General features: G+C 36.5%; 3 protein-coding genes across 3 annotated transcripts; all 3 read right to left on the bottom strand.

The window, feature by feature from the left end:
• Nucleotides 1–3,892: 3,892 nt before the first annotated feature.
• Nucleotides 3,893–22,804, bottom strand: LOC121431954 (cytochrome P450 1A1-like). Its single transcript, XM_041629748.1, is given in 11 exon segments — nt 3,893–4,218; nt 5,490–5,588; nt 6,767–6,860; nt 6,862–7,007; nt 7,539–7,661; nt 8,350–8,558; nt 9,295–9,453; nt 14,713–14,806; nt 15,790–15,963; nt 18,157–18,340; nt 22,707–22,804. Coding segments are annotated over 10 exon segments (1,524 nt in total). The 5' UTR covers nt 18,326–18,340; nt 22,707–22,804; the 3' UTR covers nt 3,893–3,961.
• Nucleotides 22,805–27,660: 4,856 nt separating this feature from the next.
• LOC121431953 (cytochrome P450 1A1-like) lies at nt 27,661–47,090 on the bottom strand. Its single transcript, XM_041629747.1, has 9 exons — nt 46,891–47,090; nt 43,169–43,342; nt 40,439–40,532; nt 37,690–37,848; nt 36,433–36,641; nt 36,138–36,260; nt 33,745–33,984; nt 31,542–31,640; nt 27,661–30,958 (listed from the first exon to the last, which is right to left on the bottom strand). Exons 1-9 carry the CDS (start codon nt 47,057–47,059, stop codon nt 30,702–30,704), a joined length of 1,524 nt encoding a protein of 507 aa, XP_041485681.1. The 5' UTR covers nt 47,060–47,090; the 3' UTR covers nt 27,661–30,701.
• Nucleotides 47,091–51,432: 4,342 nt separating this feature from the next.
• Nucleotides 51,433–95,080, bottom strand: LOC121431952 (bone morphogenetic protein receptor type-1B-like). Its single transcript, XM_041629746.1, has 10 exons — nt 95,023–95,080; nt 93,645–93,792; nt 71,405–71,571; nt 70,872–70,986; nt 68,605–68,746; nt 62,661–62,853; nt 59,936–60,233; nt 59,156–59,331; nt 57,729–57,859; nt 51,433–57,302 (listed from the first exon to the last, which is right to left on the bottom strand). The coding sequence occupies exons 1-10, from the start codon at nt 95,063–95,065 to the stop codon at nt 57,180–57,182; spliced, it is 1,536 nt and encodes a 511-aa protein (XP_041485680.1). The 5' UTR covers nt 95,066–95,080; the 3' UTR covers nt 51,433–57,179.
• Nucleotides 95,081–124,184: the final 29,104 nt, after the last annotated feature.

The raw sequence follows: 124,184 nt of genomic DNA, 5'->3' as shown, positions 1-124,184 counted from the left end.
ACAAGATAAAATTAATTGATTTTAAGCAGTGAAAGGAAAAATAATAATACATTTATGAATTTTGGCTAAAAACGTTATTTGCATTGGATTTGTACACAAATTCACGTTTTTTAGTAATTTTGGGTCTGCATGCACTTACGAAATGTAACGTAATTTCGGAACCGCGTACCCGGGGGTCACAATTTTGGTCTCAAAAGTTGCGCGAGACTTGAAAGTAAAAAGTCAGCGAGCGACGTTCTCAAAGAATTTCGAGCTGCGGATTTATCGCGAAATATGTCGAGGGGGGGGCTGAATTGATTGATATGTATATAGTAATGGATTTGTTGTGATATCAAGTAATGAATTACAGTTAATTCAATATGCAAGCGAGTGAGCAAAGTTTCGGTAGTTGGAAGACAGAATGGTGTCCGAATGTGGTGTGTAATTATCATATCATATCACTGGTAATGTATACGTATGTATATACTTTAAATGTGTACATAATAGCGGTTTTTCGATGGCTATATTGTAATGGATTTGTTGGGATATGAAGTAATGAATTTCAGTAAATAATAATTGGATGACAGAATGATGACCAAATCGTCTTTCAAGGAATTTGAAAAGAAAAAAAAATGAAGGCCAATTTGTGATACATATTTCTCATTCCCCCACACCTTCCAGAATTCCTGGGGTGCTGCTTATGGAGAATAATACACGCTGTACCCCCAGCAAACCCGCTTCTTTGGCCATGTTTTAATTTATTTGAGAAATGCGGCAAGTGAGCGTTAGTGAGCGATCGTGGAAAAAAAAGTTGCTTTGCTACAGTCGTTTAAAATTACATGCATATATTACAGAGGATGATCAGGGTAAATTATCAATAACGAAAACTTTAGAAAAGAATATAATTTTACAAGTTATCTCACACTTCAACAAAGATGCTATTACCCCCCCCCCCTTCCCCCACATTCACGGCAGTGTACATGGTAAAGTTTAAATTGTTTTATGTTCAAAGTTAAAACCATATTTAGTCCTTTGGTATCATACAATTCATAAATGGGTGTACTATAACTATTTTCTCATCATGCAACGGATTGCAATGAGCTGAAGGTCGGGTTTGGCATGGCCTAGATCTTGTAAGATTAGATTGAGCACGGGACCGGAGCGAAAATTGGGCCAATTTAAGCACTTCGACTGTATTTAATGATGAATCTCCGCATTAACAGTATTATTAATAACTTGATATCGTTTCTGTCGTGAAAAGTGGGTGGGGGATGATTATACATGCCACCCCCCTATCCGAAAAGTATGGGGGTATATCCCCATTCCCCTCGTTATTTACACCGTGACCGTAAATAAACAACGTCAAACAAAAACCAAACAGACTCAAAAGAATAAATCTATACAGCAAAGTCATATTTCTCCTTCTTTTATTAAATGATACAAATTCACATAAATTCATTGTTCAACACAGACATGAAAGTTCAACATATATTTAAAAGCATTTAATGATGATCCATCATATTTGCAATTGCTGGAAATATGTATATGGTATAAAATCCAATCCATTTAAATAGTCATTTGATATAGAGCAGAGGTGTAATCATCCAAACATTTCGAGGGGGTCAGATATGGCGTCTAGGGCAACATTAAAATGCTGCAAGCGAGCGAATATGTCGACATTCTTATTACTACAAAAATCAAATTTCTGATTGATTTTGACATAAAAAAAATTCAGAAAATAATTTCATATTTCACCATTCTCTTTTTCCTTTTTTTTCTCGTTCGTAAAAAAATTGGGAGGGGGGGGGGGCAAGCACGCCCTTCCCTCATCTTTGCATCACTATATAGCCTTTTCCTTTCAGTTACAAAGCGGTGCACACGCATACTACTCCATGTTTGGGCTACGAAAACAATAAGGAAATAATGAAATTAAATTTCCACAAAATCCTTGTTTTATTACAGTAACTTTATCTTCTCAAATAAGTGTTATACATGCACAAAAAACATCAGGTAACTGAGTAATCCCCAAATGTTGTACGATTTCCTCAGATTCATTACATCATGTGCATTAATAGGACGTGGAAAATGATCATATTTCAAATGTTTTTGCACACCAGGTATCCGGTGAATTTCGTTGAATTAAAAACAATATACATGTTGATAAACAAGAATTGATGTAAAAATAGATTTAGGCCCAATCTACCTTTGGAGCATTTATTTGAGTATTCCATTTATTTTTCAATTTCAATTAAATTGATTGACCATTAAAACATCAAACTATCATAGAGAAAAGACATAATACAAGATTACAAAAGATAACATAAGAGTCTTAAATCAAATACAAGGTACATAATGGTCAGGACTATACTGAGAAGCAAAACTGTATTAGTCGGAACCCTAAAAATATACAATTTGTATAAATTTTAACAATTTTGGGAAAACCATTTATTTACTTAATCTATGAATATACCGACAGATCTTAGCAGTTTCATTGTCTGTAATCAATGTCTCTTAAGGAGTAAGAATTACGTCTGTACATTAAGGGATATCTCTCTTCCGGTTATGAGGGATAGCTGTTTTCGAACAGTAAATTCTAGAAAATTGCAATCAAACTTATTTCTTAACCAAAAGAAGTGATGCCAATTTTGAAATAGGGATTTTTATAATTATTATTGTCGTTTTAGTTTGTCTGTTTAAACTTAATTCAGTATATGTCGATTGAGTCGTGTCAAATTTTCTTATATTTTTGGCATATTTACTAATGCGTGTGAAAGTTTTGTGAGAACCGTTAGTTATGTTTGAAAAAAAAGTATGTGAACCTCTCAATGCCAAGGATTTTTCTTAAAGATAAATGTAAGTAGTTCCATTTACCCATTGTTACCCACTTCCATTTCTCCTTATACTCTGAATACGACACTAATTCAAAATCTCGATATCCTCAAGTCAAATTTATCCAATCCAATTCACTTACATCATAAATCCTTCCAATCTGCTTTCTCGTATACATGTACTATATCTTAAGCAAATTTTGAAACCTCTGCAATTACTTATATTTGAAAATATTATGTTGATTCATATTAAACACCAAAGTATTAATGATAGTACATTTTTTTGCTTTGTGTATTTTTATAATTCTATTTTGATACGGTTATGTTTTATATTGTTTTTTAATGTAAAAGTTCTGTACAATTTAGCTCTTGCTGCGAACAGTCTTTGAATAAAATACCATTATTATTATTATTCCAGTAAACACTGATTCCATGGGAAAGTCTATAATCTCAAGGTTACTTGTAAATATATCACAGTAGATCAAGATCCGGTACAGTTGGGGCTTATCGATATTCATTTAGTATTATATTTCCTTCAAAAATGTTTAACTAAACTTCATGACTAAGAAACACACTGCTATTCAGGCAAAAACTTAATCTGATGGTAAAAATATCCGTTTGCATCCAAATGCCCATTTGGTTATATTCAAAAGTGCCCCCTTTTTCCTTTAACGAAAATACGCGCCGCCCTTGCTTTAGTCTGGCAACCTTTACTAAGCACTAAGCATTTCAAGGAATTAATTCCTGCCAGGTACCCATTCACCTCACCTGGGCTGAGCGCAGCACAATGTGGATTAATTTCTTACTGAAGTAAATTATGCCATCACTGGGATTCGAACCACAACCCTCTGTTTCAAAGTCTGGAGTGTAATCCACTGGGCCACAACGATCCATAAATCATACATTTCTGTAAATACCCTTGAGTCGAAGCTACATGGTTAAGTGGCTGAAAAGGCTATATATATATTATATATATAAACATCAAAAGCTGAATTTTAAATACAGATTAATTTTGATAATAACATAGTATACAGTATTCAGACAAACTACTGGTAGGACTGAGAACTACCATAATATTCAGGTACCCAAGTATTCATCTACAATAAAATATTGATTGTTCTCTATTAGACTTAGAGCAAGTTAAAGAACTTATATTAGTCACGCTTGTTGATCATGATCTCATAAGGCCTCAGAAGTCTTCCAGAAGCTGTCTGAGGAATCATCTGTAAGATGTCTTCAGACTCCTTTCCAGGAACCCTGCTAAAGGTATAGTTCTGCATGAACCATGTGAAGATCAGAAAGAGATCAGCCTTGGCTACGGCTTCACCGAGACAACCACGACGTCCTGCTCCAAATGGTAGAAAGCTTGAAGGGTGATCACGAACTGTGCCACTTGTATCCAAGAAGTGCTCTACATCAAAAGATAAGCGATTCATTGGCCATGCAACATCAGCCTGCATCTCACATAGGTATAAATCATATAATATTTCAAAGGGGGTTCAAAAAGTTTAATGACATTTTTTTTTCTAAACATGACTTTCGCTTCCAAGGGATGCAACTTTCGGTTTAGGCTAGGACCAAAAAATTGTTGAATATTAACTGTGAACAGAAAATTCATTGGCCAGTTGTCTTTTGTTCTTAGGCAGATTGTATCAATGTTTCATATACAATTAACATGCATCATTACAAGATTTGTAGAAATGTCATTGGCTTTTTTATCTTTCAACTAGACTAGGCGCTATTCATCACTGAACTACACACGAATATTATGTCAAGTAATTTGGATATGGTATATCAAATCTAAAATGGATAAAGTACTAAAATCTTGGGAAAGATGCTCAATACATTCTCAATTTCTAAGAAAACTAAAAGCCTCCACCTTCAGCCGTACTGCTGCATAAAAAAGGGATACTTTTCAAAAGAGATAAATTGACTGGCCATTTTGTTTAAATGGGAGAAACTTGTAGGTATCTTTCTCGTAGGACAGTGCATGGGGCGGGAATTCATAAAAGATACTTACCCTTTGGGATACCAATTTAACTAATTTCTAATCAAATCCAATCTAAGACAATTCATATAGCCTCGTTTCTTATCGGTTACAAAACACCGAGCACACGTCCCATCGACATCGCATTTATTAGCTTCTTAATAACCTCAAATAGGATGAGATGTTATGTACCCCTATAGATTTCATTTCTAGACTGATTTATTACTTAGTAAAACTCATCATAGTGGATCCATTCTTAAGGAAGGACTAAAATGCATGTAATTAGTACTGAGCACATTCCCTCTATTTTGTGACATAACTCTACTTATATCTAAAACATTCAAAGTCGAATATAGGCTAAAATGCACACCTAGGAGTTGTTCCGTGACATCATTTTCTTTACCTGAGAAAAACCTGTCGGCATGAACTCATTCTTGAGAGTCATATTTGCAAAGAGTATAGCCATCTATCATACTTGCTCCTTGGAATGGTGGCAGCAGCGGGAAACACGATTTGACTCATTAATTCAGAGGATGAAATACTCCTCTAAAATTGTTTTCTTAAAAGAAATTTCTTGAAAGTGCATAGAGTAACTAGTTGATCTTTTGGTGGCAGCAGTGGGATAGTATTGTTGTTGTTGATTTGATATTAATTCAATCAAGATGAAGTACACTCCTGCAAGTTATCGTCTTTACCTGGAAGGAACTTGTCCGGTTGGTCCCATTCTTGAGGATCATAGTGCATGGAGTAGGTATTCATCATCACCACCGCACCCTTGGGGATGTAATAGCCTCCTGCAAAGTCATCAGAGATAGAACAGTACATCAACAAGATAGGAATTTATTATAAAAGATTCCTTCATTTTCCTTATATTAATGCAAATATAGACCTGCAGTATCTGGGGAACGTTTTATGAAAGGATTTATCCGACAAACTGATGTATGTTTTGATTCATCCAGGAAAGTCAAATATCGATGGAAAAAATAAATCTATTCATCTGGACTTGTTGACAGAAGCAGAGGACAGTTTCACGTCCGATCCGGGACGCTTCTTCAGCTCTTCTGAATTGGCGGGAAATCGTCGTTGCCGATTGGTGCCGTCAATGTTATTGTCTTGAAGACGTCGAGGAATTTTTCGGATTACAGGATTGTAAATACGAGAGAGGTTATGTCGAAATCCTCCTCCTTTCTTTAGAGATGGGTTCTCTGCGTTGACGTAGACCGCCTCACGGACCCCCCCTCTCAAACCACCTAGGTTCCCTGTATGGGATGAGCACGTCTTTATCTTTGAAGTTGCGTTTAGACGTGTTCAGGTGGGAGTACACGGCAGAATCGTATCACGATGTGCCTGGTCTGCGATGTTGATACAAACGCTAGGAGAGAGGTAGTTTGGTTTCACCAATATAATTAGCGCTGCAACCTGTCTCTTGGCACTGGATAGCATGGACAATTCCTCGACGTCTTCAAGACAATAACATCGACGTTGCTTCGGCACCAATCGGCAACGACGGTTTCCCGCCAATTCAGAAGAGTTGAAGAAGCGTCCCGGATCGGACGTGAAACTGTCCTCTGCTTCGACAAGTAAGTCCAGATGAATAGATTTATTTTTTCCATCGATTTATCCGACAGTTCCCCCGCAGTTCCCATCATTGCTTGTTAACCTATCAAAATCAAGGAAAAATGTCAAATCTGACAAGTGATTATAAAACGCTTCCCCGGAGACCCTTTCGTCAACATTTTGTGGTCCGACAAATTGTCAGATCTGACAACTTTTCTTGATTTTGATTGGCTGAGAAGCAAAGGTGTGTGACTATGGGGAGTTTAAAGACTTCTTTTCTCGAAAAAAATCATTCCCCCGGTTTCCTGTTTATTTGGCCAGGCCTACGTATAGGCCCTAGTAGACTGCGACATAAAGAAAAGAATGGTTCGGACTCATCAGAAGTTACTTTTTCTCACGATTACCAGATAATTACCCAATTTTGTATCTCGAGTAGTAGCGTGAGGCAGTGCAACAGGGGTGATACTGCTGTACCGCATTACTTCGTAGAGGGTTGCCTCCGTGTAGGGAAAGTTTACCGCGGTCGTTGATGGTAGGGAGACGATTACGGCCGATGACGTCATCGATCTCGGTCTGAACCTTTGCCTGGATTTCCTGGTAGGTCGTAACCAAAGCCAGGGCCCAGTACAGAGTCTCAATAGTGGTCTGAGTTCCAGCTGGTTATAAACGAAAAATACAGATATACTCTATAACCTATATGATGAAATAATGCGTATCATCAAACCAAGGCTAAACTTTCTTTATGCATGTACTTCATTATGAGCCGAAGCGATTTTGAAGGTTGGGTTGAGTGTCATGCATAATTCCACAATTTGAGGGCCCTTTTCGTGTTTTAAATGGTTCCTGATAAAAGGTACGAGAGGTGTCAGGGGAGGCTGAAGCTATACCCCCAGCATTCCATTACATGGACACCATGGATGGACCAGATTTTGTCAATGTCCTATCGAATGCATGCATAATTTTGTGAGAGTTTGCTAAGACCATGTTGAGGTTTGAGAAAATGCTTAAAGAAAGAATAAGCCAACAATTTAATTAATTTATATAAGCCATCAAAATTCATCACAACCATATTTAGGTATCCCTGGAGGATGCAGGTATCGGTCAGTTGATCTACAAATATTTTGGTATTTTGGATATTCCAGAGGCTCAAGGCGCCCACGTGTAATTAAAAAAGTGTATACATATACCTCCAAAGATATCTGAAATTGTCTGGAAGATATGGACATCTGTCATTTTATCTACATTCTCTCCTTCTTTCCTTGCATCTTCCTGGGCCTTGAGAAGCAGACTGTAGAAATCATTGATGTTCTCTATTGAAAAACGACAACAGCAAAATAATGAGTCATTTATATAAGGGTTGAGTGTTGAAAAACTTTAACAATTCCATGTTAAGAAAGGCAAGGAGAATTATTGCATATGATTTTTCTATTACTCTGTTCCTCTTTTCTCCTCTGTTACAGAAGCCGCGGAACAGTTTTGAAAGTGAGGGGGGGGGGGGAGTGGGGGCGGGGGCGGGGGCTGGACATGCACAAAATCATAATCAGATGGTCACTTTTACGTTTTTGTACATGGTTTTGGAACCGGCCCCTCCCCCGTTTCCGCTGCCCATGTGTTTGGTGTCTTTAAACAACGACAAGACGTGTTCCTGACTACATCACATAATTGTAAGCCAATGAAAATGATCATTTTGAAACTCTTAGATAACTCAGAAGATCGCGACGATTCTTTCGAGAATTCAACAATCGCCTTAATAATGCGCCATACATGACCGAGGAGGTCGATTAAGATATCCTTTACGATCTGGAGACAAAATGAAAGGGGGCATTATGACGGTCATAACCGGAGTCTTCCAAAGAAGAATAAAGAACTTTCAATGAGTTATGCATTAATCCAGGTGTGTTGCTATGATATAACTTATATCTTGTAAGGCATATATCAAGCGCACACCCCAGTTTGAAATTCCATAACGACTGACATCCAAACCAAATAGATATATACCTGGATCATATTGTTCCCTTGATTCAGCAATCTGTGAACGAGTGTAGGAGAAGGACCTTTCGGTGAGATCCTTCATGAGCCGAGGCCCACTCGTAGGAACATATTTGGCCCAAGTAAAGAAATCCGCTGCCAGACCCAGTCCAAATTTCTCGTTAAACTCATCATTCAATTCCATCCAACCAGCGATGCTAGGATCATCCAAATCATAGCTAAAATCAAATTGAATTATATCATATCATATCATATTATATTCACTGGTGTACAAATAAGGGAGGGTGGAATTGAGGGTCATGGCCCCCATCAATTTCACGACCACGGACAAAATGAGAAAAAGTAAAATATTATAATATTTTCACTAATACAAATTAAAAAGTCTATCCCAAAATAACATAATAACATCAGAGCTCAAAATTTGTGCTCGCTCGCTTCGTTATCTTGCATCTGTTAAGACTTTGACTCCATCCGCCAAGCCCCTTCAAATTTCGGGCTTATTAAGCAACTGATTACATTATAATAGAAATTGCATAAATATAGATATAAAAAATCTGAAGCATGGGCGGTGCTAGAATCTTTGGATGTGGGAAACATTTCACAATAATGGTCAAACGTTGTGCCAACACCCTGTTAAGGAAGGGAAGTGGCATTAAACTGCGAAATGAAATAAAGTTGTTTTTTGTTTTTAATAATAAAAGTAATTATAATAAAACATTGCTTCTATAGTACATATAACAATGATAAAATCATGTCTCTATGCGAAAGAAGAAGAAAGAAACACCTGTTCACAGAGAAGCAAATATATGTTTTTGTTAATGGTGTTGGTCGATCAAAAAAAGTAATTTAAATAGCATTCCACACAGGTTGTTTTCAAATGCTCAACTTATAATTCGTATATAGTAAAATGTCACGACCCCCCCCCCCCTTAATTCCCCATTTAGTATTACCGACCTCTTTCCAAAACACATCTGTGCAAGTACATTGAACATGAGAAGAGTCAGGCGGACTTTTGGATCCACTGGCTTTCCTTCAGTCCTGGCAAGACTCATCTCAACCTTTGGATAGACGCTGGAGATCAGATTCTGTAGAGGTTTGCCGGTTGCAAAGTGCCTAAGAATGGGAGATATGTTAATATTCTGGAAGGCTACACAACATCATTCATTAATCGCCAGACATGTGTGTACGGTTTAATAACCGAGCTTATTTTGGGACATACGTGAGCATAGATTGCTAACTGGGGCCTCGATCATACTATCGCTCTACAAACACAATTTTAGTTTAATCGGCCTCAAATCATGAGTAATGATGAGTTTACTACAAATAAGATGAAGAATTGATTGGCATGGTTATCTGGACCGGTGACGCCCCCGATTGACGGGTAAAATGCAAGAAAGTTTTCCCAGTATTATAAACTCACACACACCACTCAGACTCTCACATACACCCACACTCTCACAAACACTTTCTACACACGCGCACACAGACACCCGTACACAATCATTGGAAAACGGTGCATTTGGGTCATCCACTGATGGAAAGAAGATAATGTTACATACATGTCTGTATGTAAAAATCTGCTTCACACTTTTGAAATCTTGAAATTTAACATTGTGAACATATTCCACACTGTGGAAACCTCTACAGTACAGTGTGATTGTTCACAGTGTGTTCATAAAATAAATTATGTGAAAATCTGATAATAATGTATCTTGTATTCCCTGTTTGTCTTCTTTTTATCCTTTGTATATGTAAATTTATTTGTTACCATTTGATATGATTATCTTGTTAATTGTTTTATGTTTTTTATGGAAATGTTGAAAATAATCTTTGACATTCGAATCACACAGTTGAGTACTCAAATTTAACAGTGTAAAGATAATGCACACTGTGGACATCTACACAGTGTGTTCACAAAGTGAACTATGTGAACATCTGATTACCATTGTTAAAATGCATAAGTTTGGCAGTATAAAGATATTGTGTCCCACATGGTGAACACACCCACATTGTGATCACACTGTTAGACACCGAGTCACCAACCATGGGGGTGACACGACATTTTCTCCGACGACATTTACGAAATATCTCACAGTTCAGGGTTAGAGTTAGGATTGTAATCGCGTTTTTGATTAGGAATAATATAGGGATTAAGGATTATTTAGTTCGGGAATTAAAGGGGAATGAAACCTTTGGAACAAATAGGCTTGTGTAGAAACAGAAAAATCAAAGAATAAGAATAAATAAAATTTAAAAAAATAGGACAACTAATGAGAAAGTTATGAGCATTTGAATATTGCAATCACTAATGCTATGGAGATCCTCCAATTGGCAGTGCGACAAGGATTGTGATGTCACTGATGAACAACTTTCCTTTGGTGGACTATAAAATCGCATACATTCGTAATTCCGAAGCTTCGTAATTCCGAAGGTTCGGTTATTCCGAAGGTTCGTATTTCCGAAGGTTCGTAATTCCGAAGGTTCGTCAATCCGAAAACGAAATAAGGTTCGTAATTCCGAAGGTTCGTTAATCCGAAAAAGAAATAAGGTTCGTAATTCCGAAGGTTCGTTAATCCGAAAACGAAATAAGGTTCGTTAATCCGAAAACGAAATAAGGTTCGTTAATCCGAAAACGAAATAAGGTTCGTTAATCCGAAAACGAAATAAGGTTCGTTAATCCGAAAATTAAATAAGGTTCGTATTTCCGAAAATGAAAATAATTCATTTTGGTAACAAAAACGATGTTGTCATTACAAGATTACACGATATTATGCAATGATAGTAATAACGATCGATGATGTGTGTTGGGGCCAAAGCATGTATTTCATTAAGAATAGCGCCCTGATCAAGCATAGGCTAATTTCGATTTTATCTGAGCAATTGCTGCCTATAAGCAAATGGTTTAATTAAAGATGCAGGGGATCAAGTGTGTTGGAAGCGTGCGAGCAACCTCTAGATAATAGGATTTGTATAAGAGGGGATGTCATTTTTAATAACAGCTTCTGCTGGTAATAAAAATAAAATAATACTAATAATGATCCTTGTGAGATGTTGAAAGCGCGAATCGCAAGCTGAAACTAGTAGACATTTCATGTAACAAGACGTGAAGTGAGCATTCGGAGCATTTTTTGTAATCGTGAGAAAGATGTGTATCTTTCTAAAGAATTAATGCGAGGGCGAGTTGTAATTTGTTTATATACTGACCTGGGGCCCGTTGCATGAAACTTTTTACCTGAGAAAACTCAGGTTGTTTTTACAGGAGTTTTTGCCCTGTGCTAAAGTAATTGGCGGAAATCAGACTAACCTTAGATTTCAGTTTTTACCAGAGTTTTCTCAGGTAAAAAGTTTTATGCAACAGGCTTCAGAAAGTAATCTTTTAAGGACTGCATTTAGTGACTCATGAATAGAATATATATCTCACGAACTATATAATGAGAGCGCGAACCGCAAGCTTAAAAATTTGTGATATTCCAACCTGAAAACTGGACATTTCATACTTCTTTTTTGTGGCCAGGAATAGAATGAGTTCCTCAATAAACAATACTTGATGCGAGCGAGAAACGTGAGCCAAATTTTTCCGATTTTCCAACCTGAAAACTGGACATTCTATAGCATTCTTGTAAAAAAAAATAATAATAGCTGGGAGAATAGTTTTCAGAACTGAAGTGGCTTCCCTGGGTAAATGATATCTATATCAATATCATCATTCTAGGCCCACATGAAATTTCCAAAAGTTTGAGCACGTGATTCGCTCGCAACATCTCACAAGGATGCCCTTTTCACAGTATTGACCAAAAAGGTGAATTTTACATCTTCAGATTTGACTTTTCCCCCCAAACCGCTTGCTCTCTACGCTCGCAGAAATGAAACGTAAATATATAACTCTAGCATGTTTAGTGATCACTTAAAAAATTGTGCTCAATTTAGTTACTACAAAAACACACAACCTCTTTACACAGATGATAATCTAATAATGAAAATATCCGTTTGCACCAAATTGCCCCTATTGGCCCCTTTTTTTTACTTTGCCCCCCCCCCAAAAAAAAAACGTTCCGCCGCCATTGGCTAAAACACGCATCGTCTTCATGGCTAACTGCAAAAAGTTCTTAAAATGTCCCCTTTAGATCAGATCAGAGCTTATATATTTAAAAATTCTGTTCGCGCTTCTTGCTAGCAGTTATTATCTAAATTTAGTTACATAGGCATCTCGCTTTGAAGATCACAAACATATTGCCCATCATATTAACAAAAATATAGCTCGCGCTCGCATTATTTAAAAAGGGTTTATCATGTTATTACATATTTACTTTATTTTATAAGGATAAAGCTAATTATTGACTGTTAGGAACCCTTTCAAAGAAACAAACAAAAATCAACTTTAAACTGCCGATCAAGGAAAATATGGCTAACCCCCCCCCCCCTCTATTTGACGAAAGTTGGATCCGCCGGGAGGGAGGCAGGGGGCATCAAAAATGGAATAAAAAACAGGGGAATTAATATTTTCAAAATGGGAAAGTTCCTTTTTCAAAAATAAATATGCCGTTTTTCATGTTTTTTCGAAATAAAATACTCTTTTTAAAGTATACAAGTTAAGTTAAGTTTTCAGGCTGGAATATTGAAAAAATTCAGCTTGCGCTTCGCACTCTCATTCGATTGGTGAAATATGCATCCTAAAGAGGTCACTAAATGCTTTCTTTAACAGGTTCCTTTTCTGGTCAGTATGTTTAAGCTCGCGTTTTGCGCTCGTGTTAATTCTTTAGTTAGATGCACATCTTTTTAATGACAGCAGAAATCTGCTCGGATTTTTAAAAACTAATTTTCATTTTTTATTGAAATAACCTAAAGTTTAGCTTGTGATTCACGCTCGCAACACCTCGCAATAATGCCATTTTAAGAATAACTGACCACAAAAAACGTTATACAACTTTACCTTTGAATTTGTTTTACCAAGCCGCTCGCTCATTATACTCTCTCCCGAAAAATAAAGCCTAAATATACATTTTGCCATAATGAGAAGTCACTTCAAAAAGTTATTCTCTACTTAATCACTATCAAACAGACAATGACTTCAAGCAGATGATAATCTTAAGGTGACTCTCACCACAGTCCCAATTTTGACGTATGAGTTTCATTTTTTGGCTTTACCCCCAACGAAAATTCGTTCGGCCGCCCTTGCCTTCCCATCCTCATATGATAATTGAACGGCAACAGTGTCCCGCCCCCTCCTCCCTTGCCTCTGCCTCTGCTTTCCCGGTTTTCATTTTTCGGATTAACGAACCTTATTTTGTTTTCGGATTAACGAACCTTATTTTGTTTTCGGATTAACGAACCTTATTTCGTTTTCGGATTAACGAACCTTCGGAAAAATGAACCTTATTTTGTTTTCGGATTAACGAACCTTATTTCGTTTTCGGATTAACGAACCTTCGGAAAAACGAACCTTATTTTGTTTTCGGATTAACGAACCTTATTTCGTTTTCGGATTAACGAACCTTCGGAAAAACGAACCTTATTTCGTTTTCGGATCAACGAACCTTCGGAATAACGAACCTTTTTTCGTTTTCGGATTAACGAACCTTCGGAACAACGAACCTTATTTCGTTTTCGGATTAACGAACCTTCGGAACAACGAACCTTATTTCGTTTTCGGATTATCGAACCTTCGGAATAACGAATCGTCGGAATTACGCCACAAATGTTCGGATTAACGAACCCTTTTTCGTTTTCGGATTAACGAACATCGAGGTATAGGCAATTTACGTGTTTCGGAATTACGAACCTTCGGAATAAAGAACCTTCGGAATTACGAAGCTTCGGAAATACGAAGTGTAACCCTATAAAAAACCCTCAAAATGTGTCTTTTTGCTTTTTCTTATGATGATACAGACTCTTTATCCATGATGTATTCTTAAAAAATATGTATTACATGCCCTCATGTAGAAAGAACACATGATCTATGGATAGATGTGATAAAAGAAGCAATCCAAGTGAAATATATACTTAAGTAATGGGGAGAGTTGTTTACAAGTGACATCACACATCTTTGTCGCATTGCCAATTTGCTATCTCCATAGCAATAGTGATCGCAATATTCAAATGCTCAAAACTTTCTCATTATTTGTCCGATTTTTCTCAAACTTTTGTTGATCTGTTTCTTTGATTTTTCTGTTTTCACACAAGCTATCTTGTTCCAATGGTTTCATTCTCCTTAAGTTTTATGTTTGTCTCAACATTTCAGTTTTCCATCGGAGCAATTGTCGCCAGAGCAAATGCCATGGAGCCCCAGTAGGAATGAATGCATCGTTTTAAGGTGCACAAGAAGACAATAACCCGATCATACATATTATGTGAAGTATATAAACAAAACGTTACCTGAGAGCAGTATGAGCCAACTTGCGATGAAGTTTCCAAGTCTCACTGTATGGACTGAATGCGATGTCTTTATAACCATCCGTTAAAATGTGAACTGAAAAATGAAATCAAAATAAATTAAATTCGCATAAAATCCTTTAATGATTCACAGTAATGAAATGCCAAGCATTGCAATAATGCTTGAGCTGTCATTATTCCTTATTTGCAGTCATCGGAGGGACCTTAATGCTTTCTTAGTAATCAGGAAAAAAATCATCACCATCACTATTATACCCACAAATAATGTTCACAAAATGAGTACATTGTATGTTCACATTATATTCACAGTATGTTCACAAAGAGTTTCCATCAATCGCAACCAATTATTTAATGTATGTATTAGGGACTTCGTGAGGGACTTTCGCTTGCGACTTTTTAGTTGCGTTCAACCCCCCGCCCCCCCCCCCCCCCCCGAGGGCACTTCTATTGATGAGTGGACATCATGCGTGAACATGGGGTTTCGAGAGCACCCTAACAGGTATTTTCCACGTTCCATGGCGTGTGAAACCTACATTAACAAGTAGGCCTATTGGAAACATAAAAGTGTAGAGGTGTTGTGGCTCAGTGGATAAGTCTTTGGACTTTAAACCACAAGGTCCGGGTTCAAATCCCACCACAGCACTAACGTCCTTTGGCAAGGCGTTTAACTACATTTGCCAATCTCAACCCAGGTGTAGTAAATGGGTACCCGGTAGGAAGGAATTCCTTGAATGCTCGTGCGCCCAATCTGGGTAGCCGTGCTAAAGCCGGGGTAATAGTATGCAGCGCTTAGAAACATTTGGAGGTGCCCCCCTCGATCCCCGCATAAACGAATCTCTTTCTGCAAAGGGCCTGGTAGTGGATTACATATTGTTAAAAGACAGGCGATTCTTCTAAAAATAAAGAATTTGAATTCTTGATATTTTGTGTCGTTGAAAATCAATTTTTATTGGCAACTAAGATAAAAACAGAAAACGTCTGGCCACTCATATTACGTCAGCATAACCCAGCTGGCTAAAACTGCCAGGTTTGAGACTGCATATTCCATAAACTGCTTACACGTATAGAAATCAGGACGATCTGCAAAGTCTACTCCCTGTTTGAGTACGGCTTCTTTGATCAAAGCTTGTCGGTTAAGAACGACCATCCATCTTTCCCCGACCTTAAAACCGAAGATATCACCATACTGCTTAGACCATTTCTTAAAGACCACCTCGGGAGAATCGGTCATACCTGAAAGTGGATAAAATGCATGAAGTAATAAATACTTACCAGGGACCGCGGAACGGTTTTGAATGTAGGGGGGGGGGGCTGACCATGCAAAAACATAATCAGATGGTAATTTTTACGTTTTGTACATGGTTTCAGCGGCCACTAATTACAGTATCGATGTCAAGCCTACTTTCAGTGATAGATGTGTGTATATGAAGGCCTGGTCCCCGGGGGGGGGGGGGGCCACTTACATTGACGAGTGGATACCATGCGCGACCAAAAAAAAAAACACGTAAAAAGGATGTCCTTTTCACGATAGGGCACGTTACGTATGTAACGTGAAAAGGGTGTCAAAAACACAAAAATAATGAAAAAAGGGTATCTATTTCGCTAGGAAAATTACGTGTTTAGGGTCGAATTTGCAGGGATGATAAAACAAAATTAAAATGTTTTATAAAGGATGTCCTTTTGCCCCAACACTACGTGTTTAGAGTCCTATTTGCGCTAGGTGTAGAAGGTGGGGTCGTACTAAACCAAATAAGGTAAAGCCGACAACCAAAGGACCCGTAACAATAAAACATTCCTGTACTTGTTTAGGGGTTCATTTCAGGGAATATTTGCCAAGAGTATCGATTTGTTTCCAATACTTGTTAAGGGTAGGGTTTGACACGCCAATACTTGTTAAGGGGTGCATTTTCAGAATATGGAAATTACGTGTTTAGGGTGCTTTTCGAGACCCCATGGTCGCGCATGGTATCCACTCGTGAATGGAAGTGCCCCCCCCCCCCGGGGCCTGGTCACACCGCCCGAGCGTTGCTGGAGCGGTCGTGGAGCGGTAGGGAGAAAAGGTCGAATTTCGCTCACAAAATTGGGGGAAATTCGAAAAAAACAATCGAAATCGAAAATGGTAAACGGTAGCGAGCGGTGATGATTTTTTTTCTCTTCGCTCCACGACCGCTCCAACAACACTCGGGCGGTGTGACCAGGCCTTCATATATTACCATTCAATTTCCTTGGAAATGACAAACTAGCACCTTGATTGAACAAATTGGCGGGGCAAAAAGAAAAAGAAAACAGGGAATAACAGCATCCTAAAACTAGATTATATTGATTATATTTGATCAGGAAGTATTGATCCACTACTTCAAACAATCGCACAATGCAAATACACACTTAAATCTGTTCTTGAAAAGAGAAATTTTGAAGTTTAACATACGGCAGGAGCTGATCTGGAATTGTGACTTTTACGGAGTGTGAATTTGTCTGAATTATTTTGATAAGAAGAAAGGGGGGGAATTCGCTCATAATTGGGTGAGTGAAGGCATTCTACAAAGTTCATTGCAATTAGTCTACTGCCAACTAGTCCACTCCCACTTCGTCTAATTTCATTTAGCCTTATACCATTCCGTCCATCAATGAACACTTCGTCTAACAACCATTTGGTCCAATCATCACCTCTTCTATGAACATTTTTTTCTCATATCCAGTTGGTATAATATCTATTTTATTTTCACTCATTTTGCCCAATTAACACTTCGTCCAATTAAGCCGAACGGTATATGAACTAAATAGCTATTGGACCAACTGGTCATTAGACGAAAATGGTGAGTGGACGAAATGGCATAGACCATTTAATAATGGCTAACCTGATGGTAGACCAATTGATAGTAGACGAGTTGTCAAATGGACAAATTGGCAGTAGACCAACTGAAAAAAAAACGTTCTAAAAGATGCACCATTACATTTTAACATTTTACGGGGTGGCACCAGACCTTTCCCCACCCCCTGGATCCGCGCCTCTAAGGAATTACAGATTTTGAGTGGATTCCATAGACAGGCACAATAATTGTGGTGGAAGAGAGACCTGGGGCCCGGTACATAAAACTTTTAACTTGAGAAAACTCAGGTTGTTTTTACCGGAGGTTTTGCCCTGTGTTAAAGTCAATGGCAGAAATCAGACTTACCTTATTATTTTTTTCAGTTTTTACCAGAGTTTTCTCAGGTAAAAAAAAATTATGCAACGGGTCCCTGGTAGACATTTTTGCTAAAAGAAAGGAACCCAAATGGCATTAGAATTACGAGTTAGTACACATCAAGGGGAGAGTGCTTTTTCTTTATTTTGTTTCAACCAGTCAGAATAAGACTTATTACAGTTGCCAATGAACAAAATACTGAATATTTGATTTGTGTAATGCTCCCCAGTGTTTCACTCACTGTAGATGCTACCGATGAAAGGTAGACCCCTGGGACCAGGTGGGAACCCCTTTGGCCTCATCATGGTCCACATGGCCAGAGTAGCAGTGACCACTCCAAGAGTTGCTGTGATGGTCAAGGCATTCAGCTGACCAAAGCTGGACTCTCCACCTCCAAGCAAGTCAATCATGGTGAACTGTTTAATCTGAACAGTAGAAAACAAAAATCAATTGAAGTACATAATACAATGATGGTTCAAGACTACATACAGCTGGGGGCGTCACCATGATATTTTCATGTTGTGAACGTGTGAGTGGGAGGGGGAGGCAAGACGACCCACAATTCAGTCACATCATATTTTGTTTCATTTTAATCAATTATATAGAGCATGGTACAGAGGAGCGTTTCATGAAAAGGACCTGTCAGACGTTATATCCGACAAGTCCCGTTTTATCTGACAGTTACCATAGTGACGATGCTCCTCAGCCGATCAAAATCATGGAAAGTTGTCAGATCTGTCAACCTTGTCAGACAAAAATGTTGATGAAATTACGCTCCCCTGACCTCTTTTCTCCCCCTTATGCCCCGCCCCCCCCCCTCTCTCTATCTACGCCCCCCCCCTTCTAGTGCCTTCTTCAACTCTTTACCCCTAATTTTTCATTTCTTAAAAAATAGGGGCGGACGTCGTCCCCCCTCTTTGATGCCCCCTGGCATGTGGACCTGACATTGGATAGCAATGCTTGATTAAAAGTCATTTTAAACCACTTTTTTGTACATGATTTAATGTACAGAGGAATTCTGTCCGGATAGGCCTAGTTCATGCAAAGTAATACAATGTAAGAAATAAAGCCCATCTCCAATTTAAAAAAAAAATAATTAAGATTGATTTGATAATTTAGCGTCTTAACTACAATCTAATTTCCTTTATTTGCTGGCTGATATTATCGATCTTCTTCTACGCCAAACAAAGATGTTGAATCCCCCCCCCCCCTCTTCCCCTCCCTGGTGAGTTGTGGATCAACCGATGGCTTCCTCATCTATAGCTCCGCCATGGCATAAACAGTATTTTTTTTAACATGCACGGGAGGGAGGGGTGCATAATTTGGGGCCAGAGGCGCATTTACTATTCATTTATTTCTTCAGTTTTCTTTTTTTTAATGGGGGGGGGGGCAAATGTAGCTCCGATAAACCCACTCAATGACTCTCCTTACTAGTCTTCCGGCACAGACTCACATTTGACACTTTAAAGGGGTGGTCCAGGCTGAAAATATTTATAGCTTAATACACAGAGTAGAACTCACTGAGCAAAACGCTGAAAATTTCATCAAAATCGGATAACAAATGATAAAGTTATTGAAGTTTAAAGTTTAGCAATATTTTGTGAAAACAGTCGTCATGAATATTCATTAGGCGAGCTGATGATGTCACATCTCCACTTTCCGTTATGTTATTACATAAAATCGTATTTTTTTTTCATTATTTCATACTTGTGTGAATAAAATGTCTCCCTTATAATGAAATAAGTTGCAGCAATAAATATCTAATGCACTAAATCAGTTGTCAATCCATTTTTTCTAGTTCTTGGAGGAAAAAAATTGAATAAACCTAATTTCATATAATAAAATACAAAAGAAAAAGTGGAGACGTGACATCATCAGCCCACCTAATGAATATTCATGACGACTGTTTTTACAAAATATTACTAAACTTTAAAATTCAATAACTTTGCTATTTGTTGTCCGATTTTGACGAAATTTTCGGCATTTTGCTCAGTGAATTCTACTCTATTTATTAAGCTATAAATACTTTCAGCCTGGACCACCCCTTGAACCGATTATGCAATGTCTACAGAGAAGACTAGACGCAAACACTATCGGTCTTTTTTCTTGGTAGAGTCAGCCAGAGTACATAGTCTCACTTCTTCAGACTCTGCATTATGCATCGTGCGAAATGATAAAACCAAAGTGATAATTTTGCATTTTTGGGAAATGTTTGTGATCCTTAACAAGATGAGTATAATATGTAACTATATAATTACTGCGAGCAAAAAGCGCGAGCAGAAACTTTTAACAAACGTTCTGGCCTGATCGAAAGGGACCTGTTAAGGATCGTTTGCAGTTGATCATGATACTATACATATTTCAACAATAAAAAAATGCGAGCCCGAAGCGCAAGCTGAAAAATTGTGATATTCCGACCTAAATATAGACATTCTAAGCACGTTTTGTAATCATGAACAGGATAGGCATATAACTAAACAATGTAAGCGCGAGCGGAAAAAGATTTAGACCTAAAAATGGGACACTCTATTCATGTTTTGTAAATCACGAATAGGATGGGTAATTGGGTATGTTCCTACATAGATATTGCGAGCGCGAAGCGCGGTCATAAAATACGTTTTAAATAAAGAAAAAGCTGCGTATCTCAATAAACATGCGTGCGCGTGTTTTAGATGTATACCTAGAATCCTGGAATTATAAACACATTTTTTATCTTGAAAATCAATAATGCGAGCGCATAGCGCGAGGTGAAAATATTTTGATATATCTGAAAAAGCCTCAATTTACGCACTAATTCAAGCTCTGTGTAAAAAATAAATTCGAGCGCAAATCGCGAGCCGACATTTTTTGATAAGCTGTCATGAAAAGGGGATTTTAAGTAGTATATCATAGAATTCCTCAAAAATCAAAATGCGAGCGCGCTAGCTGATAGGTTTTGACAATCAAACCTGAAAAAGGATATTTTGGGAACTTTATGGAATACACCGAGAGAAAAGGTACTTGACAAATCAAATAATGTTGATACTCAGACCCCCCCCCCCCAAAAAAAAAGGACATTTTGGAGAGCACTTTTTGAAAATCAGAAAATAAACAAAATAAATATGATTTGTATATTTGCTTCAAAACTTTTTTTTTCTTTCAAACTTTATTGATTATTAAATTCAAAACTTTATATTTAAAGCTCCATATCAGCCTAATCAGCCTATTGAGTAAGGAATGTATGTCACCGAACAGGCAATACGAGCGCGTCGCGCGAGCGAAAATTTCACATGTATATAGTGACATTAAAGATTTTTATTTTATTTTCCAAGTCTTCCCCTTATCTTATTTTATTCATTCGTTTTCTTCCTCTTCTATTCCCCTCTCTTTCCCTTTCTTTTCCCTTTTTTCTTTCCTTTTTTCAGCTAAAGGGGGAGGGGTAGGGCCCCTCACCCCTGGATACATTTAAGGTAACATCACATAATATGGGATGAAATCCTTTTTCATATCAATCACTGATGATTTTTTATAAATACTTTCTTTTCGGGGGGGGAGGGTAGAATTAAATCAAACAATATTGAACAAAAGTCATGTCAAATGAACAGTTAATGGTTATAATATAACAATATAACATAAAATGTTACATAAAGATTGAGGCAAATAAGAAATAAATCTTAGCAATAGATTGATTACACATGGTATAGAAAACATGAGAAATGAGGCCCTAAAAGTAGAGGCTGCACGGGCCTATTAACATTGGGAAAAGAAGAGATATTCATTCGAGCCAACCGATTGTTATTTTTTTTTATTTTGATATGGCTGATTGACAAAGTGTATGCATATGATTGTCCATCTAACACTGATTCTATTTTTGGTAATTACTGAACTTCCTTTTCCAAAATTGGGAAGATATATCACCAATTTTGGACTATATTTTGACTGGCGGAAGGATTATAGGGCTATTTTCCTGTTTGAGGTGATGAATCTGCCCCCCCCCCCGACGATGTCTTCAAACACGCCATTTTTTTTTAATGAGCCGGTCGAGGGCCCCTTTTCTGGTCAGATATGGATTGCCAGATATAAATCCTATCCACTGGTAGGATTTGACCCCCGAATTTCATCCTTATTTTTATGAATTTTTTAAAGTGCCAAATTAATACACGAGTCTATGGGGAATGAATTAGGCCTGTGATACCTATAGTGGCGTAGCTTGCAGGTGGTACACGGGGCACACACTCCCTGGTCAACACTTTCAGTAGGTATCAAATGAATTATAAATTTTATAATTTATTTTGATACCTACTTTAGGTGTTTCTTCTTTTTTACGCCATTTTTAAAATGGCGTAAAAAGGGAAGAAACACCTAAAAAATAATTAATAATCGGACGAACGACAAAGATACAGTGCGAGTAAATATGAAACAATTGTCGCAATATCTTAATGTATAAGTATAAAATAAAGCGCGTATAGAAAACTAGAAATACAAAACGAGTGGAGTGTAGGAGTTGTATAAAAGAGAGTATTTAAAAAATAAAAAGGAAGGGGGAAACTAAAAGAAGGAAAGAAGAAAGCAGTAAAGACGGAAAAAAGAAAAGAGGGACACTAAAAGTTGGTGAAGGAGAGGGGAACGTGATATAGGGGGTGGTCAGAAAGAAGCACAACGACAGACCACAAAATACAAGTAAGAAACAAAAAAAAGAAGAAAAGAGTAAGAAAAATCAGATCAACATCACCTATAATTAAGTTGACTTCTAAATTCTACATTCCACTGTCCAATCTAAGGAAAGAATAAAGTAGTGCAGGCAGTTATTACCTTTGATTTCCTCTGAAAGTAATTGCAGAATGTCCTTAACCTTCCCTAGATCGGCAGATCACATCCAAGGGTTAGATCAGGCTTGACTCAAGTGAAACGTTGAACATACAGCAGCACACAGCCGAAAACTCAGAACCGCGTTTTGTTTACTTATTCCAAGGAGCTTGCTTATTCCTACTTATAAATGTAAATCGTAAGAATATGAGAACTGCCAAAGTCCATGACAGTTTATATTGGGTATTTCAAGAAAAGGAAAATTTGTTTTCTATTCACGTTCAGCCACAAACGTAAATCAGCAAAGATTTTCTTTTCTTCATGACTTGAAGATGACCTAATCATTCATCTGATGAAATTATTGCATACATAACAAACAATACAGAGATGCATTTGTTAAAACAGGGGTTCTGACCAGTGTAGGTTATCATCTTCACCCAGGACACATCTCATAACATACCAATACTTTGACTGCATCTTGGTTCAAAAGAAAAAAACTGTAATTCTCAATGATAATCAATTATGGTATAGGGCGGCGGTTCACCCCCGTGAAGAGGTTTTTCGTGGATCTAAGATATGCTCAAACAAATAGAATTGTACACTAAAATTTCATCCCTACAAACTAAAGATTAGGCATGGAAAGAAAAATAAAGAACTTTTCAAAATGATATCATGGATTTAAAAATAAAACGTTTTAATTCATTTATGAAGTTAATTTCTAAAATAATTATTTTTTTTATTTTTAGTAAAACTGAAATCTTAAATTTTCTTTTAGATTTAAGAACAGACCCGCAAATTACGGGTCCAAAGTCTAATAAACAAAATAAAAAGAGTGGATGAAGACATAATTGGATTACGCACTAATAACGAAATTTGGATGGAGAGGTTTTAGTGGCGAGTGCTGAAAGAAGGCTCATATCTTTGTGTTCAAGAGACCATATCGCATAAAATTTATGCCAGTTCTATAAAACAAATGCCAGTTTAGGATGGTAAAATAATATACAATATGATTTAGTATTTTTCACTTTACAACTCATTGAAAGTGCCATTGACATTTTTGTGGTACACGCTGTATATCATATACTCAAGTATTTCTATTTTTATCTCTTGCCTAATGATATAATTTCCTATGGCGGAATATGAGCGCCATGCATCTGGGCAACAATAAGGTATTTGTGAGCAATATCTGACTAGATAACCTTTTTTTCTCTAGTAATAGTGACAAAACATCTTATGGTTTTAAGTTTCCTTTTATGTTACTATGGATTCATTTTATTTGCTATTACGTTTTTATTTTAATCATGACTGTGAATAATTGGAATGTTAAGTCGAATATTTCCTTCTTTCTGATCATTGTAGTTTCTTTTTTTTTATTATGGTGGGCAACATTAATGTACAGTATACAGCATATTTCAACCGTATACACTGGTATATATCCGATCCGAGCATTGGAGGGGATGATAACAATATATTGACCTGAAAATTCAAAACATACGGGACACCCCTAAACCAAGGGCTCCGTGTACGGTGGTAAATAACAGTGTACATCATACTAATATCTTTCAGTTTAACCCTAAATAGACTGGGCTATTTCGACGCCTAAGAAGACGGGGGGGGGGGGGGGAGGGGGCTGATTCAGCCTCCCCTTTATGATCTCGGCTGTCGATCGCGCGATCGCGACGAAAATTGGCATGTGCGTTACCCATGGCATTATCTACAAAACTAGGATATCATATTCTGCGAAAAATCTCATTGCTCATTAATTATGCTAATTTATGCGTAAAATCATAAGTTTGCTCTAATTAATAAAATAATGCCCCTAAAATGCTAATTTTTGTTTCACATACTCTAGATAGGCATCTGATCAAATTTATTTTTCAAAAATTACGAAAAAAAAACATTTATTTTGTTATGTATTCTATTGTTTTCTAAATTTCTTAAGTATTTCCTTGTTTTTCGACTTTTTGTTTTTATTGTTTTTTCAATGGAAATTGTCTGGGACTTTATTTTGACCATAAACAAGATAAAAACTAATTGATTTTAAGTAGTGAAATGAAAAATAATGATACATTTATGAATTTTGGCTAAAAACATTGTTTGCATTGGATTTGTACACAAATTCACGTTTTTGAGTAATTTTGGGTCTGCATGCACTTACGAAATGTTGCGTAATTTCGGACCCGCGTACCCAGTGGTCACAATTTTGGTCTCAAAAGTTGCGCGAGACTTGAAAGTAAAAAGTCAGCGATCGACGTGTTCAAAAAATTCCAGACTGCGAAAAATGTTGAGGGGGGGGGGGCTGAGAAAAAATCAGCCCCCAGTCTTTTAAGGGTTAAGGCCTATATTGACTTTTTTTCGATTGATATGTATATAGTAATGGATTTGTTTTGATATCAAGTAATGAATTACAGTTAATTCAATATGCAAGCGAGTGAGCAAAATTTCGGTAGTTGGAAGACAGAATGGTGTCCGAATGTGGTGTGTAATTATCATATCACTGGTAATGTATACGTAGGTATATACTTTAAATGTGTACATAATAGCGGTTTTCGATGGCTATATTGTAATGGATTTGTTGGGATATGAAGTAATGAACTACAGTCAGTGGCGTAACTACGGGGGGGCATGGGGGGGCACGTGCCCCCCCAATCGGCTGGCAAAAAAAAAAAAAAAAAAAAAAAAAGGGGAAAAGAGAGAAAAAAGAGGAAAAGGAAGAAATACGTAGGGGGGGGGAGAAATTGTTGTTTATCATATTGTAATATTATGTTATATAACATAAGAAGCATTTTTCACAACTTTATGAAACATTATTTGCTTAATTGTGTCTTCATTGTTCCTGGTGCTCGCATAGACTTTTTAACGAGATATATAAACCTGCTGTACTAAAGCCTCCCGTTTTCAAATCAATATACAACAAAATAATATATTTCCTCGCAATTAGAGTTATTATTGTTTTAAGTAGTGATATATTCTTCTTTTTCATGACTACTGAAAGTTATTGCCCTATTTTAAGGTCTTAATATAAAACATTTCCTGTCCGTGCTAACGTTCGCATTAGTGGATTGGTGAGATTTCTGCTCTTCATGAAATCCTAAAATCAGTCCTTAAAATGTCAATTTTTCTGATCTGAATATAAAAAAAATTTAACTCGCGCTTCGCGCTCGCTTCATTTGGTTAGTGAAATACGTTGGGTCTTAGTGAATTCCTACAAACAAGCCTTGGAATGCCCCTCTTCATGTCTGAATTTCCTAGATTTTCAGCTCGCGCTTCGCGCTCGCAGTATTTCATTAGTGAGATGCGTATAATAATCATGATTACAATGACTTCAAAAAGTGCTCTATGTGTTTAGATGTAATTCTAACAAAATCAGCAAGCGCTTGGCACTCGCATTAGATGACTATGGTGAGATATGTATACTCTGACTTAATGGATTCGTAACTATAGTCCTTAAAATATCCATGTTTGTGGTCAATATATACAAAAATTTCAGCTCGCGCTTCGCGCTCGCATCATTTGGTTAGTCAAATACGTAGGGTCTTAGAGAATTCCTACAAACAACCCTTAGAATGCCCCTCTTCTATATTTCCTAAATTTTCAGCTCGCGCTTTTGCGCTTGCAGTATTTGATTAGTAAGATGCCTATGATAATCATGATTACATGACTACAAAAGGTGCTTCATGACTGTGCTTAGATGTAATTCTAACAAAATCAGCAAAGGATGGCAATAGCATTAGATGACTATGGTGAGACATTTATACTCTTAATGGATTCTAAAATATAATCCTTAAAATCTCCTTGTTTAGGGTCAGGTACAAAAAAATTTTGCTCGCGCTTCGCGCTCGCATTGTTTGTTTAGCGAGACAGTGTTAAGTATCATGATTACAAAACAATTTGCTTATAATGTCAATTTTTAGCCCTCAATATCAAAAATTTTCAGCTCGCGCTTCGCGCTCGCATTATTTAATCAGTGAGATACATATCCGTTTGATGGCACTGCATGTCCTTAAAATATCTCTATTAGGTCAGTTTACCTGACAACTGAGCGCGCTTCGCGCGCTCCCTAAGTGACCCGAATTTTTTGCTCGGGTGCCCCCCCCCAATGCCATGACCCACGGTACGCCACTGACTACAGTAAATAATGACTGGATGACAGAATGATGACCAAATCGAATTTCAAGGAATTTTGAAAAGAAAAAAAGAAGGCCAATTTGGGTTACATATTTCTCATTCCCCCACACCTTCCAGAATTCCTGGGGTGCTTATGAAGAATAATACACGCTGTACCCCAGGAAACCCGCTGCTCAGGACCATGTTTTAAGGGGTGTGTATTTATTTGAGAAATGCGGCAAGTGAGCGTAGTGAGCGATCGTTGAAAAAAAAAGTTGCTTTGCTACAGTCGTTTAAAATTACATGCATGTATTACAGAGGATGATAAGGATGAATTATCAATAACGAAAACTTTAGAAGAAATATTATTTTACAAGTTATCTCACACTTCAACAAAGATGCTATTATCCCCCCCCCCTTCCCCACATTCACGGCAGTGTACATGATATAGTTTAAATTGTTTTATGTTCAAAGTTAAAACCACATTTAGTCCTTTGGTATCATACAATTCATAAATGGGTGTGCTATAACTATTTTCTCATCATGCAACGGATTGCAATGAGCTTAAGGTCGGGTTTGGCATGGCGGACCAGAGCGAAAATTGGGCCAATTTAAGCACTTCGAATGTATTTAATGATGAATTCCCGCATTAACTGTAGTATGAATAACTTGATGATTAAAGAATATCGTTTCTGTCGTGAAAAGTGGGTGGGGGAAATTAATTATAGATGCCACCCCCCTCTCCGAAAAGTATGGGGGTATATCCCCACTCCCCTCGTTATTTACACCGTGACCGTAAATAAACAACGTCAAATAAAGACCAGACTCAAAAGAATAAATCTAAACAGCAAAGTCATGTTTCTCCTTATTTTATTAAATGATACAAATTCACATAAATTCATTGTTCAACACAGACATGAAAGTTCAACATATATTTAAAAGCATTTAATGATGATCCATCATATTTGAAATAGCTGGAAATATGTATATGGTATAAAATCCAATTCATTTAAATAGTCATTTTATATAGAGCAGAGGTGTAATCATCCAAACATTTTGAGGGGGTCAGATATGGCGTATAGGGCAACATCTATAAAAAGCTGCAAGCGATCGAATATGTCGACATTCTTATTACTACAATAATCAAATTTCTGATTGATTTTGACATCAAAAGATTCAGAAAATAATTTCATATTTCACCATTCTCTTTTTCCTTTTTTTTTCTCGTTCGTAAAAAAATTGGGAGGGGGGGGAAGCGCGCCCTTCCCTCATCTTTGCATCACTATATAGCCTTTTCCTTTCAGTTACAAAGCGGTGCACACGCATACTACTCCATGTTTGGGCTACGAAAACAATAAGGAAATAATGAAATTAAATTTCCACAAAATCCTTGTTTTATTACAGTAACTTTATCTTCTCAAATAAGTGTTATACATGCACAAAAAAAACATCAGGTAACTGAGTAATCCCAAAATGTTGTACGATTTCCTCAGATTCATTACATCATGTGCATTAATAGGACGTGGAAAATGATCATATTTCAAATGTTTTTGCACACCAGGTATCCGGTGAATTTCGTTGAATTAAACACAATATACATGTTGATAAACAAGAATTGATGTAAAAATATATTTAGGCCCAATCTACCTTTGGAGCATTTATTTGAGTATTCCATTTATTTTTCAATTTCAATTAAATTGATTGACCATTAAAACATCAAACTATCATAGAGAAAAGACATAATACAAGATTACAAAAGATAACATAAGAGTCTTAAATCAAATACAAGGTACATATTATGGTCAGGACTACTGTGAAGCAAAACTGTATTAGTCGGAACCCTAAAGATATGCAATTTGTATAAATTTTAACAATTTCGGGAAAACCATTTGTTTACTTAATCTATGAATATACCGACAGATCTTCGTCAGTTTCATTGTCTGTAATCAATGTCTCTTAAGGAGTAAGAATTACGTCTGTACATTTAGGGATATCTCTCTTCCGGTTATGAAGGATAATTGTTTTCGCAGAGTAAATTCTAGAAAATTGCAATCAAACTTATTTCTTAACCAAAAGAAGTGATGCCAATTTTGAAATAGGGATTTTTACAATTGTATTGTCGTTTTAGTTTGTCTCTTTAAACTTAATTCAGTATATGTCGATTGAGTCGTGTCAAATTTTCTTATATTTTTGGCATATTTACTAATGCGTGTGAAAGTTTTGTGAGAACCGTTAGTTATGTTTGAAAAAAAAGTCTGTGAAGCTTTTTTTGGTGTGTCATCTGTGAGAGCATGCACGCTTATCTAAAGCGGCCCTCATTAGTGGTATTTGTGTGGGGGTCATCTATTCGAAAAGAGGATTTGTTGTGTTCGATAAGACGGTCAAACGGGGCAGGAGGGCAGAATCTCCTTTGTCGTATTCATAAAACGAGCTCAGAACACCTCTCATATGCCCAAGGATTTCTTAAAGATAAATGTAAGTAGTTCCATTTACCCATTGTTACCCACTTTCATTTCTCCTTATACTCTGAATACGTCACTAATTCAAAATCTCGTTATCCTCAAGTCAAATTTATCCAATCCAATTCACTTGCATCATAAATCCTTCCAATCAGCTTTCTCGTATACTATATCTTAAGCAAATTTTGAAACCTCTGCAATTACTTATATTTAAAAATATTCTGTTGATTCATAAACCCCAAAGTATTAATGATAGTACATTTTTCTTTTGCTTTGTGTATTTTTATAATTCTATTTTGATACTGTTATGTTTTATGTTTTTTAATGTAAAAGTTCTGTACAATTCAGCTCTTGCTGCGAACAGTCTTTGAATAAAATACCATTATTATTATTATTATTATTCCAGTAAACACTGATTTCATGGGAAAGTCTATAATCCCAAGGTTACTTGTAAATATTATATCACAGTAGATCAAGATCTGGTACAGTTGGGGCTTATCGATATTCATTTTGTAATATATTTCCTTCAAAAATGTTTAACTCAACTTCATGACTAAGAAACACACTGCTATTCAGGCAAAAACTTAATCTGATGGTAAAAATATCCGTTTGCATCCAAATGCCCATTTGGTTATATTCAAAAGTGTTCCCATTTTTCCTTTAACGAAAATACGCGCCGCCCTTGCTTTAGTCTGGCAACCTTTACTAAGCACTTAGCATTTCAAGGAATTAATTCCTGCCAGGACTGGTACCCATTCACCTCACCTGGGCTGAGCGCAGCACAATGTTGATAAATTTCTTATTGAAGCAAATGCCATCACTGGGATTCGAACCCACAACCCTCTGTTTCAAAGTCTGGAGAGTAATCCACTGGGCCACAACGATCCATAAATCATACATTTCTGTAAATACCCTTGAGACGATGCTACATGGTTAAGTGGCTGAAAAAGGCTTTACATATACATACATATATACATATATAACCAAGGCAGAACTTTATTTTTTCTTCATACTATGTTACAATTTGTGTCTTTTTGAGGGAATACTGCACCGTATACCATGTTAGATTCGTAGATTAATCTTAACCATGTCAGTATACATACATAAGAAAGCACATTAAAAACAGAGCAATGACCCGATGGAAAGGACAAAAAAAAAGAACAAAGGATCACGCCAAAATCGTTCTAAACTAAAAATATGATATCAAATAAACATCAAAAGCTAAATTTTAAATACAGATGAATTTTGATAATAACATAGTATACAGTATTCAGACAAACTACCAATAGGACTGAGAACTACCATAATATTCAGGTACCCAAGTATATTTACCCAGGGTAGCCACTTCAGTTCCGAAAACTGTTCTCCCAGTATTCATCTACAATAAAATATTGATTGTTCTCTATTAGACTTAGAGCAAGTTAAAGAACTTATATTAGTCACGCTTGTTGATCATGATCTCATAAGGCCGCAAAAGTCTTCCAGAAGCTGTCTGAGGAATCATCTTTAAGATGTCTTCAGACTCCTTTCCAGGAACCCTGCTGAAGGTATAGTTCTGCATGAACCATGTGAAGATCAGAAAGAGATCAGCCTTGGCCACGGCTTCACCGAGACAACCACGACGTCCTGCTCCAAAGGGTAGAAAGCTTGAAGGGTGATCACGGACAGTACCACTGCTACTGAGGAAGTGATCTGCAAGAAGAAAATTCCCAAGAACACATCAAAAACACACCACGGGCAAAACGTCACGTAACATATAACCCACATACTGCACAATTACATTAAACATGGTAGTGTGTGCTGTTCTGCCAAATACAACCAAACTGGCTGGATTTGAAACTTATCCAACTAGTTCTGTGTTATCATCAGGTCAGTGCTAATCATACAGCTTAATGTCATATTTAATAATGGCATTTTTTTAGTTAGAACTCGTCAAGTTGGTCCTAACCCCCAAGGCTCACAGAGCAGAGTAGTTATTCATCACAGCTATCGCATCTTTATGGTGGGCGTGGGATGATTTGAATTGATTCACTAGACCGGACGAGGTTATGCTAAGGGAATTGATTAAATCGATTTTATACCTGACATAAACTTGTCTAGTTGGTATTATTCTTATGGGCCTTATATATAGGAGTTCATCACAAGTATTACCCCTTTATGGTGGCAGAGCCGGTGGCAACGGTGGGATAACAATTGTACTTCTTTTTATAATAAAATCTAAGACGATGGGAGATAGTACCTGATGGGCTTTTATTCGTGTAATGAATTTCCTTACCTGGAAGAAACTTGTCCGGTTGGTCCCATTCTTGAGGATCATAGTGCATGGAGTAGGTATTGATCATCACCACCGCACCCTTGGGGATGGAATAGCCTCCTAGAAGATGATCAGATAACAGAAACCATTGCAGTAAACAAATAAGAACTTATGTACATCAGACAATACGATATTTTAAAGATAAAACGAGCGATATTCACTGTAATTTATGAACAAGATTGGGCCTTTTTTATACACTGTTTTAACACACGAGGGTAAGAACCACTCGGAACACAGACTGATTTTAGCACCATTTTTCTTATGTGTAGAGAGTTTCCGAAAATATGACTGAATTAACATAGGACGGTACTGAAATGAGCAGGCTTTTTTCCTGTCACAATGCGGTTCGGGCTTGACTACCTATAAGATCGTGTTTCTGAATGCTTCCTAATGAAAAAGGCACATGACCTGGGCTCCGTAACACAAAGGTTTGCGATTAATCGCAAATATGCAAGAACCGCACTGATTGGTCCCTGGTCAGTATTTCAAAACTAATGCGCGCGTAACATTGATATTGATTGGTCAGTTCATTTAACGATTGATCGCTAATCTTTGTGTTATACCCCCATCTCACTAGATGGAGATTCCGCTGCGATCGTCAAAAATCGACAAAGCGTGGTATATCGTAGCTTGAACGTGGCTTGATCTTTTCAATCTTCTCCGTCGTACCTTGATCTTTTCAGAAGCGGCAAGGATCGCCACCATCTTCCTGGTCGCCACAAAATTTTGAACATGTTCAAAACTTACGTAGCGAGATCGCGGAGGTGCTAAAGCGCATCATAATCGAGTCAAGAGCGTATTACAAACGACATATTCGTAGCTGTAACGGAGCTCCAACGCATAAAGCGTAGTAGAAGCGCATTAAAAGCGGCACCGATCGCCCGTGTTTTTCAGGCCCGTTCCCAAGACAATTCTGCTACGCTGCTTCCGTTTACAAGGCGACTGCCTTGCGCTCGACACGCTTCACACCGTTTCCACCGCGACGCTTTCCCTTTGGGTGGCATGTGGCACACGTTCTCAGCCCGCTGCAGGCATTCGCGTTGCGCTTTTGCTGCGCCGCTGATAACTGGGCAGCGATTGAGCAGCGACCGTCCGCGCTGCTACAAAACACTGTCCCGATTATCACATTTTCAACAGATTACGAGGCGACACCACGACGTTTTCAAATATACTTCCCAGAAAAAGGACCAAAAAGGGCTGCCGGCGCGGCGGTCCAAGAGGAAGAAGAGGTTATGGTGGTGGTCATGGTGGTAGAGGAGGAGGAAGAGGGAGTATACAGGAGGAGGATGAAAAGCTGAGCCAGCTTGAAAGAGAGAGAAAAAAGACGCTCACATTTCTTGATGACGAAATGGGTTACCTCCGCAAAAATATATAAATTGACTGTTTTAAAAATAGAATGAATTCTAACTACAGTGACAGTAGACAATATTAGAATTTTTTCACTGATGTATTGATTGGGAAAGCACATTTTATGGGGATTCTGGCATTGTGCCCCCCCCCCCTTATGAGTGCTCTCACATCAGTAGACTACTTCTTATAAGCAAATTTGAAAGGAATTTACCTAACAATTTTGAGTTACAAAATTTTGTGAAAAAAAATAAACAGAATATCAAAGATTTTTATGCTCTTTTTGGCCTCCTCCTTCTCCTGTCCTCGTATCAGGTCCTCGTATTCAACTTCTAACTGATGTTGTTGTATAATGCTAAGATGTATAAGTCCAACCAAATTCTGGACATCCAGCTTGGTCGGAGGTTGGCAATCGACTGAAAAATGTCTCATGTGCCGCGATTAATATGCCGATTGCTTGAAATCGTTTCAAGAGCCCATCATGAACGTAACACAATCGCTTCATTCGTAGCACCACCGTACCGAGGTCCTAATTAGCGTATGAGCCTCGTTGTAAGGTCGCTTTGATCGCAGAAGCAGCGCATCACATCTGCCTCAAATCGTGGCAAGAGAGTGGCAGCGTCGTACTATCAGCGTATTACCATCACCTTCAGCGCAGGTCCGTCGCAGTGAAGTTGCAGTGCAATCGCCTCTCAGGCTAAAAATAGAATTCGAGGACGATTCTGCTACGCTTTGCGGGATTTAGACAGATCGCCATGGTCGCCATGATCGCCATCCTAGTGAGATGGGGGCCTTACGGAGCCCTGGATATAATTACCAAGTGTTGTATCTCTTGTAGTAGCGCGAGGCACTGAAGTGGGCAAAATACTACTGTACCGCATCACTTCGTAGAGAGTGGCCTCCGTGTAGGGAAGTTTTCCGCGGTCACTGATGGTAGGTAGATGATCACGGCCAATGACATCATCGATCTCGGTCTGGACCTTTGCCTGGAATTCTGGGTAGGTCACAAGCAGCGCCATGGCCCAATACAGAGTCTCAATAGTGGTCTGGGTGCCAGCTAGAAATAAAACGAGCAAGAAATATGCATTACCAAGAAAAAAAATCCAAGAGCAACATTCTAAATTGCATTTACTTAACGATAAAGACGAGATATAACTTTTTCGCCAAGTTGTAGATCGACATGACGGGACTAGGCCTACATTAGCTCGCAAAGTCTTAAAACAAATTGTTTCTCGACATGGCGAGATACCCTATCCGTTAATTTGACTTACGAATAGTTGTCGAATTCGTGTGGTACATTTTCTTATAGTAAGTCGCCTCACAGATATGGCGAAGTACCTAATCTTTCCAAATCAACTTGTGTCTTCATAGCGTAATACAATACCTAGCCAAGTCGACATAATTATAAACATGATACCCAGAGCAAGGGTGGATCCAGCCTCCGCCAAGGGGGGGGGGGGCGACATTGTTGTCACCTCTATCCCCCCCCTGAGATCTCGGCCGCCGATCGCGCGAGCACCGCGAAATAAATTGCACGCTGGTAGTGTGCGATGTAATCTACAAGGCTGTATGGTAAAATTTTCCAAAATAATGAGATTTTATTTTATATGAATTAATTATGCTAATTAATGCATAAATCATACTCTTTGCTGTAATTCAATAAATAAAGCTCCTAGAATGCTAATTTAGGTAAAAATATTCTTTGTAGCATTCTTAACAGTCGCAATTGTAAAAAAAAACTTTGGTTTGGAAACAAATTTCATGTATTTTTTTGGTTTTTCAACCCTTTTTTTTCATCAGATTTATTGCACAACCTTTTTGAAGCATAATTATGCTTAAATCAATTGATTTCAGCTGTTAAAAGTAGAAATAATCATATCTTTATGAATAAGATGAGAAAATTCAATTTGCATTGACTTTGTACATAAAATCACGTTTTGGAACAATTTTGGTCTGACATGCACTTACAAAATATTGCCAGCCCCCCCCCCCCCCTTAGGAGCTCGGCCGTTGACCGCGCGATCGCGCCGAAAATTGGCACGCGGGTTGCCTGGGACATAATCTACAAGATTGTATATTGATTTATTTCATGCGAATTGCTATTAAATGATTATGCTAATTTATGCATAATTAGTATGCGAAATCATTCTTTTTCCTCTAACTCCCTAAATAAAGCTCCAAATGTACTAATTTTTGGTATCGAAACTCTTTGTGGTGTTCTTAGCAAGTGTACATAAAAAATGCGATATCAAATCATTTTCTTATGTATTATATTGTTTTTTGCAATTTCTTATGTATTACTTTGTTTTTTTACCTTTCGTTTTTCATTGGTTTTTCAATGAAATTCGTAGGGAACTCTTCTGTGATCATAAAAAGCATAAAATAAATACATTTAGACTAGCAAAACTAAAACATAATCATGCATTTATGAATTTTGGTTGAAAACACAATTTGCATTGACTTTGTACACGAAATCACGCTTTTGAGCAATTTTTGGTCTGACATGCAGTGCACTTACATAGTGTTGCGTAATTTTGGAACCACGTACCAACGCGTGACGCAAAATTGGTCTCAAAAGTTGCGCAAGACTTGAAAGTAGAAAGTCAGCGAGCGGCGCGGTCAAAAAAATTTGAGCGGCGAAAATATCGCGCGATTTGTTGAGGGGGGGGGGGGGGCTCCGAGGCCCCCCCGGCCTAGATAGGGTTAAAGTGAGTGCTGTGTACATTATTTCATTGGCATAAATATTATTATAGTGCTGCCTGTAGCCTGTAGGTTTCCCACAGGCAGGATTGTTACATCCCGGGGTTACAGTGTGCAAGTGGCGCGTATTATCACCCCGGCTTTAATTAGCTTGGCGGCCGTAATTATATACTTACAGCGCACACGCATTTCAAGGAATTATTCCTACCGGGTACCCATTTTCATCACCTGGGTCGAGTGCAGAACAACATAGATACATTTCTTGCTGAAGGAATCTACGCCATGGCTGAGATTTGAACCCATGACGTTTCAAACTCCGGAGACTAAATCCACTGGGTCACGTACGTTCCATTATTTTATTGGGATCATGGGATTGGGAAAATGACGCGAAACAGGGGACATAATGGCCCATCAGGTGATTCAATCTTGATATAATCTGACCCCATCTGACAAACAATATCCACCATTCTCCCGAGTCAATAACCCCCCGTAAATAATCAGAAAGTATACCCGAAAAGATGTCTAGAATCGTCTGCAAAATGTGTGTATCTGTCAGTTTATCTACATTCTCCCCTTCTTTCCTTGCATCTTCCTGGGCTTTGAGGAGCAGACTATAGAAATCATTGATGTTCTCTGTGAAACAAACAAACAAAAACAGACAAATTGTTCACGCTGGAAAGATCATATTTCTAGCATGCGAAATCATGTACCGTCGTGACACGTTTTGTGCTTATTATATTCGCTATTATGACATCGAACATAAGAAAGTGATTCCACAACATTATAGTAGAAAACATAATCTCACCTGAATCGTATCTTTTTCTAGACTCGTCAACCAGTGCACGCATCATAGTGAAGAACCTTTCTGAGCTATTCTTGATAAATCGTGGCCCACTTGTGGGAACGTATTTGGCCCAAGGGAAGAAATCCGCGGCTAGACCTAGTCCAAATTGTTCATTGAATTCGTCAGCCATTTCCACCCATTTCACAACAACGGGAGATTCCAACTCGTAACTGAAATGAAAATAATTTTACAAAGAGAAGACAATGATTGTAAAGCTTTGATTTTTAAAACACAGATGAGTGATTAAAGAATGATAATAATAGGAAGCCTATACTACTACTTCTTCTACTACTACTACTACTATACTACTACTACTACTATTACTACTACTACTACTACTACTACTACTACTACTACTACTACTACTACTACTACTACTACTACTACTACTACTACTACTACTACTACTACTACTACTACTACTACTACTACTACTACTACTACTACTACTACTATACTACAACAACAACAACAACTACTACTACTACTACTACTACAACAACTACTACTATACTACACTACTACTACTACTACTACTACTACTATACTACTACTACTACTTCTACTACAACTTCTACTACAACTTCTACTACTACTACTACTATTATACTTCTTCATCTACTACTACTACTACTACTACTACTACTACTACTACTACTACTACTACTACTACTACTACTACTACTACTATACTACTACTACTTTACTACTACTACTACTACTACTACTACTACTACAACTACTACTACTCCAATGACCGGGGTAATAATATGCTGTAACGCGCTTTGAGCCATTCTAGGAAAAGCGCTTTAGAAAATAATTGGCTATTATTACTACTACTACTACTACTAATAATAATGATAATAATACTTATCATTATTATCATAATCATGACGATACTAACAATAAAAATAATGATTATGACGGTGATTATCATGATGATGACGATAATAATAATAATGATCATAATCATAACAACAACAACAATAATAATACTAATAATAACGATAACAGTGATAACAATAACGATGAAACAAAACAATAAATAAAACCTGTTTAAGCAAACGTGCTTTGTGAAAATAAGCGACATTTTAAAATCTCATAAATTTCTTATTTCTACATTCGATGAACTTTTGATTTTTCTCTTGATCCTCCAAATCAACTTTACGTTGGGGTGGACTCAATTGCCCTAGTCTTTGTTTCTGTAATGCAACCTACCTTGTCCCAAAACACATCTGTGTAAGGACATTGTACATGAGAAGAGTGAGGAGAAGCTTAGGGTCGACCGGTTTGCCTTCCTTCTCGGCAAGATACTTTTCAATCTTTGGATAGACACTCGAGATCAAATCCTGGAGTGGTTTGCCGGTTGCAAAGTGCCTGTATTGTTCGTAAAACACGAGATAAGATTTTATTATTTCTATCGACCCCCAGACTGAATAGACAGTTTTACAAAAAGTCAAATTTATGGATATTTCTTCTCTCGGGCCTAGTAACGAGTTATTCAATTAACCTGTACCTAACAATGTTATTTCAATACTTGGAATCCACATTGCATACATTAGTTTTTGCTATGTCGGGCAAACATCGGGCAAGCTTTCCGGTTGTTAGGGGCAACCTTTGTTAAACTGGTATGCATAAAATTTTAATATGTTAGTAAACCGGTCTATTCATTTTTACGTCATGTAAGAGTGAAAAAAAAGGTAGAGGTAAAAATATCATTAATAAATTGACAGGTTAATAGCGGCATGGGCCGAATGAATATATAACATGCCATGATTGTAATCCTGGCTTGTCAGACTTTCTAGTCGGCAATATGGGCTGTAATCTGGTTACAAATAAGATGTATCATTATTTTCTTTTAATTATAGGCCTTGATCATACCTTTGCTTCCATAGAAAGTACGTGGTTCAGGATATTTTTTGTTCCGGGTGTGGTGGGGTGGGGGGGGGGGGGGGGGGGGGTGGGGGAGGAGACAATTTCTCTCCCAAAGGGTCGATTCTGTACATAAATCGAAAATCAAGAAGGATACTCGCCCCTCCCCCGCCACCGCCCCTTCCCAGGATCACCACCACTGTCAATTTTGATTGCTCAAAAAACGTGATTCCGTGTACAAATCAAAGCAATTTGGGGTTTTCAACCAAAAATCATGATAATATGATTTTTTTTTATACTTTTGTTGATTTTATGGATTTATTTTATGTTATTTATGATTGCAAAAGGGTCACCAACAAACTTCATCGAAAAAAGACAAAGATTCGAAAAAACAGAGAAATACATAAGAATATAAAAAAAAATGCATAAGAAATTCATCATATTTTGTCAATTATTTGAAGATATTGTTAGAAATGTAAACATTCATATACTCTCACAAAATATAGCATTCTAATAGCTATATAAAGTGAGTTAAAGGCAAAAATATTATAAATACAATTTTAGGGCAAATTTCAGTCGCTAATTTGCATAATTATTTGATTTGAATAATATATAAATACCCTGGTCTGAAATAGCCCAGTTGAAATATGTTTAAGCTGACTTCGATCAAAGTCCATTAAGCCGAGTTCGTGGGTACAAAGCTCTCTGTATGCATACGCAACGATTTGCGTCAGTAAGTGTGTTATCAGTACCTCCATTAATAACATGCACCAAAATCACATTAAACCATCGAAGAAAACATTGAAATGACGGTTGCTTTTGTACCTGCTTGTATTCATGACACCTCTGCCTCAACAAGTTACACGCCATTTTGAAAAATGCCCATTTTTAAAAGGTGTGCATGATCGTCGAAAACAGAGACAGAGATTTATTTTTTATGAAAGTAGTTCTTTTTCTATGTTCACATCATGAAGGATCAAATCACCAAATGGATTATAAAACATACAGTTTAAGTCAATGATGTAAATATCACATTATTGTTAACAATAACTGAACCCCCAAGGTTTCCCCAACTCATTCCCTCGACTTACTCGTTCCCACGATACTTAAATCAGGGATATGGAACCTGCTTAAATCTATAAGTCGAAGGCACCGGCGTAAATCTGGTCCGAGTGAGGGAGGGGGGGGGGTGATAGCAATATACTGAGCTGAACATTCAAAACTTTTGGGGGCACTCCATAACAAGGGATGTGTATATATCGCATACAACCGCAATTCCGTAGCTTCGTTATTCCGAAGGTTTGTTAGTCCGAAAACGAAGTGAGGTTCGTAATTCCGAAGGTTTGTTAATCCGAAAACGAAATGAGGTTCGAAATTCCGAAGGTTCGTTAGTCCGAAAACGAAATGATTAACGAACCTTATTTCGTTTTCGGATTAACGAACCTTCGGAACAACGAACCTTATTTTGTTTTCGGATTAACTAACCTTCGGAACATCGAATCTTATTTCGTTTTCGGATTATCGAACCGTCGGAATAACGAACCTTCGGAATAACGCCACAAATGTTCGGATCAACGAACCCTTTTACGTTTTCGGATTAACGAACATCGAGGTATAGGCAATTTACGTGTTTCGGAATTACGAACCTCCGGAATAAAGATCCTTCGGAATTACGAAGTGTAACCGTATATACCCTGGTATATACAATGTGTGCATAATACACTACCACTTTCGGTGGTTAGTATACAGTTAGGCCTATTACAATTTTTTTAAACTATACATTGTTTTGATTGGGATTTGTCATCGGTCTGTTTAAAGTCGGTTGTTGGTGTCTCTTCCACGACACAAAAATAATTCAAGAACACAGAATGACAATGAACAGCTGTGAAGTCTTTGTCAAAAATTGCTGAATTAAGAATACAGTTTCGGAGCTGACGAATAATTGTAAATAATGTCAAGAGTCCAGGACGAAACTGCTGTTTTGATTTACCAATTTTCGACAAAGACTTAAGTAGCTCATTGTCATGATGGGCATATGACAATACATTTTCTATGTTCATGAAAATGTTCCATGTCGCTGTGCTGAAAAACTCACCTGAGAGCAGTATGAGCCAACTTGCGATGAAGTTTCCAAGTCTCACTGTATGGACTAAATGCGATGTCCTTGAATCCTTCCGTGAAAATATCCACTGTGATTAAGTATTGCGTCAACAAAGGTTAATCTCTTTCAGTTCCTACTGAATTGCTCAATTGTAAGACGAAAATATGTTCATGAGCAACCCTCAGGCATCACTGATTATTATATGAAAATATTTGTTAAACTTCAAAATACCTGTATATAGAAATACAAACTGAAGTTGGAAATTGATTCCAGAAACGAGCACAAACATTGTTAGAGTTTGGCCTATGTAAGTCACCTCCGATCAAAGATCCTTAACACCAAAACAAAAGGATTGATTATGTTTGAAACGTTAAGGTTTCCCTTAGTGTATGGTGCATTTTTTGTATACGCTGTAAATGTGATAGGCCTACTACTTAAAGGTCCACTCCGCCCCAGAAAAAATGTTGATTCGAATAGATATATAAAATCAAACTAGCATAACGCTGAAAATTTCATCAAAATCCGATGTAAAATAAGAGTTATGACATTTTGAATTTTTGCGTATTTTTCACAAAACAGTGATATGCATAATTCAGTGGCACAGATGAGACAGTCGATGATACCCCTCACTCACTATTTCTTTTGTTTTTATTATACAATATTTCATTATTACAGATTTGATAAGGACCAACTTGACTGAACCATATTTAACAATGCGTATTCCACATGTTCAGGGAGAAATTAATCGCTGTTTCACTTAACAATGAGGAGAAAATTAGAATATTTCATGCAAGAAAAATACAAAAGAAATAGTGAGTGGATGACATCATCAATCTCTTCAATTGCATACCGATCAGGATGTACTGTTTTGTGAAATTAAGCGAAACTTTAAAACGACATGACTTATTTTACATCCAATTTTGATGAAATTTTCTGTGTTGCGCTAGTTGGATTGTTCTCTTTTTGTTCAAATCAACTTTTTGTTGGGATGGACTTGTCCTTTAATTTGTAGGCATATCGTCTGTAAATTACTACGATCAATCAACTTAATTGAGGACGTCGATAATTCGAGTATTTTTCTTTAATACTTTATTGGCAAACGCTTTAATTTTCAGTACTATTTGCCAATTTGCGTAAAACTGTAAGCTAAATAAATATTGTAATAGTTTTGTCCAGTGGCGGCGGCGTACCGTGGGTCACGGCTTGGGGGGGGGGCACCAGCAAAAATTTCGAGTCACTTATAGTGAGCGCGCTCAGTTGCCAGGTAAAATGACCTACACTCTAAAAAATGAAGTGCTAATTCAGCTCTTAAAGAGCGTGTATAGTGACTGCACTTCGGAGTGCTGATTTGTTTAGTTCAAATTTTAACGAGAAAAATCATCACTCCGAAGTGCAGTCACTATACACGCTCTTTAAGAGCTGAATTAGCACTTCATTTTTTTTAGAGTGTAATAGAGACATTTTACGGACAGGCAGTGCCATTAAACGGATATGTATCTCATTGGTTAAATAATGCGAGCGCAAAGCGCGAGCTGAAAATTTTTGATATTCAGACCAAAAAAGGGACATTATAAGCAAATTTTTTGTAGTCATGATCCGTACCTGTCTCGCTTAACAAAATTGCGAGCGCGAAGCGCGAGCTGAAAATTTTGTATATATTGACCCAAAACAGGGACATTTTAAGGACTATATTTTAGGAATCCATTAAGAGTATACATATCTCACCATAGTCATCTAATGCGAGTGCCAAGCGCTTCCTAATTTTGTTAGAATTACATCTAAACAAATGAAGCACTTTTGAAGTCATTTTAATCAGCTTAACATTTAGGAAAACCAGACCTGAAGAGAGGCATTCTAAGGCTTGTTTGTAAGAATTCACTAAGACCGCATGCATTCCACTAACCAAAATGATGCGAGCGAGCTAGAAAATTTCGTTCAAATCAGAAAAAATACACATTCGGACTGATTTTAGGAATTCATGAAGAGCAGACATCTCACTAATCCGCTAATGCGAACGTAAGCACGGACAGGAAATGTTTTATACTAAGACCTTAAAAGTGGACAATCGCATTAAGTAGTTATGAAGAAGAAGCATACAGCTGTATGTCATTACAAAAACAAAAAATCGAATTGCGAGGAAATATATTTGGTGTATATTGACTTGAAAACGGGAGGTTTTAGTACAACAGAATTAAATATCTCGTTAAACAGTCTATGCGAGCACCAGAAAAAATGAAGACGTAGGACCTGAGCAAAATAATGTTTCATATAGTTATGAAAAAAATGTTTCTTGTGTAATGGACCCCTCAGAAGAACAGCCGTTAGGCTGAAGAGGGCTATCCAGTCCATGTGTTGGAAAATGAATAAATAGAAATGAATAAAAATAAAATAATATAACATAGCATTACGTAATATTACATAAAATAATACAATGTAGCATTATAATGGACAATAAATTCGTCTTTCCCACTACGTTTCTCTTCCTTTTTCCCTCCTCTTCTCCTTTTCCCCGTTTTTTTTTGCCAGCCGATGGGGGGGGGGGCACGTGCCCCCATGCCCCCCTCCCCCGTAGTTACGCCACTGGTTTTGTCAATCAAGTTTTGATCGTAAAATACTCAAATTGTCGACGTCCTACGTCTTCGTATGAAAGAATTATAAAGAAATATATATATAAACGGAATGTTATTATCATTGTCATTATCATAATAAATTATGAGCACTTACTAGAATAGAAATCAGGACGATCTGCAAAGTCTACACCCTGTTTGAGTACGGCTTCTTTGATCAAAGCTTGTCGGTTAAGAACGACCATCCATCTTTCCCCGACCTTAAACCCGAAGATATCACCGTACTGCTTAGACCATTTACCAAAAACCACTTCGGGAGAATCGTTCATACCTGGATAAACGGGAGAGGTAGAGTATATTAATATTGATTACACGAAGTTCGACTTTCCGAGACGTCACAGCGACTACTTGGAGAACAATCTTGGGCATCTTAAGACCGAATAAACGTTTATGCGGGGGACATATCGATCCGCCACTGAAGTCTCCAAAACGTCGTATAGACGTCTCGTTTGTACCTTAAGACAGAAGGAAATTCTATGTTGGAGAGTCTCTGCGAATGCAATCCCTGAGATGTCGTACACTGTTGAAAAAAAATCCTTAAAATAAAAGAAGTTCCTGCAGCATATAGTCTGGAGAACTCTTGCATGTAATCTAAACAGGGAATTGGTTTTTGGTGTATGGAACCTTTAATTTCCTTAAATAAAACACCCTTTCCCCCTTTTAAACAGACCTGTTAAATTACAGAAAATTTTTGTTTTAATGAAGTTACAGAATTATTCTGTAAATGCTTTTTACAAAATCTTCTCTTTTTCTGTAAAATCAGGGTTTTTTAACAGTGTGGATACGTCTCCTGTGTACCGTAAGTCCGAATTAATTTTTATGTGGAAGACTGGCGTACGTCTCCGCAACTTTAGTAGAAAAATGGCCTATCATTGAAAAACTTAGTCTCCTCTTTCATCTGGTGTAACTTTTGACTGTTACTTTTTCATACACGAGTACATGAAAATAATCTGATTTTTTTAATTTAGATACCACTGCCAATTAAGTATTATCAAATTAACGTAAAGACTCTTAGCGTTCTTACTCTAAGTTATGATAAATCTTCGATAATGAATGTTATTTTCTTTTACTGGAATAGACTGTACATGAATTACACGTCACTCACACATTGCCTCTCGGAAAATATATAAAACAAAGCCGATAATCAGCGATGTTTTATCATAACTTATTGTAAGAATCTTCCTATCAGATACAACTCATTTTTTTAAATTCATGCATAAAGGAAAAAAATGTATATGAATAAAGGATGCCAAAAGGATACCCGAAATTAATTTAGCGGACAGTATCTTCATTTAGAATAGAAAATACAAAGAGTCGAATGTTCCATATCTGCTCTTTAGCCCAAATGACCCAAAGTGACCCAGAAGTAACTTCTTACGTTTCTTAAAAGGGCAAGTGAATGTTTTGGTAGTAGATAGATCATATCTGTCTGGAATGGATTTTTTATCCACCTTTTACAATAGAAATAGTTATCCAATGGATTATACGAATGAAATGAATGCAGAACAAAAACAATAAATCAAATCAAGCCCTTCCAAGTAAAAGTTGACTTGAACACGGTCCCTATTTAAGAATGTACGGAGTACGAAAAGTTCCCTTCCTTGACTTGAATTAAAAGAGAAAAGTGATGTTTACTGTTAAATCTGCACAGAATTGGAATATCATATATTTCATAAAAAGAAATACAAAATAAATATAGTCAGTGACATCATCAGCTATCTTATTTGCAGTTCACCGGGGGGGGGGGGCACTTATATTGACGAGTGGATACCATGCGCGACCCCCCCAAAAAACACGTAAAAAGGGTGTCTTTTTCAAGACAGGGCATGTTACGTACGAAACGTGATAAGGGTGTCAAAAACACTAAAATAATGAAAAAAGCGTATCTATTTCGCTAGGAAATTTACGTGTTTAGGGTCAAATTTGCGAGGGTATAAACAATCAAGACTAAAATGTTTTATAAAGGATGTACTTTTGCCCCAGGACTCAACACTCCGTGTTTAGAGTACGATTTGCGCCAGTTGGGCTGTACTAAACTCAATGATGTAGGTAAAGATAAAACCGACGACCGACGTCCGTGTTTGAAATATCGCTGTACTTGTTTAGGGGTACAATTCAGGGAATACTTGCCAATAGTATCGTTTTGTTTCCAATACTTGTTAAGGGATGCATTTTCAGAATATGGAAAATATGTGTTTGGGGTGCTTTTTGAGATCACATGGTGGCGCATGGTATCCACGGGGGGGGGGGGGGGCAGAACACTGTGATGTATATATAACATGCAAAATCAAGTCTGAAAATGTCATAACTTTCTTATATTATATCCGCTTTCAATATTTTTTTTGCATAATGCTCGTCTCACTTTTCTCTTTTTGTTTATTCGAATCCACTCTTATTCGGGTGGACTTAACCTTTTTAAAAAGACTCTTGCATTTCCACAATTGCATTTTCATTGAATTATTTCATAACATACCAGTTCGGTTTTAGTGCTTTTTTTTGGGGGGGGGGTTAATTTTTACCTTGGGGCTTCAACCTGTCTAACCATGGTACAGAGTCACAAAGAAAACATAATGCACTGATCTAGCCAATCACCAGGCTCAATACGTAAACCTTTGAAAATGATTTTGCGCCCCGCCAACCAAAGCCCGATAGTTCTTCGCCCAGTTTAGTAAAGTGCAATGACGTAGGATCACCAGTGGCAAGGACGATTAACAAAAGACTTCGTGCATGGATAATAGCTTTTCCCTGAGCTTTTCAATCCACATTCATTATATTCATTAATGGCGCAGTTTCATTTCGTGAAAAAGTCATGTTAATGAATGCAATGATATTGACCTATATTGGGCAGATGGATACTGTGGGCATGTTCCAAGTCTCAAGAAAGATAAGATCAAATAACGGACGACCTATATCTCTACCAGCACCTTGATTTATATCACTGATAGAAGGTGCGGGTAGAATCTAATGTTTACCTGGATGCGCAGTGGTCGATATACCACCACAGTAGATTAAGAATAAGATTCTACCACAATTAAGTGCATTTTCATATTTTTGTATTTTCCTTCTTTATATCACCACTGTCTCTTCTTTTCTTGATCTCATCCATCCTCTGTCTATAATCTTAACAGGTTTCTTCTCATCATCTATCAAAAATATCCCCTTTATTCAGTTGGTATTTATTCACTAAATCTCATCTATTTCGACCCAGGAGGGGGTGGGGGGCGCTGTCATACAAGTTATATAGACACCCTGCTCGTACAATGACTTCCACAAAATAGAAACAACAAGTATCTCAGAGTCCGAACTCTCAGGGGCGGCGGAACCAGGAGGGCACGTATTTGCCCTTTAAAAAAATCCCGTAAGAAAAGAGAGCCCTTTTTCAAAATGGAAAGTTTTTTTTTTTAATAAAATACCCATTTTGAAGTAAAACATAATATATTTTAGGTTAGAATATCACAATTTTTGGGGCTCTTATTAGTAAGGTACTAATGCTAAAAATTTCCAGTTTTCAAGTTGGAATATCAACAATTTTTGGCTTCATGTTTTGCGCTCGCATCAATTATTGTTTAAAGAGGTAGGCCTACTCATTCCGTTCCTGGCTACAAACTATGGAAATCGTCCTTTTTTTCTTAATTAACTATTCTTTTTGAAGTAAAGCATAATACATTTTATGCTTGAATATCAAAGATTTTGGCTCGCGCTCATAATAAGAATAATGATCATTATTATTACCATTATCATCTTCATCGTCATTGATGATGACGGTGGCGGTGATGATGATGGTGATACAATAATAATAATTATGAACATTCTACTCACTGAATATGCTTCCAACAATAGGTAGACCCCTGGGACCAGGTGGGAACCCCTTTGGCCTCATCATGGTCCACAGGGCCAGAGTAGCAGTGACCACTCCAAGTGTTGCTGTGATGGTCAAGGCATTCAGCTGACCAAAGCTGGACTCTCCACCTCCAAGTAGATCAATCATGATGAGTGTTTGTTTTCACTAAGCTATAAAAATGTTTTAGAAATATGAAAAAAGGGAAATAAGAATTATTACAATGCAATGGTATGTTTGCCCCTGTGACAAAGATAATGACATGCAAGAGAAATACTTGGTATTAAAGGACAAATCCACCGGATGTAAAATTAGAAAGTTATGACATTTCGAAATTTTGATTTATTTCATTAAACATTTGTATTCATATCATGATTGGTATGCAAATTAGGGGACTGTTGGTCATCCACTATTTCTTTGGTATTTCATTGTTTGAAACATTCAGATTTTCTCATTGTCGTATGAAACACAGTTTTAATGTTCCCCCTAAATATGTGGAATTACCTTTACTGTTCGCTCAAGTTGGTCATTATTTTCAAATCTGTAAAAATTGTGTGATGAAATAAATAAAAAAACAACAACCAAACAATAGAAAAGGGAGTGGAGGAGATCATTGACTATCGCATTTGCATGTCACCTAGTTGAGCATAAAACTATGTTGTGAAAATCCGATTTTGGTGAAATTTTCAGGGTTTCGTGAAGCATACCCCCGACCAAAATACATTTTGAGTGCCCCCCCCCCCCGGGATCTTGTGTTTGTTTTTGAGGCACTCTCATTCAATGAACATTATCATTACGCGACACTCGGAGTAAATCATATAATCATCTCACGTTATTGTGTTACTCAGTAGACTTTACATTATGACTAAATATATCTATATATGCGATGAAATTTGATGAAATTTTCACAACTGTGCGTTGTGACGTGCACCTGTAATCGAAGCTACGTTGTGAAATTACAAATTGATGCAGAGGTTCGAATGTTACGTCTTTCGGATGGTGACGTTAAAGGTCCCAGAACTAGATAATCATATCTGATTGATACACGTCTGACAAAACTCAAATACACACACACATATCTATACGAGGGGAAAAGTTCATGCAAGCGCCTGATTTTGATGCAATACACCTGGCCCTGATATATACCTACTATGAAAACGCTTTTTACTGTAAAATATAATGATGCCATCGTATAAGTATACTCATCTTTGACCAAAGAGATATCAGATCTCTCTCCTTGGTAAATGGTGATCCACCTCCTTGATCATACGCAGGATTATATTGAGATTATAATAGCAGATCTGCAATAGACATTATACAAATTAATATCAAAATCAAATTTTACCTTTTATTTCACCGAGATCGAGAATGGCAGAGATTATTGTACCATTCAAGCGGTGTTGATGATGCACTGACAGCTTGTCCGTGTATGCGTACTTGAAATGGGTCAATCGACAATAACAATCATGAATGATCAGTTAGCTCTGTAAACAAGAAGCATTCAAAGAGGCTGGCTGTGCCGCTGACGTGACAGGGAAGCTGGTTCAGTATTACATAATTGAATTGAATGCTCTCCTGTCTGAGTATATGCAGGGGTGCGCGGATCGGGGATGGGTAGGTGGTCTTTCACGTTTTCAGGTCATACAGAATTATATATATATAGCTCGTGCTTTGATCACACTTGCATTATAATATCTGTAGTGATATGCTAATCTGATCATGAATTCAATGGTGCTAAATTAATGTGTCTCTTTTGTGTATATACAGAAAATTGCTCAAGCGCTTTGTGCTTGCACTTTTTCTATGTAATTTTTTTCCTCGCTCATAAAATCAGTAAGGTGTGGGGTTCTGGGTAAGTGAGTGAGCTAGGGAGGGTATACTGGCGTGTATATCAGTCCTCATGCCTCAGTTCCCTGACGGGTTCCCTGATGTACACAGACTTAAGGAGCTACTTGAAATAAAAGAAAAAGGGGGAAATATACATGTCATATATAAGCTACATGTACGTGGTACAACAATGTTTATGCATATCCATCGCTTGACAACTAGAGTCAAGAAGAAATATAAATTACTTATTTATTTCCAAATTATGAATTATCAAGTGCTCAAGTGGATGAATGGATTTGTTTTGGCTCTTAACCGAGTTGGGTCAAAATTGGCGGTGATTCGACATTTGCTCCTCTCATAGTGTTTTTGTTCAGAATAATGTAGTTTTTGTAAGATTTTATGTTTGGCTTAACGTGCATCGGAGTAATTGTCAAATGTCTTGGTACCCATGTCTATAAATATTCATGAGATGTAGTGGATTTCTGGGACCTATCATCATCATCATCATCATCATCATCGACATCGTCATCATCATCGTCATCATCACCATCACCATCATCATCATCACCATATTCATCATCATCACCATATTCATCATCACCATCATGACCATCATCATCCCCATTATCATCCTCCTCATCATCACCATAATCATCACCAGTAACATCATCATCATCACCATAATCATCATCATCACCATAATCATATCATGCATCATCATCATCATCCTCCTCCTCACCATCTTCACCATCTTCATCACCATCGTCATCATAACCATCAGCATCATATTACAATAATGATTATTACAATAATAATGATGATACTAAATAGGTTAATCATCAATAATGATGATAATCATCATCATCAGGAGTATAATAATATCATCATCACCATCATCATCACCGTCCTCATCCTCATCATTTTTATCATCATCATACTAAAAACAATGATCATTATTATCATCAAAATAATAGCTGTACTCTTTCTAGTAGAATCAGATGCATCAGCCGAATCAGTGCAGTAGAAGCAGTAGCAGTATTTATATAAACAGTGGTAATATCTTATTTTTATTTTCATTATTACTGTTACTTCTTTTCATCACTTTCATCATCATCATCACTACTATCAACAATGTTCTTATAGGACATATAATTTGGCAGACATAAATGACAACAAAAAAAACTATTTTTTTCTGATATTTTATTGAAAAAATGTTGTCATTATCAACAAAGTAGTAACTGTTTGGGGGATTAAATAAAAAGAAAAGAAAAGACCCAACAAATCTCTTTCACAATCCCCCATTTCCACTCAATACATTACCACTATACTAGATTGCTTATATACATAGTGTACTCTTGCCCAGTTTCATGAAACTTATTATCAATTACATACCACCGTTAAAAGCTGGTGAAATTTTGTCATTTGATTGGCCGAGAGCAAATTTGACATACAATTGTTGGATACCTTGATAACAAGTTTGACAAAACAAGTTGTAAATTTCAACACACATAACATTCTATTGTTCTCAATCTTGGTACCAGAAAAGTGAAACTGAAATCTTAAACATAAAGAGTTAAAAGAAGTAGGCAGATAAAATCTATTCACAAGTGATTAGTAATAATTTGGTGTTGTCTGTTAAAGAAAGTGTACTGTAATTCAAAAAGAGTTGCTATCAGAAAACTATGTCCTTAGATTGGAAAATAAAAGGAGTAAGATGTGGGTTCTGACCATAGTGCCCCAATTGTCTGATCAGGGGAACGTTTCACTAAAACAAATACCTCTGAAAACTTTGCTCTGAGCCAATCAGATGCAAGGATTTCAGTAGCTTTTAACAAATAGTCAGTGAAAATCGCTATTTGTTTCATGAAATGTTCCTCAAGGGAGCAATTCATAAAACAGGTTGTGTCAGTAATTTCCACTGAGAGATATCATAAACTACTCAAGAAAAACTCTCAATATCGGATGCTAGATCAGACAATCATAAGAGGTTCTTTCATTGTCAAGCATACTAACATGTAAACAGAACCATTGGCCCGAATTCACAAAGGTCGTTTTGAAAACCCACGGTTGTGTCCATGGTTTATGCAGATTTCCTGTATAAATTACGCTTAATTTAGTGCGTATCGCTTGCGTGTATAAAACATGTCCAATGCTGATGCGCGCTTTTGACACAGTGCGCCAAATTGACGCCTGTTACCATAGTTAGATACGCTATTTTATTCATGAGTCCACTGTTTGAGGAGTGGACTCATGAATAAAAACAGTGGACTCATTAATAAAATAGCTTATCTAACCATGGTAACAGGCGTCAATTTGGCGCACTATGACAAACGCGCGCATCAGCATTGGACATGTTTTATACACGCGCCCGATACGCACTAAATTAAACGTAATTTATACAGGAAATCTGCATAAACCATGGACTCAACCGTGGGTTTTCAAAACCACCTTTGTGAATTCGGGCCATTGTTTTCAGAAGCAATCTTGGCTGAAAGGCAGAAAAAAAATCTTTGTGCATTTATAAAAGTGTATTCATTATTTTGTTACATTGAAAACAAAATCATGGATTAGTTTTCTGATGGCAACAATTACGAGGTATGTTCAATATGCAGTGGACTTGTTATAATGTCTATAAAGTGAATACAATATGCATGGAAATAATAGTACAATAAACATTATCATCAGCAATTCAAGAAGTACTCTTCCAATATGTCCTTAGTTTACACTAATTTCTTGGAGAACATAATAAAAACCTATTACAGGTGAATGAACTTACAATACAAACATACCGACGTGCAGGGGCCTGTTTCATAAAGACATACAACTATCGTAACTTGACCATTGTCAAAGCTTCCATAGAAACCTTGATTTTGATTGGCTGCTGTGCCCTGCTGTTACCATGGTAGTTGCCATATTGGCAAAGAAATTATATATATAACATGCCCAATGTTTGCCTCGAAATTTTGTTGCAGAGGGTGTTAAAACCGTGTATCTCAAAATGTTATTTGTTTGAGGGCGGCTATGAAAAGATGTTATTTAGTATTATGGCAAAGGTGACAATCTTATATTGCCTGAGAATGCCTCAAAATGTCTCATGATTCCTGTGGAGAAATCTTAGAAACTAAAAAAAAATAGGGGCTGCTATTTATGTCAAAACTCTAAAATCAAATGTTTACTGAGCCGTTTTCATTATTGAATAAACAAAATAATTTTTTGAGATATGAGGTTTTTTTTACACCCCAGCAAATAATTCTCTTCATTAAGTAGTCTATATATCTCTATAAAAAGATAAGGTCTGATGAAATTTATGAAGATCCCCAACATATCTCCTGTTTAACTTTTTAACAGGGTAGCCCTTCCAGTTATTAAGAAAAAGTGCTTGACCAAATGAATGAAATTATCAGAACTACAATGCATTGTGATAGAACATACATACATATTACATCTTATATCAGTCAAAGGTAACATATCAGTGGAGTGTTTCAAAAAGATTATTGACTGTTGCAAGAATTGATTTGCAATTAATCTCAGATATATATGACAATGTTGTGATTGAGTAGATCACTATTAAATTATTAAATCAAACACTTATTTCTATCATGAAAAGATCAATTGGTGTATTTTGAATTTACAAGCAACTTCAAAACTGACATGTGTAAGATTGAAAATCTTCACCCAGTTTAGACTACTTAGTATTTTTTTTAATAAGGAAAATTGGCTGGTATCTCACTAAGCACAAGAACAAGAGGTGTCACTTAGAGTTGCACTTAATGTAATTTATAGTTTCATGAGGTATAAAATTCAACATGCTTTAGTCAATTCAGGATCAGATGACACGCTTTGTATTATACTAATAATTAAGATTGCGCATTAAATATTATGAGTTTATCAGCACTAAGCATGACATTAAGTCAAACTCAATCTTTGTGAAACACCCCCCCCTCCCCAGGTCACCAGTGTCAAGCATTTACTAGTAGTAGTTCATAAGAAACCATCAACATTACAAACTCATACTCCAACAAGAAGGCAGATCATTGTTTTAGACTATGGAAGTCACAAAAAATCTTTGGACATTTGGGTCATTAGCTTATCTTAATAAAAATTAATTAATTAAAACTATTTCTGTCAGAAAATGAAAATAGAAATAGTAAGAGAGCATCAATTGAACGTACAGATTTTCTTTTTGTACTCCGTGGAGAAAAGATATATTAAATACAAGAGAGTAAAATAATATAATTTAATTCACTAATATGGGGTTAATCAAATGATAACATCTTTACGATTCTTTCTGTTTCTCCATATACTGAAGTATAATCATAATACATATATATTTACAACAAAAGTAATATACAACCATAATCTTCTCTCATAATGAGAAAATAAGTGATAATGATAAGTAGAGAAAATATAAATATCATCAAAGTCCTCTTTGTACAGAAAAAACACACCCCTAAATATATTACTTGGGCCTTTAATACACAGGTAAAACCTGCCTAACATTCCAATTATAGAAGAACTTGCAATAGTATTAGACAATAGGTTCCTATTACTCTTTTCATATAAAAGCTGCACTATACTAATTAATGTTTATTGTATGATTTGGACCATAAGTGTGTATGTTTTGCTAGAGGATATCTGCCATGGCACCAACTGAACTGAATGTCAACACCCCCCTCCCCCCCAAAAAAAACTTTTGACTGTTGTGTTGCTCAATTGGTCTTTATTTAAAATGTGATGAAGGTTTAGTGGCCAACAATACATTTCTGAGTTTCTTGCAATTGTTGGACCTACGGTCAGCCCTACCCCCCCCTCCCATAAAAGTATAGAGCAGATGAACAACATATAGAGTACCTGTCATGATAGGGATAATAACAGAAAAGATTATATTTGCCAGTTAACATCAATAACGAATTAGAAGTGGATAGTTCATTACAAAGGGAATTTTTCCTTTTAACTTGTGAAGTATATGAATGATTTTGTTTTCCACAAAAATTTAAGATTGAACCCAAATCATCATGGAGTATATTTATTCCCATATAAACAAACCCCTAATACAATAACAAGGGTAATATTTGCATATAAAAATACTGTTTTATCTTCTGTCTGTTTGATAACTACATGGTCAATAGTAATATATCTACATAACATTAGTAGCAAGTAGGGATAAAATGTACACCACATAATACAATATTTATCTACACACATATAGTACGGGTAACTAAAATCTTTTGACAAAACACAGGATAGGAGAGTTATTTTCAGATCTGTACACAGTTTAAATAGACCCCAAATCAGACCATTCAACACACATTAGAAATCTGTAGTAAAAACTGTACAATGCTTTACATCATAATTTTCTTCATAAACTTGTACATATCATTTGTTTTTAAATCTTAATTACTTGTTAATTTGGCAATTGTTTCATCTCGATAAAAAAAATCCACACAACAAATGTATAAATACTGAATGCAAACAAATGCAGTATTGATAGTGTACACAATATCAAGCTTTGACTTGTGCAGTAATCCTATTTAATAATACACATTTCATGTTATGGACTTTTGATAATACACTTGGTGAATTAGAAATTGATTTATTAATAAAAATTCAATTCAAGACTGCAGACATAAATTATCTAATTCTTATCAAATAAAACCCAAACCACAAATAACACTTTACATAAAGATGAAAATTAAATTTGGATGACATCCTTCTATTTCTTCCAAGTATATTTCTTTTAAAATTCAATTTAGTAATAGATGCATTTAATTTTTAAAAACTTCATTTTTTAATACCAATTGTGAACTGAAGATGATCATGTTGAAAATTAATCTAGGTTTCGAAACAACTTCTCTTAATCATTTTAGTATTTGAGTTGATAGCTCATATTGTAAACCAATAGCAATATCTTTGTGTCATGTGGTTCAAGCTCGATCTGTGTGGAAGTTTAAATTGGAACTCAAAGTATTCATTCTTTTTGTTCATACAAGATTTTTTCTGTCCCTTTTATTTTTATTCTTCAAAAGGCAGTGTTTGCAAGTACAGTGAAAAAAAAAACCCTGAAGAAAATTATTCAATATTCATAAATAAATCACACAATTTACTCATGTTTCACAAAATTTGGATAAGAGTTGGGTGAACTGAGTGAGGTAAAAGACAAAAGGAGTGTCTGTAACATAACATGAAAGTCTAGAAGTGGGAACATACTTTGGGTTTGGGGAGAGTTGTGTGAGTTTACAAGCTGTACAGAATTAGTTTACAATATATATGTACATGCAGCTCATATATATAGATATTTTCATACATGTAATAAAAAATTGGCACTTTTTATATCAAATCATTCAAACAAGTTTTTAAGACTTTCCTAGTAGTTAGCTTTTAAGTTACTGGTCATTTAAGAACAGTATACAATATTGGTTTAAGTACTTTTATTTACTCTATAGTTTGGTTTCATTAGTACCTAATTAGCTATAGCTAAAATGTTAATAGTGCAATCAGTTAACCCTCCATTCTTTCTTACACAATCATGCAGTAACAATTATCAGAGTTTTGATCCAAATTTTCTAATATAACTTTCAGGAACCAGCCCTAGACCACAAAACAACTATTTGTCACACTTCCTGAAATGATATCAGGGTACTTTCAAGAACATAACAGCGTGAACAGGGCATTGACTTCAATGAATATTGGCGCATTTATTTTCAGCGTGTTCAGACGACAGCGAGGGTTTCACCTTGGTTGCCCGCAGCACTAAGCCAACCTGTTAAGAGAGTGCAGAACTTGAGTGCAAAATTTACAACTTTGATGTCCATGTACGTACATACTGGACGACCTATTTATGATGTCATAAAGGAAACAAACCTGTCAGACCTTCCTTGAATGTCAACAACCTCTTAAGGCGTAATTTCCTTCAGCAAGAAATTTATCCACATTGTGCTGCACTCAACCCAGGTGAGGTGAATGGGTACCCGGCAGGATGAATTCCTTGAATGCACTGAGCGCTGAAAGGCAGCTCGAGTTAAAGCCGGGGTAATACTAATTATAAACAATGCTTCTCGGAATAAATCATTTCTAGATAGATGGCGCTATACAAATGGCTATTATTATTATTATTATCAAAGCAATCCAAAAAAAAATTGTTGAAATCTTTAGAAAATCAGGACAGTGCAGGTGAAACTGGCTTTTTAAACTCTGTTTCTTCACTTCTGTTATGTTTTTGAAATGATTTCCTGGGCTATTTCACTCCAATACAATGCAAGCGTGAAGAGTACTGATCCAAACAATAGTTTCACTTGTGCTCTTTCACAGCATAAACCAACAAAACACCATAAATTTATCCCAACCTCCATAAAATAAATCTACATTTAAAAATCCCTGTTATAAGTACTTTTCATGATTTGAGCAATTTACAAGAAGTACTAAAGTACTGCATAAATCTGTCACAATTTGGTTTTACTTAGTGCTTTTGGTTGATAACGGTAAAGTGTGTCTCGCTCTTATATCAAGTGTAGTTGAGCAGTTAGTGAGAACATTTGAGATGAAACACACAGTGTCTGTGGCAATGTTCAATGTTCTGTGAATGCAAGTGCATAGACTCCATCCTGGATCTCCGCCAGCATCTCTATTATCTGTCGCTGCTTTGACTTTCACAACACCTTCATGTTACAGCTGTTCAAGTTTGCAGGGTTTCCACAAGTTGTTTACCATTTCCGATTCCGTATGCAGACAGTCACAGATGTGCTTGGGCTCTTGTTCTTCATTTGGCAGATGATATCTACAACACTTGCATATTTATCCTCCATTCCTGGTGTAATACTTCTTCAGAGCTTGGCGATTGCAAATACTGCTTCACCAAATGCATCATGAAATCATATAGGCCCTCAGTTTTTCAATATCCTCAACTACTATTTTTCAAAATGCAAATTTCTTGTAAATCCAAGGAGCTGTTCAACCAGAAAGTGTCACACACTCATGAGAAAGTCTATTCTGTGAACTTGAAGTCTACACACTAAACTTTGAATGTGCAATCTCTGCCAAACGTACAAGAGTTGGTGCTATTCTGTGTCATCCTCTGTGAGTCTACATCTCTCTAACACTAACCTTTCAACATGTTGATCTCTGCCACACACATAAGACTCTAAGCAATTCTTTGTAATCCTTCCAGGAATTTACTTCTATCTAACACTAAACTTTGAACATGTTGATCTCTGCCAAACATACAAGTGTTGGTGCAATTCTGTGAACTCCTTACTTGCGTCTCTCTAACAGTAAACTTTGAAGATGTTGATCTCTGCCATAATAATCAGAGTCTATGCAAGTCTGTAAATCACTTCATTCCTGGAGATTTTACGTCTATCTAACACTAAACTTTGAACATGTTGATCTCTGCCATACATATCAGAGTCTGTAATCTCCTTCTGGGAGGTTTAACGCCTATCTACCACTAAACTTTGAATTCATTTTCTTGTAGTTTTCCCAGCGTCTTCTTGACTCTAAGTGAGGTGACCCTTGCTGCCGGGTTTTGGTTCCAGCATTCTGACATCACTTTTGAAATCGTCCGTAGAATCTGAAAGAGACAAAAAAGTATACTCCATCAAACAATCATCAGACACAAGCAAAAAGTCGACCCACATTTTCAGAAAATTGGCTACACAGAATTTAAAACTGATCATATAGAAAAGGCCAAGACATCTTAAGAACATCAAGTTGGTTTAGGGATACCATTGTGAATTGATAAAAGGCTTTTATATACAATCTCAGAATTAACCTTAATAAGCATTCCCAATGACTTTATAAAGGTATTTGCCAGTGAAAAAACACATAATTCTAGATCTGTATAATTCAAGTTTATAGACTTATATAAAATAATTGTTATCTCGTACCTGTATTCTGCAAACAGGATAGGGTTTAGTATCCTTTTAATCAAAAGTTAAGAAATATTTTGTTGTTTGATTGCTTGGCTCTTCACCGTTACATAGCAGGTTTTACTTACATCATCACCACTCCATCTATTTGGTATGTCAGGTCTTCTTCTCTCTATCACTACTACTCTTCTCATATCCTCAACACTAGGATCCATTGGTACAGCATCATAGAATGGCAGCTGACATTCCTCAACAATTCCTGAAATACAGATAGACCAAACACATGAAATATTTCACAAGATGAAGCAAGTGAAACGTCTCTGGCAGTCTCGACTGCATTACGTGATTCAATATAGCAACAGTGCTGACTTTGAAAACAGCTATACTGAATAATTATACACAAAAGGGAACACTTACGTGAAAATAAAATACTATACGGTTTCATGCAGATTTGACATAACACTGCAAACAAATTTGACTAGCAGATATCTATGCAAAATTAAGTTTTATAAGATTTTGTTTATATTTTACCACATTTTTCAGATTCCTTTAGTGGTGCATGAACAATGTTGTTTTCCATGAAATTCAGTGTTCTACCTGAATTCTGTGATCTTTACAGGGGAAGTTAAACCCATATGGTCAACTATCAATTTTGATTCAGTTCAATTCATTTAATCTATTTCAACCATCATAAGTTACAATTCAATTGCATGGATATATAAAAATTAATGATCATCGATCATATTGCATATCAAAAGAAAAGGAAAAAACCCTCCACAAATCGTCGGCGGTCATCCGAACCGTAGTATCAGTCAATTTTGGTCAAAAAAAAATTTGATTTTGAGATTTTTGCAGAAAATTTAAGTACAAGTCCTACTCTAACTCTTCATAACTAAAATAACTAAGTTTCTAAGCAGCAATTTATTCTATTTTCTGAGATATGAGAGGACTTTCACGGCGATGCCACACATTTTGTAAATAAAATGCGAAAAATCCCTTTGGAAGCGTGTACCGTAACAGAGCGATACAACGTTTTGACTGACCGCAAGTTCAATGTGCGCGTTCAGCCAAACTGTCGTATCGGCCACCTGCACTGCATTGACTTTGCACGTGAAAAGCGAAACACCGTTATGACTGACTGCGCGCATTGAAATCGCGGTCAGGGTTGTTAATTTCCCTATAGCGTTTTTGTACGGGGGAAATCTAAACCGCTGAAACTATTACAAGCATGTAGCTCTTTTGCGATATTTTCTCTGATCCTTGCTTTTGTGTAAAAATAAGGATACCAATGTCAAGTAATTGTCTTGGTCTTTTCAACCATGTATTTTTCGAGCAATGAATATGTTTTACGGCTGGGGAACTAGATGTGAAATTTATAGGAAACTTTGAAGTCAATTTTCTCTGAAATGGGTTTGCACTGTTGTATGTGTGATATGACGGTTCGGAAGACCGCCAACGAAATGATAGTCTAATCACTACACTTGGGCTAATTATGATTTAGTGTAATGTCCTGATGGTCATTATATTGTGTGCATGGGGATGTAACATCACATACCTCTTGTTACACATCTCCTAGCAATCTCCCACAGCACCATACCAAAGGAATACATGTCAGCCATCTTAAAGGCATCAAATGAGTTCCTCATCATGGCATTGTCCAAGATCTCTGGTGGTAGGTAGCGAGTCGTTCCTACCCTTGTGTTCTGGCCAAGGTCTATCTCGTTCCCCTCGCTATAATGACATGAATATGAACAAAAAAACATATGAATATTAAAGGTATGAACAAGGTACTGATCCATTAGATTAATGGTGTATGACATGACTTCATGAAGAAAGTTTCAATTAAAACTGTACTAAATGTTAACTGAGTGTATTACGTGTGCTTAATTTGTTTCCAACACAAAGACAGGGTCAATACTGAATGCATGCTTTTATCCTTTTTCAAAAGGTGTGAAGAACACTGTCAAGACACTTCAATTAACACAGACCTACCAACCTTTGTAAGAGCAAATTCTTAACCCTTTTGCATCATTCACCAACCATTCTCATTATTTTGCTCTACAACTTAAAATGTAGTCTAGGACTATAATAAATTCTAAATGTTTCAGCATTCATATGTTTATGTAAACGATATTAGGAGTACTGCATTGAACGTTGGGCTTTCATCGCTCTTACCTTTTCCACTGAATTCATACTTTTTTATGTGTTTCGTACTTTTGATTTGCTGTCATATTTTCGTAAGACTATATATTTTTCATAATGGTTGGCAAAATAACCCAAGCTATGAAGTGCTAAAATGAAGCAACAGTCTTATCTCCGACACTGTTCAATTTACCTGAGGAAACGAGCAGCTAACGACATATCAGCGATCATACATGTCCCATTCTTCCGGACCATGATATTGGAGGACTTCATATCCCTGTGAGCGATGGCGGGCTTGCCTTGCATGCCACAGATCTCTGTGTGGAGGTGGGCCAGCCCGTTGGCCGCTGAGTACGCCAATCGAAGCATGCTCTGGGAGTCCAGGATGTTCACCCCTAGGAAGTCGTAGAGGGAGCCACATTCATGGTATTCTGTGATGAGGAAAAGCTGGGTGTACGCCCCGCTACCTCTGATGTCTGCTGCAATGAAACCTGAAAGAGCAACAAAAAGTGAAGAAATCTTAATTTAAAGGAAGATTGTGTGTTTTCATGGGGAATTTAAGAGATTGTGATATAAATCGACCAGAGAAGAATGAGATTTAAGACCAGCATACATTATGTAATACTAATGTCTTAGAAAGGAAATTGTCTTATTGTAAACTCATTGTCTTGCTTTTCACTGGCCTGACAGTTGTAAAAGGTTAAGCAGACTTGGCAATAGAATATCTTATTGGGACAAAAAGTTTACTCCCCCCCCCAAAAAAAAAGTCTCAGTTATCTAAGGCATTCCTAATGCATTCTGTATTAAACCAGCAACTAATAATCCACTCCCTTTGATTGCTATCTGACTTTAACAAAAATTACTTCTATTTATTATGATTTTTTATCAAAGTCAGCTATGAGCAAAGAATCAAATGGAACATCATATATCTACATCAAGTAAGTTTTGACATAGTTTAAGCAAAGTTGCGTAAAAATTAAGAACTAGCAGCAATGCATATTAACTACGAATCACAAACACATGTATCTCTCAGCAGTATAATCACATTGATTCATTATCATTTTTCAACAGAATATTGGCAATCTCTTCATTACATGGGGGGGGGGGGGGGCCAGAGGGACTTGTTGTTCTAAGATGAGAAACATGCACAGGATATTTGATCATGGACTAGGAACATCTTTGAAGAATTCGAAATGTGATATCTTAAAAAATATGAAGTTGATGATAATTTAATAGTATTGTTTATTCCATATTCAGAGAAAAAATTCTTAATTCAGAACAAACTTCATCCATGTATGCTTATCACGCCCTTGACATGCTGTATTATTTTCAACATTGGAATACCAGGAACAATGAATAGAGAGAATATCAGTACTGGCTTAATGACCTAACAACCAATTCACACGAGACTAATATAGCCACTATTAGAATGAGTGTCTCATTTAAGAATAATACCTTGGAGAAGCATAAAGATCACAATATCTAGTGGTGTGAATGGGTTAAGTGTGGAATATACTCTTACATATGAATGTCAATTTCAAGGTTGAGTGTATGTTTATTGACTTCGCAAGTGGTAGGTTAATGGTCTATCAACCTATTCAAAATAAATGAGAGAATTCCTCTTTTGTTTAGTGCTTTAATAATACAGCAGATCATCTCTAAGCGCTTAAATGCCAACGAATAAAGTCATTAAGACTAGATATTAAATTTACTTTCATTTTAATAAGGATAGCATAGTCGCAGATTTAAACATAGGTATTCATACAGTGATTTAGAACAGTACACAGTAACATATTCCATGTCTCAATATTAGTATACATTCTTGTTTTGTTCCAAAATAGGTGACAGACCAATTGTGTGCGGTGCCCTTACAGATAGATCACAATTTCCATCCCTAGATCCTATCTTGCCCATATAAACAATGCATATACTTTCTCCACTCCCTGAGGAGTATTCTTATAAGAGTTCCAGGACTCATTTTACTAGGCATAGTATATAAAGACTTTCACAGCCTACTGGGATACCCTCTCAACACCTGGGTGGAGTGTGGCACAGTGTAGATTAATGCCTTTTTCAAAGGACGTTGGACTGCATTGAGATTCAAACACATGACCTGATTTTTTTTTAAATTTCATTATTAATAACCCAATAATGATACAACAAAGCAGTGGTTTGTTTAACATCAGTTAGATATGTAGAACGTAATTTGCTTCTAAAATTAAGCTTCATTGTGCATTACAATATTTACACATATTTATTTATACCATTGAGTCAAAAGATTTTTTCTAGAGGTGGTAATGTGTGGTAACTTACTTTAATATGTTTGTAAGTATGTATGCCATTGTTTCATAAATTGTTTTCTATCTTGGGGAGGAAAAAACCTTACTTATTGGTCCAAATTCACAAAGGTGGTTATGAAAACCATGAACCAATGGTTTATGCAAATTTACTGTATAAATTACGCTTAATCCACTACGCATAATACAATTCCAATACCTATGCGTGCTTTTGCAAAACTGTGCCAAATTGATGCCTGTTGCCAGTTTAAGAACACTATTCTATTAATGAGTCCACTGTTTTATAGAGTGGACTCACTATTAAAAACAATGAACTCATGAATAAAATAGTGCACTAAACCATGGAAACAGGCGTAAATTTGGTGCACTGTGGGAAAGGAATTCATCAGCATTGGGCATTTTTTTATTAAATTAAGCATAATTTATACATGAAATATGCATAAACAATGGGTTCAACTGACGGTTTTCAAAACTACCTCTGTGAATTTGGGCCAATATGTTTGTAGGTACATATGCCATTGATTCATAAATCGTTTTCTATCTTGGGGAGGAATAACAACTTACTTCATATGTTTGTATGTACATATGCTATTGATTTATAAATCATTTTCTATAACTTACTTAATATGTTTGTATGCCTCATAAGAACTGTTTGGTAGATCTCAGTTTCCCTAAACCAGCTGGCCTCCTCAGCAGTGAAATAGATTTTGACGGCTACATTCTCCCCTCTCCATTTGGCTTTCCATACTTCACCAAAGCGTCCTTTACCAATCTTCCGAATCAGCTGGACTTGCTTTGCTATGGTACGCTGGACCTACATAAAAAAAGTGAAGAAAATAAAAATGATGAACTGACATAACATAATACTAGTAGACAGCCTGATTGCATGGTCACTCAGTCTAATTGGCAGTATGCTACGCTTCTTGTGTTCTGATTCTATTTCATCTACATATAGTTTGACAAAATTTCAAGGCCTGAATTCACAAAGGGATTTTGGATCTGGTGTTTCAAACCATGATTCATGCTATAATTACGCTTAATTCAGTGAGTATACTGACAGTCTGCCATATGTAATGTGCTGAAAAAATATATGATCACTTATTTTATTCTGCACAATGTTTTCTTTAAAAACCACTTTTACTTAATGGAATATGGTTAACCATTTTCTCTTTACTTCAACAATTAACCAGTTATACTTTTAGTAGTCATTTGAACAGCTGTTAAACGTTTTCACTCAGCCCTATCAAAAACAAAATCAAACATGGGAAAATGGTAAAGCCTTCTTGGACACAGCCCATCGGGGAATCATCTTTTTCCTTAAGAAATATTTTTTCATATTTATATCTAATGTTTTGAGTGTTTTCAACAACTGTATAAACAATTACCTGTAAATCTGTGATTTGATTATCTGATAAACAAATCAATAGATCAGGCAAAAGTCAAGCAGTATGACATCAAGCCTGCACAATCCATTCTAAGTATAATAATTCAAGGTGCAAACTTCCAAGTCATTTAGCCCAGATAACATTCCTTCTGTTATATGTAAGAGTCCTTTATTCCACAAAACTCTTTCTTAAATTCTGTTATGAAAATCTAATTGGTAATAAACCCAAAGCTTTCTCTTTGTCATCCATTATACACATTCCAAAGAAAGGTGGTCTTTCATTACCATCAAACATTATCCCCAATTGCAGCTACGATATGAAATTCAATGTTTAATTGTTTGATTCCAGATGTTGAACCAATATTGAGGAACATTGAAAGAATCATTGAAGAACTAAGAATATCTACATGTAAGGAACAAGGTTCTATCATCTTCCTTGATTTCTCAATGGCATTTCATAGCGTTAACCATTGTAATATGATTAAAATTCTTTCAAATTATGGTATCCAAAATGAAGTAATACAAGCAATCAATATAATGTATACAGATCCACTCTCCTTTGTTCAAAGTGTAGATGGACCTACTGAACAGTTTGTGACAAATTCTGGAATTCTTCAGGGTGACACTTTGGCACCATATCTATTTGTAATTGTAGTAGATTACATTCTAAGATATTCACTGGAATTTGTACGACCAAAAGGTTAGCCTATGTCTACAAGTATGGACCAACACAAATATTTGACTGATTATGCTGATCATATAGCATTGACTACTGCTCTTTTGAAGACCCGGTTTGAAGGATGCACAAAAACTGCTTCTTGCAGAAGAGGATGCATCTGCAAAGTTTGGTCTGTACTTGAATTCCTAAAAGACCAAGTACATGACATTTAATGAAGCCCATAATCATGCATCAATACTGACAAGGGAAGGGGCCAAGTTTTTAAAAAAGTAGATAGGTTCATACATTTGCGACTCAAGAAAAGTCTTTCTATTCAGGAAAGCTCTTGCTGGAATGCTAGTAATAAGCTGCTTTTGATTTGGGAATCGGATATTTCTCTGTGAATAAAACTCTCTGAGTTTAGGGATTATATGAAGATATTCTTTTGTATGATTCAGAAACATCGACAATCAAGAAGTCCTTAATAGATAGTGTCACATTGAAAATACATTTTATTTTATTTATTTGTCCTTTTTTAGCAAAACTATTTAACCTTATCTTGTACTCTAGCAGGGTTGCATAGAGACAGGAATTTGATTCTATTCTTCATTGAGCAGAGCTTCTTTAATTTAGGTTGCCATCGATGACCATAGCTAATTGAAATAGTTACTTTTGTCCAGGGCAGTGGATTTTTCCATGCCATGCTTGGATAGGTCCCTTTTGTCCCAGGCAGGGATCCATTCCTTTTGACCAGCTGCTTGGGATAGTTTAGGGCAAGGGTGTGTGTGTGCAGTAGTTTTCCATTAGGTTTTGGCAGACACCATTTTAACTTCGGTGAGCACACAGCTTATGTGCAGTTTTGAAGCCAGTAGAGAAATTACTATTTTTCCTTTCCATTCTGAAGGCATATCTCTAGGCTTATTTTCTTTTGGAGCAGCCTTATTTTCCAATTTGAGAGCTGCTAATCTTTATAACCTGCATGAGGTCAGAAAGCAGTATTTAAATCATTTTTGAGCCTGTTTTACTGAAAGTCATCGGTGAGTGTAAATGACTTTTCCATCCTTAAATTTTTGTTATACAAAAAGAAAAAAAAAAGAAGAAAAATAACATGTATAATATAATGTGATTTATTGTGATAGTTTTGTAGAAATCAGTATACATTTTCTTGGGTTTATAGAGACTTTAATGTTGAAAATTTACATTTGAAGTTGAAGTTAGTAATTACTAGTTAGTAATCCAATGTTTTGAACAAGTGGAATGCCTCTGGCCGTCTCACCTGCATCACGCGGTTCAATGTAGCAGCAGTGCTGACTTTGAATACTACTCTAACTCGCACAAGATGTTCAGTGATACATGGTTACTCTTATGTCCACTTTTTATGAAGTAGACCAATAAACTTACAGAGATATGATGGTTATTCAACAAAAAACCCCAACATGGCCAAAGTTCATTGACCTTACATGACCTTTGACCTTGATCATGTGACCTGAAACTCAAACAGGATGTTCAGTGATACTTGATTACTCTTATGTACAAGTTTAATGAACTAGACCAATAAACTTTCAAAGTTATGATGGTAATTCAACAGATACCCCCGATTCGGCCAAAGTTCATTGACCCTAAATGACCTTTGACCTTAATCATGAGACCTGAAACTTGCACAAAATTTTGAGTGATGCTTGATTACTATTATGTCCAAGTTTCATGAATCAGATCCATAAACTTTCAAAGTTATAATGGGAATTCAACAGATATCCACAATTCGGCCAAAGTTCATTGACCCTAAATGACCTTTGACCTTGGTCATGTGACGTGAAACTCATGCAGGATGTTCAGTGATACTTGATTAACCTTATGTCCAAGTTTCATGAACTAGGTCCATATATTTTCTAAGTTATGATGACATTTCAAAAACTTAACCACAGGTTAAGATTTTGATGTTGATTCCTCCAACATGGTCTAAGTTCATTGACCCTAAATGACCTTTGACCTTGGTCATGTGACATGAAACTCTAATAGGATGTTCAGTAATACTTGATTAACCTTATGGCCAAGTTTCATGAACTAGGTCCATATACTTTCTAAGTTATGATGTCATTTCAAAAACTTAACCTCAGGTTAAGATTTGATGTTGACGCCGCCGCCGTCGCCGCTGCCGTCGGAAAAGCGGCGCCTATAGTCTCACTTTGCTTCGCAGGTGAGACAAAAATTGAGATGAATAAATGTACGAAAGTCAGACAAGTTTGAATTGGATTTATAAATGCTATTTACAAGTAAGAAAAGACATTTGTTTTAGGATATATTGTAGAAAGGGTTTTGGTTTATTTAAATTTTAGATGGTGCCAAGGTGGGACGTAATTCCCTGACGACTTCTGGTCATTGAAGCCGAGCATTTCCGAAAGTCTCGAAGGACAACAAGATTCCCCGAGATTCACCGAGAGTAAACGAACAAGAGATACAATTAATTTTGGTGACGTGTACACGTGATTGTTTGTCGAACTGAAGCAGGAATGTTTGATAGAACTATGAACACTGATGAGAATGATAGTCCGATGGACATTAATTGTTCAGTTATTTAGAAACTTGATTTTATAGGGGAACTTTCAACATATGTTGCTTTTTATTTCATCTCAGTCCTTGACTGATGTTGAATATAAATACTTGTGTTCGTGGATGGATTAATACAGGATCCTCACAGTTGATGTTAGTGTTGAGATGAGGCAAATGATGTTTAAGAGGAAAAGAAGACAGTTAAAAAAAAAAAAAATCTGATGATAACAGCGAAGTTGAGATTATATTTGAATTTATGATGTTCTTGGCGAAATGGTAAACTGCATGGAGTTCGCAGTGTTGTTTGAAAATGAAATGTTTTATATTGATATGTGATTAGAACAAAGGGTCGAGACTCAAGAAGTTTGAAGTGTTATATTGGTTATATTATATTTGAACGTGATTCAGGTTATTATGAGTGGATCAGTACAGGATCCTTCATAATTAGAGTGGTGATATTGAAAAACAAAACAATTATTTTGAAGGTATGTTGAAGATAGACAAATGAAACTTTGAAACAGGTCGATCAAAGGTATATTCAGTTGTAGAAATATTTATCAGTTTTGGGTGTCTCGAGACAAGGTAAATTTGAAGTGGAAATAAGTGATCTTTTTTTTGAGAATCTACATTGTTTTTTTTTTTGTCCTGAATTTTATCAGTGAGAAACCATTTTTATTTCTAATTGGAAATCAAACAAAATTAACTGAAATAAATTGTAAATAATATCATACTGAATGGCACAAGTTTGATGTGAGTTTTATTTGAGTATATCCATGTGACAGATTGATTAGATAGCACATACTTAAACTTTCATGAGGCTACAAAATATTAGTTGAAGAGATAAAAAAAAAAAGATAAGATTTATGGAGATTTTCCACATATCTCCACCATGGTAATAAAACGTAGTATGATATTTGCTGGTCACTGTTTCCGTAGTGTGAAGGAAGCTATTTCTGATGTATTTTTATTGCGCCTTTCTTATAAAATGAGAGGACAGAAACCTTTAAATTTTGTTGATTACCTATGTACGGATACAAGTAGTTTGTTACATGATTTACCAACTCTTATCAGGTCAGATCACGAAGCCTGGCATACCATTGTTGATTCATAGTGGGATATGTCCTTTTTGTAGTGTAGTAGTATAACAATTTACACTGTATAATTTCAACAGTTGATTTGCACTTCCTTGTAAGATGAGGCTCCTGAATTATTAAGTTTGATTTTAGTGGGTCAACATTCAAGTTAAGTAGGTAACTCTCAAAGGTTAAATATATATATATGTTAAACCTCAAGTTCACTGACCTAACACAAACCAGCTAAATCTTTCCATTTACTATATATAGCAAGAGACCACACACTGTCTTTCGTAATTGTCAATTCAATCTAGTCACTCAAATCCTGAATGAACAGACTGGGTAGATTCACACAAGAGCAAATCTGAGCTGTTACACATAGCCCAGCTCTTAATCCTAGATTTTTCTGATTGATTACATTCACCATTCTGTACAAATTAATTGTACAATTGATTACTTAATGTTTGTTACAAGCCTCATTAAATCTATCACAGAATTTTTCTTTTTACTGAGAATGTTAATGATTGTACATTTGTCTGCATGAATGAAAATTTGTATCTCAGGGGGTGCATTTAATGAAAGGAAGTGTAAACTTTGTGTAACAAGTCCACTTTCACCTAACAGTTACAATAATGACATGCGCTTCTCAGCCAATCAAAGTCAATGAAACTTTTCAGATCTTACAACTCGTCAAAACAAAATGTTGATGAAATGCTCCCCTGAATTCTGAAGGTGTATGACAGATGTTGGTGTCTTATCATTGGAAAGAATTCTGTTAAGCGGAAAGAGAAGCTAACTGCGGACAATTAACATGTCAGCTCGCTATTTAAAGAAGTATCTTTAAGTTTACGCACGTCAGACGTTGCCCTTTTGATTATCGATCTACTGATTGGAACTTACGAGCAAAGGAAGGCCAGAACCGCTTCCAGATGCGCTGGATTTCTCTAACAGTTCTGATAACGTCTCTCCCGGTCCAATGAATGAGTCATCTTGCTGGGCTACCTCAAAGTCATATCGTCTTCTCACTTCTCTCTTCTTATACCTATACAGAGGAGGAGATAGCAAAGGAAAGGGATAGACAAAGCGAGACAGGGAGAGTGAGAGAGAAAGAGAAAGAAAGAAGTGGAAAGTATGTAAAATGGAAATGGAAAAAAGGAAGGAAAAGAAATATAGGGAAGAGAACGGCGGATAAGGAAGAAAGTCGGAGTGTACATGGAAAGGAAAGGGGGGGGGGAAGGAGTGGGGAGAGTGTACAATGTATATGAAATAAAAACAAAGACAAACATATGAGAAGAGAGAGGGGGAGAGGAGAAAAATGGATAGAATTTCAGATGGTCAAATAAAAAGAGACAAGGAGGGAGAGGGAGTGTATATAAAAAAAAGAGAGAGACAGAGCAGTAGAGATCACATGAGACAGGTGGGAGGGGAAGAGAGGGAGATAGGGGGAGAGATTGATAAAAAGAGACAGAAATAGAGATAGATTGGGATGAAGAGAGACAGACAGATGGAAAAAGAGATACCAGAGATTGTGAGAAAAACAAGAAATAGAGTGAGTAATCTGTCATGACCTTTATGTTGATTAAAATCAGGAGTAATAAGCTACATCCAGCCTTAAAAATAGAAAATATCAGGATGTTTTTAGATTCCCAGACAATAGACAAAAATACATTCCAAAGATTGTAGACCTTTCAGCAACAGGATGAATATTAAAAGAATGTATTAAAGTTAATCAACCCTTAACTGTGGATGGTAACTACATTCATTAGGAAGTGTATTTCAAAGAATTTATTTGACAATAATCATAAGAATTGATTGTCAAAATCGACTACAACAAAATCAGTACTTCATCTTCTGTACAATTTGATAATGATCAAAAGATCTACAATATGTAATGAAATCTTATCATATTACCAATTTAGGAAATTTAATATTTTTTTCCACTTTAAGCACTAAATGATAGGCCTACGAATGGGGTAAAAGGAACATAGTCTGCATACAATTTTCAATCTTATTACTATGATTTATCATTTCTTAAGCTACTGCATCAAACACTAATATGGTAAATTATTCAATGTCATGATTTCATCCTAGCTTCATTGACACAAAGTCTTACAGATCAATCACCAGATGGTCAATCAATATAACTGTTAAATTTACATCAAAGACTATTCTTTTTACATTTCCAATCAGGGGTTACTTTTTGCACTTCAAAATAATTAATGAAGACAGGGGGGGGGGAAATATATTTAATTTGAAAAACTCCTTTTTTTACCCAAGGAGCAATCATATCATCGGCGTTCATCCAAACCATCATATCAGTCAATTTTGGTTTTAAGAAAAATAAAATTTGTGATTTTTGCAGAAAATGAAATTTCTAGGATGCAATTCATTTTTCTGAGATACAAGTGGATTTTCACGACTATATCATACAAACTTTTGATAAAATGTGCAAATCCCTTTGGAAACCTGTACTGTAGCAGAGCAACAGAGCGATGCGACATTTTGACTGACCGCAATTTCAATGCGCGTGGTCAGCCAAACCGTTGTATCGGCAATGCATCGACTTTGCATGTGCATACAACGCTTTGACTGATCGCGCACATTGAAATCGCGGTCAGTCAAAATGTTGTATCGCTTTTTCCCTATGGCGTTTTTGTACAGGGAAAATCTAAACCGCTAAAACCTAAGTTAAAAGCATGGAGCTCTTTTGAAATACTTTCTCCAATCCTTGGTTTTGTGTAAATATAAGGATACCAATGTCAAGCAATTGTCTTGGTCTTTCCAACCATGTATTTTTCTAGCAATGAATATGTTGTAAGGCTGGGGAACTAGGTGAGAAACTTATAGTAAACTTTCTCTGGAATGGGTTTGCAACATCGTATGAGTGCTACGACGGTTCGGATGACCGCCAACGATATGTTGAATTGAAAAAATGGTTGCTCCTAAGCATTATATTTCAGGAATTTTACGGGCAATTTTGGGTTGTGATGAAGGCAAAATCCCCCATCAACCTTATGTATTTCCTACGCTGAATAGGAGAATCTCAGATAGTGGTGCCCTTCCCAACCCCTTATCGCTTATATCGGGCAACAAGCAACAGAGCTCCAGTTTGCATTTCGCCTTCAAGGCACAGGCAACACAAAACAAATAATGATAATATAACAAACCTCAAGTAGAAGAATGTAAGAGCAATGATGAATGCTGCGGCACAGAATGTGACAGAGATGAGAAGAGCTATTTGGTGGACGGTCGTGTTGTAGGTGTCTTCTGCACCAGGCAGTTCTGTCAATATCATTATAAAAAACATTTTTAAATGATTTAAAAGAAATTTGTCAAGAATATGAATGTTGTTCCATGAGATATCGATATCACAATGTAATAAAACAAGGCTACCTCAAGATAAAGTTATACTATAGTATGAACAAGTATAATGTGACATGTTGACATTTTTACAAGCCTTTTCACAAATATCTAATGAGAAAATCCATTATAAAATTGGCAAAACAAGAAATTTAAAGAACAGATATCTGCAATTATTGAGACACAGATAGTATATTAAATGAGCTATCAGTATTTTTGCTACTAAGCTACACCTCCCCCCCCCCCAAAAAAAAAGCAAAAAATATATCAAATCAATGGAAATACACCAAGCAAAACACAAAAAATCTAATCAAAGATTAAGAAGAGAGTTTTGTTTTACCTGTAGTTGTTGAGGTAGTAGTAGGGGGAAGGGTTGGGTTGAGTTTGAGATTACAATTTGGTTCATCATTACAGCAATATACTGTGCGGGATATCCTATGATTACTGAGCTGTCCTTTACATTGCATCAATCCACCATCTTCCTCTGGCGCTAAACAACCATAAGATCTGTATGATAGAGAAAAGAGGGGTAAAAGATAGAGATATTGATAAATTGTTATTATAAATGTATAGAGTAATTACAAATTACAAACAGATGACAGACACATATATATATATATATACATATACATACACAGTACATTGACATACTGATGTTCTCAGTATTGGTTTTGTTAACCTTGGTTAAATTTATATTTGATGTACATTGTAACTGTTGTTTAGTTGTTGTTTTATAGATTGATACATTTGAAGTGGAGGACAAGCCTTTGTTGTGATTCCCATTGTCATCTTCACCTCCATTCTGCAAATCAAATGATAGTAAAAAAATATATCTTAAAACATGTGGTGCCCTCCCCCTATTTCACTTTATAAGATTTATAAGAAAAAGGCAGAAATTCCACCGTATTTGATTCTTACATATAGGACTACTTGTAAACGAATTGGACCTAATGATAGAATAAAAATATCATACATCATAAAATCTACTGCCATGTAAGTGATCATGTCATCAGAATTGAAAGAATACAAATCCAATGGATATCCCTATCCCTACCCTGACTGTTAACTGCACCACCTGGTAAGACAATCTGTATGAAACTTGAAGATATTTAGGAATCAAGGGATCATGTTTTTTCTACAAGACAGGTCAATGGATCTTCTCTCCTCTCTGAATTTCTTTCCCTATTTTGTGATAAATGAATTCACTGACATGATGATGTATAGAGGTCTATGACTGAGGATACCAACCGCACAGGAAGTGTTATTTTTTCAGCTTCTCAGAAGAGAAGACCCAAACATGTCTCTGTGATTCTATACATTTGGCTTCATGATAGGCATAAGATTTGTATTAAAATTGTGATACCAGCAGATCTTATGAAAATAGCTGAAAATAAGTTAAAGATCTGTATGTAACCTGCGAAACCTAATAAGAAATGTGATTCATTAGATTAAGGCACTGTTGCATAGAGCCGCTTCACAATACTGCCTGAGAAACCAATGTACAAGTTTGCCCCAAATAATCAAGGTTGGTTGAAACTTAAAATTATTTAATGTATAATTTTAATGGATATTTTAATTTTTATTACTTATTCTGAGCTGGTTGAGGGAAATTCTATGCTTTTGTTAAGTACTGTGAGAACACTACAAAGTTACATAATAACAATAATATTAATATGACTTATAAAGCGCCAAACCCTCTACATGTATGTAGAGTGCTCAAGGTGCATTTCAAAACAAATAAAATTATTAATCAAAAGATACCAAAATTACATGTAGCTTAAATGCATCATTGAATAGTGCAGTATTAGCCAGACAGCGGTACAACGAGACAGATATACTATATTTATAGCCTACAAAAATTTGGCAGACATTTTATTCGATTCTGTTAAAAATCATTCACTAATACAACTGCAATTTATGGTCGAGTTATACATATACACCACAAAAACAGCCAGAATAGCTTTGAAAACCCCAAGCCTCCAGCATGGATGTAAATCCTTTTAAATTACATTTGAGTAATCCATCCATCCTATCATCTCTTCTATGCCAAATAGACAGGGACATCATTATCACCATCATCAGGAAAAAACTTGTCACACAGATGGATATGTATGTTATGTATTCTGCATTCATCAACTCTGTCATAGACCCTATGTATTGTTTTAGGTACTACGAGACATTGAACCTGAAGCAACTCTCATTCTCCGCCGCCGCTGGGCGAGAAGGTCTAGTCTCAAGTCAAGACGTATGTGGACATTCTCAGTTAATGAAGTATACAATGTACATGCCATTTTTTTTAATGTCACAATGTGTATATATTTTGGGGTACATCTACTGAGCCTACACATTATACATTGGCACCAAGGATTAACAAAAATATTTAAAAAAACAAAGAAATCACAAGTGAATCCCACTAAGTATAATCTTTTCTTGATGAGAATTGTGACTCCAAGCATCTGAGAGAGAGAACAGATATTGACACTAATGTGAATTTCAGATGATCCTATTCATATTCACTTTGTATTCATTGCTTTGACACTGTGATGTTATTCTATGTAGGATCGGTCAATGAACCTACCAGAACAAGTTCATGTATGGCTCTGCATAGATCTACAAGCCAATGGGTGGCTTCAAGTTTGGTGTTAGCATTAGTGTTGGTACTAGTGTTCGGTGTTCATTATTTTAACCCTGCATGCGATGCTATTCTATGTATTAGGACCGGTCAATGTACCTACAGAACAAGTTCATCTATGTATCTGCATCCACAAGCCAATGGGCAATTTCATGTTCCGTGTTGGTGCTGATCTTGGTGTTAAAGCACAATTCAGACTGCCTTCCCTAACTCCAAAACCCAATGCAAGTTTACAAAACTGATTTCAACACCTAGTTAAGCTGGGTGATGTTAAGTTATTAAACACAACACCAAACGCAGAATCATCATCAAGTATGTTCTATTATGTTAGATATCTGCAGAGGTGCATTTCTTTTAGTGTCTTGAATATTAGGAAATCCTCACCAACATTTGTTCTAAGCCAATCAGATGCAAGGATTTCAGTAGCTTATAACACTACTCAGTAAAAGCCAATAACAAACTTCCATCACGAAAACTGGTACCCAGAAGGAAAGAAACCATATAATATCTTCGGAAGTGAAATATTGAATATGATTAGAGCATGATATGAGTTGATGTATAATTCATAAAGACCGCAACAAAAACCTCAGTATTGATTTGTATCAAATTTAATGACTTATCATAATCACACAAAGATATGTGATGCTTGATGTCTTTTGAGATCTGGATTTGGTTTGAGGCATTTTTATATATACTTTAAAATATCATGCATTACTTCCAGAGAACATAGAATGGAAGTAATATAGAAAAGGTATGAAATGACTTTGGAGGAGAGAGCAAATTTGAATGAGTTTTGACAATGCACAGCTGTTTCCTATCCTACAAGCAAAGTGTGCAATTCAAAGCTGCTAGAGCACAATATGATCCCCTTACTCTCTCCATGGCTAGTAGGTCCATGCTCTCTCTGCAGCTAAAAGAAAAATTGTGTTTCATGAAGCATATGGTCAGTGATTTTCACTGCCTAATATGTTCGTCACTAATCAGATGCAAGGATATCAGTAGATTATAACAGATTACAGATAAATGTCACTGAGTATCTGTTTCATGAAATGCTCCCAGGAAAGACTGTCTCCTCCCCTTGGACAACAGTCTGAACAAGACATCATGGCCTTACATCCATAACAGCAGTCTGAACAAGACATCATGGCCTTACATCCATAACAACAGTCTGAACAAGACATCATGGCCTTACATCCATAACAGCAGTCTGAACAAGACATCATGGCCTTCCATCCATAACAGCAGTCTGAAAAAGACATCATGGCCTTGCATCCATAACAGCAGTCTGAACAAGGAGATATCATGAACTTCGGTCCATAACTAGGATGGCAAAGGTCACTCAAGAGAGATGAAAACACAAATAAACCTCTGCTCTAAAAATAGAGTGCAGTCCACAAGCTGAATGACCTTGAATAAATCCTGCTTGTAAGGTCATGACCAGGCCCCTGGACACAAGGTCAACATCAGAATGTGAGGCTCTAAAAACCATTGCTGAGCATGTAGATATCTAGAAACTTATATCCACCATGATAAAAAAAAACTTCATGGAAATGTTTAAGTGATGCCCCTTCAGTGGTAATATGAATACATTCCTGTATTGACAAACATAAATGTATGATTCAGTGGTACAGTTTGGACCTGTAATGTAATTCTTTTCTTTCCTTTCTCTAATTTGCACTGAAGCAACTTGAGCATCTAATCAAGATGGAAATTGCACTATATAATTTCTATGTACATGTATTATCATCATTATTATGACATTTGCCAATATGTGTGCGGCAAAAAAAAAATTGTGAAATTTTCTTTATAATATACATTTGTGGGTATTATCTACAATACCTTACATTTTATTTAACTTTCTCTTGATTGGTAATAAGCCCTAGCATGTCTAATCATCATTCTTTCTCCAATGTTCATTTCCCCTGCTTCATGTTCCAGCCAAATGCATGTCTTTGATTCCATCCTTGATTTCTCAATTTGATTTGCACTGCTCTGTAAACATTCCTATTTGAATGTTGGACAGAGCTCATCCCCAACATGGCGACAGTCAACGTCATCCACCACCATCATACACAATGGAACAGACTGATCATGACATTCAGAACTTGACATACAATCTCACCCACACATAAATCTATATGAGTGGGACCACATGTAATCGGATTGGGTCATTGACTGTTTATTTGGGTATTGGCAGACACACTTGCAATCAGGATGCAGTAGTGGCGTCGTTCAGTGTGCCAAGTTCACTGTGCGATGGTTCATCTATCCATTTCATGTTTACCAATCTTCAAGAATGGCACACTCATCCTACAATAAAGCCCTTTTTTTTAAATGTTGGTTATGCAAAAATTGTGAATAAATAAATTCACACAAGTGGCATGGTTGTGGTGCATGCTATAATACTATAAGGGCACTGTCACAAAATTTGTCTTTAAAAACATACATTTCCAATTTCTATGAAAAAAAATGCATTTACTTTGATATATGTACACTGAATGGACGGGGACAGTTTAATTTTCATTTTCAAATGCTGGTATTGAAAATGCTGGTATAATAATCATGAAAATATATACTTTTTAATTTATAATTTACCCTGCACAGTAGATTTTGTATAAATCATCTTTGAAGAATGTGACATTTGAGTGTATATTACCAAGAAATCATTAAACCAATTAAAGATAAAACCCTACATCACAATGGACAGGATGACCAGATATATGTCCAAGTTCAGTATCAATATACATAATGTACATGTATACTGGTAGGTTTCAATTTTCATACACTAGTGTATAATTGTAATTTGATAACACATCTTTAAGTACCTACATGCAAAGTCATGGACTGAAGTAACCTCATTCAGCTCTGTCAAGTTGACAGTCGTAAAGTAAAATATCATTGCTGAGCACTACAATTAATTTCTGCTGGTAGACCACCATTATTTATCTGTAAAACTGGGTTGCCAAGGATATGAAGCAGTTGATATCAAGTTCAGATATATAATGAATGCCTCAACTTTCCAAAGAATGTTTTAGTGTAGTAAAGACCATCTCAATTATTTGTGTATAATTTTCTTTCCTTCTCTGCACTCATTTTCATATCTAGTATTGATGGAAGTTTAGAAGAGAAAAGCATAATCGTTTTTTTTTTTATTCCCTTCTTTCCTTCATTAAGATGAAGTATAAATCTGAATATCTTACTGCTGCAAAACATGATAAGATTATGCAGCATTTCCAAAGTTTGTTATTGTTATCTAACATGTATAAACCTGTATTTGAACCTTGTGAATCAGTTTTGAGTACCCAATTAAAAAAAAACACGTCACCAACTTGTGTTGATGATAAAATGAAAAAAAAAACCTAAAGCAGAAGCGATTTTGTGTCTCGCCCACTTATGAAATATCGTGATTTGCGAGGGCACACAACACAATTGTATCAAAATTTCATTGGGAAATAACTGGGATGGAATAACATTTATAATAACAGTCTTGCGTGTAAACTTTAATGTTGACCTCAAAATGAACTCTGACCTTACTATGTGACCTCCAAACACACTAACATGCAGGTCTCCTAAGCACACCTACAACCCAAGTTTGGTTGTAAAGTGACTTACAGTTGGAGAGTAATGTGTCATAACATTGACCTCTAAATGACCTTTGACCTTACCATGTGACCTCCGACTGCATCATAACATGCAGGTCCCCTTAGTACATCTACCATCCAAGTTTAGTTGAAAAGTAAGTTATGGTTGCAGAGTTATGTGCCATAAGAGACTCTTGCATGTAAACTTTAACGTTGACCTGAAAATGACCTTTGACCTTACCATGTGACCTCCAACCTCCAAGTTTGGTTGAAAAGTGACTTACGGTTGCGGAGTTATCATGTCATACTGTTTGTGACGGACGGACAACCAACATTTGGATCCCTAAGTCTCACCTTCACCTATGGTGGAGAAAACTAGATGTGCTCTCAGTCTTACATGAAAACCAAGAATTGCCAGGTGTTCTCTGATTGAGAAATAACCAGATCTACTCAATTGGAAATATCAGATATTTCTGTCACTGTGAAAGGCAAACTGTATCTGTTCAATTATAGTACATACATGTAGGCCTAATTCTCAACATCACAAAAACTTTTGTAGGGTTTTTCGCCAAGGTCACAGGTATTCTTGCAGTGTGTATTAGTACGAGAACTTTTCAATCCCAATGAGTACATTGGCATGATAAGCCGTTTGGTCGCTAGATTTTGAATTGGGAATCTTGTCCGATACTCATCCAGACTACACTTTGCATAACTTTAAGAATTTAGTTACACCAAAAGGGTTTCATTCAAGTGGATACGAATGTGTAAAATGATTGAGGTTATTGATGCCTGAAAAAATTCCTGTAAATTTACAGATAGTTTTGGTGATGTAGTTCTACACCAACATGTATTGTCTTTAAAAGATTCCAGAAGAGGCTGGAAACTGAAAACTGAATATTCAGCAAAATCAACCTCATAAATGACTGCATTCTTTAATTAATATTAAATATAGCTTTGGATACAGAGCACATGTAATGTATATAAGGTCCATTCTTCTGTGTTCAAGCAATGTTCAAGCAATATTTCAGCATGTTCAGTACTGATGGGTTTATCAATCAAGAGCTGAATTATTAGCATGCTCATGAATAATTCATGCTCATTTGTCTCCATTAGAATCCAAAAGGCTTTGTGGTGGTGCTTGCACAGCAGGTCCCTCGGTTTCTCTTCAACAACAGCTAGTCTCATCTAAGGCACTGCTTAGAGTGGAAAAAAACAGTGATGCAACGCATTGTCAAAAGGCTAATGCTTCAGTGACCCCTCGCCTTTCACAATTAAAGGTCAAGTCCACCTCAGAAAAATGTTGATTTGAAGCAATAGAGAAAAATCAGACAAGCACAATGCTGAAGATTTCATCAAAATCGGATGTAAAATAAGAAAGTTATGACATTTCAAAATTTCGCTTATTTTTAACAAAATAGTTATATGAACGAGCCAGTTACATCCAAATGAGAGAGTTACATCCAAATGAGAGAGTTGATGATGTCACTCACTCACTATTTCTTTTGTTTTTTATTGTTTGAATTATACAATATTTCAATTTTTACGAATTTGACGATTAGGACCTCCTTGCCTGAAGCACAAAATGTTAAAATAATGGAATTCCATGTGTTCAGGGAGGAATGAAACTTCATTTCACATGACAATGACGAGAAAATCAAAATATTTCATATTTCAAACAATAAAAAACAAAAATAGTGAGTGAATGACATCATCGACTCTCTCATTTGGATGTAGCTGGCTCGTTGATATAACTGTTTTTGTGAAATGAAGCGAAATTTTGAAATGTCATAACTTTCTTATTTTACATCCGATTTTGATGAAATTTTCAGTGTAATGCTTGTTGAATTTTTCTCTTTTTATTCAAATCAAGTTTTTGTTGGGGTGGACTTGTCCTTTAAGAGAATTTCACAATGGCGGTGCCTCAATCTTCATCCTTGTTCAGACTGTTGTTCAAGGGGAGAGCAGAGAAGTCAAAATCTTTTTTTTGTATACCAAATGTTCTTCCTGTCTCCTCAGCTCCAACACATTATCCAGACACTGAGAGAACATGAAGATTGTGTTGCATGTGGATCATGCAGAGTTGTATTGCAGACCTGTATGAATTGCATCATACCAACACATTTTGCATATGCCCACATTTGATGAAAACAGATGTGCCCCATCAAACTCAAACCCATAGTTGCTCTCTCCTTCAAATTTTGTCTATGATCGCCCTGGTTGAGAACTATCAGAGAAGATTCTTCATAATCATTCAGATTACCAGATTTCAGGGATGTAACTGGAGTTTTGTATAAAAACCTGAAAATGCGGAGCGAGCGAAGCTCTCGCGCCTTACGGCCGGGGGTCCAGGGGCAACGCCCCGGTGGGGTCGGGGGGCGAAGCCCACCGAAGCCAGAGCATTATTGCACATTTGGGGCCACAGGAGAGGCCATTTCACTTCAATAACAAAATTATCCAAGCAATGTTTAAGCTGTTAATTCCGAGTTAAATCACAGTCCGAACGAGAGGTTGGCAAACAAAATATGTGCGGCACATGTGCATGTGTTTGTGTGTGGAAATTGCGATCCAGGGTTCACTTCCGCATTCAAGCCAACTCGCGACAGCTCGACCATCAGAATTTCAGACAGCGAGCGTTCTGTGCATTGAATACTGTAATTACGGTCAGTATACACTGTATACTGACCGTAACGTAATCAGAGCGAATTTCTCAGTAGCCGAGATGTCGCGATTCACGTGGCAAGCAAAGCACATGTACAAAACACATTGGCGATCGATCGTCTTTTTTAGAACGTGCCGATCGTGAAATTTCGAAGGGGCCGGGTTTTCCGGCAACTTTCGAGGGAGGGAAAACCGGAAAAGTTGAGATTTCATGAAAATACCGGAAATCCGGCAATTTCCGGAAAAGTTACATCACTGAGATTTAGAGGAAATTTTCCATCACATGGAGAACTCCCTTCACCTCAACTTTAGTCTGAACATGGCATAGATCTGATGGCAAAAGTCAGTGTCAGGGCCATCACTCCACCCCAGGAGGTCATCAGCCTTGAAGTGATTAGTGGTGACCTTTAGGACTGAGGACATCCCTATAGTCTTCTGTCTCAAACTGTCCATATATCAATAGCCAAGCTAAGGACAGCTTGTTGATAAACACAAGACTCCCTGTAGATAGTGTATCTAGCTATTTATGGCACTACTAATTGAGTATGAAAAATGGAGGAGTATGGTCATTATATGAATGCCCTGATGGGAGGGCACATCAAGGTTTTGGCTACTGTATGGTCTCTGGAATACATCTTGGTATACCTGGGGAGAGTTTCATCAATATTTTTTCCAACAAGTTGTAAGATCTGACAGCTTTCCTGGATTTTGATTGACTGTGAGGCACTGTTACTATGGTAACTATTGGATAAAATGGGTCTTGTCGGATAAAACGTCTAACAAGTCATTTCATGAAATGCTCCCCTGGTTTCTTGTATTTTCTATTTTTGCTATAAACCCCCTCCAAACTTTGTTTGACAGTGGCAAAGCATTAAAACACCCACACAATTTCAATCAATAAACATATTATTCAATAGATAAATGAATGAAAAAAGAATGATTAAAATAAATAAATAAACCAATAAACAAAGAAATAAATTAATGAATGATACATAAATGAATGCCTAGAATAAATAAACAATTAAATGAAGAAATAGTTGGCTATGAGTGAAAGAGAAAATTATAATCAATAAAAAAATAAGATCTAAAATAGTAAACATAAAAAAAACAATAAGCAACTAAACGAAGAAAAATAAAAACAAAAAGATATAAATTATTTTGAATATTTAAATTTTTGAGAAAAATATGTAAACATTGCCAACATTCATATTGGACTGTGTGAATAAATGAACTTCATTTTCATCAAATACATGTGGTTTCCTGAATGTCTGCAAGATCAGAAAATTTACAATGTCTTTAGAGCATCATTCATGAACCATCTATTTAACATTAAAAGTAATAATAAACTATTGCAACCTTATAACTTCATAAATATTTCACTGTTCATGCTAAAGTTTCTGTTTCCCATGCTCTGCACATACAATGCTCATGACAACAACATCCAATTACAAAATAACTTTACTATGGGAAGCCGAAGAACGCAGTAAACAAAATTTATAATGTTGCTATGACAACAAACACATTCAATATAGAAACTGGAAGAAACTGTACACTGAAAATGAGCAATGAAATAGGTACATGTATGTCAGGTGAAAATGAAGATGTAATAGCTATATTATGCAAATCAGAGAGTGAATTCAGGGCAACGGAAGAAGGCGAGGATAGGCGTTCAAGGATAGGCATTTTATTTTTCTCTCGGCCTACCCCAAAAAGCTCCCTGTCTGTTGGGTCGAACTTCGGCAATTTTTTCGACTTTTCAAGCGTGAATTTGGTCGATGACTAATTCCAAAGCAGCGTAGCTCGATTTTCATGGTGAGAAAGCAAAGAAGTGCATTGACTGGGCCAGGGTTTGGGACATGCCTACAAATTCCTTAACATGCTTCGTTCTAATCCCATGGTACCTTCTTCCTCTCTCTCTCTCTCTTTCTCTACATTTCTCTAACCACCCCTCTTCCCATCTCTCAGTTTCCTTTGTATTTGCAGCATCATTCTAAAACTTATACTATTTGAGACTGCAAAACTTTAAATTTCAAAGAAAAAATTGAAATTGGTAAAAAGGAAAGCTATATATTGAGGGATATCACCCTAAATGGAATACCCGGTGTTATGATTTTCATTGTAACAAGCCATTAAAAAATGCATGGACCATGCAACCAGGTAGTCTATACCTCCCAAAACCATGTGCAACAAAACCAGGCCAGCAAAATAATAGAAACATTATAGACAACAGAAGTAAGGCAGAAATAATGTGCCCCCTTGTAGATTTTTTTAATTATACATGAGCAAATTACAAATGTAAAATGCAGAATTAGTTAACTTAAAAAAGGGCTCAATAAACCCTGACCCCTTTCTCCCCCATCTCTCATTCTCTCACTCTCTCTTTCTATCTGCCAATAATTGCACATCCTTCTTTCCATACACCTGTCATGTAGCTACCATCTGGCAATTTTCTACACTTGTCTCCCTTCTTAACCACTATGATAAAATACTTTCCTACATCTCCTACAAGTAAATGGCAACACTGAACTTTTCTGTTCTTAACTCTATCATGCAAAGGCCAATACACTTTCAAGTGGTATTTCTTCTGTATGGACCCAAATGAACAACAAAAAAGAAAAAACTAGATAATTAGCTAAAATTTCAACTCATTTTCAGATGCCTTGTTATGTGAGTGAAACATGATACAAACTTAAAATACAAAGAATGTGAAAAGGAAACAAATTGATAAACTTATGTTTTGATTATTTCCTTGACATAGCACCAAAATGATCTTAGTCGAGTGCTGGAAGTCAGGCGGCATGTTCGGATTCGGTTTGGCAGAGTTCGGAAATTTTTTACAACACGAAATTGAGTACATGGGGCTGTACTGTGTATTTTGGTGTTGTGAAATCACCTGGCGTCGATCATTCAGCATCAAGACAAAACTGATAATTTATTTATTTTCAGTAATTGACTTTTTAGATATATTGACATTGGAAGAACACTTTATATTCGGAATGTGAATTTTACCAGTAAACTATATACATGTACATGGATGTATGTAATAGCAGCTGAGTGCAGGTTGTTTTCACTTTCAAGATCAACTATTACCCAAACGCAATCGTGGCGTCTTTGCTTTGACTTTTTATCTTTCCTGTTATTTAGAATTTCATTTCTGTTCTTTCTTACTTATTTGGACATTTCAGGAGGTGAAAAATACTTTTTTTTTACTTTGTCAGTTATGAGGAAGGCATTTATATCTTGTCTATTTTCTTTTATCAAATACAAAACAATTTTAACAGATTACAACTATTACGTCCAGATCAACTCTTTCCCGAACACCATCATGGCATAGCTTTGCTCTGACATTTTGATCTTTTCTGTTTAAAATTTAAAGTTCTATTTCTATTCTCATTTCTTATCTATTTGGACATTTCAGAAGGGGAAAAATAAATGTTACCATTACTAGTACTTTGTCAGTTATGAGGAAGGAACTTATGTCTTGTCTATAATAAACAAGTGGAATGCCTCTGGCCGTCTCACCTGCATCACGCGGTTCAATATAGCAGCAGTGCTGACTTTGAATACTACTCTAACTCGCACAAGATGTTCAGTGATACATGGTTACTCTTATGTCCACTTTTTATGAACTAGACCAATAAACTTACAGAGATTCACCAAAAAACCCCAACATGGCCAAAGTTCATTGACCTTACATGACCTTTGACCTTGATCATGTGACCTGAAACTCAAACAGGATATTCAGTGATACTTGATTACTCTTATGTACAAGTTTCATGAATCAGATCCATAAACTTTCAAAGTTATGATGGTAATTCAACAGATACACCCAATTCGGCCAAAGTTCATTGACCTTTGACCTTGGTCATGTGACCTGAAACGTGCACAGGATGTTCAGTGATACTTGATTACTCTAATGTCCAAGTTTAATGAACTAGACCAATAAACTATCAAAGTTATGATGGTAATTCAACAGATACCCCTGATTCGGCCAAAGTTCATTGACCCTAAATGACCTTTGACCTTAATCATGAGACCTGAAACTTGCACAAAATTTTCAGTGATGCTTGATTACTATTATGTCCAAGTTTCATGAATCAGATCCATAAACTTTCAAAGTTATGATGGGAATTCAACAGATATCCCCAATTCGGCCAAAGTTCATTGACCCTAAATGACCTTTGACCTTGGTCATGTGACGTGAAACTCATGCAGGATGTTCAGTGATACTTGATTAACCTTATGTCCAAGTTTCATGAACTAGGTCCATATATTTTCTAAGTTATGATGACATTTCAAAAACTTAACCACAGGTTAAGATTTCGATGTTGATTCCTCCAACATGGTCTAAGTTCATTGACCCTAAATGACCTTTGACCTTGGTCATGTGACATGAAACTCTAATAGAATGTTCAGTAATACTTGATTAACCTTATGGCCAAGTTTCATGAACTAGGTCCATATACTTTCTAAGTTATGATGTCATTTCAAAAACTTAACCTCAGGTTAAGATTTGATGTTGACGCCGCCGCCGCCGCCGCCGCCGCCGCCGTCGGAAAAGCGGCGCCTATAGTCTCACTTTGCTTCGCAGGTGAGACAAAAACCATTAGAACCGATTACAATTACAATCCAATATAGCCAATACGTATTCACCTGCACTTGTATACCGAGTTTAGCTTCAAATGTTCTCCAATTTTATGACAAAAAAAATTCATGTTTACAATATTTTGAAATTGATAAGAATTGAATCAAAGATCAAGCCAATACCTTCGTATTGGATTTTAAAATATTTGAGGAATTCTTCTTGTCCTTCACTAACCAATTAATCACTAATCAATTAACCACTAACCAACTAACCAATTAACCATTAATCACTAACCAATTAACCACAGTAAATAGTACGGTACTATCTGGACCTGCAAAAAGGCAGGGTTAGCTAATTATTGCGGTGCTAATACAGGAAAAGATGCAGTGTGAAATGAAACCAAGCTAAGGAAAAGTGGGGCTAAGAATTAGCCAATCACAGAAGTTGAAATTGCATGTTAATCATGATCTGTGTGGCAAAATCATCAATACTTATGAGCTGTGCGATAGTCCTGGGTTAAGGCATTAACCTGGGCTAAGCAAATAGTATGGGTTAAGAAAGACAGTGTGAAACCAAAAAAAGATAGTAAAGGAAAGTCCGGGGTTAAGGATACTATGGAGTTAAGGAAATGCAGTATGAAAAGCATATTTGAGATTTTAAAAAATGCATTTTCAGCAACTTATCAATTTGATATTTTTATATACAGTGTACATGTATAAAAATGTCCTTCATTATCGTCAGTGATTTTACAAACTGGCTAAAACCTCAGCTGGCCTCCAAAACATAATTTTTTGTGATATGATTTTCACCAATTTGAAGCATACATGTACATTCTATTCTTGTGTAATACCCAAAATTTTGTCCGCAATTCGTATTTCAATATTTGTAATGAAGCACTTGTATGCATTTCAGAAGTTGCTAATTTTTACCCAAAACAGGTGGTTTGAGCCAGTTCATAAAATCATGTGCATTTTTTTAGCGTCACAAACCATGGTTTGAAGTAGTTCATAAAATCATTCATGGCATGCACGTTTTTTTTTTTAAGAGGGCACAAACCCTGTGCAAAGCACATATACACTGCATACGCGCTGCCCTGTATGCGCCATTCCAGAGACTTTATTGTGCACAAAGAATGGTTTGAGCCAGTTCATAAAATCAAAAGGGAGGGGTTGAACCAGTTTGTTAAAAATATTAATGATGCACTTTTTTATAATAATACAAATTTTGATCAGAAATTAGGCAAATCATTAGAGTAAATCATATGCTTTTAGAATATGCAAAAAAAATTTGAAAATTTGACTGAAAATTAGGTTTGATCCAGTTTATAAAATCACTGACGTTTTATCCAACTAAAAACTCTCAAAAGCAGCAAAAAATTTTCTGTCAATCTAAAAGAAAAACAATAACAAAACAAGTGGAATGCCTCTGGCAGTCTCGCCTGCATTACGCAATGCGATATAGCAGCAGTGCTTACTTTGAAAAACAGCTAATGAATAATTATTCACAGAAGAAAACATCAATAAGATAATAAAATATTACGTCCATTGAAACAAAATGACCTTTGACCATGATCATGTGACCTAAGAATTGTGCAAAACTATAATTCATACTTGATTACCCTTATGTCAAAGTTTCATGAGCAAGTACCATAAACTTCCTAAGTTATGAAGCCAATTCAACACATACTCCCAACACGGCCAGAGTTCATTGACCTTTAAATGACATTGGACCTTGGCCATGTTTCTGAAACACACATCAGGTATTCTGGGATACATTGCTGCTCTTATGTCCAAGTTTCATGAACTAAATCTATAGACTTTTAAAGTTATGACAATTCCACAAATACCCCCAACATTACCAAAGTTTGTTGACCCTAAATGACCTTTGACCTTGGTCATGTGACCTGAAATTAGCACAAGATGTTCAAGGATACTTGATTGCTCTTCTGTCCAAGTTTCATGAACTAGATCCATATACTTTCTAAGTTATGATGGCAATTCAAAAACTTAACCTTGGTTAAGACTTCAATGTTGACGACGCTGCCATCATCGCCGTCGGAAAAGCGGCGCCTATAGTCTCGCTCTGCTCTGCAGACGATACAAAAACTGTGTGTAGTCCAATAGGGGATTAGAATTCTCCTGTACAGACATTATATAGGATAATCTTTGTTGATTTTGAAACACCTTTACATACAATATTTTCAATCCCCAGATGAAACTGAATTTGTGATAGGCCTACAGCAAGAGTAAAGATTATACTGAATATGTTCAATCATTGTACTGCACATATACTTGTGTACATATATCACATGGAGAGAGAGAGAAAAAAAAAAAACAAGCAAAATGCAGCCATATTTTCAGTCCTTAATTCATAATGACTTGAAGCATGCAATAGAGCATTCCCCCGAGGGGTATGAGGTGAAATTGAGATTTCAAGCTTCATAGGCGCCGGTACTGAGCAACTGAGCATTTAAAGGAACATTACAATGTATTTCCATACAGACGACACCCCTCCAACCCGAGATCATTTCTACAAACGCTTTTAATACATCATGATCATCATCTCAAGATTTATCATCAATAATGAATAATAGATAGAAAAACACTTACTCAGACGATTAAAAAACCACATAATTACCTGATTGCTTGAGTTGCTGATTCTTTGGATTAACTTTACTTTTATTTGATCTAATGCCAGTTCGTCCAATCACCATTTCGTCTAATATCCAGTTGGCCCAATGTCCATTTAGTTCATATACCATTTGGACTAATTAGACTACATGTAAAATCAATTGGGCGAAATGAATGAAAATAATATGGACCGACTGGTTAAGAGACAAAATGGTAATAGACAAACTGGTGATTAGATAAAGTGATGATTGGACCAAATGTTTATTGGACAAAACACAAAGTGGTTGTTAGACGAAATGGCATTAAATTAAATGAAGATAGAAAATGTGATGAGTGGACGAGGTAGTGATAGACAATTTACCAATTCTTCAAGAGCGCTCAGTGCATTCACGGTATCCTGCTACATGTAGCTACCCATTAACACACATGGGTGGAGTGCAGCAAAATTTCTATCACAAAATTTAGTATTACCCAATAGAATGCTAGAATATCAGTTGTTTTCAATAGCTGATTTTTATTTAGTTATTACAGCATCTTTTATCTTTTTTTAAATCAAAATCTAAAAAAATTATCAATTATGTTTATATTATGAATTACAGGCATTGGCTTGACATTTCAGGCTAACTAAATTTGAAATGGAATCATGATGTTGTGGAAAAAATCCCAAAATACAGATTTTAATTCAAACCAAATCAATGGTATTTGTAATAACTTTTAAATACTCCCTAAAAAATGAATACTATCTATCTGGATCTATTTAAATCTGATATTTTCTGGAGTTTCACTTTACTGCTCTGCACAATTTTTAGCAAAATTTAATATTCCTACATGTGTCTGTGTTCAAAGCATTTATTTTCATGTCTCATATGTAAAATGTAACAATCTAGCCAATACATGTATGTAACGTATATTAAAAGTGCATGACAATCTAAATCGCTGGATTTCCCCTTGAAGTTCTGCTGCATAATACATGTATATCATTATGACAACCATAAAAGGCACATTCATAATACATCTTCTGCACATGAATGAACTCTGTCAGAGACTTCTTTAAATATTCCTGAATGCAAACGACCTCAAGTTACAAGTTCTTTGACAGCAAAGAGCTCAAAGACACTAAAACTTGAAAGAAAGATGAGAATTAATGACATGTATTTAATCTTAACATTGCAACTCATTACAAGGGGGATCGGTTGATAAAATTATGGGGAAATCCTAGAAAACTTCCAATCAATAAAGTACTATAAATTCATGGAAAATGTGTTGCCTAAATACATTTATCCATATACCGAATATTTCTTCTGACAAATATTTTGACAAATTCATTTTTACTTGAGCAGTATTTGTAAATTTGGGTTCAAGTGAAACACTAAGAAGAGTATTTCATGAAACAATTTCATCATCGAAACAGTTACAAGCTACTGAAATCCTGGAAGATGACTGGCTGGGAACAAATTTGTCACTGTATCAATATGTAAATGTATGTAGTATAAAGGAGAAAAGAAAGGGCTGTGATGAAATTCAACTCTGGACTGCTCCTTTAATGGCAATTCTGATATATGAAATATGTACACAGTTTCACATTACCAGCCTGGTTCCACCGCTGTATTAGCTTTTGTGGGGGCTCACCTGAACAAGCGATTATTTCTCCCAAGAAAATGCCAGAGTTTTAAGATTGCAGATTACCATGACGAGTACAAACTGAAAGCCATCACTACAACCGGCAGGAAGGCAAACAGAAGGAGAGCTGGGGAGTGATTTTCAATGGCAAACTTGCTCTTAGCCAATTGGATGCAAGGGTCTCTGTAGCTTTTTGTTTCATGAAATGCTTCTTGGAGTAGAGATATTTTCCGGGGGGGGGGGGGGGCATTTTCATTGGTGAACGGATACCATGTGCAGAGCTGCCAACCTGGACAAGAACATTTCAGTATTTTTAAAGCTGAAATCAGTATTTTGGCGAGGAAATCAGTATTTTCAAAGAAATACCATAGGACAACACATACATGTAAAACTGAAACTTGAGATATCAGTACATGTATTTTGCATGAAACCATCAGTATTCTTCTCATTTTTCAGTACTAAATACTGAAAATCCGTACTACTTGGCAGCTCTGCATGTGCGACCAAAAATACATGTAATAATGATGTCTTTTTCAAGATAGGACACGTTACATACAAAATGTAATAAGGGTGTAAAAAACACTAAAATAATGAAAAAAGGGTATCTATTTCGCTAGGAAAGCTACGTGTTTAGTGTAAGATTTACGAGGGTATAAAAAATTAAGACTAAAATGTTTCTTTTTTGAGTTTCAAGACTATAGAGTATCCCAAAGGGAGCCCCCTGTCTACACCGGAGAGACAGGACGATGTCTGGACGGTGTCGTTAGAAAGGACGGGATCATGCGGTAACCTGTAAGGTACGATGGTCTTTATATAATAATAATTTTTAAAAAAAGAAAAAAAGGAGAGGAACGATTTTTTAAAGACACGTCAAAAAAAGGAGAAAATAATAGTTGGCCTAATGTGTTGGCGGTAATAGTCAAATATGACTGGTCGCCATTAATTTTCAACAAACAACAACCTTTATAAAGGATGCACTTTTGGCCCCAACAGTCAACACTACGTGTTTAGAGTACGATTTGCACGAGGTGTGGGAGGTGGGGCTGTACTAAACCCAATGATGTACATGTAGGTAAAGGTAAAACCGACGACCAACGTCTATGACATAAAAATTACTTGTTTAGGGGTTCAATTCAGGAAATACAGCTGCAGTTTTTAAGTTCCATGCATCGTCGCTTTCTGACATGTAACTGAGTGGACTTTTTAGAATCACTGGTGCAGCACTTCAGAAGAATGCGTATTGAGTTATCCCGGATATTCCAGGTACTATTTTTCAATACAGAAAATTTGCTTTTTTGTTTGAATTTTGAAGATACGATCCTAAGTTTTGGAGAAAATAAGTTCTCGGAACAAAATCACCTATTTTTTTATTTCAGCACATTTTTCTGCGATCCCACTTCTTAAATCTGAACTAAGCCGAAATTATGGCTCGAGTCCCGCTTTTTGAAGGGCAAAATTAAGATTTTCGGTTCAGTGGGAATTTATTGTGAGAGACAGTGCCTGAGTATGTACGCTATTTGATGTGTGATGCGGTGATGATTGACTGTGCTGCGATCAGTGACTGCTGGTGTGGCTTGTGAAATAAGTTAACATGTTGACGTTAGCTGCGATGCATTCAATATTTCATGAAATCATTTTCAAGTGACTTTTATCAAATAAGAAATAAAAAATAATTAAATGGATTCCTTTAAGTACAAATTCTGTTCAAATTTGAAGAACTTCATCCTTCCTTAATACATGAGATGCAAACAATAAACATTAAATGAACAACAGTAAATTAAATACTCATTAAACAATTCACAATAAAGAAAAATAAAAAGCAATTACATACATGTAAACAATGTTGAACATTAAATGACTTTTGTAAACGAGCAGGACAAACTGCAATGCTAAACCATACATGTGCCGAATCATGAAAAAAGAATAGCTCTTGAAAACTGTAAATGGCTCTGGTAAAATGAAAAATGGCTCAATGTTTTTTTCAATATTGCTCACTTAAAATAAAAAAGGAATTTCAACACTGTATCTAATAAAGATTCTTTCATAGAAATATAAGATGTTATAAGACCACTTTTGAGCACTGATATATGACTGATAATTATCTTTGCTATCACTTCTTGTAATAATGTACTGATATTTGCAATGAATGTGTCATGTGTGCACACATTGTACTGCATGTACTGCATGTTCCAGTCTCAAATTTCTTGGGTATTATACATCTGAAATAAAATCTTGAAATAAAAATAAAACACTTCTCTCACTCTCAGCCTTCTAATACTACCTCATATATCTCACTACCATACTCTATCCTTCTTTTTCCCTCCCTCCTCAGTACATATTAAAAGTAATAACAATTTGAAAGGTAATATATCTATTCATGTATTATGTTTCTCCTCATATCAAATCAAATAAGGAATGCAAGTGCAATATGATGTGTTTTTTTCAATTCTCTTTCAGTGTTCACTAATTCCTGAGGTACACTGTAGTTTTTATCCCTATCAACTTTATTTCTGATTTCAATTCCTTATGATGGTGGTGATGACGATGATTATGATGATGATGGTGGTGAAGATGGTGATATTGATGTTGATAATGGTGATGATGATGGTGGGGTTATGACAAGGATAGTGATAACGACGATGGCAATGAATTATAAAATTCTGATAATATTGAATTTCTCTAAAGCTCTCTATTTAATACATGAATCCAAAATTCAGACGTTATAGCTTCATATTAATCTCAGACCACCGACCTATTCTAATCAATCCCCCCCTCCTCATTTCTTTTCATCTCTTCCGCCCCCCCTTCATTCCCACTTCCTTCTTTCCGAAGACCATTCCACTTCTAGTGTGATGGAAAGACAACATGACAGGAGGAAATGGACAGACTCCAGAATAATAAAGTGATGTAGTTCATCATTTTCTAATGTCAAACTTCATTACTTACTAGAATACTCTCAAGACTGTCTTAAAAAGCTATTGAAAATGTGCATAAAGTTTAATAGCTCAACACCACGTTAATAGCCAAGTATTAAAAATTCTTTCATTATCTACATAATATTTAGCAGTATTAGCACCTATTCCTTCATTAATTAATAATTTTTTACTTTTACTCAGGGTAGCCATTTCAGCTGTTCTTCCAGCAGGCCCTGCTAACATCATTACCCTTCTCCATTCTCATACATCAAAAAGCTAAAGAGAAGGCAGAAGGTTAAAGTCTTAGTACTACTATGCTGGGGATTTATCCCACCAGCTCATGTTCAAGACAATGATGCTCTACCACTGAGCCACCAAAGTTTTCAATTACTTAATCTATTCAGTAATGGATCCATTAATTCAGAAAAATATAAACATTTCCGAGTGATGGCAATGGATATTTGAGAATTTGGCCACTCCTTTTTTTATGTTATTGGAATGCTAGGTGAAAGTTCACTTCACTTTAACCACTTTAGTTTTTGACAGATTTTAAGAAAAATCAGCCTCATTACATGTGTGGCTTTAAAACGTATGCTGCAAATCTCATCACAACTTTATGAACTAAATTGTTTAGTCTGTTCATAACACAGAACACAAACAATGTATCAATTCACAGCATAAATTACACGCATCCCTCAAACCGCACAGGGAAAATGAGGGCCTATAAATCGATGCAAGATTTGGCATTGAAAGTATTCAGTATGGGGTTCATGCTCATAAGAATTATGATTTATGAAGTCAAGTTTATGACAGTAACAACACTCTCACAGCCCGACTCAATCATAAATCAACGTTTAGGGAGAAATCAACTGAGTTCTATTAGAAGTAGAGGATTACAATTGCCTGGAAAGTTCTGGGATTGTTTCATTTTCATTTTGAGATTAAATTTTAAAATGATACAAAACATAGTATCCCTAGGTATTCCATAATCTCCATGAAGAATAAATATAATATACAGAATACCTAGGGTTTAATGAAACTCCTAGCTCTACTCATGAACTGCTGACATTGGCCTCACACAAGCCAGCCTTGTTTGGCCTCAGGCAAGCGGACCTTTGATGAGCTGGCCGAGATAATTGTTTCACCAAAACTACTTCATTATTTTCTTCCATTTTTGATAACATTTTCAGTTTTCCTTGTTTAATTTCATTCTACATGTATTTCATCAAATCATATCATTTTCAATCTGGACTAAGCACTTAAAAGCAACACAAGGGAACAAACTCTTAAGGTATTCAGGGGGGGGGTATTTTATGAACATTTTTCACTATGGTAACTTTACCATTATTACAACTACCATGGTAACAGGGTCGAGCAGCCAATCACAATCAATGTTACCATGGAAGTTGCCATAATGACTGTTTATGAAACATGCCCATGATCTGGCAGTAACAAACCAGCCACACATCCATCCATGCGGTACAGGAAAGAATGCAGCCGATGGATCCTAGATGATTTACGCCAGTTTACGGAAGTGAGATGACATATACTGATAACCTCGATTCGGTGGCTACCTTCGTTACAGATAATGATGGTATTCTGTCATTTGATAGATTGGACATTGATTCTCTGCATGATGGTGTGATTTCCTCTTTGGACTTGAGAAGTCCGAAGCCAAACTTAAGCAGACAAATTCTCTTGATAATTCTTTTTTTTCTTTGAGGGGGATGTGTTATTTGAATGGGTAATTGCCGATCAATTTTGACAAGTTATGTACCATTCTAAAGCTTAGGAAGTGCTTTGCAAGCTCAATAAGAATTTCAAAATTCATTTTGGGTGACTTACTTTTGGTGTTTGTGAGGCGGCTCACACATGACTTCGTAAAACAGGGCCCCAGATTCAGACATATATGCCTGATAGCAAGCCTCCATCTCTATGTTTTAAAATGAGTTTTCTTACCTGATAGGCGTTTCATGTTCCACCCCATCTTCTCCCGCTTGTATCTGAGCAAAGCACCATCCTCCAGGGCTAGGGTAACATGTGTTGTTTCTTGTAGTCTCTGGGCAGTGTTCATCACAGTAGCAGTACATCATCTTGGTTGCTAGTACTGGAAATAAATAAGATAGGAGAACCTGTTTTAATTACGAAAACAAATCAAATCCACTTGGACTTGGATAATTTGTATTGCTTTTCAGTAGGGGGTGCTGCACCATCCCGAGTTTGCTCAATCTCGAGATTTTAGCCCGATCAGCCCTCTTCGCGATATATCTCGAGATTCAAGAAACCCCGTCTCCACCATCGCAAGAAGAGCAAGTCCTGCTCGAGCGAGGCATCAATGCATTATGGTCTGACGCCGTGAATAAATTATCCCGAGTGCGTCTGCACCTACGAATTAGTGCGATAATTCACAAAATAGCGCGCTATTTTGCAAATAATCCCAAGTTGACTTGGGATTGCAATGTCGAGATTAATCCTACGAACTAGCGCGATAATTACGTCTCCATTGCAAATAATCTCGAGATTGTTCAGATCGGGATAATTTGCCGGATCAGAAATAGCACGCTAATTTGAAAACTCGGGATGGTGCAGACAGCCCTATATTCTCTGGATAGCGTTTATCACAGGCTTAGTGCATCATTAAAAAAAGGATATATAGGAGGACCTGGGACCTGTTTCATAAAACTTGTAAGAATAAATTTTCAATTTAAAGCTAATGACATCGTTCAATTTGATTGGCTATAACAGTAAACTTGCTATACAAATTGTGCATTTTTAACTCTTACAAGCCTTACAGGAAATGGGAACCAGGGGCCCGTTGCATAAAACTTTTGCCATAAAAAAAATCTGTCAATTTTAATGCCAGATTTTTTTAATGTGAAATTTTCAATGGGATAATTTTGTTTGCCAGAGTTTTATTTTTATGCCAAACTTTTTTATGCAATGGGTCCCTGTAGGTTAGATGGCTATGTCATGAGTTGTTTTATCATAAATATTGTTATCTTTATAATGTAAATGCTGTTTAGAGAAAAACTACTATACCATATTTTGTATTATAAAGGCAGAGTTGAAACACACAATAAGATAATTAGAATGAAATTATAAATGTCAAAGAAGCATCACCAATAAGCAGGCATTGGCTTCATCATACAAGAGATTGGTGTTTCACGTAGCATAACTTGTCAGTGATTTCCACTGGCAGATAAATACTATGGGCCAATCAGATCTAAGGATTTCAGTAGCTTATAACAAAAAGTTATTGACAATCACTGACAAAATGTTTCATGAAATGCTCCCTTTGTTCCAATAAGGTTGAAATTGCAAAACATGAAAAACACACCTTCAAAATACCGCATGTACTTGTAAGACATAGTGTCGGCCATCTTCTTAACCTCCCTATGGAATAAAACTAATTCCTGCTTCTTTGAAAAAAGCTCCACTGTCTATGCATATAAAGAGAGCTTCGAATTGAAAATGGTACAAATACTATCCTTCCTTTCTAAAGACTTCAGCAGTATTACATGAAATGAAATCCTAAGAGAACAGCAAATGCTTGTAGGAAGCTGTGTGAATCTACAACCGGACTGAGCGATGCCACTCAAGAATTCCTCCTTTAGTAGTGATGAAACGCACTACTTGTAAGTCAATTCAAAACGATGAGTAATTCATACATAAATTCCATGCTATTAAAAAACTGCCTGTGCACTCAAAATACATGTGAATAGTTGAGAAAAAAAGCAGCAGTTCCATCATAGCCTGATGGCTTCTAGCGGTGATGGAAAATTCATTCATAAAATGAGTGGTAGGTTCAACCTGCTGTATATTATGAACATAGGCGGCGGAAGCGGGGGGGACGTGTCCCCCCCTAAATTTGAAGAGGGGGGACGGTCCCCCCCTAAATTTGTTGTTGATGACCTTTTTTTTTTTTTTTTTTTTTTTTTTTTTTTTTTTTTTTTTTGCTTGTCAATTTATTTTCCTACGTCCCCCAAAAAAATTTTAGGGTTGAGAACCTTTTTTTTTTTTCTTGTCAAAATTTTTTTGGTTGTCCCCTCCTAAAATTTTTGGCTTCCGCCGCCAATGATTATGAACATGAATGAATGACTGAGACAAGAGGGTTTCATGAATAGTATTTCAAGACAAGCTCATTTACAATGTACAGTTGCCAATCATGAATGAATATCTTATAAAATAATCATTCACAGTTGCCAATTTGAGTGTTGAATCATGAATGAATATTTTAAGAAATTATCATTTACAGTTGCCAATTTGAGTGTTGAATCATGAATGAATATCTCCAAATGATAATCTACAGTTGCCAATTTGAGCATTTTATTATGAATGAATATAATTTGAAGGGGAAGACTGCAATAAATTTTCAAATACTCTGCAATAATTTCATTGTTGAGGCACTGTTAGCAAGGGACATTATTGTATTCATATATTAGGCCTAATGTATCCATTATTATACATGTAAATGGGCTAAGTAGGTTGTCAATCAAAAGTGAAGACATTGCTGATGCCTATAAAAACAAATTCAAATTCCCATTCAAATAACATAAAATAACTGAATTAATTGCACTTTACATTAGGCCCACTGCTGTACTGTACTGTACCATACTGAACTTGAGTGGATTGAATTATACTGGATTATTTTTGTAATATTGCAAATTGAACAATAAAGAATATACTACATGTACACTTCATTTGTGAATAAATAGTTAATCATGTTTTTCCCTGTAAATAACATTAGGGTACCATTATATTTCAATCAGATCACACACAATTTACATGTTCATCATCTGCACATTTAACTTATCTCTTTCATTGCTTGTACATAATCTATGAACTCCCCATTCCTAATATCGACAACATATCATCATGTATCCCATCATGCCTTGTTTATCGACACAAAATTAATTCACAAAACAGGAAGCCTTCTTGGCATGGTGATATTTATGTTCACTGCAGGAAAACAAAAACATCCATTCAAACCCAGGGCTCAACACGGCCATAAAACTGCATTTTATGCTATGAACCAGTCAGCTTGAAAATTGCATGAATTGTGTATTACTGAGAGGGTTGCCTGTCGCCCCTGTGAATAGGATAGGAGGGAGTGTGTCAGACTTTTAGACAATAAAAGGGGCCATCAGAATGGAGCCAACCACAACCTATGATTGATGAGAAGAATCATCAATGTCAAAACTCATACAAATGGGTGGGTCAAACGATATAAAAGCATTTAAGAAGAATAATGAAAAATAATCCTTAGGAAATTTATGCAACAGAAAGATATAATTGCAAGTACTGATGCTGGCAAAGTTGTATTTGTGAACATTGTGTATTGGTATGCACACATGGACATTTTATAGTCCAACATGTAGCCAAGAGGTCACTGTAGTGTATAGGCCTACAGAAAAGATATCACAAATTATCAATAGTTGTTACAGATAATGGAAGACCAAGTACATAACAAGTGGGATGCCTCTGACCGTCTCACCTGCATCACGCGATTCAACATAGCAGCAGTGCTGACTTTGAAAACTACCATAACTCGCACAAGATGTTAAGTGATACTTGGTTACTCTTATTTCCACGTTTTATGAACTAGACCAATACACTTACAGAGATAGGATGGTAATTCAACAAATACCCCCAATGTGGCCAAAATATATTGACCTCACATGACCTTTGACCTTGATCATGTGACCTGAAACTTGCACAGGATATTCAGTGATACTTTACTACTCTTATGTCCAAGTTTCAAAAGTCAGATCAATAAACTTGCAAAGTTATGATGGTTATTCAACAGATACCCCCATTATGGCCAAAGTTCATTGACCTTTGACCATGGTCATGTGACCTAAAATGCACACAGGATGTTCAGTGATACTTGATTACTCTTATGTCCAAGTTTTATGACCTAGACCAACATACTTTCAAAGTTATGATGGTAATTCAACAAAAAAAAAACCAATTCGGCCAAAGTTCATTGACCCTAAATGACCTTTGACCTTGGTCATGTGACGTAAAACTCATGCGGGATATTTGGTGATACTTGATTAACCTTATGTCCAAGTTTAATGAACTAGGTCTATATATTTTCTAAGTTATGATGATATTTCTAAATCTTAACCTCAGGTTAAGATTTTGATGTTGATTCCCCCAACATGGTCTAAGTTCATTGACCCTAAATGACCTTTGACCTTGGTCATGTGACATGAAACTCTAATAAGATGTTGAGTAATACTTGATTAACCTTATGGCCAAGTTTCATGAAATAGGTTCTTACAGTTGTATACTTTCTAAGTTATGATGTCATTTCAAAAACTTAACCTTAGGTTAAGATTTGATGTTGACGCCGCCGCCACCGTCGCCGTCGGAAAAGCGGCGCCTATAGTCTCACTCTGCTATGCAGGTGAGACAAAAACTTAACAATATTTAATATGGTAATGATAATTATGATCAAGTACAACTGTACATCTGCAACAACCATGTATATGTATGCAAGCAGGCATAACTGGGATTTCAGCGAGCAAAAACTCAGTGCACATATAGACATATCCAATATAGAAAGACTGACTTCAAATGGTCATACCTTAAACACCCTGTGCCTGACAAAAATTCTTTCACATCAAAATTTGTCATGTCAGTGCAAAAACGCCCTTAGCAAAACATATCCGCACAGGCGCACACCTCATCGGTGCAGAAACGGCCTTTACATGTATACGCAATGCCCTTCTGCATGCTGCTAGGGGCATTTTTTGTGCATGCATTGTGCGAAAGTGTGATGTTAAGGGCATTTTTGCACTGACACAACTAATTGTGGCCAGCCAAAATTTCATGACAATATTTATGGGAATGGTTAGGCCTATACAACATGGGAAGAAACAAGTGACAAGATCCTGGAGTGTTTCATGAAGCATCTTCTCACTGACAAATATCAGCTCTGAGCCAATCACATGTCATTATTTCAGTAGCTTATAACAATTTTCACTGACTGTTTCTATCATGAAATGCTCCCCAGGTCATCCCTCTTATGCATCCATGTAAATGCCATATTACTCATCCCCTTCAACCACAGAAACCTAATCTTTTGGTGTATGGAGAAATCACAAATAATGTCAACCAATAAAACATGGGAAAGCTCTCAAAGAAATATGTGTCACACTGAATGGGAGAGGGCACTTGTTGATTGGCCAATGGTCTGTCAGGGTCTCGTAAGTGGCCCATCTCAGTAAGTGGCCTACTGAGGAAACCTAGAATTTTGAAAGGTCTTTAGCAACAGTAATGACTGACATTCCAATTGCATTTTACATTATTGCAATCTTGTAATTTGTTGGATTTTTTTTTTTTGGGGGGGGGTGAGATTAAAACAGAATGGTACAATCACAGGTCATAACTCAAGACAGTCTTCCCTCTATCTACATGTACTTCATCCCGTTTTGGAAGACAATTGAAAAATAAATTAAACTTCCTTTCCTGTTTTTTCTGCACCATCTCCTAATGGAATAAAGGCACAACCAGTCCTCATATAAATCATGCTCATTGGGAAGCAACTTTTGAGTGTATTATTGTAAAGAAAATACAATCTTGAATTTTTTATTTCATTCATCAATTTTCTTTTCATATCTAATATTCTCATGATCATTGTTAAGATTTTAACTCGTTAGACTAAAGCATGCTTTCTCTCTCCCTCCTTTTCCCAATCCAACTCTTCTTTGTATCTTTACATTCCCAGTTGTTCCCTCATCTTCATCCTCATGTTTCTTTCAGATTTGGAATTCAAGTTATGACATTCTCACATTGAATGTTCCACTTTGACAGAGCACTTGGCAGCTCGATTTGACGGGCCTGGATTACCAATCACTTGACTGTGTGATTAAATGCTGGGATTAAGGCTGTCAACAATTGCCCATCAGAATTACAATGATAAATGCACCCAGCCTGCCATTCCCAAATGCCTCCCTTCCCCCTCACTACCTTTGTTTTAGTCTCTCTCTTCAGTAACCCTCTAATATGCTTTTCACACTGCACTTTTTGTCCTAAATTGGTGGGGCTAAGGGGGGGTCTTAGCCCCACCAATTTCCCGGGGTTAAGCTTAGCCCACTTCGTTTTCACACTACGTTTTAGCAAAGTGGGATAGCACGGTAAATAGTACGGTACTATCTGGCCCTGCAAAAAAGTAGGGTTAGCCGGCTTATTGTGGTGCTAAGAGATGCAATGTGAAAACAAAACAGGGCTAAAGAAAGTGGGGCTAAGCATTAACCAATCACAAAGGTCGAATTGCACGTTAATCACGCTCTGTATGGTAAAATCATCAGAATTCATGAGCTGAGGGATAGTCCGGGGTTAAGGCATTAACCACGGTTGAGCAGATAGTATGGGGTTAAAAAAGACAATGTGAATCGAAAAAAAGATAGTATGGGGTTAAGGATAGTCCGGGGTTAAGGATAGTATGGGGTTAAGGAAATGCAGTGTGAAAAGCATATAATACATTATCTTGTTCTCCTATAACTCAGGTATCAGCATTTTGTAAAGAATTGCCCATAAAAATCACAACAACCACAGTATGTTACTGGCTCTAAACAGTTTCAAGTACCCAGAGTTAAGCAATCAATGGTTGTTGACAATGCAAGTCCCTGACCCTCATCCACTGATACAAGCTTGTGCAAGGATTTCCTATTTGGCACCACCATAATGCTGTAACAAAAGACAGAGGCATCACTTCAGCATGCTAGATCCCGTTCTCATTTCACTTTCTCAAACTAGTTTACTGGAAACCAGTTCAGGAAACCAGTTTGGAAGATCACTTTGCTAGCGTTCCCATTTGATCATTCGCAAGTGGTTTCAAAATCACTCCACGTAAAGCGATCTTGTTGCTATGGGAATGCTCTCAATGGGGTGACAAGTTTCGCGCCAAATTCTAAACCGCATCATAGGCATTCTACCACAGCGTGTAGAGTAGCGCGCTCAAAATGTGCGAAGATCGCTTCCCGAAGACAATTGTGTCCTCACGCTAAAAGTTAAAACCAGTTTAACAAGTCAAAGTGATCTTGAAGGCTGACATCGCCCAAGTGGTTTTATGAGCCAGTTTAGAAGACTGCTCTGACCATTCTAATTACACTTTAAAGTAGTTATAGTTATAGGAAGGTAGTGAGAACGTAGTCCTACAGAACTTCTTTGGAGAGGGAGGGGTTGCTTACAGAAACATTCCTGAAGGTTTCGCAAAAAATGGGTTTCCCATAATGCAAACGGGCCCAATAATGACATGCACAAATGCAGCGCTAGAAATCTGTCATAACATGACAATGGACTTAGCAGGATCCATTGAATGACAAGACGGTTTATCAACAAATGGAAATGCCATTAAGAACTCCAATTGATGTTGTCATTGATCAACCCACCATCAAAGTCAAAAGCCAGTAACTCCTAACACCTCTCACAAAGCAAACCTTATATTCTCTCCACTCACTCATTGCAACCATCTCCATTTCATTATCACATAATTCTTTTGTGTTTTCTTGATAAAGCACTTCACAACATATTTTTGACAACTTGGATTATCGATGAGCGGAACCGGGATTCAGGGCGTGGATTTAAGTTGTCAAGATTCCAGATATTATAATTCTCTTCAAAAAGAAAAACTACTTCACAAGTGTAATTGGTGTAAGCGCTGTTGAAGGGATCATAGGCGAATCCATATACAGTTTCTAATAAATGTATAATTTATAAATCTATTACTGTGCATGTTTAACATATTAAAAGTAATGGCACTGTTGAAATAATGACTTTCACTTACATTGAATTATTTATGGATACATGTACATTACAGTGCACATATTACAGAGGTAATTATGATTCCATTTCAGTTGCTAAAATTATAGTTATATTATGCTTTTCACACAGCATTTCCTTAACTCCATACTTTTCCTTAACCCCGGACTATCCTTAACCCCATACCATCTTTTGGGGGTTTCCCTATACTATTTGCTTAGCTGTGGTTAACGCCTTAACACCGGACTATCGCACAACTCATGAATATTGATGATTTTGCCTCATAAAGCGCGATTAACATGCGATTTTGACTGCTGTGATTGGCTAATGCTTAGCCAAACTTTTCTTTAGCCCGGTTTTGTTTCATACTGCAGCTCTTAGCACCACAATAAGCCGGCTAAACCTGCTTTTTTCAAGGGTCAGACATTACTGTGCTTGCCCACTTTGCTAAAATGTAGTGTGAAATTGAAGTGGGTTAAGCTTAACCCCAGGAAATTGGTGGGGCTAAGACCCCCCCCCCCCCCTTAGCCCCACCACTTTCCCGGGCGGGGTTAAGAAAATATGTGCTGTGTGAAAAGCATATAAGTAGTTCAAGGATTAGTGAGTTATTTTATGATTTCCCCTACAATTCAGCTTCATACACAAAAGAAAAACAACAACAACACAACAAGATATCACATGTGATGTCTTTTTGGTAGTCAGTTATTTTCAAAAGACTTTGCCAGCACTCAAGATTTGTGACTCATAACTCATAATCTCTTCATTACTGCAACTCTTATAAAAAAAGTCTCCACCCAAAAGAGGATGTTTGGAAGAGAAACTTAGAAAAAACATAAACCTGTCAAATTGGTCGAAAAGTGAAGAAGCTTGAAAGAAATCTATCGGGGGAAATAAACATCTCCCAGGGCATCAGTTGCACATTAATGTGTTATTTCTAAATGCACATGCATGCTCCTGCTGTGGATGCCTGATTGGGGGAACTTGTGAAATTATTGACTGCGCTCGTCCTCCTACACGTTCTGGAGCTATGTTGACTATTGACACAACGGAGAAGAGGTAAGATGCCTGTTTCAGCCAAAGTATTTACTTTGAACACAGATCGCCTGATGACATCTCCTTGTAGTAGTCTCCCAACCTCCCACTCAGTTATTAATTTTCCTCTACATTGTGTTTTCATACTTGCCAACCCAGACAATCATGAAAAGGAACAAATCATGAAGAAATTTCCAGATATTCAAAGACTTATAAATTTTCTATTCAATACTACAGAAAATTTTCACAGAAATATGAACATGTGGATTGATATGCCAATTGTCATTTCTCCAAAACATAAAGCAATAGGAACAATATAGCAGCTGCGCAGGTATGCGTTTTAAATATCTGCTTTGATAGCTCATAATGAAAATAAATGTTCTTCTGGAACTTTCTGATAAACAAACAGCTCCTCACTTTATTACAATATGGAATAATGTACCTTAGAACTTAATTGGAGGTTTATTTCTTATTTTGTAACCTTTCGAATGGAGACTATTCAATGTCTGTCATCTCAGCTAAAAATGGAGGATTGCTTGCTTTAGATAAAGTACCTCATCAGCAGAGAACTTTAGCAAAGTTTGTCATGAAAGGGGATGATCTGAATATTTTTCTAAACCAAAAAACTCTATAACAGGTGACTCAATATTTGCTCCTGCTCTAGGCTAAATAAAGAAGTAGGATTAGGGTTAGTGTTGCAATAGGGTTTTATGCTAGGTTTATGTTTAGGGTAGGGTGTAGTGTTAAGCCAAAGATTGAAGTTGGTCATTCCATTAGTGTGTAGAATTTAGAGCAGAGCAATTGTTACTGGAGCAATTGTCATGGAACTCTATTACAATCTTAACTCTAACCCTATGCCCTTTGAGATATTACAACTGGAGCAAATGTCATGGAACCTTTCTTGTTCCCATTTCACATTTAATTCAATATCACCAGGACATCCTCCTCCTCATCATCTTCTTGGTATGCAAGAGGATGGATGAAAGGATGAATTGAAGGGGAAAGTCATGGTTGAACTGCAGAATCAGTACCCTAGAGCTCTATGCTATATTACTAAAACAGTTGTGTCATGAGACACCTGTCAATCAAACTGGGAACAGGGGGCCGTTTCATAAAGCTGTTTGTAAGATAAGAGTGACTTTAAGAACGACTGGTGAACCTTTCTTACGCAAGTAACCATCGCCAATGTATATACCATTTACCACAAGGATCACCAGTCGTTCTTAAAGTGGCTCTTAACTTACGAAGAGCTTTATGAAACACCCACCTGGAGTTCATTAATTTCTGTGTTACATTTCTCTCTTTCTTTATCTCACTGTCTGTCTCTTTGTACCTTCATCCCCTCCTCTTTCTTTATTTAACTCTGTCTATCTGTCTCTCCCCTCTCTTTTTTTAAAATAACAATCAATGACATACAATCCATTACAATTCTCTGAAAAAAACATAAATATGCATACAAGGTACTGTCCTCCTCCTCTACTTGTATGCTGAATTTAATATACCATTCTCATTGCACTTTCTTCCACATTTTCAACTTCTTTTCTGTTGCACTTCAACACTTCAAAACAACTGGCAGATTATCAAACAGTTATAAAGAATGAACTTGTCTTTAACCCTATTTGATCAACATACATGCACACAGCTGTGCATACAAGAAGGAATTTAAATTTTGTTGTAATTCAGCTTTAAAACATTCCAAATCTCCAAACTTCAAACTTTATAAGTTTTCAATTAACATAATTTAGGGACAGTGATTTTCCGTTTCAAAAAATTGCCTTTTCCGTTTCAGAAAATCTCAAATTCCGTTTCAGCATGTCAGAAAACGGAAATTCCGTTTCCCCATAGACTTTGTACACATGGAAAAGTGACAATTCCGTTTCCACATTGAATAGCAAAATTACACGTAGATCTACACTCGCACTGGTCAAAATTGTATCTGCTACTGTACCAACAACACAATAGAATCCGTTCTAATCGGATCTATGCGGGTGTATATAATATTTTTACAAATATATTTTGTATGCATACACCCTCACCTTTCACATTATTAGCATTATTTCACGGTGAAATGATATTTCATCGATAATTTTGGGGTTTTCTTGACATCGTTATCATCAGTCAACGGCGTTTGCCAATCCGCCATCTTGGATTTTAAGACCACGATATCGTGCTGTTACATCTTCAAACGTAGAGGGCAGCAAAACACGACCGTGTAGTTTGAATGATATATGTGTACAGTACAGTGCAGTGAAGCCCACCCCAGCCGGCCGGGTACGGGCGCGGTACAATCGAGTGTGCTGATGTCGAGTGCAGTCACGATGTGTGAATTATCATGATTGTAGCGAAGTGAGATCCTGTTTTCTGGGGTTTTGTGGCCATTTAATATTCTCATTTTGCTGTGATTTTGAAGCAATTTGTGTTGCTATTCTGTGTATTTTGAGGGAAAATACGTTTTCCTTGATTTTCCGTTTGAAATGCCACTTTCCGTTTCAAAAGGCCCTTTCCGTGAATTCCGTCCGTTTTCCGCGATCGCGGAAAATCACTGTCCCTAATAATTAAAGCTCTAGCAGTAATCCATTATGCATGATATGCCACTAGATAAAGAGTATTGACCTTGTACTGCTATTAGCTTCATCCAGCATACATCCCCATTAATCCAATTCAAACAAGATTGGGAAAAGAAAACTTTGGGATAAAAACAAACAATTATAAACAGAGGGAAATGCCAGGAATGAACATCAACATAAAAGTCAGTTTATAAATTCACTGATCTGATAAAAAGAAAAACATAATAAAAGCATGAAGTGGTGCATTGCACTATTTGATGGGACTGACCCGTTATGAAAGAGGGTTGGTACATGTAGTTGGGGATATTCTAATACCCCTTTCATAAACCCAATTATGCGGCTAATAGCAGCATAATTTGGTCATAAAATTGTAGAAGGACCAGAGTTATCCGCATTATTCTGATGCTGCTATTATCCACATAATAGCAGCATCGGGACAAGATTTTGAGTTTATGAACTCATTTCAAAATAATGCGGATAATTGCCATGGTGCGGTCACAAGGTCACCCTTATCCAAAACAACCGCATCGGAGGGGGCGTGTCCAGTTGTCATGACGATTATCCGCCTTTTTCAGGACGGGCGCTCGTAAAAATAATGCGACATATCATTTTCGGAGTTTGTGAACGCAATTTTTATTGAATTATCCGCATTACTCTTAGGCGGCTAATTGGAGGATAGGTTTATGAAAGGGGTATAAGTTCCTTCTCAGGGCACTACTAAAAAATATTGGTTTGTCAAGAGATCAAAGGTTGTTATATAACATCATCAAACAATATAACATGAGCTAACATCTTTAATGAATACTGTTGTATGCATGTTAACTTCTTGTTTAATTAAAAACCAGTAGGGCTACTATTGAGACATGGAGGCCGTTCGCTTTAAGTTACACTTTCTAAAACTAGTTTTACTGGAAACTGATTCAGGAAACCAGTTCGGAAGATCGCTTTGCTAATGTTCCCAATTGATCACACGTAAGTGGTTTCCAACATCACTTCACGTAAAGTGATCTTGTTGCTATGGAAACACTCTCCGTGGGGTGAAAACTTTCGCGCGAAAATCAAAACTGCAGCGTACGCATTCTACACCTGTCATGTGGAGTAGGGTGCTCAAAACATGCAAAGATCGCTTCCCGAAGAACGGTTGTGTCCTCACGCTAAAACCAGTTTACCAGGGCAAAGCAATCTTGAAAACTACATCGCCAGGTGGTTTTCCGAACTGGTTTGGAAGATTGCTTCCAAGATAGCTTCGACCGTTCCCACTACGTGTTAACCTAGTTTCCACTAAACTAGTTTCCAGTAAACTAGTTTTAGGAATGCTGTGAGAACCGTCTCATGTACTATCAGGTCTCAGCTCAAGGCAGGGTATAGAATGGAGAAAGGACCCGAGAGTGTGAAGTGCTGGGATCAAAACCAATCCACTGGTGCAATTATAGAAAGACAGACTCTGACTGTATACACCATTTGATAATTTTAGTTTTGGTGCTAACATTCTATAGAAGCACAATTTAGAATTGCTTTTATGGCTTCAACAATATGAGTTCATACAAATTACCGTAAGTAACGGTGTATTAACCGCACCTTTTTCTCGGCGGGATAGAAGCAAAAGTCGGGGGTGCGGTTTATACACGGTGACGGGTTTGAGCCGGCCCGCCGTAACCCCTCCCGTACATGTACGATGTCTGCCAGTTCACAACACATCGAGTGGCCGGGCGTAGCCGCCCAGTCAATGTCGTTTACAGGGGTATGAGCCGCGGGTAATGGGAAGCAATTATTACGATCTTAATTAGATATTGTCAAAAACAAACGCACCCACCTTCATGACACTAATTTTGACTTTATTCTCAATTCAAAGTAGTGAAGTTCCCTGGCTAAGTTAAAAGGGACGCCAAGCATACTCGGTAAAATTTTGTCACCGCTGAGCGGGAGTTGAGTGAGCTTAGAGATTGCGTTGTAATATGGTTAGTGCGACTTAAGCTGGCGCTATTAAAAGTTCCGTTTCGCGCCAGCTCGTTTTTTTCCTTCCTGTTTGCTCTTCATAAGATACCATGTAAACCACGCACGAGAGAGACGGCACGAAGCCGTAAAAACAAATGGAAAAAAATGTCAATTTCTTTGTTTCTTGAACTTTCCTGTAATCCCGTATCCAAAATTCATGCTAAAACATCAAATTTCTGAAAGTGATTGTGAGGTTGTGATGCAAGAAATGTGAATGTTTCTTCCTCCTACGCTGGGAAAGACACAGATCATAATTTGATAAGATGTATTGGCATGACTGCTACTGTATGTAGTTTGCAATGAAATGGCAGTTCTGTGTGTGTGTACACTGTGACTGTGAGTGAGTGTGTAAGTGGCCAATATTGGCGGGACCGTTCTTTCTTTCTAACATTTGTAGATGAATTGATCAAGAACAGCAGATTTCCGCATACCGGTAATCTCTTTGGATACTTAACTTTGAAATCTTAAACTTAGTTTTTGTTTCTTCGTACCTCAAATATGCATGTAAATGTGAGAAGTATTTTTTTTTTTTTTAGTCCAAAGTTGGGGGTGCGGTTAATACACGGGTGCGGTTAATACACCGTTACTTACGGTAATGTAAAAATATGCTTCTGCAAAAATGAACAGACTTTAATTAATGCTACACTCAACATTGAGATCCTCACCCCCCCCCATCCCTACCATATCAGAACAAGTCCACATTTGTATACATCAAATACATTTACACGTCACAAGTTCAGGCAAAGTTTACTATATCTCACTTGACATACAAAAAAAAAGTTCTTTCAAATTTGCTACAACACACTTGCACTTTGCCCTCTATCAAATCTAGACATAAAACTTTTTTCTTTCTCCTCTGCTTTGATAGTCCTTTTCAGTTGTCAGATCACCTATTGAGTGCAATCTCATCTGAAAAGTTGTCAGAAGTGCTAATAAACTCATTCCAATCGCATGAGTGGTGGGCAAATATGGGCTCTATACAGGATGTCACAAGGTTATGAATGCACAAATTTGCTCATGAAGGGAACATTGATGAAGCGCACACGAACCGAATGCAAATAAATTGCTGTCCCTGTCGGTGGAAAATTGCGATGTCAACTTTAGCCATACATTTATATTGCCTGCAATATTTATGTATGTGAGGTTTAAGATTCACATTCAGTTCCACAGACGCTCATGATCATATCTGTTGTGTAATCAAATATCCTGAATAAGATTTTTATCAAATTATAAACAACTGACTGATATCAATTGGCAAGTTAATTGCTTGAAATTTATTTAAAATTGAATGCCAAGACCTATCGTGTAGGGCTTGTAGGCCTAAAATAAATCATTATCTCTCTTGAAAACTTTATTATTTTTGCTCTAAATTTGATGAGTTTCAAAAAATTTAGTTTGTATAATATAAATTGTACGCCTAAAAAATAAATTCATATTCAATTTGCTGATGAGATGCAGCATTCCCCCATACACAAGTCTGCCTATGAAGTAGGTCCCCTACAATAGCACTGGGCTACAATAGAGGGGGGGGACAATGGGTGGTCCAATGATTACATAATCAAGCCTTCTGTCTAGACTCCTTATCTCACAGCTTTAAAGGGATTGCAAATAGTATCCACAGACTAAAATAAATAAAGGAAAATAGATTTGCTCCAGATAACACATATACATGTATTTAAACAGGTGCAGTGCAGTATTCTCCTTTTCCTCCTCACATTGGTCTGTTACACTTTTCTATTTGCAAGGCCTTGCTTCAAAAGCCTGAATAAATGTGAAAACAAGAAGAAAACATCACTTTTGTACCTCAATCAGCTGAATTCTACTGGACACATGAAATAGATAAGTGAAAATACAGTGGTTTGCGATTGTAACTAAAAAATTGTAATTTGCATCTGATTCTGTTTTCAGTAACTTGGAATTTGGGGTCTGCACCAGGCCCGCACTAAAAATATTCCACACCACAAGCGTTCAGTAACTACATAGCAAACCCACTCTACTTTTACAATCACCCATTTAAATACTCAGCAGATGAGGAAGGCGCTAGTCTGGTGCTAATAAAAACAACACCTAAATAGCACGGCACGGGCTATTCTGGCCCGCGCTATTCATGAACTAAACATTTCACGACTTAGCCTGGAGCTGGTCTGGACCAGCGAGTTACTGAAAGTGGTATAAAAATCCTGAATTAATATTTTGAATGAAAAATTGTAAAATACAGATGTATCTTTACAGGCCTACATTTCAAAAGATTTCATACATCATACCGGATACTTCATAGAAAAGGTAAATTTTGCTTTCTTAGTTTGAAATACATGTATCTGAATGGTAATGCTTATATATAAATTTTGTGGTAACAAACTGAAATATACTTCAAACAACGGAATCCAATGAAATGACCATCTACGAATCTGGTAGAAAATTTTGCAGGCAATAATGATACACTGTCCCACATGTGCTAGTTCATGTTGGTGATCTTCTGTGTGATCATTTTTTTTCTGTGTGATCAATTTTTTTTGTAATGCATGTTTCCTGCCCAAACCCTCAAAATCACATCATGAAAAATACAGAGGCCAAATTTTCTTTGTAATGAACGTCATTTGTGTTGTCAATTTAAAATGATGCACTGTATTATTGAGGGTCATTTTAATACTTCATAAAAATAATATTCAAATTAATTACTTTTTATTCAACCTTTAATAACATAGTCCTAAAGACATAAGATATTACATCATTTCAATACAAACAATGATTTTTGTTCATTTCAACAGATCTATAAAACAAATTTGCAGATAATCTATTGAACATGCATCTCATTTGATGATCATCATAAAATTTGTGACAAAAAATATGGTCCTTGCAGACTTTTTTGTACTATTGTCCCCAGCATCTCCTACACTAAAAGTTGTGCAGTGAATTTAAATTCACATACATACAGGTTAGTATGCAGGTACATGTATGATGTAGGCCTACACTCTGACAGCATCAATGCAGATATTTGAATGGCACAGGAGCCCTGTGTCAATATCAGCAACCCAGTAATAAGTGTGAATGAGATGGTCAAGTTGAAACGTGATATGACAAAGAAATGACATCACCTTCAGCCCTGGATAGTCTATACCAAATGAATGTAGGCCCGAGATGTTCTTGGTGGTCCACGAAAGAGAAAGAGATTCTTATAAAGCTTAATATCTCTCATTCCTACAGTAGCAATCAATATTTACTTATTACGACATAACTCTTTTTCCTTTCAACACAGGAAGGATACAATTGAGGATCATCCAACATATTTATGAACAGGGGCAGTGCAGGCATATTTTGATATAGAAGGGGAGGGGCAGGGAAGCTAACCAGTTGACTTCTAAATTGAATAAAAGGGGTAATACAGAATTACGCAATGATTAAAGGTCTCTTTGCTTGATACTAATATTTCTTCCCATGTCTTCAATTTCTCCTCTTTTAATTTCCACTACACCCCCTTTGCAATGCAGACACCATTTTCCCATCATACTTATTCAAAATGAACAAATATTACTCCCAACTCTATGAAATTCTTGATGATCTTTTGAAATGTGACAGACCCTACATGTAGCTGGAGCCTTCCCCACACTTTGCCCTAGACCTCTCACTGAGCCCTAGCCCCATGAACATGGCACGTTCTACAAATTGCCCCATGCATCTCAAATTAAATCATTGACTCCTAAGGACCAGTCTTACAGAAAGGTGTGATTGATTCAATCAATTTTATCTAGATATGGAAATCCATCAAAGTCATAAACTTTCATTTAGGAAAGATACATGGTGTCCTTTTGGAAACAAACAGGGGCATACATGTTTGAGGCCAAAAGTTTACATACACCCATGGAATTTAGTTAAATTTGTTTGCTTGCCAAACATTATAAAATACTATATCTTCAGAAATATAAATACATGTACTACAATAATAAATTTGGTTTCATATAAAAGAGTGTATTATTTCCTTCTGACATCATTGGGATGCTGTTGAGATTTAAGAATATTTCATCAGATGGAATTTTCTTGAAGAAAAAAAAATATTTGTGCCAAATGCATTCTATTGTTTATATATTTTCAAACATTGTTTCATAGAAATATATAGATGTCAAATCTATGAGTTATATTATATTTTCTATCATGATATGTCACAACTGAGCAAAAAAGTGTAATCTTTAAATGTTTGTGTTGAGAAGTTACGAGCACAAATAGCAGTTGTTTTTGTCAAGTTTTTATTTTTAATTGGTCAAAAATATGAAGATTTTTTGGGGAAAAATGACACCTAAATATTTGACAGCTCCTGATGACAAAGCAATGTGATGAAGGAGCATGACAAACTCATTTTTGTTTGCTAGTGAATTTGTCATGATAACACAAATATTTTAAAAGATACAATGAATTTTATGTTTGGCAAGTGTCAACTTTTCTTTGAATTTCCTAAATGCACTGTACATGTATGTAAACTTCTAGCCTCAACTGTAGGTGTATACCAGGGGTCCACACACTACAGGCATTTGCTATTCAGTGGATCCCTCCATTTTCTTAGATCTTCATGTGAATGATAATTTGCTTTTATATGCTTTACTTATGGAAAAATATCACACATATTATACCGATTTCAATTTATATATTATTTGTATAAGTTTCATTTGGAGATATTACTGTTATTATTTATGACCATTTTATTTTGTTCTGTTGAAAATGAAATAAAGCAAATTTGAACATTTGAAATTTGAAAAATTCATGGGGTCTCAGGGCTATTTCAGCCCCCAAATATTCAAGAGCCCTGGAAAATTCCCATTCACTACAATAAAAAAGAACTTCTCCAATATTGCAGATTCAGCCAAAAGGTTGGGAAAAGTTGCCCCCCCCCCTGGTGTATACATCATATGTACATGTAAGAATATTTGAACAGGTATGTTTGTGTCCCTGGCTTTCCATAGTTTTGATCAACTGAATCAATCGCGAATCATTCTTTGTAAGACTGGGCCCAGAGTTCCTACACATGAAAACAAGTACACCTGTCACCTACGATCACACTCTGAGAGCCACTCTCACCTCACCAAAATAGATCCTAATCAACCAATTTGTACTCTCTTGCCCTGGCCCCAGACAAAAAATACTCAGAAGGTGAAGGTCTATATGTACTAAAAACTACTACATGTACATGTAGCATAGAAAGTTGAGATCTACATTTTTTAACAATGCAGGTTGACATCAGTATGAAGGCTTGCCTATATTCTGTAATATGCATTTGAGTATGGCCTGTAAGTAGAAATTCAGATTCATTCATGATGTTCATGTAAACCAGCATGACAATATAACAGATAATATGAACAAATTTTTATATTCACATACATGTACACCTGTAACTTTTTTTCATATTTTCTTTTTTTTCCTCTTCTGTTTTCTATTTAATTTCATTCTTAATGTTCTTGATTGTTCATACCAAGATCTACATGTACGCTGAAGGGCTTTGCATTTGTATATAAAAGTGTTGCTATAATATGAATGGATGAATATGGACTCCCCCTACAAATATACAAGACAGAATATAAAATGCTGTCTTTTGTCTAGATGTATTCATATTTCTAGTCTGCAGAATGATTGCCAAGTCATAACTAGCAGAGCTTTTCACATGTGAAACTTAAATCATCATTGTCATGATGAATGCAATTCGTCTTAAGAATCATTGGACCTTTCACACTGAAAATTTGTACTGTAACTTAAGTGAAACTTTACCAGAATTCACCTCCGGAGTAGAATTTGAATTCGTGATAGTGATTAGCCTTCATGATTTTAGTTTGGTTTTACACGTGCTAACCATTCATCATCAGTCTTATTTTGGCCTGGAATCATCATTCAAATTACATTTTTTTTACTGTGTGAAAGAGCAGGCAGTCTCACATGCCCCTATCACATAAAATGCAATTTATCTAATCTGCAACCTCAAAACATTTTTCATTGTTAATCCCCACCTCATGCTCTTCATACAAATCACTGATCAAGTCAATCTTACATGACTCATCCCCCGTCCTTATTCATTGTGTTTAGAAAGTGTATTTTCATACAAGATTGGAGTATTATGAGATCAGACAATGAGGATATCACATGAATGTCAATGCCTCAGAATTATATCTGAAGCCCTTCAAAACTCATTCTCATACTGGCTGGCCGTCCAATGAGAAAGGGTGCAGTTAGCCCTGCTCGTAAATCAGCGTAATTTGCCAATCCTTTACATGCACACATTATGGGGGTCGGGGTATAATGTCATGATACAAGGGTGGCCAATGTCAATGAGCAAATACTGTAGATGATAATCTTGGTTGCTATATTTCTTTATAAGAAATGACTATTCAATATGTTAACTACTGCAGTACATTAATAATACTAATGTGATAATTAGACACTAAAGTTGGTAGTCTGATGACCAGACCCAGACAAGTTCAAAACTCTCCCAAAAAGAAGTAATACAAAATAATTCATGACTAGTTAAGACTAAAAAACAAAGAAATTTTTACCTGCTTTATGAAAGACAATTTTGACAACCTAAGGAAAAAATCCATAGAATGAAGAATCAGTGAAGTCCACTTCACACGTAGATTCCAAAGCAATATAGACCCACCTCTTCCTCCTTAGTTTAGAATGAAATCAAATAGGAGTTGTATGGGACAACTTCTCTTCCAAAGACCTCACAATTTTCTTGTGGAGACGTAAATGAGATTCCAGGATAAATAACAGAGCAATGCTGTGTAGCCTTCCACAGAGTGGAATTATTCGGTCCTATTTACCTAAACCTGGATCAGGATCTCGGGAGAGTGTTGCCCAAATCCTTATTAAACAACGGCACCAGCTCTATGACAACATTGTAGGATGCAAACGTTTCACACCTACATGCCTGCCGCTGACTGTCTTTCTGTCTACGTGCAAGTCTGTCTCCATCCCTCTATCTCTGTCTCTCACTCTCTTTCTCCCTCTCCCTGTATCTTTCTGTCTCTTACTCTCTCTGTATCTTTCTTTCTACACCTCTCTCTCCCACTCTATTCACTCTCTCCATCTCTGAATTAAATCAAACTTTCTTTCAACAAATCTGTAGGCTGATCAATGGATAGTTCTGGGGACCAATTTTCAAAAAGAATTATGGTCAGTTCCCCCATGTCTGCGCGGTCTCCCAAGTCTGCGCACCCGCGTATCTGCGCGATTCTAATTAAAGAAGATACGCAACGAGCACGAACTTTACAAATGCAATACATAGGCAGGTATTCATTAAAAAATCTGACTCAAAATGGTGGAAAAATAATGAATTCAGGGCATTTCATGTGACAGCCTCATAAATGCAGCCTTTGTCATCAAAATCCCCGAAACGTGTGCAAAGTGAATGAGTGCGCAGACATGGGGTACCATTGTTTTTTTCAATCTGAAAATGACTGCCCGCAGTTTTTTCAAGAAAATCCTATATTTTCTTTTATTTTTAATGAGAAATTTGGTACACTTACTCTTAATAATATAAGGAACATTATCAACTCAAAGATTTTGTGTAATAAGAAAAAAATCATGTTAAATCTGAACTCAAATTTTTAGGTGCGCAGACTTGGGGCCCACCATCATACAACTATGATGTATTGCCATAATGGAAACTACCATGGTAATAGGGCTATGCAGCCAAAAACAATAAGGTTTCCAAGGTTAAACAATAATAATACATTGTACGCTACCATAGTTGTAAGTCTTCATGAAACAGGGACCCCGAGTTATGTGTGATACTTTTCAAAATTTTATACTTTTTAATAGGTTTTAATGGGTGAGATTATATGCAAGCAACTGCCTAAATTTGACATATATTACAATTTCTAAATGGTAAATTACACAAAGTGTGTTCTTTTTCATTAAAAAGGGTAGGTACAAAGATAGTGTATGATCTGTCTGATGATATGTACAAGTAAAATCCTCTTCAATTTTCTGAGAAAATGGCATAGACCTACAGTATTGCTCGGAATAAAGTTGACACATTACCGCGCTGTACCGCGTAAGTCGACGGGAGATCGGGTACCGCGCGATTACCACCAGCAAATTCCCATCGGCGGGAGTCTCCTGCCAAGAGAAATTACGGCGGTAATTACCACGAGATTTTTTTAATAAAAATCTCGTGTATTACCGCGGTAATACCGCAGAAGGAGGGACGATCTTATGTTGATAATAAAATGTCACAATTTAGACAACTCACATGGTTCAAATTAGCCCTCCTGACTTGCCGCGATGTCTCTCTCGAAATTACAATACAGCAACTTATTGCCGTAAGATGCCGTCTCGATCTCCTCGAAACCCAAACAAAAATGTCATGGCTTGATGTTTAGCTTTGCGCCAGTGCACAATTTTAATGCACGCTCGTGTCATCGCCCTCAAATTGTCATCTTTCTGAACTTCTTTGAACGAAAGTCGGGTCGAGATGAGATCATGTACTTTCTGGGATAAGTTGTAAATAGTTACAAGAAAAAGGGAGCACCCAATAACGGAGGGACAGAGTCGAGCAAGAGGAGAGAGCGACAGATACGAGAGACGGGGAATGATCAAGAGAGAGGGAGAGAGCATTAGATAATGGATAGAGAGGGCGTGGGGGCGGGGTGGTTAGATTGAGCAAGAGACACCGAGGCTGGAAAAAACAGATTTCCTTTAATTTCTTACATTCCTTTATCGTCATTCTCTCACTTGTTCGCAACTATAATTATTTAATTTTAATATTTTCAGTGCATTATTGCCCAACAATCCTCCTGCCGTTATTATGATATAAGGAATGATAAACTACTTTGTTTCTCCCACCACTCGATCAAGTCACAAAAACACAGCACGTACAAGGCATATTAAATGATTGCACCACGAATTGATTACTCATGCTTAATTATAATCAGTGTTGTTTTTCCCTTGTTTCCTCATATTCTATTTTTATCGTTTTTTATGTTGATATATTTCCATTTGACCCATGTCTCATTAAATTTTTACTGAATCAATATCTCAGGTCACTTCTCCCTCGATCCCTATCATTTTTTCCTCCATTCTTTAATCCTTTTGACTTTTTTGGTGTAATATTGCAAAGCTCTATATTCAATATCCGACGTTCAAGCTGGTGTTAATGGATGAACAAAGATAAAATATTTTAAAGTGTCAATTTATTGTCACCGGATCGTCATAATATGCATATATCTTCTTAAAGTTTAATTAATCTTTCATTGTTTGAATGATAGTTTTCAGAATTGTTTTTATATTCTCTCCTCTCACTGATTCACGTGACCTCTGTCATTGTCTGCTGTCATCTCTCTTGCTCGCAGTGGCGTACCTCAGATTTTCCAGCAAGGGGGAGGGCAAATTCGTCCGCCAAAAAAAATTGACAAGCAACCCAAAAAAAGGTCTACAAGAACAAATGAAGGATTTCGTACCAGGAAAAATTTTTGCCAGCCAAAAAATCTTCAACCACAAATAAAGGATTTCGTATCAGAAAAAAAATTTACAAGCAAAAAAAACAAAATTCAAGACCAAAGTAGCAGGCCATCTGTGTGTCGCTCGTCAGGGGGGGGGCACTCTCTCCCATCTGACCCCCCCCCCCGCCGTAGGTACGCCAATGCTTGCTTATACCATGGTCACATTTGTTCCACGGCGGCCGTACGGCGAGTCGAAAACAGCCGTTTTATCCATTTTGATTCAAACCACCAATATGTAGTTGGACAAAAAAATGTTAAAACGGCTGTTTTCGACTCGCCGTACGGCCGCCGTGGAACAAATGTGACCATGGCATAATGGCTCGTCAGGTGCTGGTTTGCACAGCAAACCAGCCTGAAAGGTCGAGCGAAGCTTCTGCAGCCTCCGTAGACATAGTCTGCTATGCAGACTCGTTGAATCAGCTGAGGTACACACACTGCTGATGTGGGTCTACATTTTAGACTAATGTTTGCTCGACTCACTTTTCCCTTACCTTATCGTTCCTTAGATACATGTATTTAATTTGATATATAGATATTAGTTTGATTCGTATAATCACAATATTTATCTACCGTCTGTTACCAAGTATTGTTATCTTTGTCTTTTTTTGACTTAGATTTTGACTATATTTTCATGTATTATATGATGATTTATAGTTTTTATGTTTTCCTTTGGTCATTGATGAAAAACAATTTTATGCTGATCTTTTGTACCTGAATGTTCTAATAAACAAATAAAGGTGTATATTTGTCAATAAGTAAATATTTGGTCTTAACTAAGACCCAACGGTGGATCATATTATCCTGAAGGCACAAAGATGAACCACTGAAGTCAGACAATGAATTAAATTGTCCTGATTAACATCATGACAATTAACTGTAAGTATGAATGTCTTCAGTTATGTTTTAGTGCCGGAATAAACATTTGCTTGTGCTTTGTGAAGGCTTGTTTGTGCTTATCCCTCACTCGGCGATATCTGCATTGCGACAACGACAGAGTAAGCCCGAGAGTAAGCATATATGGGTATACGATCAACGTTAGGCCTAATTTAGTAAAGTCTTTTGAAGAAGTGTACAAGGCTAGTACTAAGTAACTACATGTAGCTAGCTACAATCACTGTCAGTGTCACTACGTCAAACCACTAGTACGAGTTTAGTTAGCTGCTACTACTATACGGTACCGGTTACCGTACATTGTGAGCAGAGGCCGAGAAGACAGTGACAGTGCATAATATTCCGATTTTGTCTCTAAAATGGACGTCCATCATTAAAAAATACAATACCTGTATCATTTAACTGAAGAAAATGAGTTTAGGTTCAGTAACAATCACTGGGATAGCACAAAAGCACGAAATACTTTCTATTTGGTGATTTTGTTGTAACTTAGTTCGAGCAATCTGATTTTCTTTCGAGCTCGCTGGTATGGTATGGTATCTGCAAAAGCGCTAACGAGTACTCGCACGAGATGGGTTTTTCTCTTAATTATGGTATGATTTAGGAGTAGACTGAATAGATTATGCCTAATATCACTGAGAAATACGACAAAAAAAAAGTTCTAAGAGGCATAGCGAGAGCTTTTAATATAAAGGATGGGAACAATTACTAAGGAAAATGTTTCTGAAATTGAAAATCCCATTTGAAATCGAAACAAACTTCGAGATAAAAAAAGTGAATTTGAGCTGTAGAGGAACGGGGGGGGGGGGTAGCACCCTCCCCCTCTCCATCGAGAACCATTAAAACATTTATTGTGGTAAAATAACGGGACATACGTAAGTGACCTGACCCTTGGTTATATGCAGAATTTTTTTCGGGGGGGGGGGGGGGAGATGCATAAAATAAAAAAAAATTGAAGTGAGAAAAGCGACCGAGCTTGTCATTGCGTGTTTCCGTTCTGTTAAGAATGTTCAGACTTTTCGTGGCATATATTACCTTCATTTGGGAGTGAAACATTTTTTTTTCAACTTGTAAGATTTTACTGAATAAGCATACCCCCCCCCCCGTTGAAAAAGTTGGATCCACCCCTAAACTTCAATAGTGATGCTGTGATTAAAATGATTGACGGAGCGAATGAGGGAAAACCAAGCAATAAAACAATGGAAACGAGTCAGGAAGTGGCAGTATACATAAATTAAATAAAGAAATATATCCAATGAAGTGACATTAAATTTCGCAGTACGTTTTTCATGAATGTGTAAGAATGAAAAAAATAATTAAAATAAATCAATCAGCTAGAAATGTGGAAAGATAAACTTACCTTATTAATCTAATGCACAACATAGTTATAGTTTGAACATCGGGTATAGTCGAGGACGACCTGGCATCATCATGGGTGAGGGGTAGTTTGCAGGCACAGACCCTCATTGGAACAAGTGTGCCTCCACGCAAAGACTAGCACATACAAAACTTGCTGTTCCAATCCTGAGCGAGAGAGCCTTCAGTACACAAGGCATGAGTAGGCTGCACATTCAGACCCTTATTTCGAGTGAAGGGTTTGCCCAGCAGACTAGGTGAGGGGTGGGTTATTTCTATTTCTTCAATCATCAGTTCTTCTAATTTATCCATCATTTGATTTCATCAGTCAGTATCAACCTCTCTTGTAACCACACGTACACATACGCCTGCTATCTATATCTTAATTTCTCTTAATCTCTATTAAGACGCTCCCTTTATTTTATTCCTCAATATCAATAGTTCCTGTCCTCTTCTATCGCTCTTAATTTTTGTTGAATATCTTGTCTATCCCCTATTTTATTCACTATCAATTATGATACTTCCAAAAGAACGGCACGATACCAAATTGAAGACAAAAATAAAGAATAGAACATAACATTTTAATAAACGAACATGTTCCGAGGTGTCGCACCTCATCCTCAGCCTGAAAATTATTAACAGAGTCATTGCTATTTATACTGTTAGGATGTCAATTATAAATTTCAAGAATGTAGTTACACAGGATTATAAGGTGTGAATTCAATTGTTCAATGGAATGCAGTAAAAAAAAAGTCTATGGATTCATCAGATAGGGGTGGGTTAAATTAAATGGATAACATTATTTGGAAATTGCACACCTGTTGGTTTAGTTGAGGTTGTTTCCATTTGACGAAAAGCCCTTCTTTTCTTTTTAGTTGAAAATCTGTTTGAGCAGTATCGAGAATTTTGAAACAATGGGTATTTCATTCTAACTAGCATTGGGGTGACGATTGCAAGTGTCTCCAGACATGGTAGACAGTGACTGTGTGTAACTACATGTACATTCTTGAAATTTATACTTGACATCCTAACTGTATAAATACCAATGACTCTGTTAATAATTTTCAGGCTGAGGATGAGGTGCGACACCTCGAAACATGTATGTCCTATTCTTTATTTGTGTCTTCACTATCAATTGTTATTGTATTTGTATTCGTCTACCGTTCTTGTTCAATCTCTTTCAAGCATATAGTCCTATACCCTTAAGTATTTTATTTATTCAGATCATTCTTTCCTCTCTGATCTCGCCTTTTCTTCTCTTTAACTTCAATCGTTTCCATCAGTCACACATATATAATATGACGGTACAAGACTCTTACATTGTTTTGTTTCTTCAGCATCAATAAGATCAGGAATGATGTCCTCGTACATGTATATTAATTCCTCTTGAAACGTGGTTAAATTGAACAACCCTAGCTGTATGTGAACTTAACTGGGGTCAATTAATTACACCGTCTCGCGCATTTTGTGGACAATGAATAGAGGTGTGAAGATTATAGAACAGCTAACAATGAGAAGGCTGTAAGTTACACAATGATCTTTTGTGTAACTGTTTGAATAGAACATGTATTAAGCCAATTAAGTCAATCCCGTTATTTTATTCCTCTATATCAATAGGTCCTGTCCTCTTCTATCGCTCTTAATTTTTGTTGAATATCTTGTCTATGTCTATCCCCTATTTTATTCACTATCAATTATGATACTTCCAAAAGAACGGCACAATACCAAATTGAAGACAAAAATAAAGAATAGAACATAACATTTTAATAAACGGAACATAGTCATTGCTATTTATACAGTTAGGATGTCAAGTATGTAGTTACACAGGATTACAAGGTGTGAATTCAATTGTTAAATGGAATGCAGTAAAAAAATACAAATTCTATGGATTCATCAGATAGGGGTGGGTTAAATTAAATGGATAACATTATTTGGAAATTGCACACCTGTTTGTTTAGTTGAGGTTGTTTCCATTTGATGAAAAGTCCTTCTTTTATTTTTAGTTGAAAATCTGTTTGAGCAGTATCGAGAATTTTGAAACAATGGGTATTGCATTCTAACTAGCATTGGGGTGACGATTGCAAGTGTCTCCAGACATGGTAGACAGTGACTGTGTGTAACTACATGTACATTCTTGAAATTTATACTTGACATCCTAACTGTATAAATACCAATGACTGTTAATAATTTTCAGGCTGAGGACGAGGTGCGACACCTCGAAACATGTATGTTCTATTCTTTATTTTTGTCTTCACTATCAATTGTTATTGTCTTTGTATTCGTCTACCGTTCTTGTTCAATCTCTTTCAAGCCTATAGGCTTGTACCTTTAAATTTAAGTATTTTATTTATTCAGATCATTCTTTCCTTTCTGATCTCGCCTTTTCTTCTGTTTAACTTCAATCGTTTCCATCAGACACACATATAAACCCCTCAAAAAAAGTTTTGCAACTCGTTTTGGGGGTGATATCTTTTTGGTTAATGAAGTATAAAAGATGAAACTGGTATCTTTGGAAAGCTGAATTATTCTTCTTTACAATGACATGCCATTTGCTGTGATTATGTAATCATGGAATATGCAGTCACCCTGAACATCGAGAAAAGTCAGAAGTGAAATGTTGCAAAATGCATTGATTTCCAACAAGAGTCTCAATTTCTATAGAATTTCCACCATGCAGGTGACAGTGAATGCACTCGGTCCATCCTCGAAACAATTGGAAATTCGCTATTGCAAACGACGCATTTTGCAACATTTCATGTCTAACATTGCTGCGTATTATCATGTCTGTGTATTTCATGATAACACTAGCATGACAAATGACACATGATTGTAAAGAAGAATAATCATGCTTTCTAAAGATATCACTTTTACACATGATGATGGCACATTAAGAAATTTATTAGCACTAAAACTTGCAGTATGAGTTGCAGAACTCAAACATGACATGGCAACGAATTTTGCAACATTTCATTTTTTACATTGCTGCATATTAATATCATGTCTGTGTATTTCATGATAACTCTGGCATTACAAATGACACATGATCGTAAAGAGGAATAATCATACTTTCCAATGATACCACTTTTACATATGATGGCACACTAAGAAATTTATTAGCACTCAAACTTGAGCTGCGGAACTTTTTTGAGGGGTTTATAATATGACGGTACAAGACTCTTACATTGTTTTATTTCTTCAGTATCAATCTTCCCTATCGAACGTGTACATTATTTATATAGACAGATAGATAAGATCAGGAATGATGTCCTCGTACATGTATATTAATTACTCTTGAAACGTGGTTGAATTGAACAACCCTAGCTGTATGTGAACTTAACTGGGGTCAATTAATTACACCGTCTCGCGCTTTTTGTGGACAATGAATAGAGGTGTGAAGATTATAGAACAGCAAACAATGAGAAGGCTGTAAGTTACACATCTGATCTTTTGTGTAACTGTTTGAAAAGAACATGTATTAAGACAGTCCATGAATACCCACCCCCAAATTGTCCAATATAGTTGGCATTTTGGGGCCCGGAGTGTTGATGAGGGTGACGATGATGGTCATGAGGATGATATTGAAAATCTATCATATATTTTGGATAAAAATCACCTGTTGTCGATAAAAAGAGAAACAATTGCAATAATTCCTGGTTGTCTGTTCTATATAGACGAACAATACACAGGGCAACATTAAAATGAATATACATAAACATATTAGCAAGAGATAATTGATATGCACATGGATTAAAACGAGTCAATTCATAAAAAGATACCATTGCAACATTTTATTAATATTACTGAAATACATTTATAGGGAATTATGTTTTAAATGTTTTTTTACGTTACAGCTATAACGTAAGTGAAATGTTTTATAGTAATGAGAAAACCATTTTTATATGATTTTAACATTTCCCATAAACATTTTTATGATATTTTGTCAATGTTTTGTGCCACGGAAAATGGAGTATATTGGTAAAGCAAGAAAACTGGAAGGTAGTGACTTAATTGACCTCAAAAGGAATAGAATTCCCGGATCATATACACACCAATAATATAAGCCTCGGGTAAGTTGAACTGGAGTTATCATGTTGAGAAGGAAAAGTTAACGAATGGACGGACAGACGGACACCGAGTGTGTCCTTCATACGGGCGGGCGTAAAAAGACGATATAGCCTACAGGGGCAGGCTGTTGCTGGAATGATGAACGGGGAGAAAGGGAACAGAGTAACACTAACAGGCATATAAAATATTTAAGGAAGATGCAAGGGGGGGGGGACTGAATAAGATTTTTCAGAAAGTGCTGATGCTAGGCATTTAAAGCAGGGCCACTTGCGGGTTTTCTTTTTCCGGGAAGGGGGGTTCAAGATGGCCGATCGAAGAGAAAAGAGGGAGAAGTAGGAGGAAGAAGCCCGGTGGGGTCACTGAGCCACAGAGGGGGACACGTATGACCGTTACCACAAATGCAAGTGACCCCCTATTGCAGTCAATTTCAAGGACATTTTGTGAAATTTACCCCCTATTTTCACGCAAAACAAGGACAAAATTGCGGTAAAATGGTACCTTGAAACACCCCTAATTATAAGATTGTAAGGACACTTTTGCCCATTTCGCAAATTTACCCCTATTTACCGTATTTCAAGGACAGGGCATTTACACCCTTTCCTCAGAGGAAATTGCAACACAGGTGTCAGAGTGCTCAGTCCTTAAAGATGACCAAGAGCCATGTCATACTGATACAATAATCCAAAAGAACTTTATTTATTTTCTTGAAAAATAAGAAAAGTAGAATTCTTTGTAAAAATAGATGTAGAGTTGTCCATATAAAGATACAGAGGATGATGCGCGTACCCTCTGCGGCTGGTGACTCGGCGACAGATTTTACTTCCCGTAATCGTTCTCCCCTTTTTCCTGACCCCTATTTCCATCAGATCGAGGACGGTGAGCACCCCTATTTTCACTACTTCGAGGAATGTTCTGTCCGCGGACGTTCTGTGAAATAGACCCCTTTTCCCGCGATTTTGGTAACGGTCATGCGGTCCCCAAGTCATATAAGGAATGAAGGATAAAGAAGATAAGGATACAAGAGAAGCAACGGATGATATGTTGAATGAACGAATGAAGGTGATAAAGGTAAAGAAAGAAGAAGAACAGGAAGAAAACAAAGTGAAAGACATAAGAATTGAATGAGAATAAATAATATACGAATGATGATATTGAAAAGTAATCTTTTTGGGGTATAAAATCATGTGTTATCGATAGCGATAAAATGAAATATGATGGGAAGTGAATCATCTTTGAATAAAAGACGTAACCGATAAACGTACAGAATTTTACAGAAAATGATGGAAATCAAATTTACTAGTTCTTCGAATAAACAACTAATTAAAACACAGAACTGATGA

The sequence above is a fragment of the Lytechinus variegatus genome, chromosome 18, assembly GCF_018143015.1.
Source record: "Lytechinus variegatus isolate NC3 chromosome 18, Lvar_3.0, whole genome shotgun sequence".
Classification (NCBI taxonomy): domain Eukaryota; kingdom Metazoa; phylum Echinodermata; class Echinoidea; order Temnopleuroida; family Toxopneustidae; genus Lytechinus; species Lytechinus variegatus.
The sequence above is the reverse complement of the archived record's forward strand: the minus strand, read 5'-3'. Positions and strand labels throughout refer to the sequence as shown.

What these genes read in the sequence shown, in the direction of transcription:
- LOC121431952 (XM_041629746.1), bottom strand. Translation starts at nt 95,065, where the DNA reads ATGGCCGACACTATGTCTTACAAGTACATGCGGTATTTTGAAG. An exon ending in GAACATGAAACGCCTATCAG is followed by an intron (nt 71,572 to 93,644) that starts GTAAGAAAACTC and finishes TCTATCATACAG; the next exon opens with ATCTTATGGTTGTTTAGCGC. An exon ending in GTTCTGGCCTTCCTTTGCTC is followed by an intron (nt 62,854 to 68,604) that starts GTAAGTTCCAAT and finishes TTTTTTATGTAG; the next exon opens with GTCCAGCGTACCATAGCAAA.
- LOC121431953 (XM_041629747.1), bottom strand. Translation starts at nt 47,059, where the DNA reads ATGATTGATCTACTTGGAGGTGGAGAGTCCAGCTTTGGTCAGCTGAAT. An exon ending in TATTGTTGGAAGCATATTCA is followed by an intron (nt 43,343 to 46,890) that starts GTGAGTAGAATG and finishes CCGTTTATCCAG; the next exon opens with GTATGAACGATTCTCCCGAA. An exon ending in ACCGGACAAGTTTCTTCCAG is followed by an intron (nt 30,959 to 31,541) that starts GTAAGGAAATTC and finishes TTCTTCTTGCAG; the next exon opens with ATCACTTCCTCAGTAGCAGT.